This window comes from Cryptomeria japonica, chromosome 11, assembly GCF_030272615.1.
Source record: "Cryptomeria japonica chromosome 11, Sugi_1.0, whole genome shotgun sequence".
Lineage (NCBI taxonomy): Eukaryota > Viridiplantae > Streptophyta > Pinopsida > Cupressales > Cupressaceae > Cryptomeria > Cryptomeria japonica.
The window spans coordinates 714,909,474-715,053,652 of NC_081415.1; the positions used below are offsets into that span (position 1 = coordinate 714,909,474).

Consider the following 144,179-nt stretch of genomic DNA (forward strand, 5'->3'; position numbering starts at 1 on the left):
GTAAGCTCTAATAGCCTTGTTGTTGAAATCCTCTAACTAGGTGATCCAGTAGCTTGGATTTGAAATCCTCCACTGAGGTTACCTTTAATAGGGTATTTGTAGTCAATCCCTTAACCAACTGGTCCTTAACCAGATATGTTCCTAATAGAACATTCTTGTATAAGCTTATAACCAGGCTTGACTCCTAATAGGGCGAACTTCAGAAGAGTTCAAAGAATACTTGTGGGTATTCATCCCCACCATGGTTTTTCCCATTTGGGTTTCCATGTGAAAATCATTGTGTCAAGTGGTGAATGATTTTGTGGATGTATTTTTGGTATGGTTGATATTAATGATTGGTAAATCTGCATAGATATATTTAAATGATAGGAAATAATCTGAAATATATTATTATTGGTGATGCTCTGCAAAAAGGATTAGAATAGTAATGCAAACACAACAACACAAGAAAAAAGTTCAAACGTTTGTGTTAGCAACAAAAGATTATCCTAAGCAAGCATACCAAGAGAGATATTAAACATGAAATGGAAAGCATGCAAATGTAAAAGAGATAAACTACACTCCTCCAAATGCTAACCAAGATGTTCATAGTTGCTCCTCCCTTGTTCCTCTCCTCTCCAAGTTCCACATGAGTGTAGCTCTCAGCTTTGCACTACTATGGAAGTCTTGTGGAGATTCAAGATTGAAGATGATTATGAAAATATGCAAATGCAAGCTAGCTAGGAATAAGAAAAAATGAGTTAATTAAGCTATTATCAATTTTTAACCAAAAGACAATGTAGATTATGATTTTACTCTAAAATGCTCTCTCGAATTTACTATAACTTAGATGCATACAAGATTTCTGGATTATGGCTAGATGATCTTAGATGCTTGAGGATTTTAAAATGAGGAATGTGAGCTCTATTTACAAGAAAAATAGAGCAATGGATGGTTGAGATTGAGTAATATCAACAAGGGTCAGGATTGATGGGTTTATGATCTATGTGAGGGTTTTCAATTCAATCCCAAGATGACAAATGTCATCATCAGATGGGTTGAGAGTAGAGGGAAGAAGCATTAAATGCTTGACATGACTTGAAGGTTAACTTGGGAGGTAAGGTTAGTGTTGAGTTGAATGAATAAATCCATTATCTAATAAATAATGCCTTTATCCACTGGATAAACTCTTGTGCAAGATTCAGTGGGGATAACCATGGTCAAAGCAATAATTTCTTGAAGAGACCCATGAGTCAAATAGAGGTAAAACCTCTAACCATGTCGACAAGTGAAATTAACCATAAATGGTTATGTAAGAGCCATCAATGGTCATGTAAGATCCATTGGTGGTTTGGAAAACTTTAGGGCTAGTTTGTTGAACACATAAAGCGTTAAATTCTTTTCAAAGACTTTGAGGCTTTGAGAAGTGGCTTCAAGTTGCTTAGGAATGTGACAATAATTAGGGGATGGGTTCAGGCTAATTAGAAATGGATTAGAAGAACTTATAAAGTGGTTAGAAGAGTCTAGAAGGGGATTTAGGATTGCAAGTGGGTTTGGTGGGTGAGGGAAAATAAGATTTTAATTAAAATAAAATTAATTTATTTCAATTGTGGTTGAAACTTGCATTTGTAGGAGAATGCAAGTCGGGGCGGGGGGGGGGGGGGGGGTGTAGTTTAGGGATTTAAATAAGTATTTTATTATTTATTTAAAAGAGGAAAGGGAGGGTAAATTAAATAAATATGTTTTATTCATTTAATTGATTTTGAGTGTGGCTTGATGAATTAATTTAAATAAATTGAATAATTTATTTAATTAATAGGAGAAGGGGTTGAGGATGAATTAATTAAAAATTAATTTAATTAACTGGTTATTGAGGGTTAGATAATCAAATAAATAGGAATATTCATTTAATTATGTTGACAGATTTATGTGACTACATTTGCCCCTCTTTGAGATGGTACGGTTTATCGCATCGTTTCAAAGAAAGAAAAATAGGCGTGAAGAAATATGCCCCATAAATGTTAATTTAATGGGTGGTATTCCCCCTCGAGAGATGGGCCGATTTTTTTTTGAAAAAATCAGGCGATCTCTCGAAAAAGAGAAAGAAGTTGGAGGGGAGGTAGAATAGAAGAAATGAGCAATAATGGTGAAAGAATGGGAGAAAATAGAGTGAATACAGAGAAAGGGGAAGCCAATGAGTACCCTTAGGTCATGTAGGAGAGACGGTGCAAATGCGGTGTTTGTGCTTTTGATTGATATTGTACAATTGATCAAGATTGGTTAGACAATCTGGTGCAATTGGTGAAATTACCCTTGTCGAGTCAAAGCATGACAGTTGATGTTAGTTGTTCACTTGGATAGGATAAAGTCTAAGTAAGTGAATCAAAGTGACTTGTTGTGACTTAGACAATTGATGTAATTGTCCGATGAAGTCAAGGTATCTGAAGCAAAATACTATTTGAGACTTAGACAATTGATGTAATTATCCGTTTTGATTGTGTTTGATTGGTTGATCAATTAATAGTGTTTTGTTGTAGGTTGGTTGTGATGAATCATAGCAGCCCCATTGAGACTAGGTCATTGTGATAAATACCTGTTGTAGTCTAGGATTATCGTGATCAATTACCTGTTGAAACCCGAAGATACTTGATCAAAGTATCTATTGATAGTCTAGGTGTGCATGAGTCAATGTTCCTGTGTAGACAAAGTAACTGGCTCATCTTATAGGATGGGAAACACAACCCCTCCTGATAGAGATGAATGGTGATGAACATGGTTTGATTGGGTTGATGGGAAACGATAAAAGGATTATGAGGTTGATTATCGAGATGGGGAGGGGGAGGGGGGATTCAATGCTAGATAAAAGGTATGGAGGACCTAGGACTCATTCCTATGGGAGAAGATCGAAAAAAAGAGAGTAAGCATTGTCATTACTATGTATGAATGATATGCAACTATATGGATGTATGGATGGATGGAATGCAATGAAATGCAATATATACAGATGAGATGAAATGACATTCCATAGAGTATTCATAGTGCTTTATTTTCCTCATTGAGCATGTTAGTATCGTTCTTGGCCAAGGTAGTAGGAACCAAGTTTGGAGCATTTCACCTGTAAGAAAGCATTTAAGACAAGTAAAAAAAAGGGACCCTCCATTCTGGTTCATGTGCAGATGGTCGAGGTATACAATGTAGCTAGTAAGCCATAGTGATCCATGACTAGATTTTTGCATATGATTATGTAGCTTAGTGAACTTCCCATGTAGACACCATTAGTACATGCCCCAAAACTTCATTGGAATAATTCACAAACAATAAACAAAACGATACTTAGGAACCATCTCGGCTACTCTAATCGCTTGTGGATATCCCAAAGTAGCGTCGGAACTTGATATGAATGAATAAATAACTAACAAACCAACCAAGCACTTGATAGCTTAAACAAAATTTCCTTGTCAAAGAAAATGTTATCATGTCTTTGTTTTGGTAAGGAAGGTTAAATCCCTGTTAAGGCAGTTGTGTGTACCTGTGTTGATTGTGTGGTTGATTTGATAAGTGATCATCTTTTGAGTAGCTCTAAATGTGTGTTTGGTGTCTGTTGTGATGTGTATGTACAAAGGATTGTAGGTGTTGCCATGTTTTGGATTTATTTTTTGATGTTTTGTCATGTTTTTTGGGTTTTTTCTGAGTGTTTTTTGAATGTTTTTGAATTTTGTCTGATGTTTTACGAATGTTTTGGGTATTAGTTCCAACCAATGTTGAATGAAGAACTCAATGAATCACTAGTAATGTAGAATCCACTTCCATCAATAGGTTAAGAGTATTGCCCCCAATTTAGACATCACTTATGAAAAGTAGGATGCAGGACGCATGAAGTACTAATCTTGATTGCATATCAATAACAAGCCATGGTTTGAATGATGAATGAATGGATGCAATGGATGTGATTGCAACAAGTCTGAAAGACAATGGAGCCATAGCCTTTATGAGTGGTGCCTATTTGCCAGGTTTTCACCATCGCACTTACCTGAGGTGTCATCGTAGTGGTTCCTCACCGTTTGGATGCATGATTTTTCTTTACTATTTTCATTTTTTTATATTTTCTTCAAGACATTCTTCTAAATGTTTTTGGTGTTTTTTTGATATATATCGGAGAGACTGATGCTCTGTACAACTTATGTATGAAACCATTTGAGGTGCATGCTGTTGATCGGATCTGCTAGCGGTTCCCCTTCTGAAGTGGCCAATTGGTATGCCTGAGACACAAATACATCAGTGATAACATATGGACCCAACTTGTTTTCTTCAAACTTGCCTTGATGATCTGTGTTTGGTTGGTTACGAGGATTTTCCCTAAGAACGAGATCACCTACCTCAAATGTACGAGGTTTAACCCGATGATTGTAGCTTCTGCTCATGCGCTGTTGATATGCCTTGAGGTGGTTGTATGCAACTTGTCGCCTTTCATCCAGTAATTCCAAGTCTTGAAGACGTGATACTCTATATGCTTCATCATATATGAGATTATGCAAGGAAACCTATAGAGATGGTATCTCAGCCTCAATAGGTAAGATACCTTCTGCGCCATAGACCAGTGAGTGGGGAGTTGCGCCTGTAGGGGTTCAAATGCTAGTTCGATACGCCCATAATGTTGGATTTAATTGAACGTGTCAATCACGACCAACATCATTGACTATCTTCTTGAGGATTCTCGTTATATTCTTATTTGATGCTTTGGCTTGACCATTGCCTTGTGGGTAATAGGGAGTTGAAAAGTGGCGTTGGATGTGAAACTTCTCATAGAGCTCACAGACATCCTAATTTTTTAAAGGAAGCCCATCATCTATGATAATGGACATGGGTACACCATACCGACAGATGATGTAATTAAGGATGAATGAGGCGATCTACTTGTCGGTGACTTGGGTAAGTAGAAAAACTTCGATCCACTTTGTGAAGTATTTGGTGGCGGTAATAATAAATTTGTGGCTGTTGGATGAAGATGGATGAATTTTACCCACAAGGTTAAGTCCCCATTGAAAAAAGGGCCATGGTGTTTTGATTGGTTGCAATTCCTGTGCTGGTGCATGTATCAGGTCACTGTGAACTTGGCACTTCTTGCATTTTCTGACAAAATAGTAGGAGTCCTTTTCCATGGATGGCCAATAGTATCCAGCACACATGATTTTATTTGCCAGCGAAGGATCACTTGAGTGAGCCCCACAAATTCCTTAATGTACCTCTTCCAAGGCCTTTGGTATCTCATCTTGTTCCAGACATCGAAGGAGAGTACCATCAAGACTTCGTCGGTATAGGGTTTTGGCAATGATGGTGTAGCAAGTGGTTTGGCTGATGAAGGTTTTGCGTTGGTTATTGGATTTATTGGGAGGAAGTGTGTGATCATGGAGGTAATTGAAGAATTCACCGTACCATGGGGATTCAAAACTGACAAGGCAACATATCATTTCAGTTTCAGGGTTATCATACCTGGGGATCCAAAGTTGTTCGACCAAGAACTCGTAGCATGTTGAATTTCATAAAAGATCCAGGAGAGATGCAATTGTAGCCAGTACGTCAGCAACTCAATTTTGATCTCTAGGTACTTGCTCAAAGGTGATAGTTGTAAATGATTCTTTATAACTATCCACCATTATTTTATATGACATGAGCTTTTCATTCTTAGTTTGATACTCATCGGTGACTTGTTGGATGACTAACTGAGAATCTCCATATACTTGTAGCTCTTTTAAATGCCATTGTATAGCCAATCTGAGTCCTATGATTAAGGCCTCATATTTTGCTATATTATCGGTGCATGGAAAAGTGAGTCTGTATGACTTTGGGATGCTATCACCTTGAGGTGTAATAAAAAGAATGCCCACCCCTGAGCCATGTCTAGTATATGAGCCATCAAATTAGAGCTTCCATGGTTGTGCTGCTGTGATCATGAAGATCTCTTCATCTAGAAAATTTGAAACAAGAGGATGGTCACCTATGAGGGATGCATTGGCCAACTGATCTACAATAACCCGCCCCTTGATAGCCTTGCGGTCCACGTACTCAATTTCAAATTCACTCAGAATCATAACCCATTTGGCCAAGCGGCCTATTAATGTTGCCTTGTTGAGTAGGTACTTGAGTGGATCGATTTTAGCAATGAGTTATACCTTGTGTGTCAACATGTAGTGCCTCAGTTTTGTGGATGCCAAGATAACTACTAGGCAAGCTCGCTCAATAGGTGTGTAATTGAGTTCATAGCCTACCAATGTGCGAGAGATATAGTGTACAACACACTCTTTTCTTTGTGCATTGTGTTGTTCTAGGAGTACTCCTAATGCTGTATTAGTAGTTGAAATATAGAGCAATAGAGGTCTACTTGGATCTGTGGGATTAGCAATGGTGTATTCATCAGGTAATCTTTAAGAATTTGGAATGCTTGTTGGCACTTTGTATCCCATTGAAAGTGGATATTCTTGTGTAACAGATGTGTGAAGGGATGACACTTATCAGCCAATTGTGCAATGAATCTCTGAATTGATTGTAGCCACCCCTGTAGTTTCCTTAACTAATTGATGTTCTTGGGAGGTGGCATATCCATGATGACTTTGACTTTTACCGGATCTACTTCTATACTCTTGCTTGAGACAATGTATCCTAGGAGCTTCCTGGAGGTTACTCCAAAGACACATTTATTTGGATTAAGTCATACATGATATTGCTCTAATTTGTCAAATATTTGACCAAGTATCGCTAGATGACCTTCTCTTGTTAATGATTTAGCTAGTAAATCATCGACATAATCCTCCATTATAGTGTGCATTAGGTCATGAAAGATGGTTGTCATCGCTCTCTAATAGGTTGCCCCTGCATTCTTCAGACCAAATGGTATTACGTTCCAAATATAGGTTCCCCATGGGCATGTGAAAGCCATTTTATGTTGATCTTCTAGAGCAATCTTGATTTGGTTGTACCCTGAAAAACCATCCATAAGAGAAAGTATGGAATGACCCACTGTGAGATCGACAATCATGTCAATATTTGGTAAGGGGAAGTCATCCTTAGGGAATTCCTTGTTCAAATCTTTGAAGTCTGTATAGATATGGATGTCTCATTTAGGCTTGCCGACAGGTACAATGTTGGAGATCCAATTGACATAATCAATTGGTTGAATGAAGCCAACATCTAAGATCTTTTTGAGTTCTGCCTTAACAAGCACAACAATCTGTGGGTGCATCTTTCTGAGCTTTTGTATTACTGGTTTAGCTCCTTCTGCCATAGTGACGTGATGCATGACCAAATTAGGATCTAGTCCAAACATGTCTGCATAAGACCATACGAAGTTGATTTGACGCTTTTGGAATAATTATACAAAGTTGGGTTGTTCCTCTGGAGTGAGTAGAGATGCCAAATGTATTTGGTGAGGAGTCTCAGGGGTCCCCACATTGAACTTTTGTTTCTTCAATTAGGATCATCGATCTCTCCTAATTTGTACTAGAGGGGAGGATGTCAAACCTTTCATCCGTAGGTGCCTCAGAGAGGTTTTCACTGTGGGATACACTCTTTCTTTTTACTTTTTTTGGGATCAAACAACGCCATAGTGTAGTTTTCACTAGAAGATCGATGTTTTATTATGATGTTTTTGTAGCTGAAAGGTTTGGCATCTACCCTAAAGTATGTTGCACTATTAAGTTCGATGGAAAATCCAACTTTGTGATCCCCGCTTGGTATGTGATCCTGTATTTCTAAAAAGTTGATGAGAACCTCATTGTTTTGGAAGTGATCAAGGCATGGGGGGTTGGTTTATTCCATTTGATGTGTTCAGGATGGATAATGGGTATTACCTCATCGATCAAGTTAAGTTCAGAGGAGGCATTAGTGAGGGTTAAGACAGATGAGTGAAGTTCATCAATGGTACTCTCCTTGTCAGCTTCTGGTGTCAGATTTGATGTAGGACCTATGGAAGGTGTTACTTGCTCATGACCCCAAAAGGTTTTAATCCAGGCCTCTCCATAAACTGGGATATCTTTACGAGGTGACATAGGTGATGTGTCTTCCTCATATGAAGTATTTAGATTCACTGTATCAAATTCCCACTCATGTGAGTTAGTCTCTGAATCACTCTCTAACATCCTATTACTGTATCAGTCTAGGGTATCCTTTGTATTGCAGAGTGTATTTGTCATGGGTGTATGCACTTTTATAGGTGGGATTGTTGATGCTGCCAGTAGGATTATAGGAGTTGTTGATGTTGTTGGTGCTACTGGTAGGATTATCGGTGTCGTTGAATCTTCTACTGGGAGTATTGATGTTGTTGGTGCTACTGTTGTTTCTGATGGAATTATCAGTGTTGTTGATGGTTTTATGGAGTTTGTTGATGTTGTGGGTTCTACTGATGGTTTTATCAGCCATGTTGGTGCAATTGGTGCTACTGCTGCTACTGATGGAATCATCAGTGTTGATGCTGCTAGTGAGATTATTGGTGTTGTTGGTGAGATTATTGGTGTTGTTGATACTGTTGATGGGTTTGTGGGTGTTGCTGGTGTTGTTATTAGTGTTTTTGATGTAATGGATCAGAGGAAAAGGATGGAAATAATTGATAAGATTGGGATCAAGTCTAGTTTCAGGAATGACACCTCATGTATAACACAAAGATGATCAAAGCGTCTGGTTTCAGGAATGATATATCTTGTATAAGACTTGATCAAAACGTCCGGTTTCAAGAAAGACACATCCTGTATAAGACATGATGTAATGGATCAGAGGAAAAGGATGGAAAGAATTGATAAGATTGGGATCAAGTCTGGTTTTAGGAATGACACCTCCTGTATAAGACAAAGATGATCAAAGCGTCTAGTTTCAGGAAAGATACATCCTGCATAAGACTTGATCAAAACGTCTAATTTCAAGAAAGATACATCCTATATAAGACTTGATCAAAATGTCTGGTTTTAGGAAAGATACATCCTATATAAGACTTGATCAAAATGTTTGGTTTCAGGAAAGATACATCTTGTATAAGACATGATATAATGGATCATATGAAATAGATGGACAGAAGTGATAAGATTGGGATCAAGTCTGGTTTCAGGAATGACACCTCTTGTATAAGACAAAGATGATTAAAGCGTCTGGTTTCAGGAAAGATAGATCGTATATAAGACTTGATCAAAATGTTTAGTTTCAGAAAAGATGAAGATATGAAAGTGAAGAAAGATTCCCTGATGAATGTGACTAGATGATGAGATGTTTATTGAAAATGAGATGTAAGAATGTCATACTGATAAAGATAAGGATAACTAGAACAAAATCCAGTAGTCATACTGATCTATGTCATTGTGTTGTTTTGTTCGATGATTGATAAAAATGTCTAGTTTCAAAGAGTGAGTACCTCGTATAAGATCGATCTGTCTAGTTTCGAGTGTACCTATCCCTGTATAAGACATGTTGATGTTGATATATTTCAAGTGATGAATTGATTAACAAGACATGTGATTAGTTTGATAATAGATTTTAAGAGTCTTTTTGTTGTTGAATTGATAGATGAGCCATGCGTTCATGCTTTGATTTTCAATTTTTATTTGATTTTGTCAATTTTATCAATTTTTAGTTTTTGGATATTTCAATTGTTTTGGAGCTTTTTGGATTAGAAGAAAGATGTGTTTGGTTGCCCCAATGTATAGAAAGATAAGGAATGGATGAATGAACCGTTGAGGAGGATTCCCTTGATGATTAAGATTCCCTTGATGATCACAGATCTTTAGCATTTGTGCCTCCTCCAATTGCCTTTTGAAAATCATTGAGGTTTTCTTCCTCCTCTTCAATCTCTAGTTGTCTAGTTTTTTATCTGGTGTGAGCCATTTTGTTTGAAAGTTTTGAGGTTGGTGAAAGTGATTAGGAGTTGGTGATGAAATGTTTTGATGAGAGATAAGTGTTTTGTGAAGTGTTTAGAAGATGGATCTCTAACATTCAAGGTTGGATGTTACCAAATTTCTTTGTGAATTGTTCTTTGTGTTGTCAACAATGTTGATGTGATAAGGTATAGCAAGGTTTGAGATGTGTTACAAACCAAGCTACCTAGTAATGAGAGGATGCACTCATAGACTAGTTTTAACCTATGTAGAAATGCCTCTTAGAATGATTTATCCTAGATGTGTGGACACTCTAAAAGTGATGTGTTGTTTTGATTCAAGCAATATCTAAAAAGAACTTAGGACAAGACCTTTTTATGTTTTGAGAGTTGAAATGGATTGATGATGAAGGAATGTGAAAATGGATAGAATGTGGGCCTCAATAAAAACTTTGTGTCACAAAGGGGACTTCTTCTTCCTCTTCTCTTTCATGGGTTGGTGGTTCTTCTTGAGCTACATTATATGTGATGCAGATGTTTGGAAAGAAAGCAGGGTTGATTTTGCCTCTTTTGTTTTTGTGATAACTCAAGGCTCTATACTGAGTAAAAGATCTATTTTTCAAAGGCTCTTTATCGAACTCGTTGGATTTTCCTTGAAGATATAGATGCATATGACGCAAGAAGGATCTGTGTGAGATACAAATTTTTCTATTGAGATAGAAAAATTTCCTTCTTTTGATAAAAGCCTTTGAACTCAATGGTCTTTTCTTCAAGTTGATATGTTGATGAAGATTCCTTTTTCTCAAGTTTTGAATGATGGTCATATAATTTGATATCTTGTTTGCACTTTGTTTGATGTTTGTTTGTTGGTAAAATGTATGATGGAAAATTGTGTTGGATGAATACTTGGCTGGAATTGGTTTTGAATTTCGTTGACAAGAAAACAGAGCAAGCACACAAACACAATAATTTTGCCTAAAAAGGTACAAACAGGTGTGGGTATAAATCAACCCAATCTTTGAAATTTTTGACCCATTTTCAAATGTTTTTGTATGTTTTTCCAAAAGCCTGAAGTCTGCAAAAATTATTACTGGTCTGACACAAAATGAAGTCACTTCAAATACACTTTATCCCTAAGGTCAAAAGGCCAGTTGCGATAATTTCAACCCACATCTTGATATTTATTCAACTTTGGTACTACATACCTTATGAATCCCATCGTAGCAGGTAAGGATGTGATATACTAATTCGTGCGCGATCATAACAGATAGATGATCCCTATGATGGGGGAGTCACCACTTTTATCAAGCTACAAGTAGCCTTTCAAAAATCCCCGTTTCTACTCAGGGAAATATGTATGGCGAGTATCTTGGGGGAAAAACCATCTATGCTCTTGCACTGAACTTCTCACAAATATCCTCAATCAATAGAATGGGTGGGTTTCTATATAAAAAGGTGTCTAGTAATGTTCGATGTTTTTGGACATAAGTTCATTATGAAGTGACTCACATAAGAGCCTTGTAACTTGTGATGGGGCCCATATGTCCTTTTGGCAAGTTACACTATAGGAACAACTATACCCAAGGCTACAACTTTCGCTCTCACCCGATTTCTATAGTGGCTTGAAGGATTTACCGCCCGAGGTCGTTCCTAAGAGTAATGTGTCTCTTGGAAGATCTCTCTTAAAAAGATGAAATTTTGAGTGTTACTAACCCTTTTCTCTTGCACCTAGGACCATGAAGCCAAGGGAGAGGATAGTGTGTGTTAGAAGTAGGACCACTCTACAAACTTTTTGCACAAGTGTGCCAATCACTGAAAATGCTTGTTCTTTTTAACCGATTTATATCAATGTCATCTAAAAGCTATTTTGGAGATGTTGCTCCAACAAACATGGTGTTCTTTTTAACTTTCCAAGACAAAATGTTGTGTAATCTATGAAATTAAAATCATGGTCAAGCAAAATGAAACACATTTGCTTGAAATAAAGTCGATTTGGAAACAAAACTTTGACAAATTGGGGGTTCTTTTTAATTTGCAAAATGACAATTGATTGTGATTTTTAGCTTCGTGCAAGAAATGAAAGTTTGTTTGTCTTGTTTTAAACCCAAAATAAAAATGGTTCCTAACTTGCAAGAAAAACAAATTTGTTGGGTTTGAGTTTGTGGTTCTTTTTACCTTTCCAAGTGAGATTCTTTTTAAAAAACCCAAATTTTAAAAGATGTGATTCATTTTAGGACCCAAAATAAAATGAAGTTAATTTTTAAGCCAAAAGAGAAAGTGAATTCATTTTGTTCCAACTTTAAAGACAAAGTTAGTAAAAAAGAAAACAACTTCCTAACCTAACTCTTCAAAATCCTGCAATGGAGTTAGTCAAAAACCTGCATAAGAACCAAATAGTTAGTAAAAACAAAATTTTCGGTGGGCTTCTACAAGCTTAAATATTTTTGATTTTTCGGTTACAATAATTTTTTTACAACTCTCTGTTACAATAGCGCTACTCTATGTGAAAAAAAAAGCGCTATTTAACACAAGGCGCTATATGACAAACAAAAGCACTAAAATAAAGACAACTATGTTAAACTATGGACAATGGTGCTAAAAGACTCTATCAAACATAATACAATTTTGTCAAATAGAGAGTGCAAAAGTGATAAAACTAAGTACAATAGTGCTATTTGAAGAGTAATAGCACTATAATAAGGACAATAGTGCTAATTGGAAGACAATAGCACTATCTGGTGAGCAATAGTGCTAAAGCACCAACTTTCGGAGATGCTAAAGTGTGTTCAATAGCGCTAAAGCGCGACTTGTGTGTCAATTAAAACAGTAAAAAAATTTAGTAGTTATGAAAAATCTGATCAGAAGCTGGCATGTTCGATTCACGCCGGGCTCACCCAATGATGCTCTGCAAAAAGGACTAGAATAGTAATGCAAACACAACAACACAAGAAACAAGTTCAAATGTTAGTGTTAGCAACAAAAGATTATCCTAAGCAAGCATATCAAGAGAGATATTAAACATGAAATGGAAAGCATGCAAATATAAAAGAGATAAACTACACTCCTCCAAATACTAACCAAGATGTTCATAGCTTCTCCTCCCTTGTTCTTGATGAATACTAAGTGGGGGGGGGGGGGGTGGTGAATTAGTATACCCAATAACTTAAACAAACTCTTAAGCAGTTTAACTGCAGACCGGTGTCGTAGATTAAACAATAAACCGGTTAAAACAGAAAAAAGCCAGATAGTAAATAAAGCATTCACCCACAGAAGCACAATCACCATAACACAAGATGTTTTGACGTGGAAACCCAAATGGGAAAAACCACGGTGAGTAAAACTCACAAGTCAACTATCTGCAGAATAGTAACCAGACCGGTTAAGGCCTTACAACGTTCTTCACTGGAACAGATCCTGTTAGGAATCCAGATCTCTGTTAGGAGATAAGTCCCGCTAAAGACTACCCTGTTAGAGGATTTCAGATCCACAAATGTGAACCACCTTGCTAGAGGATTTACAATAGGCTTGGTTAGGCCTACCCAGTTAAGGGTTTTAGACTTGTCGAAGATATTAGTAATCAACAAGTGAATGATCTAGACAGTAGCACAAAATGCTTGATTAGATCCTTGACAACTCCTTGTTAATGCATTCTAGCATTACTCCAGTCTTCTATATTTTGCACTCTCTATCTCTGTTGTAAGATACCTTTTCCCGCACAAACCTAATCTTCTCTCCAACATTCGCACACAACAACTATGATAAAACCCTAGATATGATGTCCTTATATAGGAACCTGATTTCATGTTGGTCCAATAAGATTAAACTACAATTTCCCAGGTACAGTGCATCTAGACACATTTGGTAACATGACACAGAAACACCGCCAAAGTGTCGGTGGATGATAACTCATCACACATTACAATTATACCAGTTTAATACAATATATTGATTACCGATTGACAAATGAAGACTGCAAAATTGGAACATAGTGTTCCGATCAAAAGATTAACTACTGCTCAGGGTTTTCATTCCGCTTGAGATCTTCATATTGCTTGGGGTCTTCGATCATGCTTTGACCGGTAAGCATCTTCTGCAAAACATCGATAGTTTTCAACATACAAAGACTATACATTTTAATGACGTACAATACCGGTTGGAACAACTACCGGTTGAGAATAACTCATACATAAAATAAGTGTGCCCATCAATGACAATCACAACTAATCATCATCAAAATGCCAACAGTTCCTCTCCTCTCCAAGTTCCACATGAGTGTAGCTCTCAGCTTTGCACTACTATGGAAGTCTTATGGAGATTCAAGATTGAAGATGATTATGAAAATATGCAAATGCAAGCTAGCTAGGAATGAGAAAAAATGAGTTAATTAAGCTATTATCAATTTTTAACCAAAATACAATGTAGATTATGATTTTACTCTAAAATGCTCTCTCAAATTCAATATAACTTAGATGCATACAAGATATCTGGATTATGGCCAGACGATCTTAGATTCTTGAGGATTTTAAAATGAGGAATGTGAGCTCTATTTATATGAAAAATAGAGTAATGGATGGTTGAGATTGAGTAATCTCAACAAGGGTTAGGATTGATGGGTTTATGATCTATGTGAGGGTTTTCAATCCAACCCCAGGATGACAAATGTCATCATGAGATGGGTTGAGAGGAGAGGGAAGAAGCATTAAATGCTTGACATGACTTGAAGGTTAACTTGGGAGGCAAGGTTAGTGTTGAATTGAATGAATAAAGCCATTATCTAATAATGCTTTTATCCAATGGATAAACTCTTGTGCAAGAGTTAGTGGGGATAACCATTGTCAAAGCAATAAATGCTTGAAGAGACCCATGAGTCAAATGGAGGCTGAGTTAGAGGTAAAGCCTCTAACCATGTGGTCAAGTGGAATTAACCATAAATGGTTATGTAAGAGCCACTAATGGTCATGTAAGAGCCATTAGTGGTTTGGAAGACTCTAGGGGTTAGCTTGTTGAACACATGAAGCATTAAATGCTTTTCAAAGACTTTGAGGCTTTGAGAAGTGACTTCAAGTTGCTTAGGAATGTGACAATAATTAGGGAATGGGTTTAGGCTAATTAGAAATGGATTAGAAGAACTTAGAAAGTGGTTAGAAGAGTCTAGAAGGGGATTTATGATTGCGGGTGGGTTTGGTGGGTGAGGGAAAATAGAATTTTAATTAAAATAAAATTAATTTATTTCAATTGTGGTTGCAACTTACATTTGTAGGAGAATGCAAGTGGGGAGGGGGGGGGGGGTTGTTTAGGGATTTAAATAAATATTTTATTATTTATTTAAAAGAGGAAAGGGAGGGTAAATTAAATACATATGTTTTATTAATTTAATTGATTTTTAGTGTGGCTTAATGAATTAATTTAAATAAATTGAATAATTTATTTAATTAATAGGAGAAGGGGTTGAGGATGAATTAATTAAATATTAATTTAATTAACTAATTATTGAGGGTTAGATAATCAAATAAATAGCAAATATTCATTTAATTATGTGGACATATTTATGTGACTGCAATTGGTATTAGTGAATTGGTTTAAGGTTTTGGTCAAAGGATATTTAAGTTTCAGATCTGTTGCATTATATCACTGAAGTATTAGGTCAATCGGTAAGGTTTAACAGAGCAATTGCGAATTTGTTAAAGTGACTAAACCGATAAAATTTGTGAGTTGATTCTTAGTTGAAAATAAGTTTGGTGAAAATTCATTTAATTTTCCAACTACTAATTCACCCCCCCTCTCAGTAGTTGACCAGATCTTTATAGTTTCATCATATTATCAATTGGTATCAAAGCATTCCACGTCCTCTTGAGTATAAGCCTAATAGATTGAGGAAAATATCCAGGAGAAAATGATGAAGAGAGAAGGTTTGAAGTTCAATAGAGATAACTACAGAATCTAGAGTGATAGGATGAAGATTTACATCAAGACCTTGGGAGGTCAGTATTGGGATCATGCTATTACTAAGTATAACTTGCCTAGTGGAACTCTGACAGATGATCAAAAGAAGGAGCAACAAGAGAACAACCAAGCATTGGAAGCCATCATCAGTACCTTATTAGATTCAAAATATGTTGATGTTCATGGATTGGAGACTGCATATGAAGTTTGGAAGAAACTGGAAGAAATCTATGGCGGTGATGAGAATGTAAAGACAGCCAAGGAAGAGAGCCTCAGAGGAAAATTTGATGATATGAGAATGGTTGAAGGACAAAATATTCAATAGTATGGTTAGAGAATCAAAGACATAATTGGGGAAATAAAAAGTGTCGGAGTTACAATGGAGGATGCCACTGTGGTTAGCAATGTATTGAGAACCCTTCTATTGGTCTACGCTATCAAAGTTGCAGCCTTTAAAGAACACAAATCTATTGAGAAGACAAAGGTAACTCTTGACTCTATCATTGGTAAATTGATTGCATTCAAATTAAATGGTTTTGATGGGAGTGTTCAGAGGTCAGAATCTGCATTTAAAGCCTCAGTCTCAACTCCACCAGTAAGGAAAAGTGGAGAAGTAAGTTATAGTCATGAATCTAGATCCAACAAAGAGGTAGATGATGATGATAGCTTGATGGAACTCGAAGCATTATTGGCCAAGCAGTTACCTAGAGGTACCAGTAAGTATAGAGGTAAATTACCACTGAAATGTTTTGCATGTAATCGGATAGGATATATTGCTGCTAACTGTCCTAATGGAGACAATTGAGGAAAAACAAGATAAATATATGAAGTTTAAAGGAAATGGAAAAAGAATTGTCTCATTGCAGTGGATGAAAGTATTACAAATGAAGAATCCGAGGAAGATACAAATGAGTACATTGTCTTTGTTTCTATCAAAGAAGACATATCGGATCAAAAGGCATTGGTCTCTCACTTGGATAATTTAGATGACTGGATTATTGACAGTGGTTGTTCACACCAAATGACTGGTGACAGGAGCAAGTTCCTAACACTGAATGAATTTGATGGAGGTGTTGTCAGATTTGGGAATCAATCTCCCAGCATGGTGAAAGGCAAAGGATCCATTTCCTTGAATGGTAAGAGTAGTGAAAATGATGTCTATTGGGTTGAAGGTCTGAAACATAACCTTTTGAGTGTTTCTCAACTCAATGACAAAGGTTACCCGTTAGAATTCAAGAATGGAGTATGCAAGATATTTGGAAGAAAAGGTAAATTGATTGCAACTGGCAAACAAACCAAAGGTAACCTATTTCACTTAAACTCTAAAGTCAACAGTTGTTTGATTGCAAAATTAGAAGATAGTTGGCTTTGGCATCATAGGTTTTGTCATGTGAATTTTGATAACATTGTAAGAGTCGGCAAGTCAAAATAATTAAGAGGATTGCCTTAGTTGGACAAACCGATGAGTGCTTTGTGCAAGGAATGTCAGTTAGGGAAAATGACATCCTCAACCTTCAAGAGAAAATATTTCTCAGTTGAACATTTGCTAGATTTGGTTCATACTGACTTATGTGGACCAATGAAGACTAGGATTATTCAAGGAGATCAGTACTTTATGATATTTACCGATGACTACTCAAGGACGATGTGGGTCGCATTCTTGAAAGGCAAGACAAAAGAATTCAGAGCCTTGGTTGAGAATGAAAGTGGAACTAAGCTGAAATGTTTAAGGACTAATCAAGGTGGTGAATTTACTTCAGAGGAATTCAGTTGATACTGTGAAAACAATGGGATCAAGAGGCATCTATTTGCACCAAGGACACCACAACAAAATGGTATTACAGAATGGAACAACCGGTCAGTGATTGAAGCTGCTAGGACTATGTTAATTCAAGGATGTCTAACTAAGACATTTTAGAGAGAAGCTATCAACACAACTGTTTATAAAATGAACCAGATACTAGTCAAAAGAGGTAAAGACAAAACACCCTATGAATACTAGTATGTTAGACAACTGAATGTTAGATACTTCAAAAATTTTGGTAGCAGATTTTTATTAAAAGAAGTGATTATATTGGAAAGTTTGATGCCAAAAGTGAAGAAGGCATATTTCTTGGTTACTCCACCAAGAGAAAAGCCTACAAGTGCTACAACAACCAAATTCTTAAGATTATTGAAAGTGTCACTATCCGAGTAGATGAATTTCCTAAAAAATCTAAAGAAAACAACAAGAAGGAGGAAGAAGAACCAAACACACTATTTTTGGAACTGAAACCGGTAAAGGCAAAAGTTGGAGGATTGAACATAGAAGTCCCAGTTCAACTGGAATAGGAAGGTCCAATAGAAGATGAAGAAAGTGAAGAAGAAGAAGAAACTGAAAACCAAGATCATGTTATTCCAATGTATGTCAGACTCAATCACAACCCCGATCAGATTATTGGAGACAAGAATGAAGGTGTAGGCCAAGAGAAATTTTTTGTATGATCTCCACCATTGAGTTGAGAGCAAAAAAATAAGCCTTTGAAGATGAAGACTGGATCAAGGCAATGGAAGAACTTGATCAGATATAGAAGAATAATGCATGGTCATTGGTACGCAGACCGGAAAACAAGAATGTAATAGGCACAAAGTGGGTATTCATAAAAAAATTGAATAAAGATGAAGCAATGGTGATAAATAAAGACAGACTGGTATGCAAAGGATATGCACAAGAGGAAGGTGAAGATTATGGTGAGATATTTGCACCAGTAGAAAGATTGGAAGGAGTAAGGACTCTACTTGCATTTGCAACATATAGAGGATTTAAGGTATATCAGATGGATATTAAATCAACATTCTTAAATGGAATATTGGAAGAAGAAATCTACATAGAATAGCTGATGGGTGTGAAATTGTGCTTTATTTTTATATTTATTTATGTCATTTTGCCATCTCCTAGCCTTTCCCTTCCTTCTATGCCATTAACTATTAGGAGAAATTTAATACATTTGATAAAGTTTACGGGGATAGAGAATAGTTCTTAGAATACCATAATTGTGTAGAAAATGACACAAATATGATTGTTTGTGCTATAGGAGAAACAGGTGGAGACAGTTTAGGTATATGGATGGAGTTGGGCGATGCGAAGATTGGGATTCTGTTGAAACAAATCTGTCTATTTCTTTAATTTTGGAATAGTTGTTAGTAGGTTCAAAACTTCTGGCCTGTGGCCAAAGTAGAACTCTATGTTTAGTACTTTATGGCCAACGACCATAACAAACTATGGTTACTATTTTGTTTATTTTGGTACATCGGAACACTATATATATGCGAATATATGGTTGAAAGGCTATCAAAACTATATAGAAGAAACATTCTGCACAATTAAGCTTTATCTTCATACCAGTGGAATTCATTTGATATGCTGATTGCGAATTAAGTAGGAGTGAAGTAGTGTGATCTATTACCTTCTGCTCACCTCGAGAACTAGAGGAAGGGCCCCCTCTTGGAACCTGGGTGAGATCATTTTATTTGCTTTAGATTGGTTGTGTGATTTATCTTTTGCAGAAGTATATGTTTATGAGTGTTTAATGATAATGTGTATGTAGTCATCTCTAAGAACTAAATGTTTTCCATGCAATCAGATTAGAAGCTTTGTGTGACTTATTGCTTCACAGTTCAGGGTACGAAAGAACACCTCTTTGATATCTCAATTATTGTGCACCCAACCTCAGACCTTGCCTTCATTCACTATGTTTAAACCCACTGTCACATTTCATTCATAATCTATGATATCCCATTATTATTTGTTATATATTCACACTTCCTGTCGCAAATCCATATCTTCTGTTACAGATTCGTACCTCCTGTCGCAACTTTCCATTCTTTATCACAATACTATCAACCTCCTGTCGCAGTCTATCTTCCTGTCGCCTTCCACCTTTCTTACTGCATTCCTTGGAACCGAGGTCCTTTCCCTGTGTTATCATTTTGCAATATCTACTAAGGAAATTATGTGTGTGCCACTTAAACATCGAAGGACTAAAGCATGGATAATTTAAGTGTGATTAAAGTGTGGATAATTTAAAGTGTTATTTCAGTGAACCTGAAATAGAAGTATAAATATATTTGGGAGTCATGACATTTACAATGGTGGGTATCTCTAGAATAGAAATGTGATTTTATCTACAAGGTTAGGTGTGTGATTTTATTTACAATTTCATTTATAAACACATTTATGATTTCATTGGCAAATAGCTTCATGGTTTTGTTTTTAAAGATTTAATTTGTGATTTCATTCATAAGATTTGCAAGATTGAATTGGTAATTTGTGTAGAATTAGAATTAAGATTTCAATTGTACTTAGACAAATTAGAAGTACAACCTTAGTTGTACCATTTCCATAGCATGCATTTCATCTCCACTTAATCTGCAACGTACATCGCTTCGGCAAACTGCCACAATATATTTCATCAGTGCGATCCCGAATTGACAACTGATAGGAGCAAACTAGATAATCAAACGAGGCCAAATCTGAATCAAAATAATAGTTAAACCGAACAATAGTTTTACCCTGCATTTTTCTGCACTGATGTGTCACATCTACACTCACGGTGTCAGGGAGCATTCTCTCTCCTCTTTAAACTTTATTAATTGTTATTTTATTTTCTCCTCATTATTTGGCATGACCAGGACGGTTCAACCTTTACCCTCGGGGAGTCAGTTACCCCGTCATCATTATTTTTCTCCACCACTCCATGTCATCCTTTCGATAGAGGTTACCATTCCGAGTCAAGTTAACCTGTGGATATCTCTGTTATGCGGCCTTGTCACTTCTTATTGATTACCCTTTTTGGCTCGTACTTTTTCCAATTGATTATCTTTTCTCCCCGTCATTTTTGTATTTCATAGCTATTGTCATTTTTTCTGGTTTTTCATTTTTCGCTGCTTGGTTTTATTCCCGTCGCTTGTTGATATCGGAGGAAAACATATCTGTCATGAACCCGACTCCATGGTTGAGTTGGTTGCTACTGAAGAGGCCTTTAAAATTTTTGACCAGGCTAGTTGGACAAGGTTCTTTGAGAGACTGTGTGGTTTTGATGATGTTGTGACAATTGAGTTTGCCACGAGTTTCCACAGTAAAACTGTTACATTGCGGGGATTACAATTTCCAGTGACTGTGCTAACCATTGTAGCTATCATAGGGCTACCTCAAATTGGGGATAATTTCTTTTCCAATTCATCTTCGCGAGTCACGGACCTAAAAATTCACAAGAAACAGTTCCTTCAGCAGGGGGAATTAGTAGAATATGTCCAAGGACAGGGGCGGTTCACAAGTCCTTACCAGAACCATGGGACGATGATGCCAAATTTCTAATTCAGTATATCACCTGTGAAGGGCAATACAAGTATGTATTTGCTCATCATTTTTGACTTATGCTACATTTATGTCCTGCTGTCCTTGTCAATGTTCCATATTATTTGTATTGTTCCTTGAAGCAATCCTGTAGCCAATTTTGTTGAGGTCATGTAGATTCCCTTTCCCATCATGGGTTAATTAAAATAATCGTGCTCCATGGACTTTGTGTTGCTCAACCTCCTTTAGAATGGGACACTTTTGTGCATCAGGATAGTGGAGAAAACCCTGAATCTCCCCAAATTGATAAATCCCTAGAAGCTGGATCCTCTAAACGACGACACTCTAAACCTCTGCTTACTCCAAGCCCTAAGAAGTCAAAAACCCTCATGACACAATCACCTAAGAAGCAGAAGGCCAAGAAAAAGCCTACGTCTCATACTCCCAAGAAGCCAAAGGGTAACATAGGTCACACCCCAAGCCCACATTCTATGATTACTCGCCAAAATAAACAGCGTACTCCTGATAGGTTGAATTAACTTGCTGAAGCTACTGACTCTGTTCATGATGTGGAAATCTGGCCACTCAAAAGCCTAAACAGAACAATCAGCGACTACTCCAGGAGTTGAGAAGCCAACAATGAAGGAATAAAAAACAGCAGCAACAGAAACAGGTCTTTGCCTCCGGTGAACAAGGGGATTTGGAGTCAGATGACGAAAATATGTCTAAAAATTTGGAAACTCTTCAAGACCATGTGATTGGCGAGGAGACTGAATAGGGGAATGCTGATATCTGGACCAATGAAGTTGAGAACACTCTAGAAATACAACAGGAGGACCCAATTGAGGATACTAAGACTGAGAATTTACTGGAAAATGTATCTCTTCAATAGAAAGGGCATGTAATGTTCCTCTTGAAACAAACACACAACAAGATACGGGTATAATGGAGGAGAATCATATTGCAGATACTAGTTTGGTCCTTTGTCAGGTTGAACAAAAAGATACTGATATGCCCCTCGCTCCTCAAACAAAAACAGAGCGTCCTCCTGATGAGTCTGTTGTTACACTTTTTGGTAGTGAAGTTCCTATTGACCATACAAGCTCTATTTCTTTAGAATCCCAGAGTCCAGTTGTTACAGAACCTTTCAAGGCCCCTGAAGCTTATTGGTACAACTACAAACACTTGTTGGTTAGGGGAAGGAAACCACCAATAGGGAAGGAGTTAACGAATTCATAGAGATTTCTAAATGCTTGGTTGCAAAGCCTACTGGTTTCAGTCATCCACCCAATTTGCATGAGGGAATGCAAAATCCTTAAGCTCGGGGGAAATGATGGGTGTGAAATTGTGCTTTATTTTTATATTTCTTTATGTCATTTTTCCATCTCCTAGCATTTCCTAAGTCCTTCTATGCCATTAATTATTAGGAGAAATAGAATACATTTGATAAAGTTTACGAGGATAGATAATAGTTATTAGAATACCATAATTGTGTAGAAAATGACACAAATATGATTGTTTGTGTTGCAGGAGAAACATGTGGAGACAATTCAGCCATATGGATGGAGTTGGGCGATGTGAAGATTGGGCTTTTGTTGAAACAAATCTATCTATTTCTTTAATTTTGGAATAGTTGTTAGTAGGTTTAAAACTTCTGGCCTGCAGCCAAAGTCGAACTCTATGTTTAGTACTTTATGGCCAACGACCATAACAAACTATGGTTTCTATTTTGTTTATTTTGGTACATCAGAACACTATATATATGTGAATGTATGGTTGAAAGACTATCAAAACTATATAGAAGAAACATTCTGCACAATTAAGCTTTATCTTCATACCAGTGGAATTCATTTGATATGCTGATTTTGAATTAAGTAGGAGTGAATTAGTGTGATCTATTACCTTTCTCTCACCTCGAGAACCAGAGGAAGGGCCCCCTCTTGGAACCCGGGTGAGATCGTTTTTATTTACTTTAGATTAGTTGTGTGATTTATCTTTTGCAGAATTATATGTTTATGAGCGGTTATTGATAATGTGTATGTAGTCATCTCTGTGAACTAAATGTTTTCCATGCAACCAGATTATAAGTTTTGTGTGATTTATTACTTCACAGTTTAGGTTACGAAAGAACACCTCTTTGATATTTCAATAAATGTGCACCCGACCTCAGACCTTGCCTTCATTCATTGCGTTTAAACCCACTGTTGCATTTCGTTCACAATCTACGATATCCCATTATTCTCTGTTACAGATTCACACTTCCTGTTGCAAATCCATATCTTCTGTTACAGATTCGTACCTCCTGTCACAAATTTCCATTCCTTATCACAATACTATCAACCTCTTGTCACAGTATATCTTCCAGTCACCTTCCACCTTTCTTACTGCATTCCTTGGAACCGAGGTCCTTTCCCTTTGTTATCATTTTGCAATATCTCCTTAAGAAATTAGGTGTGTGCCACTTAAACATTGAAGGACTAAAGCGTGGATAATTTAAGTGTGATTAAAGTGTGGATAATTTAAAGTGTGATTTCATCGAACCTAAAATAGAAGTATAAATACATTTGGGAGTGATGACATTTACAATGGTGTGTATCCCTAGAATAGAAATGTGTTTTTATCTACAAGGTTAGGTGTGTGATTTCATTTACAATTTCATTTATAAATACATTTGTGATTTCTTTTTCAAATAGATTCATGGTTTTGTTCTTAAATATTTGATTTGTGATTTCATTCATAAGATTTGCAAGATTGGATTGGTAATTTGTGTAGAATCAGAATTAAGATTTCAATTGTACTTAGACAAATTAGAAGTACAACCTTAGTTTTACTCTTTCTATAGAATGCATTTCATCTCCACTTAATCTGCTACCTTCATCCCTTCAGCAAACTGCCACAATATCTTTCATCAGTCTACGATCCCGGATTGAGAATTGCTAGGAGTAAACTGGACAATCCAACAAGGCCAAATCTGAATCAAAATAGCAGTTAAACCGAACCACAATTTTACCCTACAACAACGAGATGGTTATGAATTAGCTGAAGAAAAGGATATGTTGTGCAAGCTACATAAGGCACTATATGGATTGAAACAAGCACCAAGAGAATGGTATGAAAGATTGCACTCTCACTTAGTAAAGATAGGTTTTCAAAGAACTAGTGAAGATAGTAACATATATCTCAAGACAGAAGGATATAAAATACAGGTAAGTGAGATGTTTATTGATGATATCATTTGTGGAGGTAATGATGATATGTGTCATGATTTTTCTAATGCAATGAAGAATGAATTTGAGATGTCATTGGTAGGTGAGATTAAAAAATCATAGGTTTGCAAATCCAATAGATGAAGGAAGGAATATTTATTACACAATCCAAGTATGTGAAGGAAGTGTTGAAAACTTTTAGAATGGGAGATTGTAAACCAGTTGGAACACCAATGGTTGCAGGCTGTAAATTGTCAAAGGAAGATGATTCTACACCAGTTGATGAAAATGAATAGAGATCCATGATAGGTAAGCTACATTATGTCGTCCACAACAGACCGAACATTTCTCATGTAGTAGGATTGGTTGCTAGATTTCAAAAAAGTCCGAAGGAGTCTCACATGATTGCAACCAAGAGAATTTTTCAGATACTTGAAAGGCACAATAGATTATGGATTATTGTATCCATATGCAAGAGACTTTGACTTAAAAGTCTACACCGATGCTAATTAGGCAAGCAATGTTGATGACAGGAAAAGTACAACCATAGGAGAATTTTTCTTGGAGGCAGATTAGTGTCTTGGAGCAATAAGAAACAAAGTTGTATCTCTCAATCAACAACAAAAATTGAGTATGTTGCATCTTATATGAATTGTACACAAGCAATTTGGATGAAACATATATTGGAAGGTTTCAAGTTGAAGATATCAGAACTGGTAAGAATTTTCTATGATAACACTAGTGCTATAAATATTTCTAAGAAATCGGTGTTGCATGCTAGGACAAAGCATATAGAGTTGAAGTATCATTTCCTGAGAGAGAAATTTCAAAGCAAAGATGTATCACTGGAACATGTTTCCACTAAAGAACAACTAGCAGATATTTTTAATAAACCTCTACCTAAGGCTACATTTGAATATCTCAGAGGTGAGTTAGGGGTTGTACCCCTACATGAAGTCAATTAAGAAGATATGGAAGATATCAATCATAAAGCCTATTGAAAATATTGAAGAAGGATTGGTGAAGAATGGAGCTACTCCACAATGGGAGCAACTAGTTGCAAATTCGTGAAGCATGGATAAGAAACAAAATGGTTTACCTTCACTTTGGTATTCCTATCAAAGGGGGAGAAAAATATATGATTGATAGCCTTACATATTAAGGAGAGAAGACAGATTGCAAATTAGTTACCAGTTGAAGACATGAAGATACAGTTGAAGGATAGTATATGTTTTAATCTCAGTCATGACAATCAATTGGTATTGATATTTGTATTGCCATCAATGCTAAAGGGGGAGAATGTTGGCATTGCATGAAGATTGCATTGAATAAGTTTATTAGGAAGTGTTGTCATTTATGTCAATAGAAATCGGTAATGAATCAATAAAGCAACTGGTAATGAAGCCATAAAACAACCAGTAATGAAGCAATGAAGATCAACCGGTAACCCTATCCAGTTGAGAAGTAGAACCCTGACCGATGAAGCTTGGAGATCATTTGTGATGATTTATGACTGAATGATGATTGGTGATGAAGATGCCACGAAAGCATGTTGCTCGTGATGAGTTTCTAGAAGGTTTTGATTAGTAAAGATAACCATTTATCTTGGGAATGATCAAATGTATAGTATGAAGTGACAAATATATGATGTGTTACAAGATTCAAAGTGCGATGATCCAGGAGCGGTTGTAGATGCCTAGAAGAATGCAAAGTTGATTGCATGTAATCTAACAGTCAAGATTGAACCGATGTGTTTGTAATCTTTATGAGAATTTTAGGGTTTGTGTTGTGTTATGTTACCGACCTAATTTATTTGTTTATAAGGTCGATGAATTGATTGAATGAGTGGTTGAAAATTTTGATAAAGTGTGAAAGAGATTGTTGCCAAACTAGGATGTGTGTCTGCAGAATGATGTGAATGTAGATAAGATCGGTAAATGATTTGATTCAACAAGGAAGTGCTATTTCCAGATCGGTCAAAGAACTTGTTGTTCTTTAACCATTACATCAGTTTGAAATCCCCTCATAGGGTAAGCTCTAACAGGCTTCTTGTTGAAATCCTCTAGCCAGGTGATCCGTTAGCTTGGATTTGAAATCCTCCATTGAGGTTACCTTTAACAGGGTATTTGTAGTCAATCCCTTAACCAGGCGGTCCTTAACCAGATTTGTTTCTAACAAAACATTCTTGTATAAGCTTCTAACAAGGCTTGGCTCCTAACAGGGCGAGCTTCATAAGAGTTCAAAGAATACTTGTGGGTATTCATCCCCACCATGGTTTTTTCCATTTGGATTTCTACATGAAAAATCATTGTGTCAAGTGGTGAATGATTTTGTGGATTTTTTTTTGGTATGGTTGATATGAATGATTGGTAAATCTGCATAGATATATTTAAATGATTGGAAATGATATAAACTATGTTATTATTGGTATTAGTGAAGTGGTTTAAGGTTTTGGTCAAAGGATATTTAAGTTTCAGATCTGTTGCATTATATCATTGAAGTATTAGGTCAACTGGTAAGGTTTAACAAAGCAGTTGTAGATTTGTTAAAGTGACTAACCGATAAACTTTGTGAGTTTATTCTTAGTTGAAAATAAGTTTGGTGAAAATTCAGTTAATTTTCCAACTACTGATTCACCCCCCCCCTCTCAATAGTTGATCGGATCTTTATAGTTTCATCATATTATCAGAGACATAAAGAATTTGAAGTTGGCGATGAAGTGATGGTGTATCTGAGGAAAGAAAGATTTCTAGTTGGGACCTATAACAAGTTTCAGATGAGGAAGTTTGGACCTTGCAAGATTTTGAAAAAGTTCAGTTCCGGAAATGTATATGAAGTGGAGTTACCAGATAGTTTGACTATTTCACCTATATTTAGCATTGTAGATCTACATCAGTATCATGAACCAAAATTTAGTGAGGATAGTATTACAGACTTGGAGAAATAGTTGCCCTAGAAGGAACTAGAATAGATTGAAGAGATTTTGGATAGTAGGATTGGGCATAGTACCCAGAGCAGTCAATATAAGGAGTATCTAGTAAAGTGGAAGGACAGACTAGTTGAAGACTTGTCTTGGACTTCTCAGGTAGAGGTAGACCGCCTTGGTTTTCCTCTAACCCTAAGAAAGTTAGAGAATCACTATTTCAATAACCCCGTATGTCTGATGCAAGAGCATCCTTGGTTCTTGGCAATCTTGCATCAACCAAAAAATATTTCCTTTCCGTTTTGCTTTCTGTTTTGCAGTTTCAACATTTCATTTTTTCATTTTCTAGCATTGGCTCACCACATCTTGAGGAGTTGGAATTTTCTTGAGGACTTGATCAACTACTTTATTCCCAAACCGCAGAGGATTTGGATATTTTTTTGGCAAGTTATCGCTACCGGTTGTCGAGCCAGCTTTCTAGTACCGGTTGCCTGGACCTAAGTGCATTACTGATATATCTGATCTGTTTTATAGCTTGTTGAGCCTTGATCGTTGACTCCAATGTTCCTTGGCAGTGGACGACCTTCCCTTTGATCCGTACTTCATCCTTTGGATTTTCCGAAGGAATCTCTTTGACGAAGCCCGACCTTGTTGGTTTTACACGTTAGGTCTTGTTCTTCGGCATTTGATCCCTTTTTGGTTTGACCAGATCCCTTGGATCATATAAATCATTATAATTAAGCATTAGAATGCAAATCAAAGGTGGTAGATAGAACACATAAGCTAGATCTAAGATTTGAGGTCCCGGTTGTGACCTGTTCTGTAATTGAGCATGTTTTAGTAAGCCAGTGAGCTGGTTTCTGTAACTGGGATGTTACTGGTTGATTGTAATCAATTTTCATGATATAATTCATTCTTTTCTGCATTTCATCCATCATATCCTTGTGTTCCCATTGTATTTACTCTTGTTGACTGGTCCAGATTGATCTCTTTGAGGTCCCTCCTAATCGGTGACTGCACCATTTAGGTAGTACCATTCTGCATCGTGAACTACAAGAAATCTTTCACTTTAGCGAAGCGAGGCCCTCTTCGCACCAATTATGTTGACGTTTTTTTTATGCACATGTGAACACAAAATAAAATACCCAAAAGTATCTTATCCTCTCTTGAACAAAATCTCTCAAATGCTGAAGATTATCTTAAGGATCACTTGAGAAGACTCCAAGGTTCATTAATGTAGGGTCACTACATGTGTATAAGCTCGTTGGTTGATGTGATTATGCTGGAATCATAAGGGGACTTACATTTGAATGCTTGAATACTTTATTTGCTGGAAATTAGCTCCTAGCTACAGAGTTGGAAGATTAAAAAAGGCAAAAGAGATGGGGTTTGAGAAGTCTACGCTACTCCTAAAGCCTAGAATGTAAGAAGATGAGTGAATGACTATGTAGAATCCTACTGGGAAAGGTCTCACCATCAACTTGAACAATTTGACACAATCTCAGTGCAATCTTCTGAGGATGTTTCAAAGATGTTCATATCAATACCATCAAAAATTGATCACCATTCAATTTAATGCATAAGAAATGAGTGTAGAATGATTTGAAGTTAAGCTCATATCATTCCAGTTGACCACACAAGGTGCACTTAAAAGCAACAAGAGGTGGTATGGACTAAACGGATTCCACATAAATGCATTCAACAAGCTCCTCCATCCAATCTAATCAACATGATAACAAAATGAGAAGTAGAACCATGAGGCTCAGATCAATTTGAGATCAATGGTCGAGATTTTCCAATGAAAACCCTAATTAGGGTTTGTTACAACAAATTCAATTTGGCCAATGGAATAATTACAACACTTTATCATGACCAATAGATGACAAGGGTAGGTGCCTCAAAGTCTATGCCATTACTGGTGAGTTAGGTACATTGAATCAAGACGTGTTGATGTGGAACTTCTTTGATTGACGATTGATGATTGTGACAATGACTAGGATTCCACCTTTATCATTGCACTTGTAGGCTTGATAGATCATCATGAAGGAATATTTCTTGATACTCAATGTTATCCAACTTCAGTGATGATGGTGATGATTTCCAACTTTGATTAACTCTTGTAAAACTATCTTCTCGAATGCCTTGATCGTGGAAGTGCAAGGTATAGATCTTAGTTTTGAAGTAATGATGATATTTTGATGTCACCATTGTATCTCTCCTTTAGAATTCCTTCTCTTGTGACTACCTTCATGTCATTGATGTTGTAGATCATGTATTTGTATAAGTGAATGCTTCTTGTGTGATCACCTTCTTGTACTTTTCTATGAAGTTCCCTTTAGATATCTTCCTTGCATCTTAATCTTGATGTTGAAATTTGATCCTTGAGTGACTTGTTCCATTCTTTCTCCACTGTGATCTCCTTGACTTCTTTCTCCATCTCCTCCAAAACAAACAAGAAAGTATCAAATACACTTGATATATAGGTTTAATAATAGTATATAAAGAGAATTCGTCTTCATGAAGGGACAATTGAAGTTGTTTTTTTTTGCTCGTGGAGAGGAGCTCTTGAACTTTACTCCTAAACCCTTGCTCATCAAGTTCATGTTGACCTTGCTTCTCATGAAGTGATATTTGAATTCTCACCTTTCATCTTTTCAACTCAAAATGACTTTTTCCAATCATCAAATCTCTTCCAATGTAGTGGTCTTGTAGTCAATCTTGCAAATTCACCCTCAATTAGGAACACATGAAGTATAATTCACTCCATAACTTTTACACTTGAAATTCACTCTTGAAGCTTAGAACATGAATTTCGCTCCTCTCTGTCCATTCATGAAGTTCTCTCTTGTATGCTACAGGGTGAAGTTTTCTCCCCTCCTTGAATTCATGAAGTTTTCTCATGTTGTTGAGTTTGTGAAGTTCAATATGAAATTCGCTCATGCATGTTAATTAATGAATTTGAGATTTTCTCATGTAGGTTTGAAGATGAAGATTGCTCTAGATGGTGTGCACGTGAAGCTTGTTTTAATCATCTTGCTTATTAAGTTCTCTTGTCTTTCTCAACTCATGAAATTTGCTCCAATCTTCCAAGTCATGAAGTTCACTCCAAAATATGAAGTCATGAAGGACACTTCAAATCCTCAACTCCCAAAGTTCACCATTGTAGAAATTCGCTCTATTTTGTTGACTCATGAAGTTTGCTTGAATGGAATTCTCCCCTAATCATCAACTCATGAAGTATACTTGCATGAACTTCGTTCTATTTTCTTGACTTTTGAAGTTCACTCCAAATGTCTCCAACGTAAATTCACTTCAATTTGCCAACTTATGAAGTTCACTCCAATTTGTCAACTCATGAAGTCTCTTCAATTTGTCAACTCATGAAGTTCATTTCAAATTGAATTCATTAAAGGCTAAATGCTATCAATCATCCTTCATTTCTCTTCTAATTTCACTCATGTAGGGTCTCTCATGTGTGCTCATTGACGAAGCTCGCTCCAAAAGGTGAAGTCATGAAGTTCGCTCCAAGAGTTCAACTCATGAAGTTCAAGTTCACTCCAAAATGTGAAGTCATGAAGTTCACTCCAAGAGTGAAACTCATGAAGTTCGCTTGAAATCATCAACTCATGAAGTTCTTTCCCTTGAACATTTGAACATGAAGTAAGTGCTCTCAAATTTCCTTCATTCTTCCACTTTAAACATGAAGAAGTTTTCTCCAAATCTCTCAAGCTTGGAGTTAGTTTCAAAAGGCTATAGATGAAGTGGATAAATAAGCTTGTCAAACATTTCATTACTCATGAATTCAATCCTTGGAACAACCCAGTCAAACTCTCAAATTTATACTTATACCTATTCTCAAACAAGGCACTCAAGGGAAATTCACTCATCTACCTCTCAACATGAAGTGCAGTTTACTTAGACTCAAACATGAAGTGAATCAAAATCCAAAATTGTCTATTTAAATATCATCTTGATTCATTTTCTCCCTTCAAGATTGTAAGATGAGGCCTCTTTGAAACAACCTCCAACAAAGGTATCTAAAGTGATTGGAGTTTACTCTTTAACCTTGAACTTTTGGAGTATTAGCAATTTCCATAGGCCCTTTGGCTGGACTCCGAATTCACTCACATGACGTCTAAACCCTATAAAGCCACTCATTTTACCCTAGAAAATGAGAGAGAGAGAGACTAGACTAAGAGGCTAGGAATAAAACCAAAAGGGGGTCCCCATTTTGATGGGGTGATGTATGAAATGGTCACAACAAGACCCTCATTTTGGTGTTTCCACCTCCATGAACAACCCAGATAGAAGCCACAGGGAAATAAAAGATAGAGAAAATGAAGCTTAAGAAATAACAAGTGAAATGAATTCAAGGAAAATATACGAATGGGAAGAGAAATTAAAAGAGTGAAGGAAGAGAAAGACTCCCCTATGGACTCCCAGATTATCCTCCAAATGATGTGATGTAAAAATTGTAAAATCCTCCAAGGTTGCAACAATGGATGCCTTGTAAAAACCTATAAATAATACTCGGATAGATTTCCAAGAGCTCTTTCTTCAAGAGAGTGATCAAAGATCCCAAAAATGAGTTCAAATGAAGGAGATATAGGTCCTAGAAGGATAATCAACATTGGTAGCTGCATGCAGGAGCGTTATGATTATTTCCTTGCATAGGTGTAACGGTCAAACAAACACCTGTGGACTATCAAATTCGCAGGATGTTAGCACGTCGCGCGAACATCTCCATGCCGCGCCTTAGTCCCGAAGGTGACAAGTCAACAAAGTTGGTGGAATACCCGCTTGAAGCTGACAAAGCCATCTCGAATGGACAAAAGGACAAAGATGGCAGTACGACCTCCGATGATGTGGAGGAAGACGCCATTTGTAGCGATGAATTAAGCAAGATGCGATTTTTGATATTACAGATAGTACAGTGGAAGTAAATGTTGATTTTCTTATTTAGCTAATGGGCTATATTTAATGACAAATTATAGCCAATAAGCTATCTCACATGGCCAAACAATATTAGGATATTGTTAAACAATTTTTCGTTTGTCAAAAAATTAGAAAATCAAATTCATTTTTATAATAGTAAAAAAATATCACACTAAAAAACAAGTTTTAACCGTCCACAAAACTAGATATATATAGGCATCAACACTCCTTCAATCTAGTTTACCAATACGATATTTCTATTCAAATTTGATTTTTTTTACAACAACATATTTTCAAGTGTGAAAGTTACTACAAGAATTTATGGATTTGATTTTGTAGATCAATTACATTGCTTATATAGACTATATTTTATGACAAATTCTGAAAATTCTAGTATTACATGTCCAAGCAACTTCTACCCAAGTATAGATTGACCCTCAGTCCCCACTTATTTCCAAGTACATGCATTGCAATTTCCATAGAAGTCATAAAACTCAAGCAGCAAAAGGAGACCCAACCGCAAATAATTGCCTAAAAAATTGATCATCTAAGTTGAGAAAGTGGAGCAAATTGTGGCATAGATTGGGTTCCATTCATTTGCATCTAATTCATGCTACTAGACTCATCCTTTATTCTCTATCATCCTTGTAAAGTAGAGCTCAATGTACTATGTAGAGTATCCATTTCTTTTTATTTTGGTAGGAATAATTTGACCCTTGTCTGGAAGTGATGGCATGTTTAGCTAAGAAAGTCTCATTAATTAACAATGCATTGGATGATGACTTTAGAGGAAAAAAGGCTTTAGGTGGATTTCATCATTGATTTCCGTCTACATTTTATTCAATGAGAAATTCCTTTGTTCATGTTTTATTATATTTGTTTATGAAATATAAGCCTTTGTGCATTAAAGATCTATCATTAAGTATGTTAGCAAGCCTGCATAGTTTTTGTAAGAGCTACAAGGCTCAATTTAGTAATGTTTTGAAGGTATTTTAAGTGGCCACTGACTTTCATTTCAAAATATTATTTTAGCATAATGAATCTAGTTGCTACGGGTTTGTTTTAGAGAAAACCCATATCGTGGGCATTTCTAGAAAGGGTACAAGGTTAGGCATCGATAGGAACAAGTTCTTGTCTTCATATAAAACTTGGACAAAGCTTCTAGAATCCAATGGACTTGTTGAATTGCCATTTTTTCCATTAAAATTGGTGCTTCTTTTCCTTGGTGTAAATATATCTTTGTAGATATTCGAATAGAGGTGTAGAATGATGATGTATACTTCTCTTTATACAAAACTTAAATTAGGGGTAATCTACACAAAACAAGCCTCTAATGTGGTTGAAGTGGGTTGTGTTGGAGAGATCGTTCAGTATGAAAGGAATTTAGATTAACGCTAGTAGATTTTGTCTTTATGATCTCTTTCTCATCTTGATGATGGATCACTAAGTGTGATCCAAAATGTTGATGGCTAAAAAAAAAAAAAAAAACAATGTCAAACAATGTAACATGCTACAATTATATAATATAAATAAGGCAAAGTTCAACTCAAAATTAGATCAAACGAATCTCAAGTTTGGAAGATAAAAAAGAAATAAAAGGAGATGAAAAGATGAAAATAGCAGTTTATGGAAAAGACGGAATTGGTAAATCAACCACTAGTTGTAATATTTCAATTGCCCTAGCTAGATGTGGTGAAAAAGTGTTACAGATTGGATGTGATCCCAAACATGATAGTACTTTTACTCTGACAGGATTTTTGATACCTACAATTATAGATACTTTGCAGTCCAAAGATTATCATTATGAAGATATTTGGTCCGAAGATGTCATTCATAAAGGTTATGGAGGGGTAGATTGTGTGGAAGCTGGGGGGCCGCCTGCAGGAGCCGGATGCAGGGGATATGTGGTAGGAGAGACTGTGAAATTGTTAAAAGAATTAAATGCATTTTACGAATATGATATAATATTATTTGATGTATTGGGCGACGTGGTTTGTGGAGGTTTTGCTGTTCCGTTGAATTATGCAGATTATTGTGTCATTATTACAGATAATGGATTTGATGCATTATTTGCAGCTAATCGTATTACTGCTTCTATTAGGGAAAAAGCTCGTACACATCCACTGCGATTAGCAGGTTTGGTTGGAAATCATACATCTAAAAGAGATCTTATCAATAAATATGTAGAAGCTTGTCCAATGCCCGTAATAGAAGTGTTACCTCTTATTGAAGATATTCGAGTTTCGAGAGTCAAGGGCAAAACCTTATTTGAAATGGTTGGATCATAAATAATGTTTTCGTGTTCATCGGTGGTGTAACAAATATTAGAAATGAGAGAAATGACCCTGATATCTCTCATATAAGCATGGGGAGATTTGAAATGATTATAGAAATCATTTTTGGGATCTCCCGTAAAAATAAATCAATATTAGCTATGGCTCACATCCACAAATAACATTCAAAATAATATGAATTTGAATCAATTTGGATCTTTATTTCACAAAATTATCTATATGTTGATATTTTCAATTACTGGAATTTCAACTTATTATTTTCTGACCAAAGTGGTTGGACCCAAGTCTTCTAAATTTTTCTGACGCCGTAGAGGTTGGGTAACCAATTCAAGTACATCTCTTGCATTGGCAAACCCATGAATCTAAGCAAAAGTAAATTCAACTGACCATTTAGTACTAATTCCTCTTGCTTCTAGCGGGTTAGCATGAGCCATTCCTGTGATAGCTAAATCGGGTTGTAATTCGTGTATACGTCGTATTTGATTCGAATTATCTAGTTTCTCCACAATTCGTGGTATTGGTACGTGCATTTTCATACATGTATCTTGTAAAAGTGATAATTCAGCAGCTTGATATCGTTTATCCATATATGGAATGCCAATTTCATGAACAATCATTCCACATCTTATTAAGAATCTTGCTAGAGATACTTCTAGCAGATTATCTCCCATGAAAAAGATAGACTTATCACGTACCAAATCAAGATAATCCTTTAAACTATCCCATATCCGTTCCTCCCTTTCCTCCAAACTACTAAAAGACAAGTGGTATAATATGGTATTGCTCCGTTCGTTAATGCAATAGTGAGAAATGGCATCTTAGGAATCAAAATCTTTTGATTCCACTTTTTTTATGGAAAATGTTGTAATTAGTACGAAAGCTATCTCTATTAATTATAAACTATGATCGAATCTATGGAAGCATTGGTTTATACATTCCTTTTGGTTTCGACCTTAGGGATAATTTTTTTCGCTATTTTCTTCCGAGAACCCCCCAAAGTTCCGGATAGAGGGGGGAAATAATTTTCTATTTTTCTAATCCTCCTTCTTACTTATAATAAAAAGAGAGAAAATGACCTTCCCGATCGGGAAGGTCATTTTTTTTCAACTAGTCCTCGTGCTCTTCAAAAGGATCTCGAAGTTGTTTAGAAGGTTGCCCAAAGGCGGTGTATAGGGCATAACCAGTAAAGCTAACAAGTAAACAAGATATGGAGATAGCGACTAAGGTTGCAGTTTCCATTGGTAGGTAATCCTATGTATGTATATATACATAATAGTATACAAAGTTAATTAGATCTCAACCAATACTATTATTTTTATGGCTACACAGACCATTGATGATACTTCCAAAACCGGACCAATATGAACTACTGTAGGAGACCTAGGACTTACTAAGTACTCAAAATCTGCTTATCCGAAATTTGAATAATAGTAGGATCGAGTCGGAGAAAAAACTTTGTAAAAGTATCCTTATCTATGAGGGAAGAGCGCATGAAAAATGTAACTGATTCTTTCATTTCCCTATCCTCCGCTGAGGGTTTCAGGTTAAATACCAATATTTTAGAAACAAATATAATAAATCTCAGTGTGGTGCTTGGTGTACTGATCTATTTCGGAAAGGGAGTGTGTGCGAGTTGTATATTTGAATAATCCAGCTGGATCCAACCAATTGCACTTTGTAGATAGAAAAGTGCACGATCTCAACGAATTACTTCTAAAAGGGAAAAAAGTATGGAAGAACTATAGCATTTCGTAATTGATTGGGAAATTTTATTACCAATCCCAACCAACAAGAGAAAATCTTTAGAATGGTTAAAGCTAAACTGCTTGAAGTCCAAGCACAACTGGGTATTCTTTCCACTGCTGTGCTAATATGAGAAGGGTTCAAAGGCATAGTTGGAGGTTGATCCGATATATAACATTCATATCAATGGAATTATTCAATCTATCTACTGAGCATTGAGTCGTATCTTCATGACTCCTATATCCAAAGTTGTTACAAGTGCAGTATGGTTGGGTAATACACCCATTTGACCATTATTAGTAGCTAATATTATTTCTTGAACTTCTGAATCCCAAACAACTCGATTGGGAGTGACTACATGAAGGTTTAGGTTCATTTTGTTTCTTTAAATTTCTTTTAAGTTCATAGCCTTTGCGGTAGCTTCATCAATGTTACCCACCAAATAAAAAGACTGTTCGGGTAGAACATCTAATTCTCCGGAAAGGATTATTTGAAAACCTCTAATTGTCTCTATTAGACTAACATATTTACCGGGGGAACCAGTGAATACCTCTGCTACAAAAAAGGGTTGTGACAAAAACCGTTCAATTTTTCTTGCTCTTGCCACGATTAAACGATCGTCTTCTGATAATTCGTCTAATCCAAGAATAGCTATAATATCTTGAAGTTCCTTATAACGTTGCAAAGTTTGTTTAACTCCTTGCGCAGTTTCATAATGTTCTTCGCCTACGATCGAAGGTTGGAGCATAGTTGACGTGGAATCTAACGGATCTACTGCTGGATAGATCCCCTTGGCAGCTAATCCTCTCGATAGTACAGTAGTAGCATCTAAATGTGCAAATGTTGTAGCAGGAGCGGGATCAGTCAAGTCATCTGCAGGTACATAAACTGCTTGAATGGAGGTTATAGATCCTTCTTTGGTAGAAGTTATTCTTTCTTGTAAATTGGAAGCAGTGCATATTTAGGCTTTTAGATGTCTAGTTCTTCTTCATATGCAAAAGTAAAAAAGTTAGAATGACCGGATATGTGAGGACTAATATTTATCTTATGGTAGAAGTTTAATGGTTGATGATAAACCCTCTAAAAAGTAGGATGATTTAGAGAAGCTTGCAAACTAGGTTTATGCCTATAGATCACATGTCAGATTGCTAAAATTAAAGTAGCTTTAGTTCAACTTCATTAGGGTTTATGTCGTGGCTATGGTTTCTAATACTATTTTATCAGTTTTATTCCATCTTCCATAAGATTTGTATTTTTAAGACTTCATTCTGAACTATGTTTTAACTTAATAGGTTATATATGACATATAATGAATGAATATGTTTTATGGATATTTATGGTTGATATAATTTCATAATGTTATAAACAATGATAATGTGGATGAATACTTGTTCTACGATACTAACATGTAGTTGAAGGATCAACTGTTGGCCTGTAGCCAAAGGATAATGTTCCTTGTGGTTCGCGAGGAGACAATCAAGAAGGTGTTGATTGAAACATAGCTACGAAGGAGCTCTATTGACCTTGTTGCTAAAGAATAAATGCAATCAAAGGATATGGAGAACTTTGCAGGCTATTAGAGTCATGCTTCATTATGGCATTCAATCCTCACACTTTCCTATCCTTTCTTTTCTACAATTGAATAAGAGCCAATTATGATTGCGACTCTTGTTAGTTTAGTTGTTACTTTTAGTTTTATAGAAGAAAAAGTCAGATTCAATGTTACAGAGGATCAACACGTGTTCTTAATAATTTCGAAGATGTAATTAACCCAATGTCCTAGGACTATGTATAAAGTCGAATCTTGTCAAAGTTTGGGAAATCTTTTGAATATATGATATATACTAGATTCTGCAAGATTTTCTAGATTTTCTGGTTAACTAGTAAAGTTGTTATCATCTATTATGCACTATTGAATAATGAAAAAAAAAGTGGATGATTTATGATATCTTGAGTTAAGACTACTTCATGATTAGAGGTTTCAACCCTCAAGAAAGGGTCACTTGAGGTAGTGTAATCCTCTTGAGTTAAATTGTTAATTTTAGTATTAGTTAAATTTTCCATTACTTTGATAGATTAGTTGTTACATTGTTCTTCTTATGTTAAATAGATATATTCTATTAATGATATTAGTAGTATAGCATTGTGAGTTAAATCTGCAACACAATTATAACACTGCATCACCCACAATCATTCCTAAGTCACTTTATCACTTACCCGCAACCACTGTCATGCAGATGGGTTTACATTCTAGCATTGTTAGTTCCCTTTACACAACTGATAGGTAGCTTAGAGAGTCCTTGACTACATATATAGTACCAACATTATCTAAATAGATACATTCTTGGTCAATAATTAAATGAACCTCTCTAGGATAGTAGGTTACTTAAAATAAGATATTTTGGTCCGTTAAATGTATGTATTGAGTTGTTTGTATCGACCTATTGCACTTAGAAAGAGTCAATCAATTTCATTGCATGGAAGTGGTATAATCTTGTACTTCCTAATAGTCAAAGTTTCTTGGTCGACAACCATAGAGAGACCGTTGTAAAACATTGTTCCACATTGAATGCTCTATCACTTTACTTTTATAGGTAGCCTCAATCAAAGTCATGTAGTTTCCACAGTCCATGAGGATATGCATGTAATAGATTTCAAGATTATACTATGTACAATTTTTTTCCATTAACATTTCAAATCATACTAAATGATCCATCATTAGGATGAGAATTATGATGAAAAATTTGAACACATTATAATCCAAAAATCTAAAATATATTACATGCATACCCTCAATCATATTTGTGAGATTATGCTTGAAGAAAACAAGATCAAAGAGACCATAAGATAGAACAATGACGAGAGATAAAATATGTGACAAGAATAAACTGTATTCCTATCAAGATGAAAAAGAGATCAATTGGATCATCAATATTATTGTTACATACAATGTAGATGAGCCTTCTTATAAAGGAAAGACTAAGAGGAAAGAGAGCGCACAATGATGACATGTGGCTCAATGAGATGCAAGGGTAGGAGGGGTAGGTAGGAGAAATAGTAAAATATTCCACCTGAGGTGGATCACCCACCGATGGTGGAATTATCACTCCACAATAAGTGGATATGATAAAGTAACAACAATATCACACCATAAAAGGTGAAAATTCTCCTACATACATACTCCCAATGTAGCACATATCCCTAAGTGTCTCATATGCAAACTACAACGTTGTGCATGTACCTAAGTAAACTTAAGTAAAGTGTAATTATATCCAAGATGAATAAATATTTACACCAACACCCCCCTTAAGTGCAACTTAGGTGAATGCACTTAAGTCTACAATGCAACTAAGAAATGCAAGATGGGTCCCAACTGCAAGGACATGTTAGGTACCCATTTACAAATGCAAATGCAATCTCCCATAAAGTGGGGAAAGGGAGAAAAACCCAATGGGAAAAAACCCTCCCCCAAAAGAGAGATGAAAACTATACAATGAACTCTCAAAGAAGTATGTGAAGGACAAAACCCCATGTGCGGAAAAAGTCCCCCCCATATGAGAGAATAAGAGAGAGCAAGGAGGCCCCCCTCAATGTATAATCTGCACCAATGGTAGAAGCTCAAAGAAGTATGAAGAAACTACTCCATGAATGTTGAACAACATTCCTCTCCTTAGGAAGAAACAAAACCAAAGGTGTATCCATGAATTATCCCCAATCATGAAGGGAAGATATAGGAAAAAAACTCATGATGAATGAAGTCTTTGAAAACTGCTCAAGTGTCTGCATGTTGATGCTAAAAGATACCCCCTCCAAAGGTGGTGAACTGCTCCACACTACTGAAAAAGGCACTCCAAGTTCTAGTGGAGATGAATGTAGAACAAGTCCCAAAGACTCACATGTCTCCTCAAAGGATAAAGAGACCTCCTCCAACTTTTTTGTACATAAGAATCCACAATCATGTCAACCTCGAAAGAATGATCATGTAGAGAATGAACAAGAGGGCCAGAGTGTTCCCTCACAACAATCGAAGAAGGATCATCTTTATCAGAGAGAAGATGGATATCATCAATGATGTCTCCCAAATCTGCAATGTAGGACTCCACAAAAAAACCTGCAATGTCTGTCAAGTAGGCATCCCAAGAAACTGAAGCTGGAAGACAAGATATACCCTGCTGCACTGAATCACATGATGGAAAAATTGTCGCATCATCTACATCATCAGGTGCAATAGGCAAAGTGATATCAATAGGAGGAGATGAAGTGCAAGAATCAAGAACAGGGTCACGTGTGAGAATCCCCAAGTTCAAGTACCCAAAGTTCTCCTCAAAATTTGAATCATCGCAAGAAGTGTGATCATCATATGTAAAATCATCCTCATCAATAAAATCTGAAAAAGCATATAACCGAGATGTATGATCCACCACCCTAGTCTCAATGATATCTCTACTCTCCAAGTCTCTAATGAAAACTAACTTAGGTGTAAAATCCATAATTCTCTTTGTTGCCGCATATTTGATTTGATAGATGGAAAGGAGATTGTTTGTCAAATGGTTTACACATAACACATCATTAAAGGAGTTATCCCCAATGGTAATAGTTCCTTTCCCAATCATATCCATGTATGTATGATTTCCCATCAAAATATGCGGCGTGGTGCAAGGCTCAAATGTAGAAAACATAGACTGCAAAGATGTCATATGATGAGAAGTCCCTGAATCTAGAAGCCATCTCCCTAAATCATGACTTGTCCCAAAAGAGTGATTCTTCCCACTTTTAGAGACCATGGATGGTTTCCCTTTCCCTTTTGATTGTGAGGAAGTGGAAGGTGATGAATCCTCCTTCTTGTAGGCATTAGGCAAATCAATGTGCTCTTTGAGGATATGTATGAGCTCATAAATCTTCTTCGAATGACAATGACACTCCTCATGACCAACCCTTTTACAATAGGCACAAGTAGGTCTCTCCTTCTTTGGTGAATTGCCCTTCTTGGAAGAGAATGAGTCTCGTTGTTGTGGAGAAGGTGGTGCTTTTTCCTTAGGCTTTGATTTGCCTTTCTTCTTGTTTGAGTTGTCCTTTTCTTGAGTTCCTTTGTTCCCTTGATTTGCCACTAATGCTTGAGACTTTGAAGTCTTAAGAATGCCCATTCTTATCAACTTAGTTTGCTCTATCATCAATATTTTGGCGAAAGCATCAAATGTAGGCATTGTGTAGCTTGAACCCATTGTCATCCTATGGGTTTGGAAACTAGAAACAAAGGCTGCATATTCTTGTGGAAGCTTGCCCATCAAATTGAAGATCAATTGAGTATCCTTCTTATCAATGCCACAATCTTTGAGTTGTGCCCTCAATATTTTTACTTAGTGACATAATCTTGTATAGTATCAAATGTATTGGGATCTAACATGGTGAGATCACCATCAATTTGATATCCCCTAATCTCATCAACTTGACCATACAAGTCCCGAAACTTTTGCCAAGCATCCTTATTTAAGGTACATTTTTAAATATGAAAGATGAGATCCTTTGATACATACTTTCTTAAGGTACTAATTTCCATGATGTTCAAGTGAGCCAATCCAAGTGAGCAACAAGATCAGCCTTAGGATCAGCGGGAGCAACAATAGTTCCATCAATATAATGAGTTAATCTTTTTTTCCATAAGTTTACTTCATGCATCAATTTTTATGAGGAGTTAAGAGAGGAAACTTAGGAGAACCCATAGTAGCAAAAATGAAAGAACACAAGAGCACAAAAGCACAAGAGACACCCCCAAACCCACCCCCCCCCACCCCACCAAATTCACTCAATCAAAGTAACCCCCCTCCCCCACCCCAAAAAATAAAAATAAAAATGATCATTTTGACACTTTATGTGTAGTGCATGTACAATAGGCCACTTACAAACAATGGCAAGGTGGACTTTTGATTTTGTTTTACAACTACCCCAAATAGGCTGAGACCTACAATGCAAAAGACCACAAAGATAGATCTATGCAATACAAGTGCCAAATTGGCCAAAAAAGACCATATGATGAGAGTACAATTTTCACTCAAAATCTCTATAAACTGATAGTCGATTATGAAAGTAGAGGAAAAATCATGTACTTTAAAAAAAATGACACCTGAAAAGGAGTTCGTATGAGCCCAAACAAAGTCCCGAAAGTTGCAGAAATGGGGATCGGATGGGTACAATCACCAACAACTGAAATTTCTGAAAAAACTGTCAACCAAATTAGAAAATGGCCCATTTAAAAAAAAATTGCACCAAAAAAGGAGCAAAAATGAGCAAGATATGACCATTTGAATTTGAATTGCAAAATCAAAAGGTTCAACAAGAGGGGCTTGCCAAATTTTCAAAAAAAAATGATGACATCAACAATCTGTGAGGTTAAAATTGATGGTCGTATAGTCATCGCCAAAACTTTGCCTCCCTGTTTGCGTGGCATCCGTATAGTACGAACTAATGATGTGGCCTAATCAAGGAATGACAAGTGTCATACGGTCTGATGACGTGGCATAGGTACGATCAATGACATGTCAAAACCATGCGTTGATGTGTCAGTAACATGAGCTAACGTGGACAACGCCTGGCAGGACACGTGTTAGTGCTGACTGTGCAGCCGTACTGCTGGTGTGGATGCAAATTGATCGTACAGTCGACTGCTGACGAGGCGTGATGACTCGGATCCTAAGGGGCGTCCAGTTGTCATCGATTGTGTGTGAATGTTTGCCACGTGGGAGAATTCATGGCTGTCGAGACCGGTAGATAGGTCATCATCGGAGGATAGGTTGTCAACAGTAAGCAGTGGCGCCGACGGGGAAGTTGTCGTCCGACGGGAAGGAGTCGAGACTAGGAGTGGCAGGTACGACGTCAATGAATGATGGAGACCGATGGGTAGTAGCCAGTGGTCGACAAGGGAATGAGGAGTATTGAAGAGAGTTTGAATGTTGGGTTTAGCAGTGGCCAGTGGGATAGTTGTAGGAGGTGTCGATGGGAGATCCAGAGCGGGGGTCGACAGGTGTAGGGGGTGCTAGGAGATCATTGGACCGGGGCCGAAGGTACTGGGGAGAATAGAAGCCGACAACAAAGGAATAACTGAGGACGTAGGGGTCCAATAAGTGGTACGGCCCTCCATGCTACATAGGGCATGACCCTTGCAAAAAGAATGCGCAGGCAGTGTACGGTCGTGGGGGGGAGGATGATCCCCCCTAAAACAAAATATAATTTTTGATTGTTTTTTTTTTAAATAAAAACTTTTCAATATGCCCAAAAAAATAAAACTACGAATTTTATAATATTGAAATATATTAGAAAACAAAACTCACACACACAAAAAAAAAATGTATATTTATATATTTTTAAAATCGTACCGTACAACCTAATAGGCTGAATTTTTTCTCCAAGGCCCCAAAATTGACTTTCACCAAATATGGGTGAATTTATAGTCAAAATTCATGGAAACAACCACCCAAACTGAATGGCAAGGTTGGATCTAGTCTAGGACGCCTCCAAAAGATGCTGCTCCTCAGATCTACCTCTTGACCTCCTTCAAAGATCTCTCCAAAGCCTATGCAAAGGTGCTCCAACCACTCTGATACCATGTGAGATTATGCTTGAAGCAACCAGGATCAAAGTGACCACAAGATAGCATAATGACGAGAGATAAAATATGTGACAAGAATAAATTGTATTCCTATCATGATGAAAAAGAGATCAACTTGATCATCAAGATTATTGTTACATACAATGTAGATGAGCCTTCTTATAAAGACAATGCTAAGAGACAAGAGAGTGCACAATGATGACATGTGGCTCAATGAGATGCAAAGGTAGGTAAGAGAAATAGTAAAATATTCCACATGAGGTGGATCACCCACCGAAGGTGGAATTATCACTTCACAATAAGTGGATATGATAAAGTAACAACAAGATCACACCATAAAAGGTGGAAATTCTCCTACATACACACTCCCAATGTAGCACATCTCCCTAAGTGTCTCATATGCAAACTAAAATATTGTGCATGTATCTAAGTAAACTTAAGTAAAGTGTAATTATATCCAAGATGAATAAATAATTACACCAACATTATTGCTCACCTTTAAAAAGGGTTGTTGGTTGCATTGGAGGTTATGGCCGTCTAGTCTTTCTTATTTATTGACTGACAACTTCTTTTGATTTATAAATGAAATTTCTTGACCACCATGGGTACCTAGCTTAATTTAATGCGCTAAGAATATGGTTAAGGTGGGTAAGCATTAAAGGGACAAGTTAAAAAAAAAAATTGCTAGACTTTTAAAGGTATTTTTTTCACTTTAATATAATGACAACCTCATAATATTGCTATTTAGTTTATATTATTATAGATATTTTTTTAATATTATAAAAACAATATTTTATTTAAAATATATTTCTTTATTATTGTATTTGTTAGAGTTATCTTTTATTAGCTAATAATTATTTATGTAATTATTAGTCTATTATACTCTATGCTTAAGCTAAACTTAGAAATCTTATAATTCTTTAGGGTTTTCTCCTTTAGGGTTTCGAGTATCCTCTTATAAAGATTCTCTCTTTGTATTTTCATAACAATTGTAATTATTAAATTTCATTCTTGTTGCACAATCAATATGACTCCTCTTTTCTGGATCTCTGAATTCTGGCCTCCATAAGTTTTTTTCTTCTCTCCTTCTGTGACAGGTTTGCATGCAGGTGACCTTTCAGAGCCGTAGAGTTGATTTTTCCTCAAATCCAATATGGTATTAGAGCTCCAGATTTGCATGCCTCTGTTCTCTTCATGAGAGATTTTGGGCCTTGTTCTTCAGATCCGTGTATTCAAGGGTTTGTGCAGTTGCTTTTTTCCATTTCTAGGGATAGCTGATCTTTTGTTACATTTTGGTTCCAAAAGGACCTCTTAGTTGGATTCAGAAGGCTGAGTCTATGAATTTTGATATATAATTTTCTTATTTTTGGTGATAGGGGCATCTGGGACATGTTTTTTATTGGCACATTTTTTGAGGCACGAAAATACGTATGGTTGTACCAACAAATGTGTTAGAAATTTTTTGTCTATATATATATATATATATTTGTTTACCCTCTTTATGCCCTAAAAGAGGGTTTTTTTCTTTTGGCCATAACTTGGTCATACGGAGGCATTTTTCAAAAACCTTATTTCGTCAGAAAGCTCTTTCCGAGCTCTACCTAGAGCTAGAGGTTTGAACTTTTGATTTTTCTTTTTTGATGGCATTTTTTTCTATCAAAGCCAGAGGTTCCTTTTTTCACTCCGGAAGACATAACTTGAGCATCCGAACTTCATTTTTCAAAAACTTTATATCGTTGGAAAGCTTGTTCTATGTTCTTTCCAAATTCTACTCTAGTATATTTTCTTCAGTTTTTTGCTTTTCAGCACTCTGGTGAATATCTTGGATGTTTTAGGTTCTGGGATCTCTTTTTTTGAGTAGGATGTCTCGTCTTTGGTTGTTCTTTCTATATTTGCAGTCTTCTGTCTCTTCTTATCATTGTAGCATTTTATTCATGCAAATGCACTGAGATAAAGTGTCATCATGTATTGTATACTTGGGATCTTGCACATCTTATGCCTTACTATACATGCACTACTTATGAAGTGTCATGGGGGGTTAGATGTTTGCCTTTGTTTTCCATCTACATTTTCCACATGAGTGTTCCTTCCACGACATTAGCCTCGTGATGTGTGTCAAGTGAGTGTTCCATCCATGACACTATGTACTTTCTCTGCACCTTCGATGTTCCTGGTTCTTCGTCATGCAGTTCTTGTTGGTCGTCTTTTCAGTGTACTTGTACCTCTCCCTTTTCAACATTATGGGGAGGTTTGTCCTATTGTTCTAATGCTTCCTTGGTGTTATTGATCAACTCTTCAGGCTTTGGCGTTTCATGCCATCTGTATCTTTGAGTTTAGTTGTTTGCCTTTGTTTGCCATCTGATTCGAGTAGTGTCATTTGAGGGCACTCATGCAAATTACAGTCTTCTCTACCTGGACATGTTCTATTTCAGTGGAGGTTCTCCAAATCAGTGGATACTCTTTGACGGTGTTTGCAACTATTTCATGCTTCAGTGGTGTTCTTCATGCTCTATTTTTTTGTTCCTATCTTTTGGAACACTCTTGTTTGGAGGCTTCTTAGTCCTTCACTTGCGCTTTCATCTCTTCTTGGAGAGGATTTTTGTTCCGACAAGGGTTTCCCCTTTTACTCCACTTTACGGAGATTTTATTGTACTTGGGTACCTCATCAGGCCTAGTTGTCGAGACCCATTGTTGCTTTCCTGCATTTTTTACATGTTTTTTTAGTCCTCAGTTGTTTTTTAGCTACTGCCTAAATTCATCTTAAGGGGGGGTGTTAGAGTTATCTTTTATTAGCTAATAATTATTTATTTAATAATTAGTCTATTATACTCTATGCTTAAGCTATACTTAGGAATCTTATAATTCTTTAGGGTTTCGAGTATACTCTTATAAGGATTCTCTCTTTGTATTTTTATAACAACTGTAATTATTGAATTGCATTCTTGTTGCACAATCAATATGACTCCTCTTTTCTGGATCTCTGAATTCTGGCCTCCATAGCTTTTTTGCTTCTCTCCTTCTATGACAGGTTTGCATGCAGGTGATCCTTGGGAGCTGTAAAGTTGATTTTTCCTCAGCTTCAATAGTATTTTATAAAGTATTGGTAAAAAATAAATATATATTTTATTTATAATATATTAATTTATTTATATGAATCTGATGCTCTGCAAAAAGGATTAGAAAATCTGTTTGATGGCAACACACACAAGAGCACAAGAAACAAACGTTAGTGTTAGCAACAAAAGATTATCCTAAACAGGCATATCAAGAGAGATATTAAGCATGAAATAGAAAGCATATAAACATAAAATGAAATAGCTAATCAAGATGCTCATAGTTGCTCCTCCCTTGTTCCTCTCCTCTCCAAGTCCCAAATGAGTGTAGCTCTCAGCAGCTTTTTGCACTATGGATGCTTATGGAGGATTGAGATTTAATACTAAGCTTCAAATATGAAATGAAAAGCTAAATACTATGCTAGAGTAGATAGTGATGCTATGAAAAAGCTCTATGCTAATGCCAGTATAACAACAATACTCTAAAATGCTTCTCTTTTTTGCTTGAGGAGAAGGGTTCTATTTATAGAAGAAATAGGGAAATGAAGGGTTAAGATTGAGCAATCTTAACAAGGGTTAGGATTGAAAGTTGGGGATCCATGTGCACAATTGGCACCAATAAAATGGTGACAAGTTTCAACATAGGATTGGGTTGAGAGAAGAGGTTGGAGGCATTAAAGGCCTGAGAAGACCTCATGGTTATCTAGAAGGCAAGGGTCAAGTCTAAATTAAGATTACCCACTGGATTAAGAGTTAATCCAAGGATAAACCTTTGTGCAAATGTTTAAGAGATAATCATGGTCAAAGCATTAATGGCCTGATGAGACCCTTGGGTTGGGTAGAGGTTGAGTCAAAACAAATGTTTTAACCATGTGGGAGGGTTGAATTAACCATTAATGGTTATTGGAGACTTTGGGGATTAAGTGGTTGAAGGTTGAAAGCCTTCAATGGTTATCAAAGACTTTGAGCCATTTAGTGGTTGAAGGTTGGAAGCTTTCAAAGGTTATCCAAGACTTTGAGGGTTAATTTGTTGAACACACAAAGCATTAATTGCTTTTCAAAGACTTTGGAGTCTTTGAGAAGTGACTCCAATTTGCTTAGGAATGTGACAATATTTAAGGGATGAATTTAGGCTAATTAGGAAGGGTTTAGAAGAATCTAGAAGGGGTTTAGGCATACAAGTGGATTTTGTAGGAAAATGCAAGTGGGAGAAATTTTGGTATTTTCAATTAAAATAAAATCATTTATTTCAATTAAATGGTGTAATTTGCATTTGGATAAATATTCAAATAAATATTAATTTATTTAAATGAGAAAAATGAAGATAAAGCATTAAAATGCTTGAAGACTTTGAGGGAAACCATTAAAGGCTTGAAGACTTTAAGGAAAACCATTAAAGTCTTAAGAAGATTATAGAAGGAAGCCATCAAGTTTGAAGACTTTAAAGCCATCAAGTTTGACTACTTTAAGGGAAACCATTAAAGGTTTCAAGTGGGTGAGGATAAATAGGATTTTAAATAAATAATTTATTTAAAATAGTTGTGCAACTTGCTTTTGTAGGAAAATACAAGTGGGTGGAGGATAAAGGTGATTTAAATAAATTATTTATTTAAAATAATTGTGCAACTTGCATTTGTAGGAAAATGCAAGTGGGTGGAGGATAAAGGTGATTTAAATAAATGATTTATTTATTTAAATGTGAGAGGTGGGATTTTGGGGGTTTTAAATAAATATTAATTTATTTAAATGTGAGAGAAGATTTAATTAAATAAATATGATTTATTTATTTAATTAATGGTCTGAATTTGGTTAAGTGAATTAAATCAAATAAATTGAATAATTTATTTAATTAATAGGAGAATAGGGTTAAGATGAATTAATTAAATATTAATTTAATTAATTATTAATTGATGGTTAAATAATCAAATAAATACTAAGTATTCATTTAATTAAGTGGACAAATTTATGTGACTACATTTGCCCCTCTTTGAGACGGTGTGGTTTATCGCGTCGTTTCAAAGAAAGAAAAATAGGTGTGAAGAAATGCCCCATAAAATGTAAATTTAATGGGTGGTATGCCCCCTCGAGAGATGGGCCGAATTTTTTTGAAAAATCGGGCGATCTCTCGAAAAAGAATGAAAAGTGGAGGGGAGGTAGAATAGAAGAAATTAGAACTAATGATGAAAGAATGGGAGAAAATGGAGTGAATATGAAGAAACAACAAGCCAGTGGGTACCCTGAGGTCATGCAAGAGATACATAGCAGATGTAGTGTGGGGTTTTGATTGATGCTATACAATTGATCAAAATTGGTTAGACAATCTGGTGCAATCGGTTGAATTGCCCCGGTCAAGTCAAAGCGTGACAGTTGATGTCAGTTGGTCGCTTGAACATGATAAAGTCTGAGTAAGTGAATCAAAGTGACCTGATGGTGACTTAGACAATTGATGTAATTGCCCGATGAAGTCAAGGTATATGAAGCAAAATACTCATTGAGACGTAGACAATTGATGTAATTGTCCGTTGGATTGTGTTTGATTGGTAAGGAAGGATGCATCCTTGTTTTAAAGACAGTTTTGGATTGTTGATGTGGATTGTGTGGTTGTTTGGTAAATGGTCATTGTGTGAGTAGTTTGTCGCAATGTTTGTTTTGGTATCTGTATGGATGAGTATGTACAAGGTGTTGCCATGTTTTTGTGTGATTTTTCAATGGTTTTGTCGATGTTTTTGGATTTTGTATTGTTTTGAATGTTTTTGGTATTTTTGCGAGATATTTTTGAATGTTTTTGGATTTTTGATGATTGTTTGAATGAAGAACTTAATGAATCATAAGACAATGTAGAATCCACTTCCATCAATAGGTTAAAGGCATTGCCCCCAGTTTTAGACATGACTATGAAAAAGCGGGATGCAAGATGTATGGAGTACTATCATAATTGCAGAGGAATAACAAGCCATGGTTGATGGATGGATGGATGTATGTATGAAGTAGATGTGATCGCCACAAGTCTGAAAGATAATGGAGCCATAGCCTTTACGAGTGGCACCTGTTTGCCAGGTTTTCACCATCGTTCTTACCCAAGGTGCCACCGGAGTGGTTGTTCACCGTTTGGATGCATGATTTTTCTTTACTTTTTTGAATGTTTTTATATTTTCTTCAGGACATTTTTCTGAATGTTTTTTGGTATTTTCTGATAGGCAGGGGAGCCTGATGCTCTATACAGCTTATGTGTAAAACCGTTTGAGGTGCATGCTATTGATTGGATCTGCGAGCGGTTCTCCTTCTGAAGTAGCCAACTGATATGCCCCGGACCCGAACACAGCAGTGACAACATATGGGCCCAGCCAGTTTGATTCAAACTTGCCTTGATGTTCTCTATTTGGTTGGTTGCGAGGATTTTCTCGAAGAACAAGATCACCTACCTCAAATGTACGAGATCTAACTCGGTGATTGTAGCTTCTACTCATGCGCTGCTGATAGGCTTTGAGGTGATTGTATGCAGCTTGTCGCTTCTCATCAAGTAACTCTAAGTCCTTAAGACGTGAGACTCTGTATGCTTCATCATCGATGAGATTATGCAAGGAAACTCGTAATGATGGTATCTCAACCTCAATAGGTAAGATAGCTTCTGCACCATAGACCAATGAATAAGGAGTTGCACCTGTAGGGGTTCGAATGCTAGTTCGATATGCCCATAATGCTGGATTCAATTGAACATGCCAATTACGACCGGCATCATTGACTGTCTTCTTTAGGATTCTCAATATGTTTTTATTGGATGCTTCGGCCTGACCATTGCCTTGTGGGTAATAGGGAGTGGAAAAGCGGTGTTGGATATGAAATTTCTCACAAAGTTCACGGACATCCTGATTTTTGAAAGGAAGACCGTTATCTGTGACAATGGACATGGGCACACCATACCGACAGATGATGTAATTGAGGATGAATGAGGCGATCTGCTTGCCGGTGACTTGGGTAAGTGGAACAGCTTCGATCCACTTGGTGAAATATTCGGTGGCGGTAATAATGAATTTATGGCCATTGGATGAAGATGGATGGATTTTACCCACAAGATCAAGACCCCATTGACAAAAAGGCCATGGTGTTGTGATTGGTTGCAGTTCCTGGGCCGGTGCATGTATCAGGTCGCCATGAACTTGACATTTCTTGCATTTTTTGACAAAGTAGTAGGAATCCTTTTCCATAGATGGCCAATAGTATCCAGCTCGCAGGAGTTTCTTGGCGAGTGATGGACCACTTGAATGAGTCCCGCAAATCCCTTCATGTACTTCTTCCAAAGCCTTTGTTATCTCATCTTGTTCCAGACATCGAAGGAGAGTACCATCAAGACTACGTCGGTATAGGGTTTCAGCAATAATGGTATATCGAGCAGTTTGGCGAATGAAGGTTTTTCGTTGGTTATTTGATTGGTTGGGAGGAAGGGTGTGATCACGGAGATAGGTGTAGAACTCACCGTACCATGGGGATTCAGAACCAACAAGGCGACATATCATTTCAGATTCAGGGATATCATAAGCGGGAATCCAAAGTTGTTCTACCAAGAACTCGTAGCGTGTTGAATTCTGTGGAAGATCTAGTAAAGATGCGATGGTAGCCATGGCGTCAGCAGCTCGATTCTGCTCTCTTGGTATCTGCTCAAAAGTGATAGTAGTAAATGATGTCTTTAGATTGTCCACCATTTGCTTATATGGCATGAGTTTATCATCTTTGGTCTGATACTCATCTGTTGCTTGTCGAATGACTAGTTGGGAATCGCCATATACTTGTAGTTCTTGTAATTTCCATTGTATGGCTAATCTGAGTCCTGTGATCAAAGCCTCATACTCTGCTATGTTGTTTGTGCATGGAAATGTGAGCCTGTAAGACTTCGGGATGCTATCACCTTGAGGTGTGATAAACAGAATGCCTGCCCCCGAGCCATGCCTAGTGTATGAACCATCAAAGTATAATTTCCATGACTGTGCTTCTGTAATCATGAATATCTCTTCATCTGGAAAATTGGAAATGAGAGGATGATCACCTATGAGAGGTGCATCGGCCAACTGATCTGCAATAACCTGACCTTTGATAGCTTTACGGTCCACATACTCAATATCAAATTCACTTAGAATCATCACCCATTTGGCCAAACGACCTGTCAATGCTGCTTTGCTGAGTAAGTACTTGAGTGGATCAATTTTTGCAATGAGTTGCACCTTGTGTGTCAATAGATAGTGTCGCAATTTAGTGGCTGCCAAGATTACTGCTAGGCAAGCTCGCTCAATAGGTGTGTAATTGAGTTCATAGCCCACAAGTGTGCGAGAGATGTAGTAAATAGCACACTCTTTTCCTTCTGCATTATGTTGTGCCAGTAGTACACCCAATGCTGTACTTGTTGCTGAGATATAGAGCAATAATGGTCTACTTGGATCTGGTGGCATCAGCAATGGTGGATTCATGAGATAGTCTTTAAGCGCCTGAAATGCTTGCTGGCATCTGTCATCCCACTGAAAGCGGATGTTCTTGTGTAGCAGGTGTGTGAATGGGTGACACTTATCAGCCAATTGTGCAATGAATCTGCGGATAGATTGAAGCCGTCCTTGTAGTGTTCTTAGCTGACTGATATTCTTTGGAGGTGGCATGTCCATGATTGCCTTAACCTTTGCTGGATCGACCTCAATGCCTTTGCTTGAGACAATGTATCCTAGAAGCTTCCCGGAGGTCACTCCGAAGACACATTTCTTTGGGTTGAGTCGAACATGGTATTGTTCCAGTCTATCAAAGATTTTATCTAAGATGTGAAGATGTCCTTCTCTAGTAAGTGATTTTGCTAGTAAATCATCCACATAATCTTCCATCATAGTATGCATCATGTCATGGAAGATGGTGGTCATTGCTCTTTGATAGGTCGCTCCTGCATTCTTTAGACCGAAAGGCATTACATTCCAGCAGTATGTGCCCCATGGACATGTGAAGGCTGTCTTATGTTGGTCCTCTGGTGCGATCTTTATTTGATTGTATCCTGAAAAGCCATCCATGAGTGAAAGCATGGCATGTCCTGCTGTCAAATCTACTATGATGTCGATATTTGGTAGAGGGAAGTCATCCTTAGGACATGCCTTATTTAGATCTCTGAAGTCTGTACAAATGCGGATGCCCCCTTTTGGTTTGCCAACTGGTACAATGTTGGAGATCCATTCTGCATAATCAATTGGTCTAATGAAACCAACATCCAGGAGTTTCTTGAGTTCTGTTTTGACTAGCACGACAATCTGAGGATGCATCTTACGAAGCTTCTGCTTGACAGGTTTGGCTCCTTTTGCTACTGTGAGATGATGCATGACTAAATCAGGATCAAGCCCAGGCATGTCTGCATATGACCATGCAAAGTTGATCTGACGCTGTTGGAAGAACTCTATAAATTGAGGTTGTTCCTCTGGAGTGAGAAGAGATGCCAGATGTATGATATGAGGGTTTTCAGGAGTCCCCACATTGTATTCTTTAGTCTCCTCAATGAGAATCGTCGATCGTTCCTGTTGTGTACTAGCAGGGAGGATGTCAAACCCTTCATCCTCAGGCGCCTCAGAGAGGTTTTCACCGTTGGATACGCTCTTTCTTTTTACTTTTGTCGGATCAAACAGTGCCACAGTGTGGTTTTCACTGGAAGATCCATGTTTTAATGTTATATTTTTGCAGCTGAAAGGTTTGGCATCCACCCCGAAGTATGCTGCGCTATTAAGTTCAATGGCGAATCCAGCTTTGTGATCCCCGCTTGGTAGATTATCCCGTAATTCCAAAAAGTCAATGATAGCCTCATCGTTTTGGAAGAGGTCAAGACATGGGGGATTTGGTTGGTTCCATTCGATGAGTTCAGGGTGGATAATGGGCATTACTTCATCGATTAAGTTAAGTGCGGGAGATGTATCAGTGAGGGTTAAGACAGTGTGGTGAAGGTCGTTGATGGTACTCTCCCTGTCAGAATCAGGCGTAGGATGAGACGTAGGGTCTGTGGAAGATGTTTCCAGCTCAGGTACCCAAGTGGTCTTTATCTGTGCTTCTCCGTAAACAGGGATGTCTTTGCGGGGCGGAGGTGGTGATGTGTCTTCCTCATCTGAAGTGTTAAGCTGTACAGAATCAAATTCCCACTCATGTGAGTCGGTCTCTGAATCACTTTCCAGCATCCGATTGCTATACCATACTGGGATGTCTTTGGAGTTAAACACGGCAGGTGTGATTGGTTTATGTATCCTCGTAGTGATCAATGCTGCAGGAACCGTGATGGGGTTTAAAGGATTTGTTACTGGAAGTATTGGTAATGGTGACTCAGTGGCTTCTGCTAGAACTACTGGCGCCATAGATGTTGTTGCGGGTTCTGATACAGTTGCTGCTGCTATTGGTGTTATTGACGGGATTACTGGTTCGATTGGTGGTATGTTTGGCACTGGTGATGGTTGCGGTGGGGTTGTGAGCCTCGATGGGGCAATGGCAATATTGCTTGATGGTGCTTTGATTATGAAAGGTGTCCTCTTTACAATAGGTGGGCAAAATGGTTTGCTAGGTTTTCCTTTAAATCTGAGTTTAGGAAGGATCTTTTTTTCAAAGCCTAGGCCTGTATTACCTTTGGGCTTGAACTCTGGCAGCAGTGGTTCATGTCGTCCTTGTTTGCAGTATCCCAAAGCACTCTGACCATCATACCCCATTCTTTGCATAATGAGGAGGCCTTTACCATACTGTTCCGTAGGAAGTGTAACTTGCGGTTTATCAGTGGTGATGGGATCCTTATAGATCCAGTCCGCTAGGTCCTCATCTTGTGTTTCTTCCTCTTGACTCTTTCCAAGGATGAAAGGCGTTAAGGCACATGCTGGCGTGATTAGTGGTTGCTGGAGCAACTGCTGTGGTTTACCATGTGTTCTAGGAGAAGTGGGCATTTGTCCCACACAAAAGAGCTGACTCAAGTTGTATTCTCCAGGACCTTCCTCTGCGACTTTCATCTTAAGCTTTTCTTGCTTGGGTATAGGGGTGTTTGAACTGGCAAGAAAGGCGGGATTTACATATGATGTGGAGGAAATGGCTTCCCTATTATTAGGAACAGTAATCTCTGGTTGATGGCTGATATTATGGCAAAATGCAAAGGGATTTGCATCACCCAGGATTGTGATCTCTGCACCATTATGTGGGAACTTGATACATTGATGGTAGGTAGATGGAACAGCTTGCATGGCACGTATCCAAGGTCTCCCTAATAATAGATTATATGGCAGAGGAAGGTCCAGAACCTGACAAATGATATGCTTTACCACAGGGCCCACTCGGATTGGTAGTACCACAGCTCCTTTGGATGAACGCTCTGCATCATCATAGGCTTTGATGGTGATCTTCTTACGAGGATCCACTGATTCTATTGCATATCCCAATGCTGTGACCAACTGTAGTGTGCAAATGTTTAGGCCTGCTCCATTATCGATCAAGACTCGCTTGATCCTGTGTTGGTTGACGAAGCCTTCAATGTGGAGTGAGGCGTTATGAGGTTGCTGGAAGGAAGAGTTGTCACTTTCAGAAAAAGTGAGACAAGGTGATGACTTTAGAGTTCCAACCATGGCTTGAAATTGGTCTGTATTCAAGTTTGCAGGGACTGACGCCTCTTGGAGTGCTTGATCCAAGATTGTTTTATGAGATGGTGACAGGCGTAACAGCTCTAAAATGGATATAAGCGCAGGCGTTTTGTCTAATTGTTCCACAAGATTGTACTGCTTTGGGATGGAGGTGGTGCCTTGTGGAGCTGCCTTGATGGTAACTTTGCCGCGACGCGTAACAACATTGCAATTTGAGGTGGGATTTTTGAAGGTGATAGTTGCAATTTGTTCACTGGCATCATACAGGTGATTGACAGTGTAATTATACACAGCCTGCGTATAATCAGTGGTATCAGGACCTCGTCTGGAAGTGGAAGGACCCCTTTGATCTTGTGATGGAAGTGGATTCTTGAACATCTGATGATCATTATTGGTTGTTTTTGGGTCATGTCCTTCAATTTCAATTTCTCCTCGGTCAATAAGATCCTGAATGAGATCTTTCAATCGATGACAATTACTTGTCTTATGTCCTCTTCCTTGATGGAACTCACAATGTTCAGTATCTCTCCACCATGCTGGTTTGACTTGAGGCTCATAATTTGATAACTTAGGTAGAGTGATCAAATTCTGAGAAATGAGTTGTCGCATCACTGTTTCAATGGGTTCCCCTAAGGGAGTGTATGTGCGTTTTTGTTTTTGTGGACGAGGTCTTGGTTCATCTTGAGATGTGATGCGACCTTGATTAGGAAGGACATTTGTGTTATTTTGAGGTGGAGGATTTTGTCCTGCAAACCGAACCACAGGTTGTGCATTTTGGACAGTCCGAGCATCCACAACCCCATCATTGACGATATTCTTATTCTTGTTCCAAAAGTTCGGTTTATCGCTATTGAAGCGCGGGCGAGGACCATCTTTGGGTTCATTAAAGATTTTGATGAGTCCTTTTTTGATGAGTGCCCTTTCACATTTTATACCTTTGGTGATCATATCGTTAAAAGAATCTGTGTCTTTGACATCCAGGTGAAATTCCATTTCTTCGTTTAAGTTGGAAATGAAAATTTCCACTAGTTCTCGTTCAGGTTAGAAGAAATTTTGGTATTTTCAATTAAAATAAAATCATTTATTTTAATTAAATGGTGTAAGTTGAATTTGGATAAATATTTAAATAAATATTAATTTATTTAAATGAGAAAAAGAAGATAAAGCATTTAAAATGCTTGAAGACTTTGAGGGAAACCATTAAAGGCTTGAAGACTTTAAGGAAAACCATTAAAGTCTTAAGAAGACTATAGAAGGAAGCCATCAAGTTTGAAGACTTTAAAGCCATCAAGTTTGACTACTTTAAGGGAAACCATTAAAGGTTTCAAGTGGGTGAGGATAAATAGGATTTTAAATAAATAATTTATTTAAAATAGTTGTGCAACTTGTTTTTGTAGGAAAATACAAGTGGGTGGAGGATAAAGGTGATTTAAATAAATTATTTATTTAAAATAATTGTGCAACTTGTATTTGTAGGAAAATGCAAGTGGGTGGAGGATAAAGGTGATTTTAAATAAATGATTTATTTATTTAAATGTGAGAGGTGGGATTTTGGGGGTTTTAAATAAATATTAATTTATTTAAATGTGAGAGAAGATTTAATTAAATAAATATGATTTATTTATTTAATTAATGGTCTGAATTTGGTTAAGTGAATTAAATCAAATAAATTGAATAATTTATTTAATTAATAGGAGAATAGGGTTAAGATGAATTAATTAAATATTAATTTAATTAATTATTAATTGATGGTTAAATAATCAAATAAATACTAAGTATTCATTTAATTAAGTGGACAGATTTATGTGACTACATGTATGGATGGATGGAATGCAACGAAATGCAATATATACAGATGAGATGAAATGACGATCCATAGTGCTTTATTTTTCATCATTGAGCTTTAAAATGTTGTAAGAAAATACAAGCAACTTGACATAAAGATTCAAGATGACTAGAGTATTTCTTACATGGATTTTATATAGCAAGTTAATACAAGCAACTTGATATAATGGATCAAGTTGACCTGAGTATTGCTTGCGGAACAGATAAGGATTATCTCCTTTCATGCATGACTTGGAACGTCCTCCTTGATGTTAGGCTGATCATATCCTGAGACAAGTGCATACCGTACTAAGAAATAAAAACCGTTATCCAATTTGGATGAGGTAGGAGGAACCAAAGGAAGAGCATTGCACCTGCAAACAAACAATATATACATAAAGAATAAAGAATAAGGATCCTTGGTAATGGTTCATGCTCATATGGTCGAGGTATACGCTGTAGTCAGCAAGCCGTAATGATCTATGACTGTATTTTGCATAAGATCACGTAGCTTGGTGAACTTCCCACGTAGACACCATTAGTACATGCCCCAGAACTTCATCGGAAATAATGCGCAAACGATACAAAACAATGCTGAAAGATCCCGATACAGATAAACAAATGAATTACTCACGAATCAACCAAGTATTTGATAGCTTAACATAATTTTCTTGTCAAAGAAAACGTCATCTTGTCTTTGTTTTGGTAAGGAAGGATGCATCCTTGTTTAAAGACAGGTTTGGATTTGTTAATGTCGATTGTGTGGTTTGATTGGTAAATGGTCATTGTGTGAGTATTTTGTCAATGTTTATTTTGTATCTGATCGGATAAATATGTACAAGGTGTTGCCATGTTTTTGTGTGATTTTCGATGGGTTTTTCGATGTTTTTGGATTTTGTGTAATAGTTTTTGAATGTTTTTGGATTTTGTGAGTCATTTTTGAATGTTTTTGGATTTTGCGAGACATTTTTGAATGTTTTTGTATTTTGAGAGTCATTTTTTAATGTTTTTGATATTTGTTTGATGCTATACAATTGATCAAAATTGTTTGGACAATCTGGTGCAATTGGTTGAATTGCCCCGGTCAAGTCAAAGCGTGACAGTTGATGTCAGTTGGTCGCTTGGATATGATAAAGTCTGAGTAAGTGAATCAAAGTGACCTGATGTGACTTAGACAATTGATGTAATTGCCCGATGAAGTCAAGGTATATGAAGCAAAATACTCGTTGAGACGTAGACAATTGATGTAATTGTCCGTTGGATTGTGTTTGATTGGTTGATCAATTGATAGTATGTGCGTGTGATGGATGGTTGTGGGGAATCATGGCAGCCCCGTTGAGACTAGGTCATTATGATAAATGCCTGATGTAGTCTAGGATTACCATAATCGATTACCTGTTGAGACCCGAAGATACATGATCAGAGTATCTGTTGATAGTCTAGGTGTGTGGGAGTCGATGTATCTGTGCAAAATAGAGTAACTTTCTTGACTTATTGGATGACTTAGGATAGGAAACACAATCCCTCCTATTTAGAGATGGATGGTGATGAACGTGGCTTGATTAGGTTGATTGGGACATGATGTAGGGTATGTGATGGTGATTATCGAGATGGGGAGGGTGAGGGGGGATTCGATGTTAGATAGAAGAAATGGAGGACCTATTACATTCCTATGGAAGAAGAGGAAAATAGAGTATCCATTGTCATTACTATGTATGAATGATATGCAGCTATTTATGAATGTATGGATGGATGGAATGCAACGGAATGCAATATATACAAATGAGATGGAATGACGATCCATAGTGCTCTATTTTCATCATTGAGCTTTAAAATGTTGTAAGAAAATACAAGCAACTTGACATAAAGATTCAAGATGACCAGAGTATTTCTTACATGGATTTTATATAGCAAGTTAATACAAGCAACTTGATATAATGGATCAAGTTGACCTGAGTATTGCTTGCGGAACAGACAAGGATTATCTCCTTTTGTGCATGACTTGGATCGTCCTCCTTGATCTTAGATTGATCAGATCCTGAGACAAGTGCATACCGTAATAAGAGATAAAACCTTTATCCAGTTTGGATGAGGTAGGAGGAACCAAAGAAAAAGCATTGTTCCTGCAAACAAATAGTATATACATAAAGAATAAAGAATAAGGATCCTTGGTAATGGTTCATGCTCATATGGTCGAGATATACGCTGTAGTCAGCAAGCCGTAGTGATCTATGACTGCATTTGGCATAAGATCACGTAGCTTGGTGAACTTCCCACGTAGACACCATTAGTACATGCCCCAGAACTTCATCGGAAATAATGCACAAACGATACAAAACAATGTTGAAAAGATCCCGATACAGATAAACAAATGAATTACTCACAAATCAACCAAGTATTTGACAGCCTAACAGAATTTTCTTGTCAAAGAAAACATCATCTTGTCTTTGTTTTGGTAAGGAAGGATGCATCCTTGTTTTAAAGACAGTTTTGGATTGTTGATGTGGATTGTGTGGTTGTTTGGTAAATGGTCATTGTGTGAGTAGTTTGTCGCAATGTTTGTTTTGGTATCTGTATGGATGAGTATGTACAAGGTGTTGCCATGTTTTTGTGTGATTTTTCAATGGTTTTGTCGATGTTTTTGGATTTTGTATTGTTTTGAATGTTTTTGGTATTTTTGCGAGATATTTTTGAATGTTTTTGGATTTTTGATGATTGTTTGAATGAAGAACTTAATGAATCATAAGACAATGTAGAATCCACTTCCATCAATAGGTTAAAGGCATTGCCCCCAGTTTTAGACATGACTATGAAAAAGCGGGATGCAAGATGTATGGAGTACTATCATAATTGCAGAGGAATAACAAGCCATGGTTGATGGATGGATGGATGTATGTATGAAGTAGATGTGATCGCCACAAGTCTGAAAGATAATGGAGCCATAGCCTTTACGAGTGGCACCTGTTTGCCAGGTTTTCACCATCGTTCTTACCCAAGGTGCCACCGGAGTGGTTGTTCACCGTTTGGATGCATGATTTTTCTTTACTTTTTTGAATGTTTTTATATTTTCTTCAGGACATTTTTCTGAATGTTTTTTGGTATTTTCTGATAGGCAGGGGAGCCTGATGCTCTATACAGCTTATGTGTAAAACCGTTTGAGGTGCATGCTATTGATTGGATCTGCGAGCGGTTCTCCTTCTGAAGTAGCCAACTGATATGCCCCGGACCCGAACACAGCAGTGACAACATATGGGCCCAGCCAGTTTGATTCAAACTTGCCTTGATGTTCTCTATTTGGTTGGTTGCGAGGATTTTCTCGAAGAACAAGATCACCTACCTCAAATGTACGAGATCTAACTCGGTGATTGTAGCTTCTACTCATGCGCTGCTGATAGGCTTTGAGGTGATTGTATGCAGCTTGTCGCTTCTCATCAAGTAACTCTAAGTCCTTAAGACGTGAGACTCTGTATGCTTCATCATCGATGAGATTATGCAAGGAAACTCGTAATGATGGTATCTCAACCTCAATAGGTAAGATAGCTTCTGCACCATAGACCAATGAATAAGGAGTTGCACCTGTAGGGGTTCGAATGCTAGTTCGATATGCCCATAATGCTGGATTCAATTGAACATGCCAATTACGACCGGCATCATTGACTGTCTTCTTTAGGATTCTCAATATGTTTTTATTGGATGCTTCGGCCTGACCATTGCCTTGTGGGTAATAGGGAGTGGAAAAGCGGTGTTGGATATGAAATTTCTCACAAAGTTCACGGACATCCTGATTTTTGAAAGGAAGACCGTTATCTGTGACAATGGACATGGGCACACCATACCGACAGATGATGTAATTGAGGATGAATGAGGCGATCTGCTTGCCGGTGACTTGGGTAAGTGGAACAGCTTCGATCCACTTGGTGAAATATTCGGTGGCGGTAATAATGAATTTATGGCCATTGGATGAAGATGGATGGATTTTACCCACAAGATCAAGACCCCATTGACAAAAAGGCCATGGTGTTGTGATTGGTTGCAGTTCCTGGGCCGGTGCATGTATCAGGTCGCCATGAACTTGACATTTCTTGCATTTTTTGACAAAGTAGTAGGAATCCTTTTCCATAGATGGCCAATAGTATCCAGCTCGCAGGAGTTTCTTGGCGAGTGATGGACCACTTGAATGAGTCCCGCAAATCCCTTCATGTACTTCTTCCAAAGCCTTTGTTATCTCATCTTGTTCCAGACATCGAAGGAGAGTACCATCAAGACTACGTCGGTATAGGGTTTCAGCAATAATGGTATATCGAGCAGTTTGGCGAATGAAGGTTTTTCGTTGGTTATTTGATTGGTTGGGAGGAAGGGTGTGATCACGGAGATAGGTGTAGAACTCACCGTACCATGGGGATTCAGAACCAACAAGGCGACATATCATTTCAGATTCAGGGATATCATAAGCGGGAATCCAAAGTTGTTCTACCAAGAACTCGTAGCGTGTTGAATTCTGTGGAAGATCTAGTAAAGATGCGATGGTAGCCATGGCGTCAGCAGCTCGATTCTGCTCTCTTGGTATCTGCTCAAAAGTGATAGTAGTAAATGATGTCTTTAGATTGTCCACCATTTGCTTATATGGCATGAGTTTATCATCTTTGGTCTGATACTCATCTGTTGCTTGTCGAATGACTAGTTGGGAATCGCCATATACTTGTAGTTCTTGTAATTTCCATTGTATGGCTAATCTGAGTCCTGTGATCAAAGCCTCATACTCTGCTATGTTGTTTGTGCATGGAAATGTGAGCCTGTAAGACTTCGGGATGCTATCACCTTGAGGTGTGATAAACAGAATGCCTGCCCCCGAGCCATGCCTAGTGTATGAACCATCAAAGTATAATTTCCATGACTGTGCTTCTGTAATCATGAATATCTCTTCATCTGGAAAATTGGAAATGAGAGGATGATCACCTATGAGAGGTGCATCGGCCAACTGATCTGCAATAACCTGACCTTTGATAGCTTTACGGTCCACATACTCAATATCAAATTCACTTAGAATCATCACCCATTTGGCCAAACGACCTGTCAATGCTGCTTTGCTGAGTAAGTACTTGAGTGGATCAATTTTTGCAATGAGTTGCACCTTGTGTGTCAATAGATAGTGTCGCAATTTAGTGGCTGCCAAGATTACTGCTAGGCAAGCTCGCTCAATAGGTGTGTAATTGAGTTCATAGCCCACAAGTGTGCGAGAGATGTAGTAAATAGCACACTCTTTTCCTTCTGCATTATGTTGTGCCAGTAGTACACCCAATGCTGTACTTGTTGCTGAGATATAGAGCAATAATGGTCTACTTGGATCTGGTGGCATCAGCAATGGTGGATTCATGAGATAGTCTTTAAGCGCCTGAAATGCTTGCTGGCATCTGTCATCCCACTGAAAGCGGATGTTCTTGTGTAGCAGGTGTGTGAATGGGTGACACTTATCAGCCAATTGTGCAATGAATCTGCGGATAGATTGAAGCCGTCCTTGTAGTGTTCTTAGCTGACTGATATTCTTTGGAGGTGGCATGTCCATGATTGCCTTAACCTTTGCTGGATCGACCTCAATGCCTTTGCTTGAGACAATGTATCCTAGAAGCTTCCCGGAGGTCACTCCGAAGACACATTTCTTTGGGTTGAGTCGAACATGGTATTGTTCCAGTCTATCAAAGATTTTATCTAAGATGTGAAGATGTCCTTCTCTAGTAAGTGATTTTGCTAGTAAATCATCCACATAATCTTCCATCATAGTATGCATCATGTCATGGAAGATGGTGGTCATTGCTCTTTGATAGGTCGCTCCTGCATTCTTTAGACCGAAAGGCATTACATTCCAGCAGTATGTGCCCCATGGACATGTGAAGGCTGTCTTATGTTGGTCCTCTGGTGCGATCTTTATTTGATTGTATCCTGAAAAGCCATCCATGAGTGAAAGCATGGCATGTCCTGCTGTCAAATCTACTATGATGTCGATATTTGGTAGAGGGAAGTCATCCTTAGGACATGCCTTATTTAGATCTCTGAAGTCTGTACAAATGCGGATGCCCCCTTTTGGTTTGCCAACTGGTACAATGTTGGAGATCCATTCTGCATAATCAATTGGTCTAATGAAACCAACATCCAGGAGTTTCTTGAGTTCTGTTTTGACTAGCACGACAATCTGAGGATGCATCTTACGAAGCTTCTGCTTGACAGGTTTGGCTCCTTTTGCTACTGTGAGATGATGCATGACTAAATCAGGATCAAGCCCAGGCATGTCTGCATATGACCATGCAAAGTTGATCTGACGCTGTTGGAAGAACTCTATAAATTGAGGTTGTTCCTCTGGAGTGAGAAGAGATGCCAGATGTATGATATGAGGGTTTTCAGGAGTCCCCACATTGTATTCTTTAGTCTCCTCAATGAGAATCGTCGATCGTTCCTGTTGTGTACTAGCAGGGAGGATGTCAAACCCTTCATCCTCAGGCGCCTCAGAGAGGTTTTCACCGTTGGATACGCTCTTTCTTTTTACTTTTGTCGGATCAAACAGTGCCACAGTGTGGTTTTCACTGGAAGATCCATGTTTTAATGTTATATTTTTGCAGCTGAAAGGTTTGGCATCCACCCCGAAGTATGCTGCGCTATTAAGTTCAATGGCGAATCCAGCTTTGTGATCCCCGCTTGGTAGATTATCCCGTAATTCCAAAAAGTCAATGATAGCCTCATCGTTTTGGAAGAGGTCAAGACATGGGGGATTTGGTTGGTTCCATTCGATGAGTTCAGGGTGGATAATGGGCATTACTTCATCGATTAAGTTAAGTGCGGGAGATGTATCAGTGAGGGTTAAGACAGTGTGGTGAAGGTCGTTGATGGTACTCTCCCTGTCAGAATCAGGCGTAGGATGAGACGTAGGGTCTGTGGAAGATGTTTCCAGCTCAGGTACCCAAGTGGTCTTTATCTGTGCTTCTCCGTAAACAGGGATGTCTTTGCGGGGCGGAGGTGGTGATGTGTCTTCCTCATCTGAAGTGTTAAGCTGTACAGAATCAAATTCCCACTCATGTGAGTCGGTCTCTGAATCACTTTCCAGCATCCGATTGCTATACCATACTGGGATGTCTTTGGAGTTAAACACGGCAGGTGTGATTGGTTTATGTATCCTCGTAGTGATCAATGCTGCAGGAACCGTGATGGGGTTTAAAGGATTTGTTACTGGAAGTATTGGTAATGGTGACTCAGTGGCTTCTGCTAGAACTACTGGCGCCATAGATGTTGTTGCGGGTTCTGATACAGTTGCTGCTGCTATTGGTGTTATTGACGGGATTACTGGTTCGATTGGTGGTATGTTTGGCACTGGTGATGGTTGCGGTGGGGTTGTGAGCCTCGATGGGGCAATGGCAATATTGCTTGATGGTGCTTTGATTATGAAAGGTGTCCTCTTTACAATAGGTGGGCAAAATGGTTTGCTAGGTTTTCCTTTAAATCTGAGTTTAGGAAGGATCTTTTTTTCAAAGCCTAGGCCTGTATTACCTTTGGGCTTGAACTCTGGCAGCAGTGGTTCATGTCGTCCTTGTTTGCAGTATCCCAAAGCACTCTGACCATCATACCCCATTCTTTGCATAATGAGGAGGCCTTTACCATACTGTTCCGTAGGAAGTGTAACTTGCGGTTTATCAGTGGTGATGGGATCCTTATAGATCCAGTCCGCTAGGTCCTCATCTTGTGTTTCTTCCTCTTGACTCTTTCCAAGGATGAAAGGCGTTAAGGCACATGCTGGCGTGATTAGTGGTTGCTGGAGCAACTGCTGTGGTTTACCATGTGTTCTAGGAGAAGTGGGCATTTGTCCCACACAAAAGAGCTGACTCAAGTTGTATTCTCCAGGACCTTCCTCTGCGACTTTCATCTTAAGCTTTTCTTGCTTGGGTATAGGGGTGTTTGAACTGGCAAGAAAGGCGGGATTTACATATGATGTGGAGGAAATGGCTTCCCTATTATTAGGAACAGTAATCTCTGGTTGATGGCTGATATTATGGCAAAATGCAAAGGGATTTGCATCACCCAGGATTGTGATCTCTGCACCATTATGTGGGAACTTGATACATTGATGGTAGGTAGATGGAACAGCTTGCATGGCACGTATCCAAGGTCTCCCTAATAATAGATTATATGGCAGAGGAAGGTCCAGAACCTGACAAATGATATGCTTTACCACAGGGCCCACTCGGATTGGTAGTACCACAGCTCCTTTGGATGAACGCTCTGCATCATCATAGGCTTTGATGGTGATCTTCTTACGAGGATCCACTGATTCTATTGCATATCCCAATGCTGTGACCAACTGTAGTGTGCAAATGTTTAGGCCTGCTCCATTATCGATCAAGACTCGCTTGATCCTGTGTTGGTTGACGAAGCCTTCAATGTGGAGTGAGGCGTTATGAGGTTGCTGGAAGGAAGAGTTGTCACTTTCAGAAAAAGTGAGACAAGGTGATGACTTTAGAGTTCCAACCATGGCTTGAAATTGGTCTGTATTCAAGTTTGCAGGGACTGACGCCTCTTGGAGTGCTTGATCCAAGATTGTTTTATGAGATGGTGACAGGCGTAACAGCTCTAAAATGGATATAAGCGCAGGCGTTTTGTCTAATTGTTCCACAAGATTGTACTGCTTTGGGATGGAGGTGGTGCCTTGTGGAGCTGCCTTGATGGTAACTTTGCCGCGACGCGTAACAACATTGCAATTTGAGGTGGGATTTTTGAAGGTGATAGTTGCAATTTGTTCACTGGCATCATACAGGTGATTGACAGTGTAATTATACACAGCCTGCGTATAATCAGTGGTATCAGGACCTCGTCTGGAAGTGGAAGGACCCCTTTGATCTTGTGATGGAAGTGGATTCTTGAACATCTGATGATCATTATTGGTTGTTTTTGGGTCATGTCCTTCAATTTCAATTTCTCCTCGGTCAATAAGATCCTGAATGAGATCTTTCAATCGATGACAATTACTTGTCTTATGTCCTCTTCCTTGATGGAACTCACAATGTTCAGTATCTCTCCACCATGCTGGTTTGACTTGAGGCTCATAATTTGATAACTTAGGTAGAGTGATCAAATTCTGAGAAATGAGTTGTCGCATCACTGTTTCAATGGGTTCCCCTAAGGGAGTGTATGTGCGTTTTTGTTTTTGTGGACGAGGTCTTGGTTCATCTTGAGATGTGATGCGACCTTGATTAGGAAGGACATTTGTGTTATTTTGAGGTGGAGGATTTTGTCCTGCAAACCGAACCACAGGTTGTGCATTTTGGACAGTCCGAGCATCCACAACCCCATCATTGACGATATTCTTATTCTTGTTCCAAAAGTTCGGTTTATCGCTATTGAAGCGCGGGCGAGGACCATCTTTGGGTTCATTAAAGATTTTGATGAGTCCTTTTTTGATGAGTGCCCTTTCACATTTTATACCTTTGGTGATCATATCGTTAAAAGAATCTGTGTCTTTGACATCCAGGTGAAATTCCATTTCTTCGTTTAAGTTGGAAATGAAAATTTCCACTAGTTCTCGTTCAGGTAACTGAAGAGAACGTCTGCTAGACATTTGGCGCCATCGTTGCAGGAATACTGAGAATAATTCACCTGGTTTTTGTTTGGTGTTGCATAGATCAGCCATGGTGATGTCGCGTTCAATATTATAAGAGTAATGAGATAGGAACTTCTGGATGAGTTCCTCAAATGTTCTTATGCCACCTGGTAGTCGGGAAAACCATGATGTGGTTGTTCCTCCCAAGCTTTGGGGAAAAAGGCGCATTAAGTAGGTGTCTTCATATGCAACTTCGAGACAAGCGAAATGAAATTCTCGGACATGATCGCGGGGATCTCCCTTTCCTCTATATTTTTCGAATTTTGGTGTTTCGAACCCGCGTGGAAAGGGTGGCATATAAAGATTCCTATCAAACGGATAGGGACAGATGTCGTTAAGTGAGAATTGATTGGTCTTAACACCACTATGAAGTTGTTGGGCGAGATTCTCGACTTGTTGCCGCAACATCTCCATTTCATTTGGAGGAGGAGGTGGTGGGTTACCTCGAGGGATGTTATATCTGATGGGATCTCTACGCCTTTCCTCCTCATGGCGAATTTGTCTTTCTGATGCTTGTCTTAATTGGGCAAGATCAAAGTCAGAGGGGAGTTTGGCTCCTTCTTGAGCGAGTCTTAAAAAGTGAGCATCCGCATTGCTCCTTAGTATTTCATCGAATAATCTGTTAAAATGAGGGTTATGCTGAACCCTTTCGATTGTTGAAGGAGTGGGAGTACTTGGGTTTTCTTCATTCCCATTTCCTCCAAGTGCTTCTTGAAATTCATTGAGGTTGTCCTCTTCTTCCTCAATTTCTATTTCTCGTTGCCTTGATCGTGATCGGGTTTGAGCCATTTTGTTTACAAGTTTGGTTTTTGAAGTTGATTGAAGACGATGATGAGTGGTGATGAAATGCAAGATTGATTGGTTGGTGATTTGTATTGTATGGGGATCTCTAGCACTTTAAGATAGATGTAACCAAAATTCCTTCTTTGAATTGCTTGTTTGTTTTGATAAGTTTGGATGTGATAAGGTGTAGAGAAATCTGAGATGTGTTACAGATTTTGACTACCTAGCAATGAGAGGATTCACTCATGAACTAGTTTTAACCTGCGTAGATGTGTCTCTTAGGATGAGCTTATCCTAGATGTAGAAACAATCTAAAAAGTGATGTGATGTGTTTGATTTCAAGCAATATCTAAAAAGGAATCTTAGGACAAGAACCTCTTAATGTTTTGAGAGTTTTGGGATGGATTGATGATGGAATGATAATGTATGAGTAAGATGATGGATGTTTTGTTTTTAACTTCAATAAAAACTCTGTGTCACAAATGGGACAAACTCTGTTTCTTCCCTTTCAGGCGTTGGTGGCACTTCTCGAGCTGTGTTGTAGGTGATACAGATGTTTGGGAAGAAGTTGGGATCAATCTTTCCTCCTTGATTTTTGTGATAACTCAGAGCTCTATATTGCATAAAAGCTCTGCGGTTCAATGATTCAGAATCAAATTCGTTTGTTTTACCTTGAAGGTATAGACGCATGCGATGTAGAAAGACTCTATGTGAGACAAAGATTTGTCTATTGAGATAGAAGAATTTCCTCCTTTTGATTAAAGCTTTTGAGCTTAATGGTCTTCTTTTCAAGGTAATATTCTGATGACACTTCTTCTTTCGCAAGATGTGAAGAATGGTCATAAAAGTTGTGACTCTGTGTTGTTTGTACTTTGTTTTTGGTATTTTTGGTTGTGTTGACAGATGTTGGATGAGTACTTTGTTTTTGAAAGTGATTTTCTGATTTTTCATTTGACAAGAAAACAAAGCAAGCACCCAAACACAAAATTGTAGCCTCAAAGGCACAAATGAGTATGGGTCTAGATCAACCCAATCCTTGGACTTGTTTTTTACCCTTCCTTTAGATTTATTTTAAGGTGTATTTCCAAAGCCTGAAGTCGGCTCAATTTGCACTAGGTCTGTAAAATGAACACACTTCAAACACTTTTTATCCCTAAGGTCAAATGGCCAGTTGTGATAAATTTAGCCCACATCTTGATATTTCTTCGACTTTGGTACTACATACCTTATGAATCCCGCCGTGGCAGGTAAGGATGTGATATACTAAGTCTTGCATGAGCATAACAAATAGATGATCCCTATGATGGGGGAGTCACCACTTTTATCAAGCCACAAGTGACTTTTCAAAAAGCTATGTTTCTACTCAAGGAAATATGTATGGTGAGTATCTTGGGAGCAAAACCATCTATGCTCTTGCACTAAATTATATCTCAAATATCCTCAATCAATAGAACAGGTGGGCTACTACTTAAAGGTGTTTAGTCATGTTCGATGTTTTTGGACATAAGTTCATTCTGCAGTGACTCACTTAAGAGCCTTGTAACTGGTGGTGGGGCCCATTTGTCCTTTCGGCCAGTTACACTGTAGGAACAGCTATACCCAAGGCTACAGCTTTCGCTCTCACCTGATTTCTATAGCGGCTCGAAGGATTTACCGCTCGAGGTCGTTCCCAAGAGTATCGATCCCTTGGCAGGCCTCTCTTAAAAAGATAAAATGTGAGTGTTACTAACACTTTTCTCTTGCACCTAGGACCACGAAAGCCAAGGGAGAGGATAGTGTGTGTTAGAAGTAGGACCACTCGACCAACTCTTTGCACAAGTGTGCCAAGCACGAAAAACACCTGTTCTTTTTAATCTATCATTGCAATGTGATCTAACTATTTGGAGATGTTGCTCCAACAATCATGGTGTTCTTTTTAATTTTCAAAGGCAATTGTTTGAGTAAACTAGAATTTGAAAATCCTGGTCAACTTAATGAAAAACACGTTTGCATGAAGTAAGATTGCTTTAAAAATGAGACAAGTTGATTGTGAATTTTATTTGCACCAAAAATGGAAGTGTGGATTGTGAGTTTTATCTTGATGCAAGAAATAAAATTTGCCTTGTTGATTTTAAGCACCAAAACGAAGTTTGTTTCCTAACTTGCAAAAAAAAAAAAATAAAAAAAAAAAATAAAGTTGTTTTTGTATAAGTTTGTGGTTCTTTTTTACCTTTGAACAATGAAATTCTTTTTAAGAGCCCCAAACAAATGTGTGATTCTTTTTCAAAAGCCCAAATTTGAAATGTGAAGTTAATTTTAAACCAAAATAAAAAGTGAATTCATTTTTAAAACCAACTTCAAAAACAAGTTAGTAAAAAATATAAATCTACTCTTTAATCTAATTTAAATCTGCACAAAAGAGAAAAATAGTTAGTAAAATCTGCCTATTTGGTGGGCTTCTACAAGCCTAAATTTTTTATTTTTATTTTTTGGTTACAAGGTGATTTGTACAACGTTTTGTTACAATAGCGCTAGTCTGCGTTTGAACAGAGGCACTATTTAACACAAACGTATTAAAAGAAAGGGAAAGACAGAGAAGGGAAAAGCACTGAAACAGGGGGAATAGCGCCAAAATAATGCCAAACGCACCAAAACAGTGTCAAAATCGCAACCTGTGTGACATTTTCAACATTCAAACATGTTATTGGTTAAAAAAAAATAAAAAATGATCTTTTTGGTGTTTGGATTCACGTCGGGTTCACCAAATGATGCTCTGCAAAAAGGATTAGAAAATCTGTTTGATGGCAACACACACAAGAGCACAAGAAACAAACGTTAGTGTTAGCAACAAAAGATTATCCTAAACAGGCATATCAAGAGAGATATTAAGCATGAAATAGAAAGCATATAAACATAAAATGAAATAGCTAATCAAGATGCTCATAGTTGCTCCTCCCTTGTTCCTCTCCTCTCCAAGTCCCAAATGAGTGTAGCTCTCAGCAGCTTTTTGCACTATGGATGCTTATGGAGGATTGAGATTTAATACTAAGCTTCAAATATGAAATGAAAAGCTAAATACTATGCTAGAGTAGATAGTGATGCTATGAAAAAGCTCTATGCTAATGCCAGTATAACAACAATACTCTAAAATGCTTCTCTTTTTTGCTTGAGGAGAAGGGTTCTATTTATAGAAGAAATAGGGAAATGAAGGGTTAAGATTGAGCAATCTTAACAAGGGTTAGGATTGAAAGTTGGGGATCCATGTGCACAATTGGCACCAATAAAATGGTGACAAGTTTCAACATAGGATTGGGTTGAGAGAAGAGGTTGGAGGCATTAAAGGCCTGAGAAGACCTCATGGTTATCTAGAAGGCAAGGGTCAAGTCTAAATTAAGATTACCCACTGGATTAAGAGTTAATCCAAGGATAAACCTTTGTGCAAATGTTTAAGAGATAATCATGGTCAAAGCATTAATGGCCTGATGAGACCCTTGGGTTGGGTAGAGGTTGAGTCAAAACAAATGTTTTAACCATGTGGGAGGGTTGAATTAACCATTAATGGTTATTGGAGACTTTGGGGATTAAGTGGTTGAAGGTTGAAAGCCTTCAATGGTTATCAAAGACTTTGAGCCATTTAGTGGTTGAAGGTTGGAAGCTTTCAAAGGTTATCCAAGACTTTGAGGGTTAATTTGTTGAACACACAAAGCATTAATTGCTTTTCAAAGACTTTGGAGTCTTTGAGAAGTGACTCCAATTTGCTTAGGAATGTGACAATATTTAAGGGATGAATTTAGGCTAATTAGGAAGGGTTTAGAAGAATCTAGAAGGGGTTTAGGCATACAAGTGGATTTTGTAGGAAAATGCAAGTGGGAGAAATTTTGGTATTTTCAATTAAAATAAAATCATTTATTTCAATTAAATGGTGTAATTTGCATTTGGATAAATATTCAAATAAATATTAATTTATTTAAATGAGAAAAATGAAGATAAAGCATTAAAATGCTTGAAGACTTTGAGGGAAACCATTAAAGGCTTGAAGACTTTAAGGAAAACCATTAAAGTCTTAAGAAGATTATAGAAGGAAGCCATCAAGTTTGAAGACTTTAAAGCCATCAAGTTTGACTACTTTAAGGGAAACCATTAAAGGTTTCAAGTGGGTGAGGATAAATAGGATTTTAAATAAATAATTTATTTAAAATAGTTGTGCAACTTGCTTTTGTAGGAAAATACAAGTGGGTGGAGGATAAAGGTGATTTAAATAAATTATTTATTTAAAATAATTGTGCAACTTGCATTTGTAGGAAAATGCAAGTGGGTGGAGGATAAAGGTGATTTAAATAAATGATTTATTTATTTAAATGTGAGAGGTGGGATTTTGGGGGTTTTAAATAAATATTAATTTATTTAAATGTGAGAGAAGATTTAATTAAATAAATATGATTTATTTATTTAATTAATGGTCTGAATTTGGTTAAGTGAATTAAATCAAATAAATTGAATAATTTATTTAATTAATAGGAGAATAGGGTTAAGATGAATTAATTAAATATTAATTTAATTAATTATTAATTGATGGTTAAATAATCAAATAAATACTAAGTATTCATTTAATTAAGTGGACAAATTTATGTGACTACAGAATCAAATGTATATTATTTTTTATTAATTAAATAAATAATAAAATATTATTGTCGGGTGGTTTAAAAGCACACCTTCATTTTTGTAGGTAAGATTAAGTTTAAACAATAGATGAAAGTAAACAAAGGATAAAACCTAACCAACAATAAACATATAAAAATCCACTAAGTGAAAAGACCAACATTGATAGGAGGGGTTTTACTGTCATCAAGTTTACCCTATGGAATAGTCGAGTTAGTACAATCATCAATAGCCTTCCAGTTAATAAGAGTGTTGGAAAATGTGTGTCCTACATCTTGCATAATAATTAAAATTATTTGTGGTGCACTTAAGGGATACATGCATTCTTGGGGCCACTTCACGTGTTGTATCTTGCATTGAGATAAATATTTAACATGGAATTGCACATTGAAAAAATATTTAATATTGAAAAACTTAGTACCAATAAGTAAATGAGGCAGGAAATGGATTTGTAAGTTCATGGTATTAATCACATGATTTATGTAATACCACTTAGTGGTTTTGTGTAAGCTTATTTCTATAAAAGTAAGCACATGAGTAGTTGTTAAGGTTGGTTAATTAGTTGTTGGGGTTACCTTGTTGGCTATTTTAGCTAAGTCTAATTTGAGCATCTCTTATAAGTTTCACATGAGACAAGAGGGAGCAAATTGGGATGCGTGGTTACATGATTATGATTTGCCTGTTCACATGGAGTGCATTTAGAGAGATTGATGCCTCAAAGGTTTCATGAAAACTCTAAAGATGTATTATAATATTTGTTTATGATATAATACATTGTGTAATGGCACTTTTCTCCAAGACTCAATTAAGTAGTTGCAACAGGATTAATAAATTAAATTTTAATGTCGAGATCAATTATAAGATGTCATAAAATTAAACTAGTTGTAAATGGACAAAGTGACTATGACATGTAATAATCTAATACGAATTATAAAATCAATTGTTAACATAATAAATTAAATAGCACAGCCACATAACTCAACCATATTATCATCAAATCATATATAGAACCTTCTCAATATCTTATAGCATCAAGGTTTCCAATACTTATCTTAATCTTGAGCACTTGGAATAGTCATTCTCACTCTAAGAATATTCCAATGGCCTTGGGACCTTTATGGCTATAGCATTCCATGGAGGAAACATGTTCTTACATAGAACCCCGCATTCCTTCACGACATGAAAGATGCAGTCCTGGCTAGGACACTCCTAAGTGTACATTATACCTCGAGTTGGACACACACTATGTGCCCCTTCTCCAAATGCATCATAGCAGACCAAGTAACCACCACCTTCTTCTTCTTCTTCTTCAATGAGTGATCTCCATGCCCCCTGTAGATGTATAAAAATGGCCATATTCCTAAATGAATATTTTATGTTCATTTCTCTATTTAATTAAATCTAATTTAATTAAATCACCCACATTCTTCTATTTAAATTAAGTAAATTATTCAATTTATTTAAATTAAATTCACTAGACTTCTTTTTACCATTTAATGAATAAATCATTTTATTCAATTAAATCCCTCCTATCTACTTTTAATTAAATTCAAATTTAATTAAATAGTTATCCTAAATTGAATAAATCAAATTTATTTAATTTCCCCAAATTGCAACCAAATTGAAGAAAATTCTTTTTCAATTAAATCCTATTATCGCTCCATCCACTTGCAAAATCCTACATCTCCCACTTGCCTCCTAAATCCTATTCCTAACCCCCTTCTAGACTCTTCTAAACACTTCTAATTAGCCTAACCCATCTACTAAACTTTGTCACATCCCTAAGCAAGGGGAGGTCACTTCTCAAATCCTCAAAGTCTTTGAAAACCTTTAAAGGCTTCAACCACTTAACTTTCCAAGTCTCCCAAACCATTAATGGTTAACTCAACCCTCTAGCATGATTAAAGAATTTCTTCTAACTCAACCTCCATGTAACCCAAGGGTCTCATCAAGCATTCATTGCTTTGACCATGGTTATCCCTTAATCATTTGCACAAGGGTTTATCCTTTGATTAAAACTTAATCCAATGGGTAACCCTAACTTAAGCTTAACCCTTACCCCCTAGGATAACCATGAAGTCTTCTCAGGCATTTAATGTCTCCAACCCCTTTTCTCAACCAGTCTTATGTTGACATTTGTCACCATTTCATTGGTGCAAATTGCAAACATGGATTCCCAACTTTCAAACTCAACCCTTGATTAACTCTTTCACTCCTGGCCATCCATTGCCCTATTTTTGCTATAAATAGAGCTCTCATTCCTCCATTTTAGAAACAAAGTCTTTAGCATCATACTTATGCTCAAATACATTCAAGCTTTCACATATCATTTATGCTCATCATTTAGCCTCTCTTTTAACTAGGAATTAGTCTAAATATGCATGTTTAGAATACTTTCTTTATCATTTAGCTCAATCATAGACTAATATATCATGTTAGGATAGTATTTATACTAACCTTGTCATCTTATAATCTAGTTTATTGCATTTTAAGATCATGCATAGCTTAGGATACATTTCATTCTAAAATCTATCAAAGCATCCCTCGTTCTTGCTTTCGTCATCCCTAAACCATTTTGCTCAGTGATCTGAGAGCAAAAACATTGGTTTGAGGGACCTTGTGAGATAGAGAACCATGGAACCAACCTTGGGAAGCTGAGCCATACTTCATGACTCCATAGCTTGCACCAAGAAGTTCTGTGGGTGTGTGGACAAGTCTCCCTAGAACTCCACTTTGCACATTTTTAGTTCTATCGATCTGATTTTCCCGCATACACCCCCTTCTAATTCTCACATAAATAACTTATATAACCTTTTAAGAGTTGGTTTCCAAACCATCACACCCTTTCGAACAATCACCTTTATTTACCCTTTAATAGATATAATTATAGCTCTCTTTTAAGAGATTTTTTCATAAACATTATTTATTAACCTTTCTTTAAACCAAAGGATTATAATATCCTTTATTTTATTATCTCCCTTTTTAATTCTAAAAAGGTTATTTCATCACTTCATCTTCTCTTGGAGAACAATTCACACAATACATTGAATGTGGATGCTTTTGCATGCTAGATTTTTCCCTCTTGAGGATTTTCCTAAGGTATATATCATGTCATCTTGATTGTGGGTAAAAGCACTAACTTGTGTCATACTTTTAGCCAACAAAATAATTTCTAGCGAAAGTGTTTTGGTCAAAATGATTTCGATAAAAATGGTTTCACCCAAAACCATATGGCATGTATGTGGCACACAAAGTTTCAAGCAAAATATTTTTGTCCAAAACTATAAAATAAAATTTTACCATTTGAAAATTTAGATCGTGGTTGAATTTGCATGTAAGGTTTCAGGTGAAATCATTTCAATTAAAATCCTTTCAACCAAAATGGTCTATAGAGTTGCCTATGTGGTAGCTTAAACCTTCTTTTGGTGCATATTTAGAAAAACTTTGACTTCAAATTTGAATTTATTCAAATAAGGGAACTTTCATGAAAATCCAAAAAAAAAACATTTTGTAAAGCTTTGAGTCTAGAATCCAATTTTTTTTTGATGTTTTGATTAGTTTTATTATGACTTTTATAATATTGAAAGAAGGTTTTTAATGACCAAACAAATAAAACCCCTCTCTTTCTCATTCTCTCTTCCCCCAATTACCCTTTCTCTCACACCTCTCTCCCTCTCTCAATTTACCCCAACTCTCTCTCATTCTCTCTTCCCCCCAATTACCCTCTCTCTCTCACACACCTCTCTTCCCCTCTACATTTGTTGATACTTCCATCTCCCCCTCCCCCTTAATTACCCTCAATTACACCCCCCTCTCTCTCTCTCTCCCCTAATTACCCTCTCTCTATCTCTCTCTTCACTTCTCTCCCCATCTTTTCTTCTCTCGCTTTGTTTATACTTGCGCCCCTCTCCCCCTACCCCCTAATTACCCCAACTCTCTCTTTCATTCTCTCCTCCCACCAATTACCCTCTCTCTCTCTAACCTATATCCCCCTCTCCCTTTGTTGATACTTCTTTCTCCTTCATTACCCTCTCTCTCTAACCTCTCTTACCCTCTCCCTTTGTTGATACTTCCCTCTCCTCCCTCCACCCCTCCCCCTAATTACTCCCTCTCCCTCCTTCCCTCTCTCTCTTATTCTCTTTCCTCCTAATTACCCTCTCTCTCACACCTCTCTCCCCTTCCCATAATTACTCTCTCTATTCACCTCTTCCCATCTCACCTTCTCTCCCTTTGTTGACCTCTCTCTCTCTCTCTCTCTCTCTCACACACACACACACACACACACACACACACACATTCTCTCTTCCACCCAATTACCCTCTCTTACTCTAACCTCTCTTTGCCTCTCCCTTTGTTGATACTTCCCTCTACTCCCTATCGCCTCCTCTTAATTACCATCTCTCTCTTTGTCTCTTTGTCTCTCTCTCTCTCTGCACTTCTCTCTCGCTCTCTCTATCTCTAGATAGAAAGATAGAGGATGGATAAAAGGGAGACATGCATAGATATAGATAATGAGATATATTAAATATGAGATGACCGATTGTTTCCCATAACAATTCAAATTTGAAAATCAACTACCACTAATGAATGCATTCATAATCCACATTCAAATTATTTTATAAAACTGAATTTCCCATGTCACTTTCATTACAATCCAGTTCAATGCATATTCCCGAGCTTTGCAAATTCCCTCTGCACATTCCTTATGTAACTATTTATATGCATTTTGTATGTATGTTATATATATGCATATGCATATGTATGTATATGTGCATTTGTCAAATACTATTATATGTGCATATGTATGTAGATGGATATGTATATGTATGTACTTATGCATTTGAATATGTATGTATGAATGTGTGTAAGGATTATTTGCATGTTGTGAAATGTTGAAGACGGTCAAAAATTTGTTGTGCATGCAATAATGTATGGATGATTTGTTGTGACAACGTTACTACCCCCGATTATGATATTTTTTTGCAGGCATGGTGGAGCATTGAGGGAAGAACCATACTTGTGGAAGATCATTATACCAATGTAAATGTGTTTATTAACACACTTTAATTCTTTGGGAGATTATGTCTTTTATACTTACATTTTTTTATTAATTTCTTTACTTTGGCAATGTCCTATTAGACCTAGTAGACATTGCAATTTGTGAATTGTTGTCTTCTTTTATTTTTCATGTTTCAATCTTGTCTTTATGGATTGTTTATATATAATGCATGCAATTTCAACACTTATAAGTGTTGAAATTGCTCACTATCAAAACATGGCATAACAATGGCATTTGAATAATCAGATGCCATGAATGTGGCATTTTTTATAGTGAGCAATTTCAACACTTTTATGCATATCTTGTTTTGTTCTTCTTCTTATATTCTTATGTTTTTATTATGCCATATCTTGTTAATTTCAACACTTATGTGGCCTCTTTTGATAGTGAGAAATTCACTTAGTTGACATTAGAAAAAAATCATATGAGATTCATTGGAATAATCATTAGACAAAAATCATATGGCTGCAAGCAACACACTTAGTTAACATTAGAAAAAAATCAAATGAGATTTATAGCAACAACATATAGAAACAAGTTGTATTACATTTTGTTGTGATTGTTGTGGTAGGCATCTAGAGACGTGATAAGGAGTTGTATAGAAGACAACACGCTTTCCTCTCTGGTAAACTCTTTATGACTTTACTTTGGCAATGAGCTAGTAGACACTGCAATTTGTGAATTGTTTAAGTTTGAATCTTCTCATTGTAGATTGTTTATATATAATGCCTGCAATTTCAACACTTATATGCATAAAAAAGAAGAGGATAAATTATTTAATAGTGCCTTACAAGATTTTTTGTTAGATAGTGCCAATAACCAAAACTTGGCAGCTAACAAAATATCTTGTAAGGCACTATAAAATAATTCTTCCTCTGTTTCCTTTTACAAATAGGACAATTCCTTTTGATCTTTTGTATATATAATAGAAGCAACAAGCCTTTACTTTACTTTGGCAATGTCCTAGTAGATCTAGTAGACACTGCAATTTGTGAATTGTTGTCTTCTTTTATTTTTCATGTTTCAATCTTGTCTTTGTGGATTGTTTATATATAATGCATGCAATTTCAACACTTACAAGTGTTGAAATTGCTCACTATCAAAACATGGCATAACAATGGCATTTGAATAATTAGATGCCACTAATGTGGCATTTTTTATAGTGAGCAATTTCAACACTTTTATGCATATCTTGTTTTGTTGTTGTTCTTATATTCTTATATTTTTATTATGTCATATCTTGTTTATTTCAACACTTATGTGGCCTCTTTTGATAGTGAGAAATTCACTTAGTTGACATTAGAAAAAAATCATATGAGATTCATTGGTATAATCATTAGACAAAAATCATATGGTTGCAAGCAACACACTTAATTAACATCAGAAAAAAATCAAATGAGATTTATAACAACAACATCAATTCATTGGTACAATCATATGAGATTTCAGAAAAACAATGGAACAACACAGTTAGTTAACATTAGACAAAAATCGTATCTGCTTTACAATTGAAATTTTTATAACAACACCGTCAATGCATATATATATAGCTGCAAGCAACACACTTAGTTGAAGACAAAAAAAAATCATATGAGATTTATAACATCGTAAATTCATTGGTATAATCATATGAGATATATTTGAAAAACAAAAACGGAGTTATGAAAACATTACAAAATATGGCAGTATGTCATTTTTTAATCATATCACAGTTATATCTAAACTCAAATCTTCTCTTCGAAGTTCTCAAAAAATACCATTGATCATAGACTAGATCAATTTTCCATATGGGTATTAAATGGAGGAGGTGTCACATATCCAAGCCCAACAGGTTGTGACCTAGCAGAGGTGTTTTCTTGGTTTGGAGGGGCTTGTAAGCAACTTTCTATACAAGCAAGCAACTCCTGGTTTACACCAGAATTAAGTTGCATGATGTCTAAGCATCCAGGTGTAGTCCCAAGTTTTATATTACTAATAGCTACAAAGGCTGGGGACAAGAGGTTCATCATATCGATCAACATTGGGTGTTGGGGGGTAGAGGATTTGCAATTCTGGCCACATTTTTTCTTTTATGTGCTTGTTTACATTTATTTTTAGATACCTTCCTTGCCTTCTCAAGCTTCGCTTCCTCATCTATCTTTGCCTTCTCTTGTCTTCAAATGAACCTTTCTTGGGATTCTTGCAATTTTTTTGCTTCTTTTTTTGCCCTAATAGCCTCCCTTTCTACCGCATTTGCTTCACGTTCTGCCTTCCTTTGCTTCATCTGTTCTTTTTTTTGTTCTACCAATTCCTCATCTCTTGTGATTTCTTCCTCGTTGTCTTGCTCCATTTGAATGTACTCATCAGATGTCAAGATCTGTGACTGCCTACTAAGATGTAGCACACCTCTCCTACCTCCCCGCACAGATTAATTCATTCTCTGCACTGGAAGTCTCAATAATCTATTGATTTGCCTTAGCACTTGTTGCCCATCCTCTTGGGTGCAAGGTACAAAGTCAGGTTCTTCTTGACAATCAACACCATCTTGCTGCTCCTAGTTGGCTGCATTGGTGAAGTAATTTGGATCACATCGGTTGGATCAATTTTTGGTGGATTTGGCATGGAAAGGATTACATCATCAGAGTTGACTGCTTCTTAAATCCACTCTGGTATAACAGCTTGTGTTGGAAAATACATGCTTGCTGATGTAATTTCCACACCCTCATTTGGCTGGGTGGTTTGTGGGAGAAGACTTGGTTTGCTAGTTTGTGGTGGTAAAATAATACCATCAACTGTTACTTGTGTTCCACTATACAGTTCCACAAATTCTTCAATTTATTCCTCACTATAACCATACAACTGCAAGCAAGCCTCTGTTGCAATGTGCTATGGTTGTTCTTCCAATGTAGTGGAATCATGTTCTGTTCTAGAAGTTTGTTGTATATCCACTTCAACATCAAATACCTCACTTGGCCTCATATTATTCTGCAATGTAGTCTAATTATGTGGCCAAATTCCAATCCTATGGAAGCCACTCATAATATTAGTTGGTGTCAATGCTTGGGAAAAGGCCTTGCTCACAAGAATTGCTAACTCTTCCCTTCCAATTTCAATTTGTGGGTGCTTTGACATCGATATAGTCCTCTATTGTTTGAAATAATTCTTGAATGGAGAAAATATAGAGACATCAAGTGGTTGCAGTTTGTGGCTCGTATGAGTAGGCAGGGTTACCAAGTCTATACCTATCTGTCTTGCTTCCTCAATTTACTTGAATGCCACATGGATGCCTTGATCATCAAAGATTAGAAGGGTCATATTTGAGGGTGAAACCCCACCAGGGACTGAACCTACAAAATATTCCAACCAAGTCAGTAATAACTCCTTTGTCATCCATGCATGTTATTGGACTGCCATGCATGCTCTAGGCTCACAGTTTGCAATGTAGTTTCAGATATGCCTCTTAGATTTGAACAAATAAAAACTAGGAATACTAAACCCACATGCACTAACACATGCCAAAATAGTAATCCACTCTCTACTTTTTGAAATAAGGTGAGGTACACACCTCTGCCCCAATTTGAATATCACTCTCATTCCATAATTCCTCCCAGCTTGCACACCAGTCTCATCACAATTCCAAATTTGACTGGATCCATAGTTGTTGAAGTTGTACATCTTCTGCAAGTTGTCATAGAAAGAGGCAACAATACAAGGTTGAAGCATAATGGCTCTATCAGAGTCCACTCCTTCTATTATTCTCATTGTCAAATTTGGGTGCCTCCGTCTAAAACCTGCCCACCATGACCTCCCTGACATCCCATTTTTGAATGGATTGGGCCTATTCCCACTAATTTGGGCAATGATTGATTGTAGTTGATTGATTTGTAGACCGTGGCCAATTAAAGTCATGTCCTTGCACCATTGGAGAACTTTAGCCTCCTCCTCTTCTAATAAAATGGTGTGTGGACCCCTCATTGTCGTGCTTGTAACTCCCATCATCCATGCCCTCACAAAGGTAATGGGTATCCCATACTTGATTGATGTGGCTCTAACATATGTATTTTTGTCTTCTATACATGCTATTGCTTCTTTCACATGGATATGCTCCAATTTTTTGGCACCTTTGAGGGCAGTTGTACATTCGGTGTTTCAAAAATAGGATTACAACATGCACTAGAAGGCTCATCAACAACAGTATGTTCCACATCAATTGCATTGTTCACTGCATTGGGCAAATCAAGAGTCATTGTCTCTTCATTTTGGACCATACTATCTTCGTCAGTGAAGTGCACCCCACGAGTGTCTCTAACTTTTCGGCGTCTAACAAATTTGTTTTTCTTTCTACCTCATGCCATTATGTTCACTTAACCTACAACCATACAGTAAACAGAGACAGAAATAGATCATTGAAATGAAACCCTCAATGCCATTGAGATAATTGATGAAAAAATAAATCAATTTCTATAGGTACCAATGAGTACAAATCCATCATTGAAAATCTTTGAACAAAATAAAATGTTAAAGTTGTCTGAAATTGGCATAATATGTATGCCTGATAATATTATAAAGTTGTTTGAAATCAATATAATATGTACGCTTGATAATATTATTTGCAGTGAGTATATACTCACTTTAATAATTAATATAATTAGGCATACATATTATTGAAATAAAAATATTAACGAATTGAAGGAGAAATGGCAGAGAAAAAGGTTTTTTGTAGAGAAGACAATGAAAATGCTCGCAAAAAATCTTCATTTCGCAATGTTTTTAGGGCAATGTAGTTGGCGGTAATTCGTGCCAAGTGGGCTCATAATGTGTATGTGGGAAGGCTATTATGGGTGTTTAACATATTTTTTGACCAACCATTTTAAACTTTATAAGATTAGAAATATGTTTTACACACACACACACACATATGTATGGACAATAAACATATAGCAACAAAATTGGTGTTTATATATACACATACATATAAATACATATATATGTATATATATAAATATATATGTATATATATAAATATATATGTATATATATATCTACATATATATATGTATATGTGTGTATGTATATGATTTTTTATTTTTTATAAACACCAGTATGTATATGGGTTATGATTTTTTATTTTTTTTTGCATGTGGCCACCAAAAAAAATAAAAAATTATAACCTGTGCGTGTTCTGGAAATTCAAAAACGTGCTAGGCTTGGTAACACCAAGCCTAGCCAAAAACAATTAAAAAAACAAAAAGTTCCTCAAAACCCGTACAGGTTTTGAGGAACATTATATTTTATAATGAAAAATCAAAAGTTCCTCAAAACTCGTACCCATACAGGTTTTGAGGAACATTATATTTTACAATAAAAAATCAAAAGTTCCTCAAAACCCATACTGGTTTTGAGGAACATTATATTTTATAATAAATAATCAAAAGTTCCTCAAAAACCATACAAGTTTTGAGGAACATTATACTTTTTAGAAACCCGCGGGTTATGCAAAACTAGAAGTTTTTGTCTTAGTTCTGCATAACCCGTACGGGTTATATAGAACTAGGAACCAAATAGGAAGAGAGAGAGAGAGAGAGAGAGAGAGAGAGAGAGAGAGAGAGAGAGAGAGAGAGAGAGAGAGAGAGAGAGGTGGAGGGAGAGGGAGAGAGAGGGAGATTGGGAAAAGGAGAGGGGGGAGGGGGAGAGGGAGAGGGAGAGAGAGAGAGAGAGAGAGAGAGAGAGGGAGATTAGGAAAATGTGTGTGTGTGTGTGTAAGAGAGAGAGAGAGAGAGAGAGAGAGAGAGAGAGAGAGAGAGGTGGAGGGAGAGGGAGAGAGAGGGAGATTGGGAAAAGGAGAGGGGGAGGGGGAGAGGGAGAGGGAGAGAGAGAGAGAGGGAGATTAGGAAAATGTGTAGAGAGAATAGGGGATAGGATGAGAGAGAGAGAGAGAGTAGGGGGAGAGGGGGATAGAGGGAGAGGGAGAGAGAGAGAGAGAATAGGAGAATAGCGGATAGGAAGAGAGGGAGAGAATATGATATGGAGAGAGAGAGAGAGAGAGAGAGAGAGAGAGAGAGAGAGAGAGAGAGAGAGAGAATAGGATAAGGAGAGGTGGAGGGAGGGAGATGTGGAAAAGGAGAGGGGGAGAGGAAGAGAGAGTTAGAGATAGAGAGACAAGGGGATAGGAATATAGGGAGAGAGATAGGGATATGAAGAGAGAGAGAGAGAGAGAGAGAGAGAGAGAGAGAGAGAGAGAGAGAGAGAGAGAGAGAGAGAGAGAGAGAGTAGGATAGGGAGAGGGGGGAGAGGGAGAGAGATGGGGAGGGAGAGGGGGGAGAAGGAGAGGGAGGGGGAGAGAAAGAGAGAGAAGGGGGAGAGGGTGAGAATAGGATAGGATAACGAGAGAGAGAGAGAGAGAGAGAGAGAGAGAGAGAGAGAGAGAGAGAGAGAGGATAGGGAGAGAGAGCAGGAGGAGGAGAGGATGAGATACATGAGGTAGAGAGACAATGAGAAGGTAAAAAGAGTGAGAGACTCGATAGAGAGAGAAGTGTGAGGGGGAGAGAGATGAGATAGAACTCAAGGAGGATAATTAGGGCCCAGAATAGACAAATACGGTGATAGGGAAGGAAGACAAGAGAGAGAGGAAGATGAGAGAGAGAGGAAGACGAGAGGGAGACATGCATGTATACAAACATATATACATATATCTATATTAATATATGTATATATAACTATAGATATGCATATATACATACATAAACGCATATTATATATGCATGTTTGTACATATGTGTAGTAAATTCTAAGTTTACAAGCATACATTACTATGTCTTCATAACCCGTACAAGTTTTGTGAAACACAAAATAATGGTTTTAGTTCTTCATAACCTATAAGGGTTATATAGAACTATGAATAGTATTTTTTGTTTTTCAAAACCCGTGCAGGTTATGAAGAACTGTGAATAGTATTTTTTGTTTTTCAAAACCCGTGCGGGCTATGAAGAACTGTGAATAATACTTTTTGTTTTTCAAAATCCGTATGGGTTATGAAGAATTATGAATAGGACATTTTTTTTTTCAAAACCCGTGTGGGTTTTGGCTTGGTAAGAGGGTTGGAAAATGACCCTAAGGCTTGCAAGCCCATTTTCCCCCCATTTTTGTCCCTTTACACATTTTTCATCTTCCAACATGATTTCTCGACTTTGTCATCATCAAGTTTACAAATGATCAAGTGGGTATCTCTAAAATTACAACCATAATCTTACACGTCTTCTCAGTTTTCTAACCATATATTTTTTTCTATTTTTGGACAATATTAGCATAGTAAACTTTAATTTTCTTTATTAGTGCCTTGATAGTCCTCACAGACATATGTCTACCAATTATGATAGGATATGTACTCTTTTCCTTGATGAAATGGGAGGAATCGCTATACCAATTCCTAAAATCTTTACCATGTTCAGTAGCTTTTCAATGGCTTCTCTTGTATTGCTAGGAATGAGTGGTTTTGTAGCAGAATTTATGATATTTTTGGGCGTAATTACTAATCATAAATATTCTTCGACCTTTTGGATCATTATTACTACAATAGCGGCAATTGGAATGATATTAACTCCCATTTATTTGTTATCTATGTTACGTCGAATGTTCTGTGGATATAAGGTTTTGAATGTCCCGAATCCTTAAATTTATCCTACGCAATAGTCTAATACCAAGTATTAGATGAATGAATTTGACAATGATTCTGATTAAATCACCTTACATTATCTCTACTAGTCTTTAGAACGAAAAAAAATTTTGCTACAGCCAAGCATAGTAAAAACACCGTACGCTATAAATGTATTCACTTTTTCCATATGCCCCTTTAATTTTAAGGGCAGGTTTTTTTAGTAAAACCTGAAATCCTTTTTTTGTAAAAGAACTTCTAAAGGAAAATAGGAATAGAATAACATAGTTACAATTCGATCAAGATAATTTCCACTATTCACCGATTTCTTTTTATTCATAAGAGGAATAACACTTCGGTCATTGACACTTTGAAGTGCTATCTACAGAAGTCATTAAGTTCATATAGTATTATAAACACACAATATAAATAACATAAAAACAAAATAGAAAAAGAAAAAGTATAATATTTTCAATGAGTTGTATTTATAATGAATGATACTCCTTAATCTTCTTAAAACGACATGCGTGTATTCGAGTGATAAAGTAACCTGTGAAAGTGAGAGCCATTACAATTATTAATGCTCAAATGAAATTAAATTCCCCATAATCCGTATATCCAATTGTTGCAATATAGAGACAGGGTTCCTTCCGGAAGCTATTATTAAATTGAAATATGCGAGATTCTCTCATTTCTGTTCAGTAAAAAAAAAATGTTTGAATTAAGCTGATCAAACAGGGCTGGAGTAACTGGCAGCTACCAGGATGGTTCTATCTTGCTCTCTTTTAATGTTAAGAAAAATTATATTGTTATGTTAAAAGCAGGCTAGCTATACTTAGTATACTTCAAATATACCCTTGGTATCATATTGACAATCAAGCAAAGATTGTAGAAGATATCAGTAGTTTTCCATTTCCTGATCTCTTTCTTTCATGGGATCAATTTACCCTTGATTTTACAATAATATAGGGAGATTAGCATGTCTGAGAATACGGGAGAACGCGCTTTTGCTAACATTATTACTAGTATTCGATACTGGGTTATCCACAACATTACTATACCTTCTCTATTCATTGCAGGTTGGTTATTTGTCAGTACGGGTTTAGCTTATGATGTATTTGGGAGCCCTCGGCCAAATGAGTATTTCACAGAAAGCCGACAAGAGGTTCCATTAGTCATTGGCCGTTTCAATTCATTAGAGCAACTTGATGAATTTACAAGATCTAGTTTTTAGGAGGTATTAATTAAATTTTGATATACTTGACCAAATTCAAAATAAATTACATATTATTGTTCTACACTAGATTCTATACACTTTTTAAAAAAAGAAGTTTTCATTTTCGATTATTTTGATGCAATTTATGCCCAACGCACGAACAGGTACCAAATTTTCAGGATGTGGTCACTTTAAAAAATCATAAAAAAAATACTCAATGGAAAATTACAAAAAAATACACAACTTCTAGATCTCACTCTTACCTATCATCCTACCAAAGGGTTCTACAAAATAGTAAATCTAATTATATATATTTTGTACAGCGTACGAAAATAGCTATGTTATATTTTTCTAAAAAAATCAGGAACAGGTTTTCGTGCGTGAAAGGTTTGACCCTCTTAATCTTATCCAATTTTTTAAAAAATTACTAGTTTAGAAACTAGATTCAGAGCACTACAAATCTTATTCTTTTCTCAACTCCTATTTTTTAGTGCATGACCTTCAAATATCTCTTTGAAATTCAAGTTTACCCGTTTTCAGAAAAAAAAAAAAAAAGTGGCCACTTATACCCCCCTTTTTGTTCACCATCTTGGTGCACTTACCCAAAATCACAAGATGCATGAATGAATGATGTAACTGTGATGTGATTAAAAATTGGATATTGTTGATATTCTATTAGATGCAAATTCATTTCTCATATGAATAATAACTAAAAGATGTTGTTGTATTTCTCATATGAAATTTATTGGAAATAATAAATAGGAAAGATTAAAGTTGTCTAAAATTGGTATAATATGTATGCCTGATAATATTATAAAGTTGTTTGAAATTAATAGAATATGTATGCCTGAAAATATTATTTGCAGTGAGTATATACTCATTATAATAATTAATATAATCATGCATACATATTATTGAAATAAAAATATTAACAAATTGAAGGAGAAATGGCAAAGAAATTTTTTTTTGCAGAGAAGACAATGAAAATACCCCCAAAAAATCTTCATTTGCCAAATCTTTTAGGGCAATGTAGTTGGTGGTAATTTGTGCCAAGTGGGCTCATAACGCGTATGTGGGAAGGCTATTATGGGTGTTCAACATATTTTTTGATGACCCATTTTAAAATTTATAATATTAAAAATATGTTTTTACACACACACATATGTATGGACAATAAACATATAGCGACAAAACTGGTGTGTATATATGTATATATATCTACATATATATATATATGTATGTGTGTATGTATATGCATGTGTGTGTGTGTGTGTGTATATATATATATATATATATATATATATACAATGCATAATTCCAAAGCTAAAGGTATGATCATTAAGCTAGATGCGAGAAAAGCATATGATTAGGTATCTTGGAATTTTCTTTTGAGGTTCTCAATAAATTTGGTTTTAAGCAAAGGTGGTTGGATTGTATAAAACATTGTGTTTCATCTGTCAATTACTCTATGATTGTCAATGGGATTGTTAGCGGTTTTTCCCAAGCTACTAACAGGTTAAGATAAGGAGATCCCCTGTCACCATTTTTGTTTGTGTTAATGGCAGAAGTACTTGGAAGGAGTATAAAAAACAGAGTTGGTCAGGAGGCTTGGAAAGGTATTTCTATCAATAGGAATATGGAGCCTGTGTCTCATTCGCAATTTGCGGATGACACAATATTATTTGGAGAAGCTTTAGAAAGAGAAGCTCTGATTATTAAAAAGGTGCTAGATGATTATGAGGAATGTTCTAGTCACAGTATGAATAAACAAAAATCGATGATATATTTACTAAATTAAAATAAAAGGACACAATTGAAGATCATGGGCATCTTGGACTATGGTCAAGGTTGTTTTCCAATAAAATATTTAGGAGTGTCATTGTTTGTTGGGAGAGTTGACACTAAAATTTGGGAAGAGGTGATAAACAAGTGCCAAACAAAATCGACCTCTCGGAAAAATAAACGGTTGACTAAAGCCGGGAGATTACAAATGATTAGGTCGGTACTCTCGGTTGTCCCAACCTATTTCATATCTCGTTACAGATTGTCTAGCAGGGCAGCTACTTCTCTAGTTGGGATGCTAAAAAAATTCATTTGGGAAGGTCATAAAGAGGAGAAAAAAATTCCCTTAAATCAATTGCGACAGGGCATGTTTGTTAAAGGAAGATGGTGGGGCAAGATTGAGAAAATGAGCCTTCAAAATTTGGCACTTGGTGCTAAATTAGCTTGGAAAATATATAAATATCCCCACAAGGGATGGTGTAGACTGATGGCAAATAAGTATTTGGATACGAATGAGCCTAAAAGAATATTTACTATGGCAAACACCACAAGAGGTTCATCAATTTGGAGATTTATTTGGGAGAGTACCAAAATAATTATAGAACACCTTACATAGAAGATTGCCGATGGGAAAAGGGCTAAGTTTTGGAGAGATTCCTGGTGTGGGGAGGGGACATTGGCAGAAGTGATGGAAGATCAAGACTAGGTCAATCAGGTGGAGGCAGAACTAGGTATGTTTGTGGCAGACTATTTTGGGCTATTTGATTCTCAAAAGGAACCAATTATTTGGAAAATGGTTATATTATGGGGTTAGTGCAGGATCAAGGGGGGCCAAAAAGTGGCGATGTGAAAAAAATAGCCTTCCTCACTCGCCTAAAAATGTGAAAATTCGTGTTGAATTTTTGCTTGGCCTGGGTGTCAGTACACCTTGGCCTGGTAATTACCTATGCAAATTGGATATCCAATTTTTATTTGTAATTTTAATTTAAAAAATATATTATATGTTACATATTACATTATATATATTATATAATACGTATTATATAATATATTATTATATTATATGATATTATAATATAATATATAATACAATATTATATTATATATAATATAATATTGTATAGCTAATATTATATTATATTATATTATATTATATTATATTATATTATATATTATATATTATAATATTGTATCATATTATAATATAATATATAATATAATATTATATTATATTGTATAATATATAATATAATATAATATTATATTATATTATATATTATACAATATAATATTATATTATATTATATTATATTATATATTATACAATATAATATTATATTATATTATATTATATATTATAATATAATACAATATTGTATTATATTATATTATATTATATTATATTATATTATATTATATTATATTATATTATATTATATATTATAATATAATACAATATTGTATTATATTATATTATATAATATATAATATTGTATAATAGAATATAATAATATATTATATTATATATTCATAATATATATAATATAATAATATATTATATTATATATTATAATATATATAATATAATATAATATGTATTATATAATACAATATTATATTATATTATATTATTTATAATATAATATAATATATTATTATATATAGTATAATATAATATTATATTATATTATATTATATATTATAATATATATAATATAATACAATACGTATTATATAATATAATAATATATTATATAATATGTTATTATATTATATATGTTATTAAAAAATAATTTAAGTATAGAAATTGGATATCGAGAAAAATCGGATATCTGATTTTCTGAGACTTTTATATTTCGACAGTGACAGTCCCATGAGTCATTTTTAACTCATGGGTCGCACGAATTCATCAAAATCCGATATCCGCTCCATCCAATATCTGGTGTTTTGACAAAAAATTGCAAAAAAATAGATTTAGAGGTAAGAATTATATCGTTTTTGAATCATTTTCATTCATTTTTTGTATTTTTGTTAATGTTTATTTGATTTTTCATTGAAAATATGGTTTTTTCATGAAAACTAGGTTTTTTTAAATCAAATACCTAATTGTTTAAATTTGTTAACTAAATTTTATTGTTTACATTTAATTAGGTCAAAAATGGGGGATAACAATGAAAACACTGACCAACCACAACCACAACTGCAACAACCAAACCCCCCCTCAATTCAAGATTTGATTGCACAAAATTTGAAAGAATTGAGGGGGATTGCAGAAGTATATCGTAGGATCCCTCGTCTACACCCATTGTTTGATCCTCTCACGTCGATCATAAAAAGTATGGAAACCATGACTGAGGAGCACGATGTCGCCCTTTTGTGGTGAGATTCTATGAAGGAAAAATATGCAGATGGCTTGTCGTATAAGGATATCAAGGATCTTGAGATATCCAAAGCCGAAATCGCCTCATTGTTTGTCAATCCCCGTACTGGTCAGCCCGTAGATCCCAAAAAAATAAAACTTTCTATCAAATGGTGCACAAATGATGGGATTGTGAAAAACTTTTGGGATCATTGGTGGATGGTTTTCGACAAACCACCCAACAACAATCTTGATATCCCCTTCTATTTCATAAAAAAATTGTATGCTGAGTTTGTTTTACACAAACATGTGAACTACTTTGACATCTAACCTTTCTAGGGTGTAGGTTTAGGTATACCCCAAAATAGACCTGGGGCAGTCCGAGTAGTCTAGGGCCCATATGTCCCCCCTCCTCCTGTTGATCCCCCACCTACAGTTCAACATCCTGATATCATTTGTGAGGCGGCTTCACGGACCATATCGGCTATTCACTCTTTGAGTAGCCTTTTGGTTTCTCAGGTTGCGTTAGTAGCTCAACCTACTCTTGATGGTAGCGGTGCATCCGGTGTTGGTGACACGTCATCCTCGGCTCCACACATATGTGTGCCCCATAGTTGTGTCATGTGTGGGCACATATGCTTTGGTCCAATTGGACAACCCGTTGATCCTCCTGTGGGCAGTGCAGATTATGAGGTGCACGAGATGCATGATGCACCAGATGTTATTACACAGATTGGAGGATACCCTGGGGAGTCCTCACATGCTAGAGTCGAGGAGGCACCGTCATCATACATTGATGATGTATTGGTAAGATTTGTGTTTTCACAGTTCATGTTATATTTTAATTAAATATTTATAAATTAGATAATATTAAGTACTAATTTTACATGGTCTATTTAACAGTTGATGACTGAGGATGAGTTTAGATAGATTCAGGAGGGCACCTTGTCGGCCATTTCATTTGGCCTTGATAGCTTGACGGTACATATATTATTGCACCTAGTCGTTTGTATTTTATTATACATACATGCTCATCATTTATATTTGTATTAATTGGATTATGTAGTAACTTGCATGTATATCTTATTTTACTCTTGTAGGGCACAAACAGCACGAGTGCGGTGTAGTGTGATTTAAGATCTGGTAGTGCAATTGGAGACAAGGGAAAGGTAATTGAATGCAAATATGATTGAATGAATAGTTTAAATAACTTATAGTGATTATATATGTCTATACATAGATTGATAGTTTTCATATACTTGTTGTGTATATATACAGAGAACTCTTGGCTTCACATCCTTGATGACTATACCCAGTATACCTGAAGAAGAAGAAGAGATGCCTCGAGTAGATGTGTGTTTATTTTATTATTTGATTAGTAGATATAATTTGTTATTATTAGTGACAATTATATGCTAACTTGTATCAATGTCATGTTTCTGAACATATGTAGGTTGTGTATCAAAATATTCAAAACATACCTCCTCTACCAAAGACATACATCAAGAGTCCTGCAAAGCTGAAGAGAAAACATGGAGATGAGGTAAACAGGAATAGTTCAATTATAGTTCATTTTTATGTTAACTTTTCGAATGAGAATTATAAAATCTAACTAATATTAATCGTGGTTTGTTTTTCTTGTGTAGGATCCTTCAAAGCCGAGCAGTGCAGTGAAGAGGATCGATTTTGATTATCCATCAGCAGCTTAGGATGTTATAGATAGTTTTGGGATGCTTACATGTCTAGTTGGCATGTATATTTTGTATATGGACATACATTCACGTATTTAGACATACATTTTGTTTTAGTTGGCGTTTACGCCATATTTGTGTATGGACATACATTTGTAATCATTCGACATTTTTATATATACATAAGTTGATATTCGATCATATAAATTGTTGCTTCTATGCGTGGTGTTATCATGAAAATCTTTAATCTTCATTCCAATAATTAACAATGGGTAATAATGGCTATTTAATGAACAATACAATTCATTTCATTTCATCATAATTGTTGTTTTTATAATGAACAATATAATTCATTTAATGAACAATACAATACAATTCATTTAATGAAGAATACAATTTATGAACAATACAATTCATTTAATCAACAATACAATACAATTCATTCAATCAACAATACAATGAATGAACAATACAATTCATTTAATGAACAATACAATACAATTCATTTAATGAACAATACTTGATACAATTCATTATTACCCTATGCATGGTCCTATTTTTCCCCCCACCTCGGTCGAACGCTTGGGGTTTTATTAGGGTAGCAATTTTTCGGTTGGTGAAAAAATCGTCAGTCTCACTCAATTGAATGTTGTCGCATGGCCGATTTCTCGTTCTGCTTGTTGCGATGATGAACCATCAGCTCCAACATGTCCAATTAGGCATTATTACCCTATGCATGCTCCTATTTTACCCCCCCACTCGATTCGACGCTCGGGGTCATACCCTACCGACGTCGTCCCTTGAGCGCCCTAAGTGCTCAAAATTGTCAAACTTTGACGGGCCCTAACTCGGAATCTGTGGCACCTATGAATGATCTATTTGAACCTACAGGGCCAAGAGAGGGGTCCCTACAAAATCCTATCTTGGTTTTTCAATTTTCCCTACAGTTTTATTAGGGCAGCAATTTTTTGGTTGGCGAAAAAATCGTCAGTCTCACTCAATTGAATGTTGTCGCGTGGTCGATTTCTCGTTATGCTCGTTGTGATGACAAATTGTCAGCTCTAACATGTCCAGTTAGGCATTATTACCCTATGCATGCTCCTATTTTTCCCCCCCACTCGATCCAACGCTCGGGGTCATACCCTATCGATGTCATCCCTTGAGCGCCCTAAGTGCTCAAAATTGTCAAACTTTGACGGGCCCTGACTCGGAATTCGTGGCACCTGTGAACGATCCGTTTGAACCTACATGGCCACGAGAGGGGTCCCTATAAAATCCTATCTCAGTTTCTCAAGTTGCCCTACGATTTTATTAGGGCAGCAATTTTTTGGTTGGCAAAAAAATCGTCAGTCTCACTCAATGGATTGTTGGCGCGTGGCCGATTTCTCATTCTGTTTGTCGCGATGACGAACCGTCAACTCTGAGATGTCCAGTTAGGCATTATTACCCTACACATGCTCCTATTTCCCCCCCCCCCCACTCGATCTGACGCTCGGGGTCATACCCTATCGGCGTCGTCCCTTGAGCGCCCTAAGTGCTCAAAATTGTCAAACTTTGACGGGCCCTAACTCGGAATCCGTGGCACTTGCAAACGATCTGTTTGAACCTACGAGGCCATGAGAGGGGTCCCTACAAAATTCTATCTCGGTTTTCATGTTGCCCTACGGTTTTATTAGGGCAGCAATTTTTTGGTTGGCGAAAAAATCATTAGTCTCACTCAATGGAATGTTGTTGTGTGGTCGATTTCTCGTTCTGCTTGTCGCGATGACGAACCGTCAACTCCGACATGTTCAGTTAGGCATTATTACCCTACGCATGCTCCTATTTTTCCCCCCCACTTGATCCGACGCTCGGGGTCATACCCTACCGGCGTCGTCCCTTGAGTGCCCTAAGTGCTCAAAATTGTCAAACTTTGACGGGCCCTAACTCAAAATCCGTGGCACCTACGAATGATCTATTTGAACCTACAGGGCCACGAGAGGGGTCTCTACAAAATCCTATCTCATTTTTTCAAGTTGCCCTACGGTTTTATTAGGGCAACAATTTTTTGGTTGGCGAAAAAATCGTTAGTCTCACTCAATTGAATGTTGTCACATGGCCGATTTCTCATTCTGCTCATCACGATGAAGAACCATCAGCTCCGACATGTCTAGTCAGGCATTATTACCCTACGCATGCTCCTATTTTGCCCCCCCACTCGATCCGACGCTCGGGGTCATACCCTACCGGCGTTGTCCCTTGAGCGCCCTAAGTGCTCAAAATTGTCAAACTTTGACGGGCCCTAACTCAGAATTCATGGCACCTACAAATGATCCGTTTGAACCTACAAGGCCATGAGAGGGGTCCCTACAAAAGCCTATCTCGGTTTTTCAAGTTGCCCTACGGTTTTATTAGGGCAGCAATTTTTCGGTTGGCGAAAAAATCGTCAGTCTCACTCAATGGAATGTTGTCGTGTGGTCGATTTTTTGTTCTGCTCGTCGCGATGATGAACCGTCAGCTCTGACATGTCCAGTCAGGCATTATTACCCTACGCATGCTCCTATTTTGCCCCCCCACTCGATATGACGCTCGGGGTCATACCCTACGCATGTGACATCCATGAAGGGATATTTTGTAAACAATCAGAAACCTTTAATGATAATCAAGTTGAAGCCTTGAGATTTATGCAATATGGTTCAAGTCCAAAACTGTACCCTGAAGCCACACACTCTTCCCTCTCCTAGCATACACTAATGAGTCACAAGTTAACATAGAATCTGGAAGGATTTGACGAGAGCGTTTTGATTTTACTTATGTCTTGTGTATTATAATAAAGACCAATTTGCCAATGTGACATCTTTATATGAGATAAAAGCTTCATTTTATCTCAATACAGTTGTACCTATTTCATTATTAGAAAAAATAAATATACAAATATTTGTTATTAGCATCCTCTATATTATGCATTTGAATTGATGTTCTCAATTAGTTATTATCTGTACAGCTTTTCTTCATAAGGCACAACCATCTGGTGGTTATCATATCAGGACAACCATCCATGACTTTCAAAGTAATTGATATTTATTCCTACACCTTACACTCACAAGATTAATAATGAAATGACATTTATGATTCATCAAATGCTGACAAAGTCTAATCAAATTTCAACTTCAAGATGTATACAACATATCATATTCAACTTCAAGATGCATACAACTTACCATATTCAAGCTCATGCCAACCACCACTTAAATATTGTTATATGTTGATTAAAGTACAATATATATAATAAAACCATATAGTCTTACAAAAAAGCCATCATAGACCATCTATGTCGATTAAAGTACAATTCATTTGTAATAGGGGCACACTCACAATCTAAAGTTGCAAAGTCTTGTGGGAAGCATCAAATTAGAAATTTACTAATCTGACTCATACTACTGTCAAAAGCATCAAAGATGCTACTGCTAAAGAACACCATGCTCCATTGTGGAGAGAATATTAGGTGCATCTGATGTCAGCGTCTGAAAATGAAACAATGTTATTCAATTGCCAAAATCTAACTGACTTTATTTTATTAACCATTAATGAATAAAAATAGACAAGGTTACCTGAGTGAAAGTTTGATGACCACCTTGACTAGTAGGTGTTGATGTTGAAGGCCCAACATTAACCTATTTACCTGACTATCAATGTCAAATGTTTGATTCAATAGATCATCTGTCATGACAATTTGATCCACTGCAGATGTGTCTTGGCCACATATATTTGAATCATCTGCATGATAATAAACGACGACAAGACCCACAATTTAATCTCATTAATGCACAAAGGAATATGTACCATCACCAAGAGAGGGTCTTGTCAACGATGAATGATCTAGCATGAACCTATATTTTTAAGAATTGTTAGTCTACACATAAAATGCATGGATGAACATAAAGGATTTATGATAATCACTTCAACTGAAATGCATGATAATAAATGAAAAGGTGGGATTATATACCATAAAAATATGTCCCTTCGAATTATATCAACAAAACCCACTATGTTGACGCAAAAATCGTAATGTGATACTGTTGTATATCATCAAAAAAGGCCTTCATGAGCATAAAGGTTATGCGATAATTATATCATAAAAAATTATCAAATAGTGTTGTCTAATAACAAAAATTGTAAAGCTCATCAAATGCATGATAATAAGTCGTGTTGCAAAAACACGTCCCTTCCAATTATATCGAGTGTACTCGCTATGTGCATGCAAAAACTGTGTTGCCAAAAAAAAACATTCATCAATAGACCTGCATTTTGAACACATCCTTAATATACACGTAACAAACTTGAACATTAAGGTTTAATGATCATTGTTTGAAATGAAATGCATGATAAAAAAATAAGGCACCATTAAAGACCTACTACTCAAGTGTGCTTGAAGGTCATCTCTTTGTTTAAGAGTATCCAGTATTGCTTCATGATCAACAGTAGTCATTGTCCATAGCTATTTGGTCTTTGGTTTTGCTTGATGCTTCAACAACTTGACATTTGTAGCTATAATAAGGTGTGAATACATTATAATGGTTTTGTGTCTCTCATAGTCTTCAAATGCAGGTATGCCATTCTTTCTAATCATGTATGTTCGCAACCAAGTTCCCACAACAACAACTGAACCTGTAGGATATGTGAACCCATCATCATCTATCACTGGTTGTGTTAGCTTTTGTTTTCCCTGTACACATCGTGCCAACCAATATTCTGATCTCTCTTCATTCCCTTGTGGTGCAACAACTGCAAAAACATGTCCTGGTTGTACAAGATCTGATAGACGATCATACTCAAGTGAACTTTCCATGTCATTGTTTGACAAGGATATTGTTTGAGATAAAGGAGTTAGATAGTGGGGAACCCACGTATCAACCCACTCACTTGACTCGCACTGATCCCAATCACACCGAACACAACTCTGACAAAAACAAGCCAATGCTCATGTCCAAATGGTCCATGTACTTGCATCTGAGCTAAGAAATGAATGTATCTTTGAAGAATCTTTAATTGTTTGACAATCCAATCTATCTCCCACTGTTCCCTCCTCAACCAACCAAAAGAATTTGCTCACTGCTGAATCAAGAGTACCTCCATGTGACAATGTTGAACTACACCAATCAACAATAGAACGTGCATCAGAGAAATTTGCACCTGAAATCCTCATTTGCTCCTTAACTATAGCTCTCTTCAAACATGCACCTGCTCCATCATGCTCTCCCTTTCCATGCCCCGCCTCAAAAAAACACCAAATATGAGGTATACGCCTCTCCACATGCATTCTACTCAACCAATAAAACATACAGGCATTCTTGAATTGACTCGTACAATTATCTAACCATATTATATGTCAGTCAATTGCAATATCTTTCTCATGCAAGAACTCAAAAAAATTCTTGAAAGAATGTTGCACATACTCGGAGGAGTGTGATCTATCACCACTCATATAAAAATGATACTCCCTGATTATCTTCATGTCCTCTTTTGTACTATCAGGAGCATGTCTATATGTAATGTGAACAAAAATAGCAATCTGGACTGAATTGTAGTACTGAGACTATACCTCATTCTGTGGTTGCAATGTATAGTTCTCTACAAAATCAACCACTGATACAATAGTGCCAATCAAGAAAGAGTTCTTACACATCCTGAACTGTTGATCCAACCACTAAGACCTATGGGTGTGCCTTGCATACTTGTAGAAAATATTTTCCTTAAAATCCAAAATAAAATCAGCAATACTCACTTCTCTTGAGACTAATTCGCATCTAGAACCTTCACCTCCACTCTTCAAAGTATATTTCACTGTCTCGTATCTTTTTTTCTCAACATAATTATTTCCAAACTCTTGTTCACTTCCCTCATGAAAACATGAAACAAACTTTGAGAACCCACCGCATTCTGAGCACTTCTCATTTAAACAGTCATTTCTATAGAAATAGCAGCCATCATCTCTAGGGCATAAAAATAGATCTTGCAAGTCTCTTGATGATCTTGGAAATAGCATTGCACCACACTCCTACAATATCTCATTAGTATGCATCGTAGAATGAATATGACATAAAAGTTCATGGTACATTGAAAACTCCACATGGTACTTGCAACAACAGGTATTGCGAATCTTAAGAGGAACACAATAAAATGGTTTCAAAGATTCAAAGGCCCTTTGTGATATTTGCAAAGTTGGATGTAATTCACAAAAAAATTTGTACAACATTGTTTGTCTTGATTCCAAGAAATGTTTGGGATGCGGTGTGTAGACTCGGTTGCCAATTCTTAATTTCAAAACGTCCTTTACATTGGGTGACACTCTAGAACTAGAGTGCCAAAATTGTTGAATCTCTTCCTTCACATTGTCGGTCAACTTTCTATCAACACGTGGAAGCCTCCCACCAAATGCCAATGTATCTTGTTGAAGTGGATCGTCAAGTCTTTGTCTTCGTGCAAGTGCTCTATCCAAAGTTTTACGGTTTATGTTAAAATCAACACAAGTTTGTCTCATTTGACGAGCCTTACTCAATTGATGGCTTACTAAGGAGTTTGTAATCACTCTTTGAGCGGCTCTCTTATCTCTTTCTTTGGTATTCTTTCCAATAGAATTGAGAGCTGGTCAAATAGATTTTTTGCAATAATAGAATTTCTCTCCATCTTCTTGTTCATACGAATCTTCAATTTGTTTAGCAATGGTCTCATCTTTATCATCTTTAGCAATTGAACAAAGAGTTGGCATTGCTCAGTCAATGTCTTATTGCTAAAATTTTGGTTGAAAATTTGTGTAGCCCACAATCGAACGGTTCTTGTTGACCTCTTGCCTTCAAGATTCGCAATAATGTTCTCGTCGATTTCAAATAACCATTTTGGGGTTCTTGAAGGTCTTGGATTTGGAATTTGTCTTTCATCCATGAGAGGGTCTTCATTTCTAAAGTAATTAGGTGTTACATATGGTTCACTTGGTTGAGCAATTCCACCTTCAACGTTAAAGTTTTCCACATTTTCACCTCCTATGTCAAAATTTTCCACATGTTGAGCATTTTCATTATCACTTTCAACATTTTCAAAATTTTCAATAACTTGTGGCACATTTTCAAATTCAATTTCCTCTTCAGTTGAAGTAACATTAGCAATATTTAACATACCTTGTCTTCTCCTCCTATGACATTCTCTATCTCTTTCTCTATACACTTCAATTTGGTCATTTGAAAGTTTTCTTTTGCGTTTAGACTTCCGATGACTACTACTCCCCATTTCCCTCCACACATGCTCCTTTGTGATTGACAATGTAAGTTTTCACTTTAAGAATCTCCCAAAAGCACAAATTTGTCTCTAGCTGTCTGAAAACCCGTGATCCTTGACAGAAAACAGAATATATGCAAACTGTGGGCCGTTGGAATCTACAGAATGGCCCACAAACCCTTTCTTTCTCGGTTTTTTGTACAAAAATCAAATATCGGATTTTATCCGATATTTGATTTTAATACAAAAATTTGTGGTCCCCAAAAAAATTCTTGTTGCCGCCATTTATTTAGTAATCTGCCACATTGCAGAAATCCGATATCCGATTAAATCGGATATGGATTTTATTAGTCATATTTTAGAGAGAGAGAGAGAGAGAGAGAGAGAGAGAGAGAGAGAGAGAGAGAGAGAGAGAAGGAAGGAGAGAGTGAGAGAGAGAAAGAGAGAAGGAGAGGGAGAGAGGGAGAGAGAAGGAAGGAGAGAGTGAGAGAGAGAAAGAGAGAAGGAGAGAGAGAGAGAGAGAGACCCCTAACGACACCATAGGACCCCTTAAGACACCAAATCATGTCGTTAGGGGTCATATTATGTCTTACGATAGGGGTCATATTGTGTCTTACGGTCGTAAGACACAATATGACCCCTAACGACATGATTTGGTGTCTTAAGGGGTCCTATGGTGTCGTTAGGGGTCGTATGGTGTCCATAGGGGTCATATGGTGTCTTGGGACACCATAGGACCCCTTAGGATACAATATGACCCCTTTTCCCTACAATATGACCCAAAGTGACCCAATATGGTGTCATTAGGGGTCATATGGTGTCCTAAGAGGTCATAAGGGTTCATGGGACACCATATGACCCCTATGGACACCATACGACCCCTAACGATGCCATAGGACCCCTTAAGACACCAAATCATGTCGTTAGGGGTCATATTGTGTCGACGCCATAAGACCCCTTAAGACACCAAATCATGTCGTTAGGGATCATATTGTGTCGTAGGACATAATATGACCCCTAATGACATGATTTGGTTTCTTAAGGGGTCCTATGGCATCGTTAGGGGTCGTACAGTGTCCATAGGGGTCATATGGTGTCTTGGGACACCATAGGACCCCTTAGGACACAATATGACCCCTTTTCCCTACAATATGACCCAAAGCGACCCAATATGGTGTTATTAGGGGTCATATGGTGTCCTACGAGGTCATAAGGGTTCATGGGGCACCATATGACCCCTATGGACACCATACGACCCCTAACAACACCATAGGACCCCTTAAGACACCAAATCATGTCGTTAGGGTCACCGTACGACCCCTAACAACACTATAGGACCCCTTAAGACACCATAGGACCCCTAACAACACCATAGGACCCCTTAAGACACCAAATCATGTCGTTAGGGGTCATATGGTGTCCCAAGACACCATAGGACCCCTTAGGACACAATATGACCCCTTTCCCTACAATATGACCCAAAGAAACCCAATATGGTGTCATTAGGGGTCATATGGTGTCCTAAGAGGTCATAAGGGTTCATGGGACACCATATGACCCCTATGGACACCATACAACCCCTAATGACACCATAGGACCCCTTAAGACACCAAATCATGTTGTTAGGGGTCATATTATGTCCTATGACTCCGTAAGACACAATATGACCCCTAACGACATGATTTGGTGTCTTAAGGGGTCCTATGGTGTCGTTAGGGGTCAAACGGTGTCCATGGGGGTCATATGGTATCTTGGGACACCATAGGACCCCTTAGCACACAATATGACCCCTTTTCCCTACAATATGACCCAAAGCGACCCAATATGGTGTCATTAGGGGTCATATGGTGTCCTAAGAGGTCATAAGGGTTCATGGACACCATATGACCCTTATGGACACCGTATGACCCCTAACGACACCATAGGACCCCTTAAGACACCAAATCATGTCGTTAGGGGTCATATTGTGTCCTACGACCCCGTAAGACACAATATGACCCCTAACGACATGGTTTGGTGTCTTAAGGGGTCCTATGGTGTCGTTAGGGGTCATACGATGTCCATAGGGGTCATATGGTGTCTTGGGACACCATAGGACCCTTTATGACACAATATGACCCCGTTTCCCTACAATATGACCCAAAGCGACCCAATATGGTGTCATTAGGGGCCATATGGTGTCCTAAGAGGGTCGTAGGACACAATATGACCCCTAACGACATGATTTGGTGTCTTAAGGGGTCCTATGGTGTCGTTAGGGGTCATCTGGTGTCCATAGGGGTCATATGGTGTCCCATGAACCCTTATGACCTCTTAGGACACCATATGGCCCCTAATGACACCATATTGGGTCGCTTTGGGTCATATTGTAGGGAAAAGGGGTCATATTGTGTCATAAGGGGTCCTATGGTGTCCCAAGACACCAGACACCATATGACCCCTATGGACACCGTATGACCCCTAACAACACCATAGGACCCCTTAAGACATCAAATCATGTCGTTAGGGGTCATATTGTGTCTTATGACCCCGTAAGACACAATATGACCCCTAACGACATGATTTGGTGTCTTAAGGGGTCCTATGGTGTTGTTAGGGGTCATACGGTGTCCATAGGGGTCATATGGTGTCTTGGGACACCATAGGACCCCTCAGAACATAATATGACCCCTTAGGACACAATATGACCCAAAGCGACCCAATATGGTGTCATTAGGGGTCACATGGTGTCCTAAGAGGTCATAAGGGTTCATGGGACACCATATGACCCCTTAAGACACCATTTGACCCCTAACGACACTATAGGACCCCTTAAGACACCAAATTATGTTCTTAGGGGTCTCTCTCTCTCTCTCTCTCTCTCTCTCTCTCTAAAATCCGATATCCGATTTAATCGGATATCGGATTTTTGCCATGTGGTAGTTTACCAAATAAATGGCAGCAACGGGAAATTGTTTGAGGAACACAAATCTTTGTAGTCAAATTTTCAAATTTCAAATTTCAGCTTGGGATTGCTTTGGTATTTGGCTTGGAAGTGACAAGCCTGGAAAGTCAACTAAAAAAATGTGTTTCTCAGTATTTCTTGATTTTCCAAACTTTACACTGCTGGCTGACAACTTTTTTTGTAACCAAAATTGATAAAATGAAAAGGGTTTTTTAAGGACATTCCCAGCTTTCCAACAATATAAGGCTTGTCTTATTTTGACTTTAATAAATAATTATTATTTATTTTCTAATTGAATTCTGACAATAGTCCTGATTGATATACTGATTGAAAAACACTCATAACTTTCAAACGGTATAACATTTTTTGAAACCGAAACATGCGTCACATCCTATTATTCGTCTACTATAGGGAAAAATTAAAAAAATAAAAAATTTATAAGGTTTTGACCAAGTTAAGGTAGTCAGACGTAGGAGTTTCTAAATTTCTGAAAAGCTGTAGTAAAAAATTCATAAATAATTATTTAACTTATTAAAAATTAAAAAAAAAAATGTGTCACATCCGGACATGAGTCTAATACTTATATTATAAATATTATAAAAAAATATTAAGATTTGATTGTGATTAGGGTGGTTAGACATACGTATACTTCTTATTTTTTTCCTGAAATTTTAGTACCACTTCATTGAAATTTGAAATTTTCATCAAATAGGATTTTTTTTTCCAAAAAACAACTAGTAGCTTAGAAACTACATTCAATTTTCTATATATTCTCTTCTTACATATTTTTAAAATAATGTTCACAACTTATTCAAATTTTCATGTCAAGTTGCATAACTTTGATTTTCTGAAATTTCATTGCCACTTAAGGGCCTGTTTTGGCACACCATGATCCTGCACATACCTTATGGAACATGGGTAATTGCTTAAAACTGGCAGAGATTTTAAAAGGCAGGAAGGTTTACATCTCGAATGAGGAGGACACGCTAATATGAAATGCAGTGAAATCAGGTAACTACAAGGTAAGTTTGGGCTATGAATTTCAAAGAAGGAGAGAAAAAGACAGTAATTGGACAATGATCCTTTGTTGGGATAAAAGGGTACTCCCAAAAGCTGGTGCATTCTTATGGATTGTGCTTCATGGAAGGATACTGACAAGTGACAGGATAAAAACAATTGGTATTTCTGGGCCTAGCAGATGTTACCTATGCAAGGAAGAGGAAGAAACAATTAACCACCTCTTATATGGGTGCAAATTTTCAACTCAATGTTGGGATTGGCTTTTAAGAATGTTGCAGAATCACACGGTGCGTAGTTGTACTTTCAAAGATTTCATATTTGCTTGGCCTACGGGGGGTAAAATCTCAAAGTGGGGTAGCTTGTGGATCATAGGGCCATCAATGGTCGTATGGCAGATTTGGAAAGAACGAAACATGAGAGTTTTCAAGGGGGGAGAATTGGAGGTCACAACACTCATTAACAGAGTCCAGGCGGCAATTGAAGAGAACATAAATGCCAAGATATATGGATAGAGCTACAAATTATACTCCAAGTGGGATATGGAAATGGAGCAGGTTTGGAATTTGAAACAGTCAAGTTTACACAAACTAAAGGATAAATCGATTGGCAAGAAGAATGTCAAATGGTGTTCGCCGCCTCATGGTTGGAAAAAACTAAATTTTGATGGTGCTAGCCATGACAATCTAGGTTTGTTGGGTTTTGGGGCCATGGTCAGAGATGAGGAAGGTAGTTTTGTAGGGGCTATATGTGGGCCCTCATGAATTATTTCCAACAATACGACAGAAATCACTGTGCTTGAGGAGGGGATTAAATGAGCTATCGCTAATAAATAATCAAAAGTAGTGATTGAAGGTGACTCTCAAATTATTCTAAACTGTATCAACAAAAAAATATTTACCAACTAGAGGCTTAACGCTTGGATCTCGAGAATAGACCAGCTTATGCAAAAGTTGGATGACTATCAGATAAAACATGTTTATCATGAAGGAAATCGTGCGGCGGATTTCCTTTCTAACTAGGGCGTAGTTGAATCTCAGACAAAGGCCATCTCGATGACAAACTTGGTATTCAAGGAACTGAGTCATTATCCGGAAGCTGGTAGAGATAAGATCCCAAGGATAGGAGTCGGGTAATCCCAACCGCGCGTAGGAATTATTGGGATAAGGGAAGTACTCTCTTAACAGTTTCGTTGTTCGAAGGCAGGGTAGGTGTATATATGGACTCAGGTAGATTTTCTTTGGTTTTTTGGGACTCTGGAGGGTGTAGAGACGGTGATAGACTGCCATAAAACTCGTAATGGAATGATCAAATACATATTCACTAGGAGTTCACCATATTCATCATATGTATTGAGAAGGCAACAGAACAACAGACTTTCTGGCGGATATGGGGATTGAGGATTTTGGCAAAGATTTTGGCAGGGATGACATGATGCCGATTGGACTAAAGATGATCATATCTTGTTTTTGCTTTCAATCCCAAAGTCGAGAAGTGGATAAGATGTGCAGCTTTTGACGGTGATAGGATCCCAGAGTGGTGTTCTCCCGTGAGTGAGGATATCATTTACATAAGGAAATAAGATTGGGTACAAGGAGATTGACAGTCAGATTGTCCCAAGCATTATTGATTTGGGTGTTGTTGATGCATGGGCGATGGGAAGGTCTATTATGGACTCTTGTTTGGCTTGGTTTTAGCAGAAAAGAAAATGGTAGAGCATTTGGGCATTGTCTGTAAGTGCAGCAAGGTGGTTGGCTTGGAGGAATCGCCCAAGGAGTAGGTAGAAAGACTTTTCAAAAAAGAAAATGAACAGGAGAAAGAGACAGTGGTGGATATTTTAAGACTTGATTACTAGTCTGGGGGACATGTCCACGATGGAAGGCTAATGGAAGACTTGTTCCAACCGATTAATCAGGTGTTGGGCCATGCTCTGTCGATAAATGGAATTCTGCTTAGGACAGTGGAGGAAGGGATTTACCTAGAGGTGATGAGAGATTTGGATGGGATAGTCTCCATTCCAACAGATGGGTGCATGTTGGGTTACTTCAGTTTGCAGTCAGTAGGGAAAAAGAAGAAGATGCAGAAGGCTTGGTCCATTTTCAAGGCTGGCATAATGAAGGAAAATAGTATGGAAAGGTTTGCAGCTTTCCTTCAGGAAAACAATGACCTCTTTCCAGAAGGAGTAGGAGATAGGCTAATGGTAATAGGTAATGGGATCAAGTTTATAAGTGATCCCCTATGGATGTTTGTATTTGGAGTGGCATGTCCTTCACCCTTGTAATTATTTTTTCTCTTGGAAATATAATGGGTACTGCCCCCTAGGCAAAACTTGCTTAAAATAAATAAATAAATATGTGTGTGTGTGTGTGTTTGTATATATATGTATGTATGTATATATATATGACACACACACACACAAATATATGTGTGTGTGTGTGTGTACATACATACATACATATATACATATATATGTATATATGTATATGTATATGTATGTATGTATATGTATGTACGTATGTATGTATGTATGTAGTGGATTGGATTGAAATGAAAGTGACACGACAAATTTTGTCTTATAAAATAATTCAAATGTGGAATATGAATGCATTCGTTTGTGGGAAACAATTAGTCATCTCATATTTAATCTACAGTCCTTCATTTCTTCGTTCCCTTCTACTTTCTTTGTTGGGTTTTTATTAATTTTATGCAAATTCTTGGCTATTGGGGAGCCTTACACTAGTTGTTGCAAATGCAGATCTATTTAATGTATGAAGTTGTGAAGTGATGTTTGGGAGAATGTACACATGAGTGTCTTTGAATTCAATATTTGATTGTTATATGTCATGTAATGCCCCAATAACCGTGCATATGTAAATGTAATTTGAGTACATTTGTACATTTTATCCACTTCCATAGAGTGGTAAATGTAAACATAAAGTTTTTTTTTTAAATGTATATATTTTGTGCAAGTCGATTTGTATTAAAATTAGAAATGTACCAGTAGTTGGTTTTTTTTTTACTTCTTTGTGTTCAACTACACATTTAGTTGTGAACATGTATTGGTGTTCAATTAAAAATTTATTGGTATTTTTATAATTATGTACTGACAAAAATATTTGTATTTTTTGGGGGGTCAATATGGAAATAAGTGTGCAAGTATTGGAGCTATGTCAATTATTGGTGCTCTTCCCCTACTATAGAAAAATACACACATGGTTTTTCTTTCCATGCATACAATGTTCAAAAATATCAAAGTTGATAAATCACAATCATTTAACTCCTTAGTAAGGACTTTTATTTTTCAAGTCTCTAAGACCTTTCTCACTAATATGGACAAGACTTTGGTGCCATAATATTGCCTTTTTAGTTGGAAGTCTCTTCTCCAAATAATTAGCACTCTTAAGTACCCAAAAGCGTGACTATTGTAAGTTGATTCAACACTCTTCTTCACTATTGATTCTAATCATGGCAAGGATGAAGACTCTAACATTGTTTTGTTTATATGGATATAGAAGAACTATTGCACTATATCATGCATGCATCAAGCTAAAATAAAGTGTCTATCTAAACACTCTTAGCAAGAACCATAGCTCCTCTGATAATCTTACATCCTCCATTCAAGAAGAAAAAATGCACACGTACATCATTCAATTTTCTTACAAAAAGTAGGTTTCATGTAACACCTAGGATATGTAGGACACTAGATTAATACCCTTCACTCTACCATTTGAAGAATGGATCTTGATTCTTCCTTGACCAACAATATTCAAGTGAGAATCATCACCCAAGTACTCCTCACCTCCATCATATTCTTCATACTTTGAGAAAAACCTCAATGTGTAGGACACCATTGATGTACCTTCACTGTACCATCTAATCAAATATCGAATCTTCCATGACCAACAATCTTCAGGTGAGAAAAAATGGATCCCAATCTTCTTATTTCAAACCCAATGACATATTTCTAGGCACAAAATTTTGTATATCTTTGTTTGCAAGTAGGTCTTCCAGCTTGAGCTTCCACAACTTAATGTTTCTTTCATTCAATTTTGTATTCTCTATTCTTTAGAGTTTTTAGCTATTTCCTTCTTGCAATAAATTCACAAAATACTCTCCAAGAATCTCTCATTCAAAGATGATCAATACAAAAAACCCAAACTACCCAAAAATGGGATCAAAATTGGCGAGGATCTTTAATACCAATTTAAAGGAAGCAAGGTCTATGTAAACAACTTTCTAAAACGATATACCCGAGGAAGTATTGTGCCATTTTAGAGCATAAATACACTTACACTACAAAATTTGCACATTATAGGAAACATAAAACAACATCGTCACATATAAATGCAAAAAAACACAAGATGTGAGTGAGTGAACTGAATATACTATATAGTTAACTAGGTGAAGTGTATTTTGATGACTTAATAATTAATTTTAGAATTGTTGGTGCATATTAGGTGGATAAATTGGGTATATAGTTGGATAAATTATAATTATTAAATTGATGAATTATGTTAGCTCAATTTAATTAAATAATTAGACCTTATTTAATTAAATTATTAGGTGCTAGGTGTACTAGGAGATAAATGGGTAATGAATTGATAATGTGTATTGATGCACTATGATGGAATGATTATGTAGAAGGCAACATTATTTTTGTGTCTTCACCTAGTTGTGAGAAATGCTTCACAAATGAACGAATTAAAAGGATTTTATATCTACTCATTTTGGTGTCACCACCTAATTGTAGGGTACGCTTCAAAAATCATCATAATATGTTTTAAAATATTTTAAAATTTAATTGCATAATTTTTTATCCAAAACATGACAAAAAAAAAAACATTCAATAAAATTAAAAAATATTTCTAAACATATTTAAAACTCCATTAAAAGCACACATTATCCACTCTTATAACTCATAAAATTTATAATTTTAAAATAATAGCTATAAATTGTAGATCTTGATAATAATAAAAAATAAACTTAACAATTTTTATACCAACATTAAAATCAAAGGTGTAGTGATATAATTGCATTATGGAGCTACAAGTTGTTGGGTTAAGGCATTTTATCTTTGTTTAGAAGGTCATTATCCATTGATTAAAAAACTAATGAAAAATGACTAATTGTGTTATTGAGAACCATGCTACGGTAGAAACAAACAAAGGAAAACATTAGGGTTCAATAGATGGTAGTGGGGTTGAACCCTCTTGGTGAAACATTATGGAAGGAGAAAACTCTTCATAAAAGTAATGATGTTTCAACTATGCTATCATGGTAAGATTTAAGTTGTGTTTGTTGTTGTGTGTATTATTGATCCAACAATCTAGATATACATTTGATAATATTTATTAATTATTTATAATTAAGAATATAATGTAATTTTTATATTTCATTAAATAAATATTGTTTATTTGTCATTAATCTTTGTATATTTTATAATTTAAAAAAATTATTAAAAATGATTTTGGATATGAATATGATATTACTTTAATATAAAATCACATTACATGTTTATATTGATAACTTAATTAAATGGAAATTGTGAGGTGAATACAATAAAAGTATAGCAAAACTTACAATAGACGGGATGACCCCACGCTTTAGCTGCAAGCCTTCTACATGGGAGGTCTTAAGTTCAAATCTCAAATCATTGTTCAATATATAAAAACAAAAAACAAAAAACAAAAAAAAACCAATCTATATGACAAAGACTTGTATTTGAATCTATTTAGCAAAGTCCATTCGAAAAAAGTGTGGTAATTGTACCAACCTAACATGTAAGTAATTTAAAAGAATATATATTTACTTTCAAAAATCCTCCAATCAAATTTAATATATCTTGTTCATTTCAAACAATATAAATATACAAATATGTATAAACATAAATTAATATTTTTTAAATTTAAGAAAACATTTATTTAATAAATAATTCTTTTAATGTATTTAATTTGATGAGAACATATAATGCATCCTAACTATTAAGATGCAATTGTTTGTGGGTGACTCCAAAATCTTTGAAGAACCGATTTTACTAATGAAAGCCATAAGCAAATTTTATGAACTGACATATGTAGAGAGAGAAGACAGAATAACGCAGTTCATGCTGATAAATTGAGGATTTCATTGATTGACTGCAATTTAAGTATCTTTAAAGAGATTCGTAAGGAGAATGATTTCAGTCAGCCGCCATTGTAATAAACAACATATTAAAATATATATTTTACCTGTAATCAACCACAATCTCTTCCGTGCTGGAGATTGCTTCTAATAAACGGTCATTCGCCATGACTCATTAATACCTCAAGAGAGCAAATTAAAACCTCAATATATTACCGAAAATTTCCCCACTAATTCAGAAATTTTCTTATCGCCAAAAACTTGAAACTCGTTCATGGTGTCCGCGAAACAAAAAAATTTATAGCTTTTGGAACACCAAAGTCTAACGAGGTCGTCCTAAACCGTTGAAAAACACACAAAAATTACCGATAACCTGTGCGATTCCTTCAACAACAGCTCGTACTTGTCCACTTTCTGCTTCCGCATTCTCTGTTTTGCAGTAGAGAGCAAAATGCTCACAATTTTTTCGAAGCAAATCGTACTTTCCATATCCATGTCGAAGCTTGTCCATGGCACGAGATATTGCTTTGTTGGGATGACTTGACTGCAAACGAGTGTACGTCCCTGGTGGAGCATTAGAAGCAACTATACCATACTCGTAACGATGGACTTGGCCTCCAACCCTGAAGCAATCGATGCAAGTCATTATCACTCCACTTTTATCTCTTTGATGTCCACATCGAGGGCAGGCAATCTCACAGGGACTTGAACTTGAGATGTATCCGAACATTTTTACAAAAAGTCCTCCTTTGCCTCTTACGTTGTCATTGGTGAAGTGAATCACTCTGTTCTTCCCAACATAAATGCCTTGGCCAACAAACAAGGAAACACCAATATCATGGTCATGAAATGTTGTTATTTCCAGAGAAATAAGTTTGAAAAGTGAGCAAGAGTATAGCTAAGTACCATGGTGTGAATAGGCAGTCCCCATCCGAAAGGTGTAAATATGATCGCCAGGTTTGATCCCAAACCTGTAAGCCATGGCCTCATCATCATCGTCTCTACTTCTGCCAAATAAAGCAATCGCCAGCGCTGCGCTCATAATGCCTCTGCCTGCAAAACCATAGTGATACTCTAAAACATGTTTAAACAAACAAACTATACTGAATATGGAAATACTCTTATCAACAATGAGTACTGGAATGGGAAAATAATTCCTTCCACATGTGTTCATGAAAGCAGACATTTCAGATACGGGACAGACACCCATATATAATACTCGTACTTCTTGGCGGAGGAAAGGTCTGTAGAGCTTAACTATAAGGAAAAGAATGTACCTGGCAGAATGTAGGTACCAGTACTCCTTCAATAGACGATTTTACATTTGAAGGGTATGCTCACACTTCTTTTTATAGATGGCCATGGACTGAGGCAACCAAATAAATAAAGCAGTTAAAGCTAAATTAATTAAAAATTGGTCTGTGTTTGAAGTGATTGGTAACTAGTTCGACTCCAGGCTTACAATTAATCGATTGTAACATTCATGACGATTGATGTACAAAATTTCTCCGGCGTGGGAAAGATTGTTTTTGCTTAGAAATTAATGAGATAGATCATCAATTTACTGGCATTAACTACTGTTGTTGTATTTGGTCACCTCACTCCATCGCTGTGTATAAAAAGAAGTGCGAGCATGGCCTCCCGATGTAAAATTGACTGGCAGCCGGCAGGTACATTATTTTTCTAACATGATTAAGCTGTAGTTGCACTGATCAAACCTTTCAATAATCTTTCCTCCAGCAAGGATTACGAGTATTAAGGGTGTCTGCAACTGATCTAAAATACTAAAGAGACCTTGCCAGGAATTACATTGACTCATTTATTGATAGAGTATTTCTATATTTAGTAGGGGAAGAGTACCAATAGATAAATATAGTTCCAATAACTGTCATCTTATTGTCATGTTGATCCCCCAATAGCCGTCATGGTGAAAACACCATTAATAAATTTGTTTTGTACCAATAGCCGATCATTTTTTGTAATTTTTTGTTCATAATTGGCCCATTTGTGCACCACTATTGGAACATTTGTGCACCACTATTGGGATATTTGTCAACAAGTACTAGCGATTTTGAGTTGACGGTTACTGGAACATCTTTAGTTAGGTATCAGGGGACACTTTGAAATGTGTACTTTTTGACCTTTGTGCGCATAACTGATTCCACGATGTGCATCGTTAGTACCCAGAAGCCAGATCAATAGCTATAAGAAGTTATGTCGCATATGAAGATGACTAAAAATAATAATCAAAATTGATATACCTTTTACGATCTGTGGATGCGCGAAGTTAGCTATGACGGCTACTGGTGCTCTTCCCCTATAGTCAATTTGTTTAAAAAAAAATAAAAAAATTTAGAGTAATGACAATTTATGGCATTATTGAAAGGGATAGCTATGAATTAGTGGGGATAATTTGGCTAATATATTCGATTTATGCTTGCTTAATGTTTTTAAATATATTTATACTTCAGCGTCAACTGCTCACAGAGCTAACTTATTAGTTAAGTACATTGTTTTTATCAATTAAGTTAGTCATATTGTGTTTTAGTAGTTTTAATTGTGTATTATATATATGTTCATTAAGTTAAATTTATTAAAAGATTATTTTTATTTTTTTTGATAGGTAATAGGCCATAGCGGCAATATTTCTATTAAATTTTAAGAATTAAACCTCGGTTTAGTGTGGGCACTGGGAGGAAAGAACAGAGGCAAGAAAACCTCCAGTCTCGCCAAAAGAATTTCTTCCTAGCATACAAGTTTACATAAATTTTTGGGTGGGTTGGCATTTTGCCATACATTAGTGAAACATGCTTTGTTTTTACAATTTTATATATTTCCTCTTTTTCTTGTTGCCTCTTGCACATATCAAAAAACCAAAACACCAAAACACATATCCAACTATTGGATACAATTTGTTAGAACCATGTCCTCCTCAATATCCTGGGAATATGTAGTTATTTTATCATATATATGCTCAATGTGAAAGGAACATACACCCCTGATTTTACAAATAATTAAAAGATTATTTATTAACTAGTATAGATATCTTAAATACTTCTATCTAAAGAAATGTCTAAAGATCAATTGAAATTGGTTTATTTATCTTAAAATTATATTTACTATGCACAAAAATATTTAAATATTGTGTTTTTTTTTTACCAATACAAATTTTTAATTCAATAATTGACATCTAGTTTTTATATTTTAATTTTAATTTTCTTATTATTGTTCAAAAAATCATCAAAAATAAAAATTTAGAAAATATATATTTTTTAAACAATATTGTAACTATGACATGGTAGGTTTTTTATAAATATATTTGTTTTTATTTTATATTTACATATCTATATAAAACTTATAATTTTGATGATGGTATATATTGTTTTATATGATGTTTATTATAAAAATATTAAGTTCATAATTAATATTAATATTTAGACATGTGAATGGTTGTCAAATTTAAGCTAAAAGATAAAAGTTAACATTAACACACTCACGCTATTTCACTCCACCCCTTTCTACCATTGTAGAATGCTTTTGGGCATTAAACAAATTAAAGGTTAAATATTTATATAAATATTATATTTAAATTATGCGAAATGAACAAAATAAAAATCATTATAGTAGTGATATAAGACAATTGGATCAAATTAAGGATTTTTTAAAGTAAAATACATACATTTTTTAATTAATTACATGTCCAAATCTTTACAATAACAAAACTATTGAGAATAGAAAAAGTCAAATAGATTCAAATGAGGCATCACCATGATCACTTTTTAGTTCCCAAACTACCATAAATACAAGTCCTTGTATGAATATATGTGTGTCTTGTCAATTGCAAATCTTCCAATACTTGTTTGTATTGAAACAATACAAGATTAAAAAAATTAAACAAAAAGAGAGCAATAAATGTCAAAATACTTTCTATCACATTCATTTCACATTTTCTAATCAATAAAGGTACCAAAACAAAAATTTAATATGATTTTATATTTAAGTGATATCATGTTCATATTCTTCATAATTTTTAATTATTATTTTTGAACTATAAATATACTAGCAATTGTACCTTGGTGTACAATGGGTATGTCAACAAATGTGGGAGGTCATTTAGGAAATAAATAGGTCTATTTTTTGCATTTGTGTAGTACTTGAGGTCAATTGGCAAACCATTTAGCAAATAATGTTGTTTGTGCAACAAAGGTCTCAATGGAGAAGCCATAGCTTCAAATCAAATATCCATCCACTTATAGGTATCCAAACACATTTGAAACAAAACCTTTGAATCAAGAAGATAATCAAACTCCAGGTGTACAATGGGTATGTCAACAAATGTGGGAGGTCATTTAGAAAATAAATTGGTCTATTTTTTGCATTTGTGTAGTACTTGAGGTCAATTGGCAAACCATTCAACAAATAATGTTGTTTGTGCAACAAAGGTCTCAATGGAGAAGCCATAGCTTCAAATCAAATATCCATCCACTTATAGGTATCCAAACACAGTTGAAACAAAACCTTTGAATCAAGAAGATAATCAAGCTCCATTATAGAAAAGCTTCATTTTATGTATGCAATAGGGAGAGAGGGAGAGGTAACGAGAGAGAGAGAGAGAGGGGGGGGGGGACGGAGAGATAGGGAGATAAAGATAGAGGGGGTAAGAGTGACAGAGAAAGAAGGTGACACAGATAAGTAATAGAGAGAGAGGGAAAGAGAGATGGAGATAGAGTTAGGGAGGGAGGGAGAAATAGAGAGTGTATGTATAAGTGAGACAGAGAGAGAGAGAGAGAGATAGATAAAGAGGCTAATAGATGTTATAAATAGATGGAGAGGGAGGGAGATAGAGGGAGAGAAAAGTAAAGAGATATAGAAAGAGGGAGTGGTAGGGAGAGATGGGGATATAAAAGAGAGAGATATAGATAGATATAACTTGGAATTTAAGAAGAGGGGGTGAGAGAAAGTGAGAGAGTGAGATATCTAGATATAGAAAGAGGAAGACAATGAGAGAGGAAAGATGTGAAATCTAGATAAATATAAAAATATATATGAAGTGATATAGAGAGAAAGAGGTATAGAGAGGGATATATCAAGGGGTCAAGATTGAGAGATATAGAAGGTGATAGGGAAAAGTAATAGAGAGAGAGAGAGAGAGAGAGAGAGAGAGAGAGAGAGAGAGAGGAATAGTTCAATACATAGAGAGGGAGAGGGAGATATATATTTAGAGGGAAATATAGAGATATAGAGAGGGATAGGGAGATAGATAGAGGTGAGGAGATAAATGTAGAGAAAAATTTGGATAGAAAGAGATGGAAAAAACAATGGGAGACAGGAGACAGAGGAACATATAGCTCAATAAGTATCTAGAGAGGGACATATACCTCATATAGAAAATGAGGAGAAAGAGGAACATATAGTCCTTGAATGCATAACTAGATAGGAATAGCGTCATCATATACAACTCTAATATCCTTAAGAGTCAATTTAATCCATAAAACTTGAGTACAACAAGATGTTGTTGCAATATATTCAGATTCAATAGTAGCCAATGATACAAATTCTTGTTTCTTACTCATCCATGAAACCAAACTATCTCCCGAAAAGAACGCTCCACCACTTGTGCTCTTATTGTCATCAATACTTTCATCCCAATTAGCATCTATATATGCCTTCAACATGAAATCTCCATCTATTTTGTACCATAGGCCAAAATCTTGAGTTCCTTTCAAATATTTGAAGATCCTTTTCACTGCTTGATCATGAGTTTGCTTAAGATTAGCTTGAAATATTGCAACCAAACATACAACATGTACAATATTTGGTCTAGAAGCGGTAAGCTACAATAGTCCTCCAATCATAGATCAATATCCAGAGATGCATTGAATCTTTCCCTAACTCACATCCAACAACTAAAGGGGTAGTAATAAATTTACAATTCTCCATATCAAACTTCTTCAACATCTCTTTAACATACTTAGTTTGAGAAATCAAAATTTCATCATCCAACTAAGTAACTTGAAGCCTAAGAAAGAAAGACATTTTACCAAACATAGACATCTCAAATTTTTTTGCATTTCTTCAACAAACTCTTTGCACAAACTATCACTTCCTCCAAAAATAATATCATCAACGGAGACAACAACAATCAACAATTTAATACCTTCAACATTGAAGTAAAGATTGTTCTCAGCAATACCTTTCCAAAAAAATTGTTGCAACAAGTACTTGTCCAGTCTCAGATACCATTCTCTAAATGTTTTTTTAAGTCCATACAATGCCTTCTTTAACCTACAAACCATATCCAGATTTTCTGACAATCTAAATCCATCTGATTTTTCAATGTACACTTATTCTTCTAGCTCTCTATTAAGAAATGTCGAGTTAACATCCATCTGATACACTCTAAAGTTTCCGAGGCAAAAAATGCAAGAAATATTCAAATAGTTTCCTTATTATAAACAAGGGAAAAAATTTCTTCAAAATCAATACCTTCTACCCAAAAATAGCCTTTACATACCAATGTTTCCTTGTTCCTCTATTAGTTTTCTCTATTACCTCTGAAACACTTCTTCTTGTCTAAACTCCTTTATTTTCGTCTCTAATTATCTAATCTTCTAGCTTATTCTTCTTCACATAATTCAGGGTCTTGATTGCTTGTTCCACTTCTTCTCTATCTTCTTCTTTGACTTCATTTAGTTTCTCCTCATTTCTTCCTACCAAAGGGGTCTTTTCTTCTACAATAGTAGGTATGATCAATTCTATCAAATTTCCACAATCCATTACAATAAGGAAAGAGCTTCTGGATTTGATCTCAAATTCAAATTCCTAAATAGGTTTCGAGGCAATCTAATCCTAGGCATGATTCACATACTTTCTCACATTTGTACTTTCCACTATCTTGTTCAATATTTTGTTGTAACGTCGGTAAGCCTTGCTATTCGTTGCATATCCCAAGAATATCCCTTCATCAGCTCTGGTTTCAAACTTTCCAAGATCATTTTCATCACTTTTGATATAACACTTGCTTCCAAATATTTTGAAGTACTTCATAGTAGGTGATCTTCCATACCATAACTCATAAGGTGTCTTTGTATGATTTATCCTTACCTAAACTCTGTTAAAAATATAAATTGTAGTATGCATAGATTCTTTCCAATAAACATTATCCATGCTAGCATCTTTCATCATAGTTCTAGCCATTTCAATAACAGTTATGTTCTTCCTTTCTACCACACCATTCTACTGAGGGGTTCTTGGAGTAGGAAGATGTCTACTAATCCCATAACTCTCACAAAAATTGTCAACTGTGTGAATTATCTCCTTAACTAACATTCCCTGCACACAATGTCGATAGGTTTGATAATCCTTGCTAAATATCTCATTACTTTATACTTATTGATCTTTATCATGTTGTGAAAGTTAACATACATCTCATTCTCTTTGTGGTATAACTAGAATTCATTACTCTGACTCAAATAACATGTGTTTCCACTTTTATCCTTTATATAGTAAGCATTTACACTTGTCTTGATTCCTTTTGCTACCATCTTTTTGGTTTTACCTTTTCTAATTATAAATTTAGTTTCTGTGAACACAACTTCATAACCTCTATTGCACATCTAGAGAACACCCAACAGACTATGTCTCAATCCCTCGTCATAATAAACATAATCAATTTTATGCTTATCATCAATAGAGATGCTTCCTATCCTACAGACTGGTGCAACTTCCTCTCCTGCAAATTTTATAGATCCGCCACCATATTTCTTTAGGGTAATAAACTTATTTTTGTCTCTGATCATGTGATTTGAGCATTCAGAATCAATGATCCATGATCTAGGTTCAACTTTAGCATGCAACACAGTCTTCTCTTCTAATCTTCCAGTACATTCCTGATACTTCTCTTCAATTGGCAGAAATAGGGATTCTTCATTCGAGTCTTCAACATATTCTTCTTCGGATGAGTGTGCTTCAGAATAATACAAACTCTTTTTCCCTTTACTATCCATTATTCTTCTCTTAAAGTTATTTCTTCTAAACCTACTTTTCTTTTCATCATCCTCTGACTTTCTATAATCTTCTTTATATGTACATTTTGAAGCATAATGACCAATTCTTCCACAATTAAAATATTTCAAGGGTAACTTACCTTTGTACTTTCTAGTTCCGCTTCAGACTTCTTACAAAGTTTTCTTTCATCTCATCCAGGTTGTCACTGGTTTCTGGTTCATCTCATGATATCCTTGAAACATTAAATGCAACTTCTTTTCAATAGGACTATATATCTTCCATCTCACCAATATCGTAGGTAGACAATGTACCAATAAGCTAATAAATTGTGTAGTTATTTAGATCATGACATTGTTTAATTGCGCACTTCTTCGATTTATAGGGTTTTGTCAAAGTAAAAAGGATCTTTCTGATAACATCACTTTTTTCAAGCATTCCACCAACAACTCATATAGCCTTCGTTGTATCATTTACTCTATGTATGTAACTCTCAACACTTTCATCATCAACTATTCTCAAACTTTCAAACTTCTACATTAGGTTCAAGAGTTATGCTTGTTGTGTCTTCAGATCACAGGTTCATATGTATAGCTCAACTTGTTCTAGATTCCCTTAGTTTCCTTCATTCCTTTGACTTTGCCAAAAACTTCATCACTAAGATAGTTGATCAAAATTGTTCTATCCTTTGCATTTATTTTCTGAGCCTTAATCTCATTCGGAGTTGATGGTCCATTAAGAGGTCATTGATAACTAGTTTGGATAATCTCCTAGATCTCATTCTACAATGCTTCCAAATATGATTTCATTCCTTCCTTCCAATAGTTATAGTTAGTTCCATCAAACATTAGAGCTTTAACATGAAGGTCCTGCACCATCTTTAGATCTACCTCAAGCGGTTAATCTTTTCATAGGGGAACCTCGCTCTGATAATAATTGTTGAACACCTAGCAGGACTGAGAGGGGGGGTGAATCAGTTTAAAACTTTAAAAATAATTATTAAGAAACTTATTCAATATTAGCACTTTAGTCATCAAGACATCAAACAGAAACACATGAACACCAGATATATTTGTAAAACCCAAACAGGGAAAAACCACAGTGAGAATCTTTAGAACTCACAATATAATAAATATGTTTACAACTTTTTAGGCTTATAGCCAAGGAGCACCAACACGTGAAAGACTTGTAGACCTAAGGTGCGCAAGCTTAGGAAAGATACAAAGGACTAGTGCAACTAAAGAAAACTTGTTCAGGACAAGATACAAACCAGTGCTTGGTAAAAGCACAAACTTGTGTCACACTTTTATAAAGGAAGTGGCCAACACAACTAAAATTGTTCAACTTCGATCGCATAAAAGTGGCTTTTCTAATTTGAATTTAAAAATGATGTAAACTGATGAAATGTAGAGGTATTCATGAAGTTTATACCTATTCTTTTAAAAAAAAATTTAAATGATATTTTTTTTATATTTAAAGGCAAAATTTTTATTTCTAAAAAATGTTGAAAATGAGGGGGTCTAGTTGGTGTCACAAAAAAAATCAAACAAACTTACTTTTTCTTGATCTCAATTTTCCAAATAGATGACATATATGGGTATGTGCACAAAATGGTGGTCAGAAAAGTGGACACCACCCAAAAACAATAAGCAGCGCATATGCGCTTAGGTCCGTTGTTCCCGAGCCTAAAAAAAAGATACCGTGTGCGCGTTGTCTTTAGGAAAGTGAGCCCGTACACACTGTCTTTGGGAAAGTGAGTGCATACGCGCTTCTTTTAGGAAAGTGAGCATGTAAGCGTTCATAAGCCCTAAAAAACCGTGTACGCACTCCTACACCTTATAAATGTTATGGCAAGGCAGCAATCTAATAGGCTTAGTACCCTGTACGCATTATTTGTAGTAAAGAAAATGTGAAGGAGGGAGGGGGAGAGAGAAAGAGAAGGGGGAGAGGGAGAGAGAAAGAGTGGGGAGGGAGAGAAGAAGAGAGAGAGGGATGGGGTATGGAGGAAGGGAGAGAGAGAGAGAGAGAGAGAGAGAGAGAGAGAGAGAGAGAGAGAGAGAGAGAGGCACCCTATACGCGCTTGAGAGGGGGAGAGAGGGAGACAATATACACATACATACACACATATGTGTGTATATATATACTTAATATATTATATATTATTATATACATATATACATATACATATTATATATTATATAAAATAAATTATATATTATTATATACATATATATTATATATATTATATTATATATATACACATATTATATATACAATATCATATTATACACACTCCCAAATTTTAAACAAAAGTAGTGTGAACGTGTTGTTTATAGTAAAGACAACACGTACACACTTTTGACTATTTAGGCTTGGAAATAGGCCTGGATGACAAAGTTATGGTTTGGAAGTTTGATTTCCCTCCATTTCCCTCCTTTTTGACGTGTTTTATTTTCTCAACTTTGTCATCATCAAGATACACTTCATCAAGTGGGTATTTCTAAAATTACCACCATATTTTTACCCATCTTCTGAGCTTTCTAACCATATAATTTTTTTAAAATTTGAACAACAATAACATATTATTATTGAATTTATTTTACCAGTGTCTCCATAGTTCTCGCAGACATACGTGTACCATTTTTTTAATAAATTTTGATCTACTTATCCAAATTTAAAAATATATGTATATTATTGTAGTGCACTTGATTCTTTACAATTTAAAAAAAAATGTAATTTTTTATTTTTTTAGTGCAAGTTATGCTTCGCGCACGAACAAGTACCTAATTTTCAGGATGTGCTCGATTGAAAAAATCATTAAAAAAAAATACTCTACAAAAAAATACACATCTTCTAGTGCTCACCCTTAACTATCTTTCTGCCAAAGGGTGTCAAAATACTAAATCTAACTATGACTTTTTTGATGCGCACGTCAGACATTATGTTATGTTTTTCAGATGAAAAAAAATCAGGGTCTGTTTTTCATGCGCGAAGGATTTGATCCCCTTAACCTTATCCAATTTTGAAAAAGTTTAGTAGTTTGGAAACTAGATTCAGAGTACTACAATATTTGTTCTTTGATTATCTTCATATCTTGAGTGGATGACTTTCAAATTTTGCCTCCAAGTTCAAGTTCACCTGATTTTTGAAAAAAAAAGTGTCCACTTATACCCCCACTTTTTTACCACCATCTTTGTGCATTTACCCATATATGCAGTGCAAAAAAAAAAATTAAATTAAATTTTGATCTCTATTTTTCTAGTAATAACATTTTAAAGTGCAACATACCTAAATTTGATAGTTTTAATTCAACCTTACTGTTTATCTATTAAGTTTATCATTATCAAAAGGCAAATTATACCCTTTTGGAGAAGATTCTCTCCTCTAGTGAAAAACATATTTTGTAAAATATTTTAACATGATTTAATATTTTAATATGATTTAATATATTTTTTTGAATTTCAACTCATCTACTTCTCAAATTAAAAAAACCTACTTGCAATATTTAAAAAATAAAACACATTAAAATTAAACAAATTATATGTTTAGATTCTTGACTTTGAGCTCTACAAAAGGGCACTTTTAGATTTAAAAAAAAAATTATTTTGACTGAAGAAAAATACAACATAAGTGAAAAGTTTTAGAATTCATTGAAAAATGATGATTTGGCTGCCACTAAGGATGCCACATAGACAGTTTCGGTCCTTTCGATTGAAACCATACATTAAAAAATTTCATCTGCCAAAATTTTACAAAGGAAAGAATTTGAATTTGGGTTCTAGTCAAAAAAGTTTTATAGAAAAGGGTTTCAACCAAAACTATAGTGCCACTTTGATGCCACATGTCTTCCACATAGTTTTAGTCGAAACACTTCCAGCCGAAACATTTTCGTCTGAAATCATCTAGTTGGCCCAAAATGCAACACAGGTTTGTGCTTTTATCCTGCCAAAGGACCCAGTGTCAACAGCAACAAGTGAAATAGCTGAACTGAAATTGAGAAGGATTCTCTTGATCATGAAATTGTCCTTGAACAACAATCAAGCAACCATTAACATGGCAAACATCTCTGACAATCTCCATTGTCACAACACTCTATCTGACAGAATATATCAGCTTCAAATCTCTTCCCAAACTATCTTTCGTATCACCACAAACTCATATCTTCTTGCAAATCATTTGCATACACTTCTCATCCATACTCAATTCATCCTTCCACACATCTTATATGTGAGATACAATATTGAAATCTTAAACAATGGTCAACCAAGACAAAATAAGCCACCCAAACCAAAAATACTCGGATCGGTCCACTTTAGGAGAAATAAGGAACCAAAACATATCATAATACATCATCCCATAAAAAATTGACAATCCACACATGCTAACACATATCTCAGAAGACGTTACAAGTCATACCATGTAGATATAATAAACCAATCAACCACATAACCACTTCTAGTGCAAAATATTCCATGCGGATCTCCACAAGCCAGAGTGAGACCCAAATAATCACCTCAACACATCTTTCAGCACATATCCAAACCAAAAGAACATGATCTACTAAACCACAATGCAAATAACAACATATCTAGAGGGCACCACAAGCTTTTTGAACTACCCTAAATATAGAATGCCACAATCAACACCAAAAGAGTATCTAGTCCAAACTTTATCCATATAAATAAGGTCTGACCAAGAATATCTAGACCAATAACCATCCGTATAACTAGGTTTGACATCAATGACAACCATACAAGCTCATGCTTCTAACAATTTATGAAAGTCTAGAGTGTGTGACAGAATCATTTTTGTCCTTCAAAGGGGACTGCAATATCATCATTTGAGATGTTTCTTCCACAACAATCCAACCAATATATTCATTGTAACATTGTGATGATTTTGATATTGTATCTTGCCCTGAAGAAGTGATCTTTAATATGCAAGTCCTTGTATCTTGCCCTAAGGCAGTGCACCTTAGCCTGCAAGTCTAGATGGTAGTGGGCCCCCTTGGTAGTGTGCCTAAAACAAATAATGTAATAGTTGTTTATTGATACTTGACAATATATGTTTGAGAATGATAGTGTGAGATATGATAGATATGCTCTTGATAATTACGTGATCTAGTTTAACTATATTGTGATTTGTTGGAAATGAATGAGTGAAGGGTTTTATTTATACGCTCCACCTAACATTTGACCAATGGTGGAGATTAATTAGAAGTAGCAATGGATGAGAAAAATCAAAATAGAGTAGGATTTATAATTAGCTTATGTATAGTTGAGGTAGAAGAATTAAGAGGGATCAAATGCATAGAGAGAATAAATAAAATATTGAACATTTATTTAATTTTTATGGGAAATTAAATAAATTATTTAATTTTTATGGGAAATTAAATAAATTATTTAATTTTTTAAATTTTAGAAAACATGATAGCTAATTAAATAATTTAAAAATTATTTAATTATAGTGGACCCAAGAAAATGAATTAATTATATAACATAATTAAATAATAAATAATTAAAAATGATTTAATTATCATAGATAAAGAGAGGAAATTTTAAATTAAATTATTTAAATAATATAGATAGATTGGTGGTGAGATTGTGATGATATGACACGATGAAAATACATTAGCCATATTTAGATGTCCAGAAGTATAAATCTCACCATTGTATTAAAATATGATCAATAAATGAAAGTAGTAAAACCTTGTGAAACTTGTCATTTAAAATGTATTATGTGTTTAATTGCTTGTGAATTTTATTGCATGTATGTGTCTAATACTAGGAGAAGAGCACCAATTGCCACCAATGTTCCAATAGCCATTCACTCCTTGGACACCCAACCCTAGAATTTCTAATTTCAAAGAAACCAAAAAAAACATAACAAAAAGCGCATTAATAAATTTTACTTGTACCAATAGCCACCCATTTTTTTACATTTTTGGACCATAATTAGCCCATTTGTGCACCACTATTGGTACCCATAGTGCACAACTACCGAGGCATTTGTGCATAGGTATTGGCAGTTTTAAACTATGCACGGTTATTGGGGCATCTTTAATCACGTATCAAGCAACACTTTGAAATGTGCATATTTTGACCCTTGCATGCATAACAAATCCCATAGTGTGCATCATCACTACCCATAAGCCAAAACAATTGATTTCTATAAGAAATTAAGTCGCATGCAAAGACAACAACAAAAAAAAATCATTAAAATCCGATGTACCATTTAAAATTTGTGAGTGTGTGAAGTTAGCTATAATGGTACAGTCCCCCTATACATGTTAGATACAACATGAAGTACTAAGCATGCTTCAAATGAGTAGTCACGAATTAGGTTTTATTACATGAAACTTATAATAAATATTTAACTATTATCTTTTAAACACAATAAAATGACTAACATATCTCTTATTGGATGATAGGCTATTATTGTGGGGAACCCCATTGGACTTGCGTGATGTCTTGAACCAAACTTTTCCTTGTTGTGTCAACGAAAAAGTTTTTGGTTGAAATAATGTTTATTTTTCAATAGAAAACTACATTGTTGAGTAGGTGATCATTTGTTACAGAGTTTTCCAGAATTCTCCAACCAACACAAGTTTCCTCTGCTTCTAGATTTTTTTGCCTTCTAGATTTCTCTTCACCGTAGACTTTGTAGTAAAGATCAAAATCTTCTATAGGTCTGCATACAGTCTATAAATACTGCAACCTCCCTTAGACATTTTAGTGTGAAGAATATAGCACAAAAAATAAATGTAATTATGTGTTTATAATATAATTTCTAATTTTGTACAGTTGCTCTATTTTTTTTTTGTGTGCAAATAATATATTTGGTGCTTCCTATTTGCTCTGTTATTACTATAATTTTCATTGTTTAATATGGTATCAAGCAGATTTAAATCTTGGGATGTGACACGTGGATTTTGTAGTGTGAATTTCTAATTTTGTATGTTCCAATTTGGTTGTGAATAGCATTTGCAATTTCTGGAAGTAAGTGAATAACAAACAGGAAATTGGTGAGAAAATTTCATTTTTTTAATCTAGGTATTTAAGGATTTTGAAGTGTGTTTCATTCTCATCCAAAAAGGAGGGAATTTGATATAATAGATTCTATTGGTATTCCTTTGCCAACAATTGAATTGAATGGAAAAAATTATTATGATTGAGTGTCTTGTATGGAGATTTTTCTAACACTTCAAAATTGTTATGAAATTATTATTGGTAGTGAAAAAAGACCGGCAAATTATGAAAATGATCAAGAAGATTGGGACAAAAGAGACAAAAGAGCAACAACATTGATTAAGCTCACACTTTTGGAAGAAGTTTTTCCACAAGTTCGCAATGGAATAAGTGGAGTCAAAGTATGGGATATTTTGAAGAGTGCATATGAAAACTCAAGTGATGCTTGGATCCTAACTCTCACCACAGAATTATATAATATGAAATTATCAAATTCAAAAGAGCTAGTCCCTCATTTAAGTAGGTTTAAGGAAAAGAAAAATGAACTCGCTTCTCTTGGAAACGATATTGATAATATAGATTTTGTTCAAATAATTTTACAAAGCCTTTCAGGATCTTATCGATCATTTATAAGTGGGCTAGATACTTCTGATAAGTTGAAAAATATAAAATATGAAGAATTATGTGCTAAGTTAGTGCAAGAAGAAAAATGTCAAATTAAAGAAAGAGAATCATTTAGTGATGAGTCTCAAGCATCCAAAATGAAAGGAAAATAATATTACAAAAATAAACAAGATAATCAGCCTAAAGAAAAGAATTGGAAGTGTGAAGAAAAAAATGGCCCATCCAAGGATTATAATAAAAGTAAATGGAAGTGCAATTATTGTGGTAAATTAGGCTGCAAAGAAAATGAATGCTACACATGAAATAGAGATGTAGAAAAGAAGACAAATAAGTTCAGAAAATATTTTGATTCCAAAAGTAATGCTCTTTGTGTTGCATTTAAAGAAAATAATTCTTTCAAGGATGATTGGGTTATTGACTCTCGTGCTATACAACATGTCTCACAATAAGGAACAATTTGAATCATTAAATGAAAGTAGTGCAGAGAAAAGATATTTGGGAAACAATAGTACCTTAGAAGTTAAAGGAACTGGAAATGTCCAAATTGATAATGGTGTATTTAAAAATGTGAAGCTAGTTCCTAACTTGGAAACAAATCTTCTTTCTATATCTCAAATTGCAAATCAAGGGTAAAAAATAGAGTTCTACAATGACAAATGTTTAATCAAAGATGTGAATGATAACTATAGAGTGACTACAATTGGTAAAATGGAGAATGGATTATATAAGTTTCAAGAATTCACTTATAAATGTGGAGATGGTCATATGTGTGCTATTCCCCAATATGATAATGCGAGCAGGTTATAGTATGAGCAATTGGGACATGCCAACTATCAAATCCTCAAGCTTATGGAGAAACTACATATGGTACATGGGCTTCCAAAAATCTTACCAACATTGATGAACTTATAAGGCACTGAGAGGGGGGGTGAATCAGTGCAAGTAAAAACAATACAAATTTGATTATCAATTTCACCAACTTAAAACTCAATAGGCATATAAGAAATAACACCAAGTAAGCAATCACTGCATAAAGCATAAACCACATGACACAAGAGGTTATACATGGAAAACCCAAATGGGAAAAACAATGGTGGGAGTTAGTACCCACAAAGATCCACTATCTACAATATAGAGATCTGATCAGTTAAGGTCTACAACACCCGGCTAGGGACACACCCTGTTAGGAGTGTCTAAGCCTTGTTAAAAGCTTTACAGTAAGGCCTATGAGGACCAGCCCTGTTAGGAGCTACCCAAGTTACTAGTATTTACAAACACAAGTTAATGTGTCACCTGGTTAGAGGATTTAATGATCAAAATTATTAGGATCCGGCTGCACCCTATGAGGAGTTACCTTGTGAGAGGATTTCTTGTTGCAACTGTTAGGGAGACAACAAGTTCAAGTGATCTCAGTATAACACCTTCAGTGTTGATAAGATCTCCTTCAGAACATTACAACATCACATATACTTCATCTCTGAACTCTTCTGATCACCGCACTATCAGAAATATGAAATTTTCTAATCAATCCTTACACATTCAAGCTCATACTCATATATGCCTTCATACCTCATCACACATTTTAAAAACATCATTAAGTCGGCTAGAACCTTGTAACAATTCCCCAAGTTCAATGAATCTAGACAATCTTGCATTGCGCGCCTTAGTTATGTTAACCACCAACATAACAAATCTAATTATGTGTCGTTTTATCAATCTAAGTGATTCTCATCACTACCGGTTGAATGTCCATTAGAATACCTGTTTTGTCAATCAGATCTCGTTCACCTGATCGAATCACCACATGCGGTCACGAACATAACTTCATCTACCAGTCTTCTTTGCTGCTATAAAACCGCATCATCCCATTCTTATAAATTTTCTATACTGGTTGTCAGAATATTATTATGTCTGCCTTTTAACGGTTAAAATCCTAATTATCGGTTCTGCTAAAAACTATCTCTGCTTACCAGTTAAGCCTTGTCGGTTAAACTGTAGGACTCGGATGACTGTAGTACCATAGTTGCCATCAATGACAACATACAACATAGTCATCATACACCATTCTAATCTATTTAAAAAATAGACATGTATCGGTTGCATCAAGCAAACAAACAATTACCGGTTAAGATCAAATGATCAAATGCCAACAATCTCCCCCTTTGGCATTGATGGCAACACTTAGGAAAAGAAAAATTGTCAACTAAGTGTCCAAGACAAAAATTAACTACATGACATGTACTCCCCCTTAGTAATTGCATGTTGTTATACAAAAATGAAAGAGACTCCTATTACTCTCCCTTTACATTACATACAAAATTTTGACTGACTCTTAACTATTACTCCCCCTTTGACAACAATGCCAAATAAAGAAGTAAAATACATGAAAGATATATACATTTTACATCAAAACTTGCATTAGAGCATATATAGATATAAGAGCCATAAAGTCTTTACAAAGCAATTTTAGAAAAAGTGTCACTAAAATGAAACTTCAACTGTTTTAGATCATTATCCCATGTCTCTAATAGTGTGTCGGTGATCTCAACATGTGTCTTTATATGCCCTGCTAATTCCTCCATTGCACCAATTGTGCTCATCTCAGGTGTAGCCAAAATAACCTCTGACTCCTTGTATGCTCGCTATAAAATTTCCACTTTAGGAATTAGTTGAGTTTGGAGCTCCTTTAATGATCTTACCCGTTTGACCTCCTCATGTTCATACATCTCAATTTTGTGGAGTAAGTCTACATATGATCTACCAAAATGAATAGCTAATTCATTAAGTGGTCTAAATGTTTCACTCAAGATTTCAAGTTCTTTCTCAGCATCTTCCCTTTTCTCCTTCAAGTCAGCACAAAACAATGAAAATTTTGAAATAGTAGCCAAAATCTTTCCTCCGGTTTCCATTCCATCCTTCAACAAGTCTTTATTAACCGTGAGTGATACCTTACCTTTATCTATCTCAGACATTATGTGTTTTGTCCTTTTCTTCTTGTAATCCTTTTGAATTGATATGTATGCTGCATCTTCAAAAGTCTTGAGTTGATCTCCAACATTGGTAACCAACTGTCCAAGTTTGTCAATGGGAGTAACAAAAATTTCAGTATTGGTTTCTGGTAGGAGACTAGACAAAATATCAACTGATGTCTTGATTGTCTCTGCCTCTCTCTATTGTTCCTTCATTCTCTTCTTTTGAGCACGTGATTGCATCGTTGTTGCAATGCCCATCAATTCAGAAGAACTCAGATTGTCCATATCAATAGGTCCTTTAATGCTAACCGAGTCATCATCATCATCATCAATTATTATCTTCTCCTTTGTCTTCTTTTTCTCTGCCTTTTCTTTCTTTGTTTTCTCCTTCTCGGTCTTATCTTCTTCTATCTTCTCTTCTTCAGTGGTGTCCTTGATCGGTGGTGGTTGAGTTTCCACATTTTGTTCATTCACTGGTGCTTCCTCGCCCTTCTTTTCATCAATATTTTCTTTTTGACTATCATCAATATCTACATTTACACTTATTGATGGAATTTGAGTATCAGTAGGTTGTGCGTTCACTGGTGGCTCATCAAAGCTCTTTTCCTCAGTTTTTTTCTCCACTTCTTCCTCTTGTTGCTCATGTTGTTCAAACATTTGAACATCAAAATCAAATACATCTATGTTATGAACATTGTCTCCGGTATTATCATAAAAAATGATCGTCGGTTCAGTATCAATAGGATCATCTTGCATATACTTGTTATCCGGTTCAAAATCTATGATCTTAACACCTTTAGGAAGTTCTTCTGACTTGAACTTTTCAAAACTACCTTCCTCAACTTGTTCATCTTTTTCTTCTTCCAAGATTAGACCTAAAGCCTTCTTGATCAACATCTCAGTCTCCTTATGGACTGATTTGGTCTCTCCTATTAACATTTTTGTTAATCTCTTTTTGGATCTGAATGATGTTTTTGCATTAACCCTTAACTGTTAAATTTCTTCTTCAGTTGCTTCTAGTTGCAGGTGCTTAAAGATATAATCAATGAATTCTTTGTCTTGGCTAATGGCAACCTACCACCTTGCATCAATTAAGTTATACAAAGAATTTGGAATCTGCCCTTATAGCTTAATAAGGGCTCTGCTAAATTTATTCATACTGAAGATGATTGCATCTTCAATCTCCCTTTGTTGACTTTCAGATAGATAAATAAACAATGTGTTCAAACCTTTGTATATCTCATAATCCTTAATTATTTAGACCATCCTATTGAAAGAGTCTTCTAATGTAAATGGTTTCTTAGGTGATTTGCCCTTACTGGTTTTCTTAGGCTTCTTAACACTTTCTCTAAGTGTTCTTTTATCCTCATCTGATTCAGTAGCCTCTTCATCATTTGTCGATTTGTGGGCTTGTTGCTTCTTCCTCTTTTTGGTTTGAACTGGTGTAGCAGGTGGATCAACAATTTTCTGCTTTCTCTGGAATTGAATTTTAGATGGTTTACCTCTCTGTGATTCAGCCAGTTTCTTTGAGATTCCTTCTTCCATCTTCTTTTCTGTTGCTTTGGCTTTTGTAGCTCTAGTCTTACCCGCAAGGGTACTGGTAGGGGTACCGGTAGGTACACTAGATGCTTCACCTTGCTATGTCGCATGCTTTGCCCTAGCTGCTGCTATTTGCTCTTTTGTAAATCTTGCCTTCTTAGTGAATGCTTGTACCTCCTTCCTTATCTTCTTTGCAATCATTGGTCTCTGCAGCTCAGAATGGACTTGTAGTGATTTTTCTTTGTATGTCCCAAATCTCTTTGCAGTGGTATCCGTCGATTGCTCTAACAGATGATCAACATAAGCAATGAGTAGATCCTTGTCTACCTCATATCCCATTGGTAATACCCATGTGGTTCTAAGGATAACTGCTTCCATCATACAGGTATTTTCATCCACCATGAAACAAATTGTTTTCTCATACCAGCTAACTACTTATGTCGGTATACGCTCTCTAGAATGCATTTTCTTTTGAAACTCCTTGAAGTAGCCCCAAGAAATATTATCAAACTTGTCCCTCAACATCCTAATGTTGTTCTTCATCTGTAGTAGTGTAGGGGTACCTCCAATTCATTGAACATCTCTAATACCAAGGAAATGGTTTTGAAAATAGAAGAATAAACCTAAAATCAATTGACCAGATTTGAATCTCAACTTCTTGTCTTTCTTCACAACTTCTAGATTCACCATCAATTGACTTCTTAGTGCCTCAATCAAATCATAACCAACATTCTCTTTTACCATATGGTAGGCAGTATGAATAGTTGTTGTCGGTATGTTGTTCATTTTGCTTGAATAGTAAATCCTATACCCAAACACCATAGAGGCTGTTACTGCGTCATTTATCCTTCATGAAAGAGTGAGTCATCCTATAAAAATTCCATTCAGAGTTCTTGTCTTTCTTGTGATACCTTGGTTCAAGCCCCAAATCCGTTTGTAAATCGTTTTTTGATGAAAAATGTCAAGTTGTAGTAATTGGTTGAACTCTATGAGAACTTTGAACTATCCTGAACTGGGTTCATCAGGTTCATTTAGGTTCTGCGGGTTCCTAGGCATTCCGGGGGATTTTCCATACTAACTTTTTCTTTAAGTTTTTGCAGCGGCTCCTTATGGCTTTTGTGCAGTAGCATGTCACATCATCACATTCTGGACGTTGAACATATTGAACCTGGTTCAAAAGGTTCAAACATGTTCAACATGTTCAACCCACCGCAAATGGTTAGCAGTGCTTGACAGAGTTAATGCTCTCGGCAAGATTTTCCCCAAGCGTCACATACGTCTTGAACTACCTGAACCCCAAGGAAGTCTGTTCAGGATGTTCATATGTGTTCCATTTTGGTGGGTCCCACGAGTTAAGTGATTTGAAGGTGCATTGATTGCCAAATATGAAGGAGGTGAACCATATCTTAAGGTGACGTCCATTGTTGGCGTTTTGAAGTAAGTAATCATTTCGGGAATTGGCGGTTACTTCAAAAACGCCGCCATGCATTCAATGCATGCATGCGATGTCCAATCCACAAACTTAACACACTCAGACTGACAATTGGAATTATTGCAATTAATGGTTTCGTATCATTGCTCTCACTATAAGGTATGAAGGATTATTAGTGCTCTACATCTTGTTCCTCACTGCTGCGGTTTTATTTTTCCCGGATAGGAGTCTTGTTTGCTGCTAGTCGTCGTCTGGTTGCTCAACTGTGAAGGTGAGTTCATTTCTTGTTCTCTCCAGTAGTTTTTACTTGCATTTTCTCTCTCATAGTAAGGTTTGCTACAACCAATTAAGGCTTATTGCTTTGAATTATGAAGTCCACACTGCATTTGTTCAGGAATGTTTTTAGCCTTGCATGTACTAAACCCATAGTTAGCGATACCGACCTTAAAGGGGAAAATCTTGAGGTTTTAAAAGAGAGGGTGTTCAAGGGAATTGACAAATCTTTTGGTGTGGAGATTTTGAGTAGCAGTCTCATAGAAGCGGTAGCTTTTCCCCCAGCCATTCCCTGCCCAGAATTGATTAGGGAATGTATCACTAGATACGACCCAGTCTCTGAGACCATTAGGAGAGACAATGGTGAAACCCTTCTTGCCATAAATCATGAAGTAATTTCCTCCGCCTTCAAGATACCTGATTACCAGTTCTCCAACTTTTCCCCTGCTCAGTCAATCACCAAGTTCAATGCAAATAGAACCGGACACCGTAACAACGTAGCAAAATTCTGGTTGAAGGTTCCTCAAAGAGGTGGTTCCAGATTGCCCAAGAATCCTAATAAGAATCACATGTTGCCTCACATTCATGATGTTATGCTTTTGGTGCACCGGGCCAGAGGGTCTGCTGAAGCTTACAGCTTAGACGACTGGATTTATTGCTACGTGCAGCTGGTTTTAGAAGGAAAGCAGTATCTTGATTGGGCTGAATTGATTGCTGATTCAATGAGGGAACAACTGAGTATGGATAAACAGTTCAAACAAAACTTCTTCATGTCTTTGTATCTCTTATATTGTTTGGTGTGTGTTAAGGAGTTAGTTGGAATACCAAAACAGCTCACTGAAGAGGATGTTCCCGTATATGAGTTCTATCCCATGCTGCAAAAGGATAAGGCCTTGCAGGATTTCAGAAGGGTGCATAATGCTTTTTTGGGCGACTTGTGCCATGAGTTGAAGAATATGAAAGCCAAAGAATCTCCAAGGATGCACAAACATTGATAAAGAGGTTTGGCAGTTTCTATATCCAGTTTCCACGCTTCTATTACATAAGGATAGGCGGCTTTGAAGAGGAGCCCTTCAAGCTCCCTCATTTTTGTTCAGATTGCTTTGTTCTGGCGGAGATATGTAGGCAGCTAACCTCTGTAATTAAAAAGGCACAACCCAGGGATAAATGGGAGGGTCATTTTCCCATCCAATTGGGCGTATTGTCCTACAGTTTGATGTCCGACGCTTTGAGTATTGGAGTAGATTTCAGGAATTTCAATTTTTCCCTGTATATCTTGAAAGGAAAGGTTTTGATAATAAGGGTTTTTCCCGATGTCTTGGTCTAATGCCATACCTCCCAATGCCACAATTAGAAGACTTCTGGGAAGATTGTAGCGATGAGCTCGAGGTTTTTAAAAAGGGAAATATGAGGATGGTGTTAGAACAAGTCATTTCATTACAGGTAAAGCTGGACATTAAGGGGCTCGAAGAGGACTATCTAGAGCTTTTTGAACCAGGATACTTAGCCCATGCAGAAACTGAAGTGCCTCCAATCGATTGGGACGAGGAGGAGAAAGATGATATATAGTTAAGGACCAAAGGAGTTTTGGAGAGGACCGCGTCATGCGTTGCCAGGAAGAAAGCAGCGAAATTAGGCGTTAAGTCTGATTCAGCGAGAAGTAATGAGGTCCCTCTACATTCACCAAAGTGTCTTTCTAACAATGCTTCTATGCCTGTTCATGCAGGTCAAGATAAAAAGCCGCCCCAGCTTAGACATCGGTCTAATTTAGCTTTGGATTTCCATACTCCTCATACTCGATCTCGAAGTGCTGCTCAAAGAAAGATGGATCAAGCAAAGCATACAGGGGTGAAAGATACAATTCTTGATGCTCAAATATTTGAAGTTGAAGACCTGGATAGTGATGTTGCTAATGCCCTGGATTCTCATGCGGTGACTGTGGCTATGACACCACCTTCCAAAGCGATCGAAGGAACAACCAGTTCCAGTGCAACTCCTAAGTGGTTGACCACTTCAGTGAACAAAAAGCGGAATTTTCTTCCCATGACTATTCCAATCCAAGAAATGGTCGTTAAATACACAGAGAAGGGCCCCAAGCTGAAAAGGTTCAAAACCGCCGCCTGCCTGGACAATGATGAAGGAATTGGAAAATGGGTCGCTGAAATCGCCGCATACAAACCCAAGGATGAGAACAAGGAAGCTAGCCCCAATGATTTTGAGATCACAAAGGTGGAGCTGGGAAATATGAGTAGGGACTCAGACAATCGTTTCTTCCAGGTACTGGCAAATACAATGCACACCAGATCGGAGAAGGATGAGCAGGAAAAGAGAGAGCTAAAGCGACACATAAATATTCTTGCCCAGTTCATCGACAACATTGGTTGCTTTGGGGCACTCCCTATATCTCATGCTATAGAGAACTTCGATCCAACTTCACCAGAAAATAAAAAGTTGGTGAGCCAAGTTCAATGGGCCAAGAATATTGCAGAAGCCCTGGAGAAATGGATTGAGGGAATAGTCAAGGATGGGGAGAAGTATATCACCGACTCCTGGAAGTTATGTGATGAGATACAGAGTCTTATTGCAGAAGTTCAAAATCAGCTTGTGCCGTGGGAGAAAGAGGAACACAAATGGCAGAATATCTTGCCTTTGTTCGCCAAAATAGAAGAATATGGGGTTACCAGGTTCCTGACGGAACACTCAATCAAACTGGTAGTGGATGAATGTCAGCGCTTTGTGCTGAAGAAAACCATAATGTGGCGGGTGCTTACCTTCAAGTTTGTGATCTCCGGTGCTAAGACCTCTGTTTATGAGCTTCAGGATCTCCAGTGCAGTATAGTTAATGACAGCAAGGTGGTTAACCCTAACCATGATTGGCAATTGGGAATTTGCAGGTTGAACACACAGGATGCAATCAGAGCTTTCCGAATAAACATAGAGAAATCAAAGCCAAGGGTAATTTCACTCCGAAAGATATAACAAGGGTGGCTAGGATTGAGTCCATGACCTTCATTGGTAACGATTAGTTACTGAAACATACCGAAAAGATGGTGAAGCACCGGTGGAATAAGGAAGCGGCGAAGGCAAAGCTCAATGCGATGAAGGTTCTGAACCAATCTATTATCCAGGAGCTCACAACTGCTCATGATGCCTGCGAAAGTGGAGAGGATGATGGTGATGGGAAAGCAGCATAATGCATTGATCCAGGCCCGATTTCCTTTATTTATGTAATTTCTCATGTTTATGCAAAGACTTCGAGACATCTGTCCCAAAATACATCTTGTTGGTTTCATATCCATTTTGGGGGAGGTCGAGTTTTCAGGGAGACCTCCCCTATTCTAAAAATATAAATTAAAGGAAAGTAGATAGAATAGGGGTTAGATTTTGTGACAAATTTTAGTTAGCTTTTGTTTTCCTCTATTTTGTAAAGTTTCTGTTTTGTAGAAGGAAGAATCAGACTTTTAAATCTAGAATAGAAAAGGATTTATAGATGTATTATTGTGCCTTTGTCGCATAAGAATATATATATACAAGGATCATACTGTTTTTGTTGAAAGGAAGAAAAATCAGTGAGTTTTGAATCTGTGCAGTCGCATATCTTTGCGTACGTTGGTCTGATCAAACAGTAGCAATCACCTTTTCTAAGTGCAGAGAATTATTATTTTTCTAAGATTCCTTCCTATGAGTTTTGTTCTTAAAAAAAGGTTTTGTGTTTGAGGATAGATTTGGTTTCCCTTATGTGTTCTTTCCTTATCTAAATTGTTGGAGTGGCATTCTGGACTTTGATTCAGTTATTTCCATTTCTTGTGTTGAAACAGTTGAGAAGTTAATTCTTCTTCTCTGAAAAATGTATGAAATTTCGGCCTCTCATCCAGGAATGATGTAGGCAGCCTTGCATGCTTTCGGGTTAAAAGCATACCGATCAAAAATCAATTAGATTATTCCCTGAATAGCTAAGATAGGGAGCTGTACCTATAGAAAATTTAGAGGGAAATGGTTTATACAACATTTGCCCAACTGCTTAGTTGAACACTTGTCTTTGATAGAAGGCGACAGAGTTTTTGAAATTGATCATTTTTAAGAAAGGCAAAATCCGTTCACTAACAGAGGCATATTTCACAGCTGGATCGTTGATGTTGTTTATTTTCATGGCTCTACCATCCCATTATGATCCTATCAACTTCTCCACATCATTCTTGGGTACTTATCTTAGTAGGGCTACTTCATCGGTTGAGAAAAATCTAGTTACTGCATGGATGACTTCTTTGGTTATTTTATGTGGTCGATCCAACCACATAAATTGATCATGAATCTGAATAAAAAAAAATCTAACTAACTCATTATTAAAATCATTAATGAAGTTGATTGCATGATGGAACTCTTTCTCGGTGACACTCTTAGATTGTTCCTTTAGTATGCCCTTGTTATCACACAACGACTTATACTGATCATGAATAACTGATACACTCATGTCCTCTAGTTTGTAGTGATAAAATGATCTGACATCCTCAACATGCAAAACTCATACGGTACACTAGATAGGGCACTGACAGGGTTTGTTTCTTCTTATTTGAAAGGATGACATTTGAACTCTAGTTGTGGCATCTTGGTCACATCAACAAGATGTGGAGTATCCATACTAAACTATCCAAAATCTCGAAGAAAAGAGTAAGATTTACTGATAAATACCATTCCATCTTCTGAACTAGGGTTTCACACCGTCAAAACCTTCAACATTGTTCACCAATACAAACTGTATAGGAGTTGAGAAAATACAACACCACAGGAGCCTGAAGATCTTCTGCAAGCCGAATAACCTGTTACAAGGAGAAGCAATGAAGCGAAATCTGAAGAACATACAAAACATAGAGAATATTTTCAAAAAGAGAGAGCTCAATATTCACAAAAATATGTAATGTGATTCTTACAATGAAAAGAAAGAAGTCAACCTTTAATAGGTCAAGAAACCCTAAAAAGGGAAAACCTAGGTTTGCACATAATAATTAATTAAATAATTAATTATATGCACCTAAAGTTAGCTTAAGTGTAAAAAAGATAAAGGGAACTTAAATAATTAAACAAAGAATGTTTAATTAATCAAGTAAATACCCGAATACTCTAACACCCCCCCCTTAAGCTAGACTTAGGGAGAAGCTAAAACCTAGAACAGCTACTGAAAGCAATAAAGATGGGTCCCTGCAACAAGGCCTGATCAGGTACCCAAATACAATGAAATCTCTATGAAACGGAGACAAAGGAGAAAACCCAGTGGGAAAAAACTCCTCTCCAAAAAGAGATAAAAGAACACCACTGAAGCATGAAGAACATGCAAACTCTGTCGAAGAATAACTGCTGATCTGAAGAACATTCACTGAACTAGAACATGACCAGGTAGGGAAGACTGTAATCTGCATGAGTGCCCTCAAATGACACTACTCGAATCAGGAGGCAAACAAGGCAAAACAACTGAAATCGAAGATACAGATGGCATGAGAAACCAAAGCCTGAAGAGCTGATCAATCGAACCACGGAAGCATTAGAACCAACAGGATAAACCTCCCCATAATGCGGAAGTGGGAGAGGGACAGGAACACTGAAAAGGACAGCCAAAAACAACTGCATGACGAAGAACCAAGAACATCAAAGGTGCTAAGACACATCATCATGAGGCAAATGTCATGGAAGGAACACTCACTTGACAAAGGAAGATGGCAAACAAAGGCAAACATCAACCCCCTCATGGCACTTGATCAACAGTGCATGTACAACGAGACACAAGATATGCAAGATTCCAAGTAAACAATGCATGATGGCACTTTATCTCAGTGTGTTTGCATAATTACAAGCTACAATGATAAGAAGACTGGAAATAGAAACGAGAATCAAAACAGAGACACCCTACTTAGAAAAGAGATCCCAGGACCTGAAACAACCACGATATCCACCAGAGTGCTGAAAAGAAAAAAAATGAATAAAATATGCATGGAGAAGAATCTAGAAAAAAAAATTCATATTTCTGGAAAGTACACAGAACACACTTTCCGAAAATATAAAGTTTTCAAAAAACAGAGGTCGGATGCTCATTCTACGTCTCCCGGAGTACAAAAAAGAGACCTCACTTTGACTGCAAAAAAAATAGTCAAACAGTAAAATTGGAAAAAATTACCAACACCATGAGGTCTGCCTCGGAACCAGCTTTCCGACGCCTATTCGTTTTCAAAAAAATGACTCCGTATGCCCAAGATAGGGCCAAAAAGCCAAACCCCCCCTGAAAAAGCCAAAAAAGGGGGTCTGGTTGCTTGTTGGTGGTCCGGTGGCCAGTGGGTGGTGGTCGAGCGGTGCTCCGGTGGCTGGGCGGCGGCCCGGTGGTGGCTCGGTGGCGGAGCAGTGGCCGGCCGGAAAAAAAACCAAGGAGCCGGAGCGGCGGCTGGCAACTGAGCGGCGGGCTGTGGCCGCAGGTAGGTGGGGGCCGCAGGCGGCGGCGGAAGGCGGTGGGCGCAGGGAGTGGCAGCGACCGAGGAGAGGAGCAGCGGGCGGCGGCCGACAGGAGCGGATAGCGGCCGGCGGGGAGAAGCGACCGGCGGGAGCGGACAGCGGCCGGCGGGAGCGGAAGCCGACGCCGGCAAGGGCCGGGGTCCGGAGACAGGCAGGCATGGGGCCCAAGGATGCAGGTCGGTATTCGTGCACCATACTGACACCTGCAGGGGTCCCACAGTACCCTGCGTACCGTGGGAACCCCCAAAATTGTGTTTTTTTTTTTTTTTTCAAAATTTTTAAATAAAACCCTATTTGTCATTTTTCCACTTTTTTAAGAAAATATTTTAGAAAGGAAAATTTCAGCCTGCATGCCGTAAAAAGGCCAAAAATATATATATATATTTTTAATTTTTTTCTCGATCTGCGTGCCAGGGCCGTATGACCTGGATCTGAGAAAAAAATTGCTCCCAAAGGCTCAGGAACCAAAATAGGTCAAATTTTATATGACCATAGGGGTTTTCGGGCCTTCTGAGCATGATGGTGAGGTTCGTTTAGGCCCAAAGTGCTCAGAAAAGAAAAAGGTCAAATCCTAAGTACACAAAAAATTCCTGAAACCCCAGATCTGCTTCCAAAGCAAAAAATTCTCAAAACAAGAATAGGCAGCTGCAGATCCGACGCTCTGATACCATATAGGAGTTGAGAAAATACAACACCACAAGAGCCTGAAGATCTTCTGCAAGCCAAATAACCTGTTACAAGGAGAAACAATGAAGCGAAATCTGAAGAACATACAAAACACAGAGAATATGCTCAAAAAGAGAGAGCTCAATATTCACAAAAATATGTAATGTGATTCTTACAATGAAAAGAAAGAACTCAACCTTTAATAGGTCAAGAAACCCTAAAAAGGGAAAACCTAGGTTTGCACATAATAATTAATTATATGCACCTAAAGTTAGCTTAAGTGTAAAAGAGATAAAGGGAACTTAAATAATTAAACAAAGAATGTTTAATTAATCAAGTAAATACCCGAATACTCTAACAAAATGTTCTTCCGATCACCTCAAATCTCTTCTAAACACGCTGAATGTTGCAAACACAAACTTTTCTCTGCTCTGCTTGCTCGCCAAATGCTCTCAAGATCGCAATGTGAGAAATGAAATTCAAAATGTTCTTTTTATTTGCTTTCTACCGCATTAAATGCTTTAACCAACAAAACCCTAAAACGCCTTAAAAAACTCTTAATCATACTACCGATTGCTAAAAATCAATGATATTTACCGGTTATGATTCAAAAAGACTTATAAACATCAAAATGAATCAAAAAATGCAGATTTAACTTACAATACTTCATCTAGGGGTTCATCTCAAGATTTGACAATATGTTCACCCCAAGTTGTAGAAACAAATTAGTTTGTCGATGATGGATTCTCCACACAAGGTGAATAATCTGATTCCTCGGATGGTTTTTCATCACTCTTCTTCTTCCAGATTCTATTCATCTCAGCTCTGGTTTCTTCAATATCTACTTTTTGCTTTCATTTTCGGTCTACAAAATTATTCACCGGTTGGTTCTTTTGTGTTCTGCAAAACTTAGCAATGTGTCCCAGTTTGTTACAATGATAACATGTTATTCCAGCTGCTCTCCATGGTCCTGCGTTGCCTCTACATGTCCTTCTTCTATAGTTCATTGCCACATGTCCATAATTGTTGCAGATTGCACAAATCACATTAACTCTTCTCTCCATGTCATAAGGACTAGACCAATTAACATAGGATCTTTGTCAATTAGTGATTCTCCGGTCACTGGAAATCCTTCTCCAATTACCAACAGATCTTGGATTCATATGAAGTGTTGGATTATTAGCTCCATACCTGCATTCGATAGATCTATGCCCATACATGTTGCATGCATAACAATAACCTTCAAATTTTCTAGGCATATATCTAATATAAGGTCTATAACCAATATTAGCATCAGATCTGCTTCTACAAACATTAGCAGTATGTCCTGGTTTATGACAATTAATACAAACAGGTTTGTAAGCTTTCTTACCAGTAGGTTTCTGAGCCTTAGGAGTTGTTTTGTACCTTCATGCATGTTGCTCTTGGTACTAGAAGGTTCTCCTTTCTCAAATGTATCGTATCCTAACCCAGATGTATCACCTTTCATCCTCTAAGATTGGATATGTCCATCCAGCATGGTAGAACTCTTGTTGAATTTTACAAGCTTCTCACTAGCTTCTGCAAGCTCTTTAGTAAGATCTTCATTATGCTTCATAAGAGTCTCTCTAAGAGACATTGCCATATCAAGATCTGCTTTGATTTCTTCTTTCTCTTTTTTCTCCTCATGCCAGTGTGCATATAGAGTGTCATTTTCTTGATTTATCTTAAAGATCTCATGATCTTTCTCTTTGATCTTGTCTTCAGCTACCCTCCTAGCCTCAAGTTCTTGACTCATCTAGATTGTAAGGGCTTCAAGCTCTCTCCTTAGGTTAATTTTCTCACCATTTAGTTTCTCCACTTCCTCAACCAATGCATCTATGTTTGCTCCATCAGAAGAGTTGCTTTCATTGATCTCCAACAATTGTTCAGTCAGTTCTTTCCTTTTAGCTAGTGATGCCTTATACTTGCCTCTTAGGATTTCTAGATCTTCCTTGGTTTCTGCAAGTTCCCTATCCATCTCTCTATAACTCATTCCTTCCCCCATATTGGCCTTAGGATTAGAGATCCCTTCCGAGCAGTTAAGACTTAAGGAAGTTTGGCTCTGATACCAATTGATGAACTTATAAGGCACTGAGAGGGGGGTGAATCGATGCAAGTAAAAACAATACAAATCTGATTATCAATTTCACAAACTTAAAACTCAATAGGCATATAAGAAATAACACCAAGTAATAAATCACCACATAAAGCATAAACCACATGACACAAGAGGTTATACGTGGAAAACTCAAATGGGAAAAACCATGGTGGGAGTTAGTACCCACAAAGATCCACTATCTGCAATATAGAGATCTGACTAGTTAAGGTCTACAACACCTGGTTAGGGGCACACTCTATTAGGAGTGTCTAAGCTTGGTTAAGAGCTTTACGATAAGGCCTGTGAGGACCAGCCCTGTTAGGAGCTACCCAAGTTACTTGGATTTGCAAACACAAGTTAATGTGTCACCTGGTTAGAGGATTTAATGATCAGACCTGTTAGGATCTGACGACGCCCTGCTAGGAGTGACCTTGTGAGAGGTTTTTCTTGCTGCAACTATTAGGGAGACAACAAGTTCAAGTGATCTCAGTATAACACCTTTAGTGTCTGATAAGATCCGCTTCAGAATATTACAACATCACAGATACTTCATCTCTAAACTCCTCTGATCATCGCACTATCAGAAATACCTGCTATGTCAATCAGATCTCGTTCACCTGATTGAATCACCACATGCGATCACGAACATAACTTCATCTGCCAATCTTCTTTGCTGCTATAAAATCGCATCATCCCATTCTTCATAAATTTCCTATACCGGTTGTCAGAATATTATTATGTCTATCTTTTACTGGTTAAAATCCTAATTACCGGTTCTGCTAAAAATTGTCTCTGCTTACCGGTTAAGCCTTGTCAATTGAACTATAGGACTCATATGACTGTAGAAACATAGTTGCCATCAATGACAACATACAACATAATCATCATACAACATTCTAATCTCTTTACAAAACAATCATGTACCGGTTGCATCAAGAAAACAAACAATTACCGGTTAAGATCAAATGATCAAATGCCAACAAAAACATAAGGTATGTTAAGGATGTTCAATGGGAAAGCAGCATGTGGAGAGTTTTCCACAAGGAAAATCATGGAGGGAAAAAACTCCTTTACATTTGGTTCATAGTGATGTAATGGGTCTTTTTAGAACACCTTCACTTGGAAGATCAAGGTATGTTCTCACTTTTATAGATGACTACACTAGAAAAATTTGGGTATACTTCTTACAAAAGAAGGATGAAGTGTTTCATAAGTTTAAAGAATTTAAAGTTTTGACTGAAAAACAAAGTGGAAGATCTCTCAAAATAATAAGAACAGATAGAGGTACTGAATATATGAACAAATCTTTCATAGAATTTTGTAAACAACATGGTATTAATAAGGAATCAACTATTTCTTACTCACCCCAACAAAATGGGGTTGCAGAAAGAAAGAATAGAGCTATAATAGAAATGGCTAGATGCATGCTACACTCTAGAAGTATTGATGTTAAATTTTGAGCTGAAGCAATTCATGTTGCAGTATATATTTTGAATAGAACACCTACAAAAGCAGTTATGAACATAACTCCAGAAGAGGCATGGAGTGGTAGAAAGCCTACAGTATCTCATTTTCGAATTTTTGGATGTAATGCCTATGCTCAAATTCCTGATGAAAAAAGGAACAAGTTAGAGAGAAAGAGTGAGAAGTACATAATGGTGGGGTATAGTGAGGAGTCAAAATGATATAGGTTATATAATTGTAAAACAAAGGAAATTCATATCAAAAGGAATGTATGGTTTGATGAAAATACTAAAAATGACAATTCTCCTACATTGTCCTCTTTTCCAATTTTAGTTGAAGAAAATAAATCTACTCATGCTAATAATTCAAATCAAAGTGTGTCATCTTATGCAGGAGAAGAAGAAACACAAGTTGAAGAATCAAATGAAAATGATGGTGAAAACACAAGTCTAGAAGCATTCAAGAAATATATGAAGAAGACCCTAAGAATTTTTTTGCTAACTATGCGCTTATGACTAAAGTAATGGGAGTTGACAATCCAAGTACATATGAGGAAGCAAAAGGAAAAGATGAATGGGAAGCAGCTATGTAAGACAAGTACAACTCTTTGATGAAAAATGGAACATGGGAATTGACAACACTTCCAAAAGGAAAAAATGTGGTTGAATGCAAGTTCACATCAGATGGAGCTATTGAAAAACACAAGGCAAGGCTACTGGCTAAAGGTTTCTCACAAATAGAAGGTATGAACTATATTGAGACCTTTGCTCCAGTTGCTAAAATGACTTCCATTCATACAATATTTGCTTTAGTTGCAAAATTTGATTGGAAAATATTTCAAATGGACGTAAAAAGTGCATTTCTACATGGTGATTTAAAAGAAGAAATTTATATGCAACAACCACTAGGATATGTTAAAGTTGGTGAAGAACATTTAGTGTGTAGATTAAAAAAATCACTATATGGTCTTAAACAAGCTCCATGGGCATGGTACTCCAAAATAAATGAATACTTTATAGGTGTAGGATTTAAAAGAAGCAAAGCTGATCTAGATGTGTATGTAAAGCATATTGATAGTCAAATTGTTATTATTGTACTATATATAGATGATTTGATCATTATAGGAGGTCACACAAAGTGTATCAAAAGTACCAAGGATCAACTCAAACAATCTTTTGAATTAATTGATCTAGGATTAATGCACTATTTCTTGGGCATGCAAGTTTGGCAAGAAGAAGGAAGGATCATGCTTTCTCAAACAAAATATGCTCTTGATGTACTAAGGAAATTTAATATGAGTGATTGTAATCGTCTAATACACCATGTGAAGTAGGATTAAAATTGAGAGCTACTTCTACTCAAAAGAAGGTAGATGGAAAGTTGTATAGACAACTTGTTGGGAGTCTTTTGTATCTTACTATAAATAGACCAGATATTGCATATGCACTTGGTATTGTATCCAAGTACATGGTAGATCCACACATTGAAAAGCAACTAAAAGAATATTAAAATACATTAAGGGTACTTATCAGCTTGGTATTGAATACAAATATGGAGGAGAGCCTACTTTAGTTGGATATACAGATTCTGATTATGCAATTGATAGAAAATCAACTTCGGGCTAAATCTTTTATCTTGGATCAGGACCAATTTCTTGGAGCAGCAAGAAGAAATCAATAGTGTCACTATCGTCAATAGAGGTTTAATATATCGGTTCATCAAAGGCATCTCAAGAAGCATTGTGGCTTAGAAGACTACTTGAAGAAACATACCATCCACAAAATTCTCCTACTATAATATTTTGTGATTATCAAAGCATTATTAAGCTAGCAAAAACTTGTGCATATCATACTAGGTCTAAAGCATATAGAAGTTCGTCGTCACTTTGTTCATGACTTGATAGAAAAACAAGAGGTAGAGCTCCAATTTTTTGACACAGAAGAACAAATTATTGACATACTTACGAAAGCATTGCCTATTGTAAAATTTGTCAAACTTAAAGACTTGTTACAGCTCCAAGAAATATCTATCCTCTCGAAATAAACATTATGGGAGGGTGTTGAAATAATGTATATTTTTCAATAGAAGACTACAATGCTGAGTGGGTGATCATTTATTACAAAGTTTTCCAGAATTCTCCAGCTAGCACAAGTTTCATCTGCTTCTAGATTTCTCTTCACCGTAGACTTTGTAGTA

At 36.4% G+C, this 144,179-nt stretch overlaps 2 protein-coding genes and 1 long non-coding RNA gene across 4 annotated transcripts; 2 read left to right on the plus strand and 1 right to left on the minus strand.

Annotated features, from left to right (window-relative positions):
- The first annotated feature begins 20,600 nt into the window (after window positions 1-20,600).
- Window positions 20,601-22,921, plus strand: LOC131859897 (uncharacterized). 2 transcript variants are annotated; one of them, XR_009359480.1, is made up of 2 exons: window positions 20,601-22,444; window positions 22,638-22,921. It is a non-coding gene; the product is annotated as an uncharacterized LOC131859897 (long non-coding RNA). The 2 variants fall into 2 exon arrangements; XR_009359479.1 differs by having other exon boundaries at window positions 20,601-21,159.
- Window positions 22,922-33,781: 10,860 nt separating this feature from the next.
- LOC131033522 (light-independent protochlorophyllide reductase iron-sulfur ATP-binding protein-like) lies at window positions 33,782-34,459 on the plus strand. The gene has a single exon (XM_057964755.2). It carries the CDS (start codon window positions 33,782-33,784, stop codon window positions 34,457-34,459), a length of 678 nt encoding a protein of 225 aa, XP_057820738.2.
- A 2,115-nt stretch (window positions 34,460-36,574) lies between these two features.
- LOC131860409 (ATP synthase subunit beta, chloroplastic-like) lies at window positions 36,575-109,596 on the minus strand. Its single transcript, XM_059214820.1, has 2 exons — window positions 109,535-109,596; window positions 36,575-37,167 (listed from the first exon to the last, which is right to left on the minus strand). Exons 1-2 carry the CDS (start codon window positions 109,594-109,596, stop codon window positions 36,594-36,596), a joined length of 636 nt encoding a protein of 211 aa, XP_059070803.1. The 3' UTR covers window positions 36,575-36,593.
- Window positions 109,597-144,179: the final 34,583 nt, after the last annotated feature.

What these genes read in the sequence shown, in the direction of transcription:
- LOC131033522 (XM_057964755.2), top strand. Translation starts at nt 33,782, where the DNA reads ATGAAAATAGCAGTTTATGGAAAAGACGGAATTGGTAAATCAACCACT.
- LOC131860409 (XM_059214820.1), bottom strand. Translation starts at nt 109,596, where the DNA reads ATGGCGAATGACCGTTTATTAGAAGCAATCTCCAGCACGGAAGAGATT. An exon ending in GAGATTGTGGTTGATTACAG is followed by an intron (nt 37,168 to 109,534) that starts GTAAAATATATA and finishes AAAAGCCTAAAT; the next exon opens with ATGCACTGCTTCCAATTTAC.